The 144,179-nt window shown below is 35.7% G+C and overlaps 9 protein-coding genes, 1 non-coding gene and 2 pseudogenes across 21 annotated transcripts; 2 read left to right on the forward strand and 10 right to left on the reverse strand.

The window, feature by feature from the left end:
• Positions 1–24,213: 24,213 nt before the first annotated feature.
• Positions 24,214–28,024, reverse strand: LOC132630935 (disease resistance protein RUN1-like). The gene is made up of 4 exons (XM_060346516.1): positions 26,906–28,024; positions 25,886–26,161; positions 24,941–25,786; positions 24,214–24,851 (listed from the first exon to the last, which is right to left on the reverse strand). The coding sequence occupies exons 1-4, from the start codon at positions 27,425–27,427 to the stop codon at positions 24,372–24,374; spliced, it is 2,124 nt and encodes a 707-aa protein (XP_060202499.1). The 5' UTR covers positions 27,428–28,024; the 3' UTR covers positions 24,214–24,371.
• A 4,261-nt stretch (positions 28,025–32,285) lies between these two features.
• Positions 32,286–37,056, forward strand: LOC132630944 (magnesium-chelatase subunit ChlI, chloroplastic). The gene is made up of 3 exons (XM_060346524.1): positions 32,286–32,473; positions 34,877–34,992; positions 35,769–37,056. Exons 1-3 carry the CDS (start codon positions 32,365–32,367, stop codon positions 36,816–36,818), a joined length of 1,275 nt encoding a protein of 424 aa, XP_060202507.1. The 5' UTR covers positions 32,286–32,364; the 3' UTR covers positions 36,819–37,056.
• LOC132630951 (uncharacterized) lies at positions 36,846–38,744 on the reverse strand. The gene is made up of 2 exons (XM_060346533.1): positions 38,603–38,744; positions 36,846–38,497 (listed from the first exon to the last, which is right to left on the reverse strand). Exon 2 carries the CDS (start codon positions 38,453–38,455, stop codon positions 37,439–37,441), a length of 1,017 nt encoding a protein of 338 aa, XP_060202516.1. The 5' UTR covers positions 38,456–38,497; positions 38,603–38,744; the 3' UTR covers positions 36,846–37,438.
• A 150-nt stretch (positions 38,745–38,894) lies between these two features.
• On the reverse strand, positions 38,895–43,480 carry LOC132630955 (nudix hydrolase 11-like). Of its 2 annotated transcripts, none has more exons than XM_060346548.1 (4): positions 43,054–43,480; positions 40,261–40,403; positions 39,413–39,529; positions 38,895–39,333 (listed from the first exon to the last, which is right to left on the reverse strand). In XM_060346548.1, exons 1-4 carry the CDS (start codon positions 43,394–43,396, stop codon positions 39,130–39,132), a joined length of 807 nt encoding a protein of 268 aa, XP_060202531.1. In that variant the 5' UTR covers positions 43,397–43,480; the 3' UTR covers positions 38,895–39,129. The 2 variants fall into 2 exon arrangements, with proteins under 2 accessions (XP_060202531.1, XP_060202526.1); XM_060346543.1 differs by having other exon boundaries at positions 39,413–39,532.
• LOC132619522 (5S ribosomal RNA) lies at positions 42,835–42,951 on the reverse strand (annotated as a pseudogene).
• Positions 43,481–44,786: 1,306 nt separating the features above from the next.
• LOC132630962 (nudix hydrolase 11-like) lies at positions 44,787–49,717 on the reverse strand. Of its 3 annotated transcripts, none has more exons than XM_060346562.1 (4): positions 49,333–49,717; positions 46,289–46,431; positions 45,433–45,549; positions 44,787–45,358 (listed from the first exon to the last, which is right to left on the reverse strand). In XM_060346562.1, the coding sequence occupies exons 1-4, from the start codon at positions 49,655–49,657 to the stop codon at positions 45,155–45,157; spliced, it is 789 nt and encodes a 262-aa protein (XP_060202545.1). In that variant the 5' UTR covers positions 49,658–49,717; the 3' UTR covers positions 44,787–45,154. The 3 variants fall into 3 exon arrangements, with proteins under 3 accessions (XP_060202545.1, XP_060202538.1, XP_060202551.1); XM_060346555.1 differs by having other exon boundaries at positions 45,433–45,552; positions 49,333–49,714; XM_060346568.1 differs by having other exon boundaries at positions 45,189–45,344; positions 45,433–45,552; positions 49,333–49,716.
• On the reverse strand, positions 47,438–47,556 carry LOC132619511 (5S ribosomal RNA). Its single transcript, XR_009574729.1, has one exon. It is a non-coding gene; the product is annotated as a 5S ribosomal RNA (ribosomal RNA).
• Positions 49,718–51,402: 1,685 nt separating the features above from the next.
• Positions 51,403–61,973, reverse strand: LOC132630975 (nudix hydrolase 15, mitochondrial-like). Of its 3 annotated transcripts, none has more exons than XM_060346571.1 (5): positions 61,508–61,973; positions 59,115–59,257; positions 52,482–52,601; positions 52,198–52,392; positions 51,403–51,899 (listed from the first exon to the last, which is right to left on the reverse strand). In XM_060346571.1, the coding sequence occupies exons 1-5, from the start codon at positions 61,920–61,922 to the stop codon at positions 51,831–51,833; spliced, it is 942 nt and encodes a 313-aa protein (XP_060202554.1). In that variant the 5' UTR covers positions 61,923–61,973; the 3' UTR covers positions 51,403–51,830. The 3 variants fall into 3 exon arrangements, with proteins under 3 accessions (XP_060202554.1, XP_060202559.1, XP_060202557.1); XM_060346576.1 differs by having other exon boundaries at positions 51,403–51,925; positions 61,508–61,972; XM_060346574.1 differs by lacking the exon at positions 51,403–51,899 and having other exon boundaries at positions 52,044–52,392; positions 61,508–61,971.
• A 23,458-nt stretch (positions 61,974–85,431) lies between these two features.
• LOC132626420 (transcription factor TCP10-like) lies at positions 85,432–87,702 on the forward strand. Its single transcript, XM_060341313.1, has one exon. It carries the CDS (start codon positions 85,557–85,559, stop codon positions 87,015–87,017), a length of 1,461 nt encoding a protein of 486 aa, XP_060197296.1. The 5' UTR covers positions 85,432–85,556; the 3' UTR covers positions 87,018–87,702.
• Positions 87,703–105,929: 18,227 nt separating this feature from the next.
• On the reverse strand, positions 105,930–109,850 carry LOC132609231 (probable disease resistance protein At4g27220; annotated as a pseudogene).
• Positions 109,851–110,713: 863 nt separating this feature from the next.
• On the reverse strand, positions 110,714–114,046 carry LOC132626475 (mediator of RNA polymerase II transcription subunit 20a-like). Of its 5 annotated transcripts, none has more exons than XM_060341401.1 (5): positions 113,909–114,046; positions 113,674–113,816; positions 112,331–112,509; positions 111,751–111,840; positions 110,714–111,059 (listed from the first exon to the last, which is right to left on the reverse strand). In XM_060341401.1, the coding sequence occupies exons 1-5, from the start codon at positions 113,920–113,922 to the stop codon at positions 110,817–110,819; spliced, it is 669 nt and encodes a 222-aa protein (XP_060197384.1). In that variant the 5' UTR covers positions 113,923–114,046; the 3' UTR covers positions 110,714–110,816. The 5 variants fall into 5 exon arrangements, with proteins under 5 accessions (XP_060197384.1, XP_060197535.1, XP_060197438.1 ...); XM_060341552.1 differs by having other exon boundaries at positions 113,674–113,790; positions 113,909–114,015; XM_060341455.1 differs by having other exon boundaries at positions 113,674–113,800; positions 113,909–113,944.
• Positions 114,047–132,267: 18,221 nt separating this feature from the next.
• On the reverse strand, positions 132,268–139,732 carry LOC132630989 (protein IQ-DOMAIN 9-like). 3 transcript variants are annotated; one of them, XM_060346590.1, is made up of 7 exons: positions 139,579–139,699; positions 138,276–138,330; positions 137,460–137,562; positions 136,648–136,797; positions 135,977–136,204; positions 133,684–133,797; positions 132,268–133,020 (listed from the first exon to the last, which is right to left on the reverse strand). In XM_060346590.1, the coding sequence occupies exons 3-7, from the start codon at positions 137,532–137,534 to the stop codon at positions 132,688–132,690; spliced, it is 900 nt and encodes a 299-aa protein (XP_060202573.1). In that variant the 5' UTR covers positions 137,535–137,562; positions 138,276–138,330; positions 139,579–139,699; the 3' UTR covers positions 132,268–132,687. The 3 variants fall into 3 exon arrangements, with proteins under 3 accessions (XP_060202573.1, XP_060202570.1, XP_060202568.1); XM_060346587.1 differs by having other exon boundaries at positions 138,276–138,361; positions 139,579–139,687; XM_060346585.1 differs by lacking the exon at positions 138,276–138,330 and having other exon boundaries at positions 139,579–139,732.
• Between the last annotated feature and the right edge of the window lie 4,447 nt (positions 139,733–144,179).

A 144,179-nucleotide genomic window follows, 5' to 3' on the forward strand; every position in this document is an offset into this window, starting at 1 on the left:
TTTTATATCCTTTGCCCCCCTTAGTTTTAAAATTAATCAAACAGGCCCTTATCCTACTTTAATCTAATTATAAACTATATATTATAACCCTTATATCATTAAATAAAATGATTTTTTAGGTAAATTAAAACTTAAACTCACAAAGTTATAAAATTAGCTTTAAAACAAACCCAACATTAACATAGCTCCAGGTAATATTTAAAAATGTAAAAAATGCAATAAGAATGAGTCGTAGTTAATACATAAGTTAACGATTTTCCCAAACTAGACAGAGCGGGATGAAAGTAAATAACTCGTATTTCTTATGTTCGTCAAATTTTTAGGAAATAATAATTAAATGTCATTTGTTGCGATTCTCTTGGAATTTTGAATTTTAGGACTGAAAGAAAATATCCTTACTCCGTCTTTAACTTGGGAATTTTGAAAACTCAAAATACGCATCTTATGAGATGAAAATTAGGTATCAACACACTTGTTTCATGATAGATAGGTGATGTTATTGGTTTCTTTGACAGAGTAGGTCAGCGAGATTAAATTTGATGAGTTAGCGTCCGTCTCTGAGATTAGGAGGTTTGAAGTTTGTTGTTGATTTGTTGACTTGTATATCTTGCATGATGATCAGGAAGTATATATTCGGTGTTGTGAGTTCCTATAGGGCCTAATTGGTGGTATCAATCAAAGTAGTGGTGTTCCTAAGCTTGATTTATTGAGAGTGGTTTTAATTTTGTCCCCAAATTTGAAGACAAAGGAAAAGAGATAAAAGGAAAGAAAGGGAAGAAAACGTACCCGGTGGCGGCAATAAAATTGACCACTGGAAACCAACTTGTGTGCGATGCACTGCGCGCCGCGTCGCGCTAGGCTTAGGTTCAGCAGTTTTTTCCAGTTCGAGTTAGATTTAGAAAAACGTACTTGCTGGCGGCAATAAAATTGACCACTGGAAATCAACCTTTTCCCAGGCTTAGTTTCAGTAGTTTTTCCCGGTCCGAGTTGAATTTAGTTTTTAAAATCCCAAGCCTTTTTATACCCTATAAATACATATTTTACACGATTTTTACATAACTTTGGACCTAGAGAGAGAGCTTGGAACTGCCATGGAGGCCGTAGTTATAGGGTTTTACCTTCTCTTCTTTGTAATACTCGTTTTTACGTTTTAATTCGGATGATTTGTTGTTTTTCCTCCATATCTTTGTGGAGCTAAACTTTTTAGTTCTAGGGTTTTGGCTAAAACATGAAAGTCGACGTTTGATTATCGTTTATATCTATTGGTTTTCCATCTTTGGGGTTATTTATTTATTCTTGGTCTTACTTGTTTGATTATTTGACGAAATAGTTGAACACTATCTGGCATTTAAATTTAGCCTCAGCTGGCAAGTATGCCCTCCAACTTTGGGTGTGCACAAGTAGGCACCTCAACTTGTATAAAGTTGACCACATTAACACAAATGTTGACATGGCACTGACGTGGGACATAAATTTTGGAGGGCCACGTCAATGTCATGTCAGCATTTGTGTTGAAGTGTTCAACTTTGTACAAGTTGAGGTGCCTACTTGTATACATTCAAAGTTGAAGGCATACTTGCCGGGTAAAGCCAAATTTAAGGGCCTATTTAATTATGTGTTATGCCTTTCTAATTTACACTATCATCTCCAACCAGGCATGTTCTTATGTTTATAAAGTCCCATGCATTAAAAGATTCCATTAGAATGTAAGCAATGTGCGCCGGCATATATCTGAAGGCAAAATAATTAAATACATCAATCCCTCAAAAGTGTTATAAGTGTTATGGCTTTTACCCTTTGGCTATTTAACGAATTACTACATTAATTAAGTAATACTAACTTAGTCCAATAAATCTAATCTCCTCAACTATGAAATATTGGTCCTTCGTATATAGCCCAATGAGTGCCCCTTGGGTGCTTCAAAAGACCATATTCTCGTCCAGAGATGGATCTAGCTTGTAACCTATCGGTTCACGTGAAAATAAAAAAAATCGCAATATATGTATATATATATATGTTTGACCATAAATTTAGTTATTATTGTACATTAACTAGTGATCGTTGTATGAATTCATTTATTTTAAATCCTAAATTTGTCTTTATTGTCACCCTCCCTTCCAATTAAAAAACTTAAATGAATCTATTGAATACTATTATTGTCATAAAGCAGTACTATGGAAACACTTTTACCATATATGTCACCTTCTTAATTCTTTTTGGTTTGGGAGGGAACCTATGATAATTGATAGGCAAGTTCATTGTAATTACACTGCATATGCTTTCACATTGACTAAATATATGATTTTATCTTAAAAAGGATTGTCATCTAGTCTTGTTGGTAGTGGAAAGCCGCCTTCACAAATCACAATCGAATCGTTGACATGCATTCCACATTTCTTACAACCTGTGATTTGCTTAGCTTAACAGGGCATTTATAAGGTCTCATATATACTTTATAAGTAGCTTTCTAATATTTAACTATCAACGTGAGAGTATGTTTATAATATTCAATAACCTCCTCCGGAACTAAGTTTCATATCGTCCATCACCACAATCCACGGATCTCCCTCTCGAATTAAATTCCATGTGACTTCTTACCACGATCCACAGGTCAATTTATGAAATTCAATGTATGTCATCCATATGACCGAGCATATATGGTCGCACTAAAGCCCAGAGTTAGCTTCTTCTGGTGCACGTGCGTCTCCGAGCTACCTTTATCATGATAGAGGTAGTAAACCGAGCTCCATGCTATAACTCCACAATTTTCATACTCATTTCATCGAATAATTGGCTCTGATATGTTTGATTATGTCAACCTAAAGATACTGTTAAACATGATGTGATATTATCCGCTTTGGGTCAAACTCGGCTCGTACAGTTTTTTCCACAAGACCTTAACACCATTAAGAGTGACGTTCTTACACTTTATGTATGGTTTCTCAATATTTTCAACTAAGGGCGAGAAAAATTGTGTTGCTCCCAAACGCACACGCAAGTATACGCGGTCGTACAAGTAATATAGGATTTAAAGTTCAGATATCGTATCCACATGGACTAATGATTAACTATTTACTAAATTAAACTAATGCTAATTATCTAAACAAGAAATAAAATCCAAATTTATATTTATGAACTAAATAAAAATAAAAGAAAACAAATAATGAACTTCAACCGAGATAGACAGATTTTTATCGGAGAAGAGATAGATCTAGGGCTATGACCACTAACAATCCAGTTGAGTCTTCAAATCGTTCTACCTATGGGTTACTAGTTTGACGGGCTAATTGTAACTTTATGATATTCTCTCGAACTACTCACAAGCCTGTAGATGCTACTATCAGAGGCGAATCTAGGATTTTTGGAGCATGGGTTCACCACTAAAATATATATATTAAGCGGGAATTGATCCCTAGTCCCCTAGGTAGATAACTCAACTTTCAACCAAGTGCACCATTTAGTCTTTTGTAGTATGTGTTCCAGTAGGTAGTATTACACTAATTTTAGAAAATATATACATTAAATATCTAGTTTTATGGCGAGACCATGTGTTCACGTGCTCCAAAAATAGGGCATAGAATCGCCCCTAGCTTCTATAACGCCTATATCTTTATGATGTCAGAGGTAATAAGAACGCATTTATTTTTCTGTATTCAACAAAGTGTGGCTAAAGGGTATATATCTCTATCCTCAGTAGCGAAACGATAATATCAAACAAACTCTATTTATTCTTATTACGTACGTGAATTCCCTCTCTCAAGTCCAATTTGCGCACCATAGATAGTGTCAAATTAGTGATCAAGTAATTAAACAATTAAGCACAAGAATAAATAAGCAACCCAAAAATATGGAAATTTAATAGATAGAAACGATAATCAAACGTCAACTTTCATGTTTGTGTCAAAACCCTAGAACTAAAGAGTTTAGCTCCATATAGACATGGAGGAAAAACAACAAATTATCTGAATAAAAATGCAAAAAATAAGTATTATAGAGAGGAGAAGGCAAAACCCTGTAACTACGGCCTCCACAGTGGCTCCAAGCTTTCTCTAGGTCCAAAGTTTTGAACTAAGGGTTTCAAGTTATCCAAAGTTATGTAAAAACCCCGTCGAATATGTATTTACAGGATTACAAAAGGCCTGGGCTTTTAAAAACCAATTCCAACTCGGACCGGGAAACACATCAAAAAAATGGCTTGCCCCAAGAGGATTTAACAGGGTCTCGGGATGGACTGGCACAACTGAAGCCTCAACCTCTTTTTTTTCCACAAATTTTGTTGCCTTCATCCTGTGCCACGTTTACACTTCAGCCAATTATTGCACCTTTAATATTTCAATCATTGCACCAAGAATTGAGGTCTAAATTTTGTCTTCTATTGTTACTGCTCTGTTTGCTGCTCCCAGCGTTTAATTCTTCACGTAGAAAACTTCAGCTCCTTCCTTTCTTCATTAACATCATTAACAATAATCGTCACAAATTGTTTTTGCTCCTTTTCCAATTACCAATTCATGTTTTTTATCTAACTTTTTTGCTCCAAAATTCTCAATCTTCGTACCACGTTATTCCTATACATTAAAAATATAATATTAAGCAGGAAGCAGTATAATAATACTCAAAAGACGATTAAAAGCACTAGAATGTGAGGCAACAATTACTAAATATATGCATTTTTGGCCGAACATCAAATTATTTGCGCAACCAATAAAAACAATGAAAAAGAAATCTTTTATAAAATAGATAAGATTATATGTACTGACAATATAAGTATTTTTTCCACGATTGGTGCAGTTCAACCGGTTGTAACATATTAGTCAGGAATAACTATTTTATTAGATTATCAATTAGTCTTATATAAATTTTATTATATTTATTTTGTAAATGATGTAATTTACAATTAGTAGTACATATCGAAGACCTATTCCCTTTTTTGGCTCTTGGAATTTCAACTTAGATTCAATTTCCACATAATGAAAATTGAACAGTTATAAATCAGAAATATATTTTGATTCACACTGATCATATGTCAAGAGAGACAGGTTCGATGTATCAGAACACAGTAATGCAAAAGAAAAGATTGCTTAGTAACCACATTATGAACATTTAAACACAAAAAATAAATATATTTAGGTAATGCATAGAAAACACTACATCCAGGCCAAGCTTCTTGATGTGAAATATCCGGTTCACATCAGAAGTGCTTAAAGAGATGATGAGAGTGTTGGGTGTACGAACGATGTCTCATAGTAAATGGTGATAAGAAAGAAAAAGTTGCATAGAAGATGTTCGTTCTAGCACAAGGGAGGTCCGGTACAGAAGGTAGCAGGTTGTTCATTTTAGCACGAGGAAGCAAGCAGGATAAATAGGCAATGCCACAGCATTCTTGTTGCCACGTATATGTTTTCCTTGGCTTGATTGATTCATTCAGTTTTCCTCGACCTTTTTCAGGCAAAAGCTCCACGGAGAGAAACAAAAGTCCATAGAAACATCTTCTTGTGCTTCAGGACCCCATAGTAACAAGAGAACCCAATTAACAACAAAAAAATATACTAAACTGTGTATTAGCTGGAGTAGAAACCGAGGCAATTAAGAAATTGCAGCCTATAAATAAGAACAAGTCAATTCATTGGTATACCATGAAGTTATACAAAGGTTTTATATGTGAACTGACCCCAGATTTGAGTATGGAAAATGAAGTAACCTTAGTTAAAGAATGTTTTACCTTTCAAAAAGAAACGTTTGCACACAAATTCAAATTAATAGAGCCTCAGAATAGGTATCAAATACCATATGAAAAAACAAAAAAAAAAAACAATAATATCACTTCCGGACAAGGTTTGCTTTAAAACACGAGACAAAAGTATGCATAGCCTAAAGTTTCTTTTGTCATTGTTTCTGCACATTAACTCCTTTTTAAATTCGAATCGCCTCGCCCATTGGCATTTCCACTAGATTAATCAAGAATCTTCTGGTCATGGAAACTTTTTAATGAATTTTTAGATACATTATTGTTCTTTCATGTTCTTAAATTGGCAAATTATAAGTAGTGGTTTTTCTTGATGATGTGCTTATATAACCTTTTTAATCATGTGCATGTAGAAAGAGTTTTTGGATCTTGCAGTTAACCTGAAATATTTTGGAATATGGGGAATTATTTTTTGCTTTCATGTTAAGCCCATTACCAAAAATTTCCATAATCCATGTCGTCACTTTTCCCTACTATTAACTGTTTTTCTTGAGAACGTGCTTTATCCAACTGACAGATATAAGATACTCCTATAATCTGTTGGGCAATTAAATGTACTAACGAATTACAAGATTATTTAATTAACTAATCTTCATGCTTGTGTGGAAAGACTACAAAATGACATCATGATGTTGTGTTACTCTAAAGTCTAAAGTGTATTTTCTTTAATATGTTTTGTTTAATATTAAACATTTTTGGCTCGTCATTTTGTTGGCGACCTTGTTCTTTTAACATCAACGTGTGAAGAATGAGATGCTATATGTCTTGGAATATATCTTATATTTTCTTTCATGTTGTAAAGTTCTTAAAATGTTAGTTAGATACCGGAGTGGAGCTAGAGTTTCATTATGGGCTTGACACAATTCCATAATTTTAGCCAAAATCTTATGTTCGTATTAAAAAATTTATTTAATATGTATATAATTTATTTAGAACAAATAATCTAACTTTTCTATGAATCCATAACTCATAAACTAAAAGTTCAAATTCTGCTTCTGATTAGTAAAACAAAGTTTTGAAATAAGAAGGAAGGAAGAGGTTTTAGAGATAATCACAAGAGAGCATAGCTAAATTAAAGAGTAAATAGTCAAAAGCACACCCAAACTATTATTTTTTTCGCGAGTTCACACTCTAACTATCCGTTGTTCCATTTTTCCCGAACTATTATCATCTATGTCTTGAAACACACCTTGAAGTTGATTAGGCTAACTATTAGCTGTTCTTTTTTTCTATCTAAACTATAACCTAGGTGTATTTTAATACATAAATGTCAGGCAGGCTAATGGGTGAAGCAACTAAAGCAATTGCTTTAGGCCTCACCCTTTTGGGGGTCCCAAATTTTACCCATAGTATGTAATACTTGTATCTAGTATTTTAAATAAAAATGTACCCCATTTGTTCTAACTTATGTGGCACAATTCTCTTATAACTTCACTTTTTAAAAAAAAATTATATTTGAAAATAACTCAACTTTAGACTTTCCGTTTTACGCATTTCACCCTTAAGGAGAAGCTTTTATAGCCTACGCACATGTTATAAGACTCGCAAAAACCTTAGCTTTACCTTTTAAACCTTTAAATTTACAAGTTTCAAATTTTTTTTTCTTCTTAATTCGTGTCAAGTCAAAATGTCGCATAAATTGAAATCGAAGGAGTGCATTCTTTATAAATTGATTGTAAAACTTTTTAGTTTTTTATTTTTTTACAACTTTACATCTCAAGATGCTAAAAATATAGAATTCAAATAAAACTAAATATTACTTATTTTTTTCCAAAAGTTTAAGGCCTCTAATTATAGCTTGGCTTTAAGCCTCCAATTTTGTTGAGCCGCCCCTGCATAAATGGTGATAGTTCAGGTATAAAAAAAAAAACTAATAATTCGAGTGTAAAACTCACGAAAAATTGATAATTCATATATATTTTTTACCTTTATTTCTAATTGGCACAATACATAAACGGGCATTTAAATTTGGCCTCAGCTGGCAAGTATACCCTCCAACTTTGGGTGTGCACAAGTAGGCACCTCAACTTGTATAAAGTTGACCACATTAACACAAATGTTGACGTGTGACATAAATTTTGGAGGGCCACGTCAATGTCATGTCAGCATTTGTGTTGAAGTGTTCAACTTTGTACAAGTTGAGGTGCCTACTTGTATACATTCAAAGTTGGAGGCATACTTACCAGCTAAGGCCAAATTTAAGGGCCTATTTAATTATGTGTTATGCCTTTCTAATTTACACTATCATCTCCAACCAGGCATGTTCTTATGTTTATAAAGTCCCATGCATTAAAAGATTCCATTAGAATGTAAGCAATGTGCGCCGGCATATATCTGAAAGCAAAATAATTAAATACATCAATCCCTCAAAAATGTTATGGCTTTTACCCTTTGGCTATTTAACCAATTACTACATTAATAAAGTAATACTAACTTAGTCCAATAAATCTAATCTCCTCAAATATGAAATAGAGAAATCTACGTGGCAAACACTAGTAGGTAATTATATTTAGTAGCTACATTTTACTTTGATTACATCTCATAGCTAAATTTTGTATATCAATTACACAATGTAACTATTCTCTTCTTATTTCATTGTATCCGTGTTTTTCCCTCAACCCCCCCCCCCCCCCCCCCTCTCTCTCTCTCTCTCTCTCTTCCCTCAACTCTCTCTCCTCTTTCCCTCTCTCTTCTCCGTCGGAACCATCGTCGTTCATCTTCTCCGGCGAAACCCGATGCTTTCTCTTCACCTTGCTAGCAGCGATGCCGGAGCTTCGCCGTTATCACCGCCGGTGCATCCCCTCAGATCTGGTTGTTAGCAATGACGTCACTCAGATCTGGTTGCTAGCAACGACGTCATGCCTCCCGTCACTGCCGTAGCTCCGTCGTGACCACGGCCTGCGCATCCTCCAGATTTGGTTGGTGATGTTATTGTTGTGGTTCACCGGAGAAGTAAGCTCTGGCGATGGCTGTTGTTGTTGCTTTTGGTTGGGGTTCTCTCTCTTTGCTGTTGTTGTTGTTGTTATTATTGTGAAATTTCCGGCCGATCTAGCCGGAAATCGTCGGTAGATCTGGCCGGAGCTAGTGGCTGGTGTTGTTGTATTCACGAATACCCGATTCTATTCACTTTTTTGAGCTTTTTTTGTTAAATGTTTAGATTGTATTCATTTTTTATGGTGTTTTTGTTAATTTTTGGTGTATCTATGTTTTTATGTATTCAGTTTTTACTCGTTGTATTCAATACAACGAGCCCGTTTATGAATACAGATAGTTATTCATGAATACAGTGAAAAAGTACCTACAAATGAATACAGTTGAGTTGAATATATTTGGTTTGAATACAACTTTATTATCAAAAAAAAAAAAAAATTGAATACAACTTAATTGAATACATCTGACTTGAATACAGCGAAATTTGAATTGAATACAGCGAAATCTGACTCAACTGAATTTTGACTACAATTCTATTTTTCAATACAGTCTACAGTAGACGCGCGAATACAATCAACTGCAGCTACTACTGTAGCTACGAAATGTAATTAGCTAAAATGTAGCTATGTTCAATTTAAAACCCCTAAATGTTAGTCATTTATGTAAAATTTGGTCCTTCGTATATAGCCCAATGAATGCCCCTTGGGTGCTTCAAAAGACCATATTCTCGTCCAAAGATGGATCTAGATTGTAACCTAATAGTTCACGTGAAAATAAAATAAAAAATCCGCAATATATATATATATATATGTGTGTGTGGGTTTTTGACTGTAAATTTAGTTATTATTGTACATTAACTTGTGATCGTTATATGAGCTCATTTATTTTAAATCCTAAATTTGTCTTTGTTGTCACCCTCCCTTCCAACTAAAACACATAAATGAATCTATTGAATACTATTATTGCCATAAAGCAGTACTATGGAAACACTTTTACCATATATGTCACCTTCTTAATTCTTTTTGGTTTGGGAGGGGACCTATGATAATTGATAGGCAAGTTCATTGTAATTACACTGCATATGCTTTCACATTGACTAAATATATGATTTTATCTCAAAAAGGATTGTCATCTATTCTTGTTGGTAGTGGAAAGCCGCCTTCACAAATCACAATCGAATCGTTGATATGCAATCCACATTTCTTACAACCTATGATTTGCTTAGCTTAACAAGGCATTTATAAGGTCTCATATATACTTTATAAGTAGCTTTCTAATATTTTTAAGGCATAATACATAAATAGGCCTGTAAATTTGGTCTCAATTGACAAGTATGCCCTCCACCTTTTGATATGTACAAGTAGACATCTCAACTTGTATAAAGTTGAACACGTAAACACAAATGCTGACGTGGCATTGACTTGACACTTACATGGCCCTTCAAATTTTATGTGACAAGTCAGTGCCACATCAGCATTTGTGTTTACATGTTCAATTTTATACAAGTTGAAGTGCCTACTTGTGCACACCCAAAGTTGGAGTCTGTTTATGTATTATGCCTATTTTTAACTAGCAAGGTGAGACTATGTTTATAATATTCAATAATTATATTTCCTCTGGAACTAAGTTTCATATCGTCCATCACCACAATCCACGGATCTCCCTCTCGAATTAAATTCCACGTGACTTATTACCACGATCCGCAGGTCAATTTACGAAATTCAATGTATGTCATCCATATGACCTAGCATATATGGTCGCACTAAAGCCCAGAGTTAGCTTCTTCTGGTGCACGTGCGTCTCCGAGCTACCTTTCTCTTGATAGAGGTAGTAAACCGAGCTCCATGCTATAACTCCAAAATTTTCATACTCGTTTCATCGAATAACTGGCTCCAATATGTTTGGTTAAGTCGGCCTAAAGATATTGTTAACATGATGTGATATTATCTGCTTTGGTCAAACTCAGCTCATACAGTTTTTCCCAAAATACCTTAACACCATTAAGAGTGACGTTCTTACACTTTATATATAGTTTCTCAATATTTTCAACTAACAGTGAGAAAAATTGTGTTGCTCCTAAACGCACACGCAAGTATACTCGGTCGTACAAGTAATATAGGATTTAAAGTCCAGATATTGTACCCACAGGGACTTATGATTAACTATTTACTAAATTAAACTAGTGCTAATTATCTAAACAAGAAATAAAAATCCAAATTTATATTTATGAACTAAATAAAAATAAAAGAAAACAAATAATGAACTTCAACCAAGATAGAGCAGATTTTTATCAGAGAAAAGATAGATCTAGGGCTATGACCTCTAACAATCCAGTTGATTCTTCAAATCGTTCTACATAGGGTTACTAGTTGACGGGTTAATTATAACTTTATGATATTCACTCAAACTACTCACAAGCCTGTAGATGCTACTATAATGCCTATATCTCTATGGTCGTCAGAGGTAACAAGAAGGCATTTATTTTTACGTATTCAACTAAGTAGGGCTAAAGGGTATACCTCTATCCTCAGTAGTGAAACGATAATATCGATTAAACTATATTTATTCTTATTACGTACGTGAATTCCCTTTCTTAGGTCCAATTCATGCACCATAGATAGTGTCTAATTAGTGATCAAGTAATTAAACAATTAAGCAGAAGAATAAATAAGCAACCCAAAAATATGAAAATTTAACAGATAGAAACGATAATCAAACGTGTTTGTGTCAAAACCCTAGAACTAAAGAGTTTAGCTCCACATAGACATGGAGGAAAAACAACAAATCATCTGAATAAAAACGTAAAAAATCCTGTAACTACGGCCTCCACAGCGGCTCCAAGCTCTCTCTAGGTCCAAAGTTTTGAACTAAGGGTTTCAAGTTATCCAAAGTTATGCAAAAACCCCGTAGAATATGTATTTATAGGATACCAAAAGATCTGGGCTTTTAAAAACCATTTCCAACTCGGATCTAGAAACACAGCAAAAAAATGGCTTGTCCCAAGAGGATTTAATAGGGACTCGGGATGGACAGACGCAACTACCCCAACCTCCTTTTTTTTTTGACAAATTTTGTTGCCTTCATCTTGTGCCACGTTTACACTTCAGCCAATTATTGCACCTTTAATATTTCAATCATTGCACCATGAATTGAGGTCTCAATTTTGTCTTCTATTATGACTGCTCCATTTGCTGCTCCCGGCGTTTGATCCTTCACATAGAAAACTTCAGCTCCTTCCTTTCTTCATTAACATCATTAATAATAATCATCACAAGTTGTTTTTGCTCCTTTTCCAATTACCACTTCATGTTTTTTATCTATTTTTTTTGCTCCAAAATTCTCAATCTTCATACCACGTTATTTCTACACATTAAAAAAATAATACTAAGCACGAAGCAATATAATAATACTCAAAAGACGATTAATAGTACTAGAATGTGAGACAACAATGACTAAATATATGCATTTTTGGTCGAACATCAAATTGTTTGCACAACTAATAAAAACAATGAAAAAGAAATCTTTTATAAAATAGATTAGATTATATGTACTGACAAAATAAGTATTTTTTCCACGATTGGTGCAGTTCAACCGACTGTAACATATTAGTCAGGAATAACTATTTTATTAGATTATCAATTAGTCTTATATAAATGTTATTATATTTATTTTGTAAATGATGTAATTTACAATTAGTAGTACATATAGAAGACCTATTCCCTTTTTTGGCTCTTGGAATTTCAACTTAGATTCAATTTCCACATAATGAAAATTGAACAGTTATAAATCAGAAACATATTTTGATTCACACTGATCATATGTCAAGAGAGACAGATTCGATGCATCAGAACACATTAATGCAAAAGAAAGGATTGCTTAGTAACCACATTATGAACATTTAAACACAAAAAATAAATATTAGGTAATGCATAGAAAACACTATATCCAGGCCAAGCTTCTTGATGTGAAATATCCGGTTCACATCAGAAGTGCTTAAAGAGATGATGAGAGTGTTGGGTGTACGAACGATGTCTCATAGTAAATGGTGATAAAAAAGAAAAAGTTGCATATAAGATGTTCGTTCTAGCACGAGGGAGGTCTGGTACAGAAGGTAGCAGGTTGTTCGTTTTAGCACGAGGAAGTAAGCAGGATAAATAGGCAATGCCACAGCATTCTTGTTGCCACGTATATGTTTTCCTTGGCTTGATTGATTCATTCAGTTTTCCTCGACCTTTTTCAGGCCAAAAGCTCCACGGAGAGAAACAAAAGTCCACAGTAACATCTTCTTGTGCTTCAAGACCCCATAGTAACAAGAGAACCCAATTAACAACAACAAATATACTAAACTATATATTAGCTGGACTAGAAACCGAACTATATATTAGCTAGACTAGAAATCGAGGCAATTAAGAAATTGCAGCTTGTAAATAAGAACAGGTCAATTCATTGATATACCATGAAGTTATACAAAGGTTGTATATGTGAACCGACCCCAGATTTGAATATGGAAAATGAAGTCGCCTTAGTTAAAGAACGTTTTACCTTTCAAAAAGAAACGTTTGCACACAAATTCAAATTAATAGAGCCTCAGAATAGGTATCAAATACCATATGAAAAAACAAAAAAAACAATAATATCACTTCCGGACAAGGTTTGCTTTAAAACACGAGACAAAAGTATGCATAGCCTAAAGTTTCTTTTGTCATTGTTTTTGCACATTAACTCCGTTTTAAATTCGAATCGCCTCGCCCATTGGCATTTCCACTAGATTAATTAAGAATCTTCTGGTCATGGGAACTTTTTAATGAATTTTTAGATACATTATTGTTCTTTCATGTTCTTAAATTGGCAAATTGTAAGTAATTGTTTTTCTTGATGATGTGCTTATAGAACCTTTTTAATCATGTGCATATAGAAAGAGTTTTTGGATCTTGCTGTTAACCCGACATATTTTGGAATATGGGGTTTTGTTTAATTATTTTTTGCTTTCATGTTAAGCCCATTACCAAAAATTTCCATAATCCATGTCGTCACTTTTCCCTACTATTAACTGTTTTTCTTGAGAACGTGCTTTATCCAACTGACAGATATAAGATACTCCTATAATCTGCTGGGCAATTAAATGTATGCCTGTTAACCGGTTCCAACCGGAACCGGACCGGGAACCGGTTAGGAAACCGGCCGGTTCCGGTTCCAAAACCGGAACCGCCTAACCGGTTCCGGTTTACCGGTTTTAAAGTCCAAACCGGAACCGGTCCGGTTTGGATTGCTTAAAAAAAAAAAAAAAATGTTTTTTGTATTATATATATATATATTATAGTATTTATTTGTATATTGTAGCTATATTTTCATATGTTATACAACTTTATAATTAAAGTTTAAATATTTACTGACTAACAGCCTAACAGCAAGTCAGCAATACAGAATAGTGCTTTTCGTATACATATATATGTATAACTTACATATACTTATATATATGTATAACTTAATATATATATATATACTAAATATATGTATAACTTAATATATATACTTATATATATGTACTATATACTTTATATACTTATATATATGTATAACTTAATATATATACTATACATACTTATATATATGTACTATATACTATATATATTTATATATATATATGTATAAATATATATAGGTATAACTTAATATATATACTATATATACATATCTACTATATATACTTAATATATATACTATATATATTTATATACTATATATACTTATATGTATGTACTATATACTATATATACTTACTTATATACTATATATACTATATATACTTATATACTATATATACTATATATACTTATATACTATATATACTATTTTTTCTTTATATACTATATATACTTATATATGTTTAAGTATACTATATAACTTAATATACTTATAAGTATATTCTTAGTATATTTTAGGTATATTCATAACTTAATAAAAGTAAAAATATGAACACAAGTAAATAGAAGAAAGCTCAATGAGCCATATATTTTATTCATTCTTGGATAACATTTATTTGCAAGTTGTATTTTTTTTTAACTTGCAAATAATACATGAGTTATACAAAAATAGTACAATAATAAAATCACCAATTTTGAACCATTTCGTTAATTTCCCCCACATCATATTCGTTCATGGAAATATCTTCAAAGTCTTCCATTTGGTCCGGTCCACTAGCTATCAAATCTTCAATTTCTTCCTCTTCGCCTTGCTCCGCTTCTGAGTTTTGGTTGCGTCGCTCCGATCTAATCCAATCTCGAATGCACACTAGTACTTGCAAGCTAAAGCCGGATAATGAATGTCTATGATCTCTAATTTGTTGTCTTCCTTGGCTAAATGCGCTCTCCGAAGCCACGGTTGATACTTGAACCGTAAGGATATCTCGAGCCATTCTTGAAAGTACCGGATAGCTTGCCTTGTACTTCTTCCACCATGCTAAGACGTCCACCTCATCCAGTTGGCTGATATCCACATTTGGCTGCATCACATAAAAGTTAAATTCATCAAAGTTTGCAGTAGAAGAAGAAGAAGTTGGCTGTGAATATAAAACTTTTAAACCCGACAAGCCCTTTTTGCTACTCTGAGAAGTAGTAGGGCGTGGAGCAACGGGTGTAGCACGTTCTTCTAAACTAGAATAATGAGTAAAAACTCTTCTAAACTCATCATCAATAGCGAGATCGGCTTCAGCTAAAGATGGTTGAACTCCCTCTTCAATTTCTAAAAATGTATAAATTTGACTAACCAAATTTTTAGTATAAGACACTTTTAAACAAGGATTTAAAAGGGAACCCAATATAAATAAAGTTGGGATGCGAAAAAAATACTTCTTAAATTTGATTGTCATTTCAAAAATAGCCACTTGATAATCGGGTTTATATTTATACTCTTGTAAAACTCTAGCTATTTCCGTTAAGTAGGCTAAAATTCCGGTTACCGTGGGATAAAATTGTCTAGAAAAAGCAAGAGTTGCATTATAAAAAAATTCTAAGAGTTCAATACATTCTTTAACATCTTCCCAATGCCTAAAAGTTAACCAATCCTCACTATCAGTATTATATTTGTTGTGAACTTGTTGTATGGGAATCCTATACTCATATGCTTGTTGTAGCATAATGTAAGTGTAGTTTCATCTAGTCTCAATTTCTACTTGAATTTTCCTAGGTCTAAGGTTATTTTCCACACAAGCATTCTTAAAATCTCTAATTCTTCCCCTATTAGCATTACAAAAAAGAAACGCAACAGCATTTCTAACTTTTTGAACAGAATCATCAAAATGCACAAGACCATCTTTAACAATTAAATTTAAAATGTGACAACTACATCTTACATGAAAAATATTTCTTAGAGGAGGGTTTATTTCTCTTTTTAAAAGACCAATTGCCTTTGTATTATTAGAAGCATTATCTAAAGCAATACAAATTGTTTTTCTATAAATGTTAAAAAATCTCATTATAGTAGACATTGAATCGGCTAAAAAATTTCCATCGTGACGACCTTTTCCTTCGTCATATAAAAAAACTATAATTCTTTTTTGCATAACTCAGTTGTCATCAACCCAATGGCATGTAATAGCAAAAAAATCTAAATGGTTAATACTAAGACCCAAATCAGCGGTAAGACAAACATTACAATTTAAAGAATTAAATACATGGCGCAAATAAAATCTATATTTTTTAAACAAATCTATAACATCGGCTCTACAAGTACTTCTAGGAATACCCTCAAATAACGGGTTATAACAACGTTGAATGTAAGTAACAAATCCCAAACCCGAGGGAAAGGAAAATGGTAAACAATCATAAGCTACCATTTTAGCTATTTCTACGCGTTCTTTTTTCTTGTCATACTTAAAATTTCTACCGATTCGTGGGTCTATCGTCATTTGAATCCCCCCCACATTTGAACCCGTTTGTTCTCCCCAAATATCCATATGTTTGGTTCTCATATGACCATTTAGTGTACCCGTTCCACCATCCTTACCAGTTCCTTGCTTAAAACTAAATACTTGTCCACATAGGGTACACGTAGCTGTTTGGTTTTCCCTATTCTTAGTCATAAATTTCCAAACTTTAGTTGTTGGCTTACGAGTTCTAGGCGGTTTGTCTTGTGTATGTGATTGTGCAGGACATGTATCTCCTATGGGATTTTCGGGGGGTTGTGTTTCATCATCATAATCATCTAAGTCTTCATTAAAAGTGTCGGTAAAATGTTGTTGCATTGCCTCATGACCTAAAAGTGGATTATTTCCACCAACATCAATACCTAAATTAGGTGTTTCTTCCACAAATGTTTCCTCATTAAGCGCACCCCTAACAGTACGACTACTACTACCGGCACCACGTCTTAATCTCTTTGACATTATTAAATAGAATTAATTTAAATCACAAGAAAATAAATTACAACAAATTAAATTGCGTAAATTAAATTGCGAAAAATAAATTGCTAGAATTAAATTGCGAAAAATAAAGATAGAGTTGGAACGAAGGTACCAAATTGCCGGATTAATTTCCAACAAAGTGAAGGCAGCTAGAATTGCAAATCCACCAAAGCTACTTCGGACTATTGCAAAATCACCAACTCCACCAACAATATTATAATTGCAAAATTAATAATTGAAAGTTGAAACTATAATAAGACTTTGTGGCTAATTATTGCAAAGTAACTATAATTGAGAGATTGAGATTTGAGAGAAAGATGAAGAAGAGTGAATTGATGTGCATCAAAATGAAAATAAAGAAGGGTTTATATAGGGGTGGGGATGGGTTAAAGTGTTAAAAAAAAAATTGGGGGGCCAAAAATTAAAAAACTGACCGTTTGGCAACGGCCATTTTTGCAAATGGATCGTTGCCAATGGTCCATTAAGCCCAACGACTCTTTCGTTTTTTTTTTTTTTTAATTTTTACCGGTTTAACCGGTCCGGTTCCGGTTCCGGTTCCGGTTTTACCGGTTTAACCGGTTCCAATTTCCAAAATATTGAAACCGAACCGGTAAACCATTACACGGTTAACCGGAACCGGTTAACCGGTTACCGGTTAAAATCGGTAAGGCCAAACCGGTTGCCACGTTTAATTAAATGTACTAACGAATTACAAGATTATTTAATTAACTAATCTTCAAGCTTATGTGGAAAGACTACACAATGACATCATGATGTTGTGTTCCTCTAAAGTGCCTTTTCTTTAATATGTTTGGTTTAATATTAAACATTTTTGGCTCGTCACTTTGTTGGTGGCCTTGTTCTTTTAACATCAATGTGTGAAGAATGAGATGCTATGTGTTTTGAAACATACTCCGTCCATTCCATAATAAGTGCTTTTTTAGGCTCATGCACACCCCTTAAGAAATTGCTCACTCCTAGAAAATTAAGAGTGTTTTTACTAACTTATCCCTAATTAAGTTTTACTACTTTTTAGAAAAAGAAAAGTTGATTAATGAATCTTGACTATTTAAATAAGGGTAATCTTGGAAGAATCTGCCCAAAGTCTTCTTGAAATCCTAAAGCACCACTTATTTTGAAAAAAATTGAAAAGCCTAAAAAACCACTTATCATGGAACAGAGGGAGGATCTTATTTTTAAAGTTCTTAAAACGTGAATTAGTTACCGCAGTGCAGCTAGAGTTTTCATTATGAGCTTATTAGCAGAACTCGGTAATTTTAGCTAAAACCTTGTATCTGTGTTAAAATTTATTTATATGTATATAATTTATTTAGAACGAAGAAATTGACTTTTCCATGAATCCAGAACTCATAAACTAAAGATTCTAAATCCGTCTCTAATTGGTAAAGGAATGCTTTAAAATAAAAAGGAAGGAAGAGGTTTGAGCAGCGCAGACCTACGTTGAGCGAAGGGGTATCACGCGAGACCGCTTCGTCAATTTTTTTTACTAAATATATATATTAATAGTATGCATAAGGTGATATGTTGAATGAAATGACACTGCTTGACAACAGATGTCACTTGGTGCATTGGTTCAGCACCCATTTTTGTTCTTTGAGGTTGGAGGTTCCCGAACCTCAACCTAAGCATATTTTTGGAAAATATTATTTATTTTTTTAAAATTGTTATTAAGTAATATTGAATCGAAGACCTCTTCTATCTTAAACTAAACTAAACCAATTGGTCAAACATATTTCTTGTGTAAAAATGTGATAACTAAAGGCATAACACATAGATAGATGGCCTCAATAGCAAGTAAACACTCCAATATTGAGAATTGCACATCTTGACATCTCAACTTGGTTTAAGTTAGCCCCATAAACATACCCATCCTACCTGGCATTTGGTGTGAGTTACATGGCATCCTACATATAGCATTCACACCTGTTTAAAGGGTCAACTTAAACCAAGTTGAGGTGTCAAAATGTGCATTCTCAAAGTTGGAGTGTTTACTTGTCAGTTGAGGTCAAAGGTGTCTATTTATGTGTTATGCCTTACATTTTTATCCTTCTATAAATATTGACACTGCTTACTGAAAATTCTGCACATGCCACTTAGTTCCAGAGATAGTTACAAGAGAGCATAGACAAATTAAAGGTACAAGAGAGCATAGACAAATTAAAGGTACAAGAGAGCATAGACAAATTAAAGGCTTAATGCATATACAGCCTCCTAAACTTGTACATTTATTTTTTTCATTTTGGCACCTTCAACTGAGTGTTGTTCCTATTAAATCCCTATACTCGTCCCCAATTATGTCTTTCAAACCCTCTAAATATGATTTTTATTAGAAGCAAAAATTAAATTATGGTAATGAAGGTGAAGTAATATTTTCGACATGTGGTAAGCTATTATTTAGGTCATGGATGTGTCGGTTTCTGCTGGTTCTACTCTTACACTGCCAGGGTAACTAAAAGCTTACTCTTTTTTTCCTCTCAATTGCTGCTAATCTTAGCTAAAAGACGGCATAATTAAATTAGAATATGTATTGGTATATTGCTACATTGAAGATAGAATAGTATTCAAGTCAGATTGTGTTTGATAGATACACTTGAGGACGAGTTTAGGGATTTAATAGGAACAACACTTAGTTAAGGTGCCAAAAAAAAAAAAAAACAAGTTCAAGGGGCTGCATGTGCATTAAGACTAAATTAAACTATCATCCCCAGCAAGGCATGTTCTTATGTTTCTAAAATTCATGCTTTGAAAGATTCCATCAAGATGTAAGCAATGTGCGCCGGCATATATCCGAAAGGAAATAATCAAACACATCAATCCCTCAAAAGTGTCATGCCCTTTCTCCTTTTGGCTCTTTACTAAATATAATTAATTAAGCAATACCTAATTCAGCACAATAAATCTAGTCTCCTCAAATATGAAAAATGGTCCTTCATAGCCCAATGAGTGCCCCTTGGGTGCTTCAAAAGACCTAATGGTTGACGTGGATCCGTAAATGATTCCAGCACTTTCCATATATATTAAGAATTCACTGAATATTTGAATATAAAATTCAACTAATATTATATTAACTTGTGATGGTTATATGAACTCATTTACTTTAAATTTTGAATCCGTCAGTATTGTCAACCTCCTTTTCAATAAAAGAACATAGAAGAATATGTGAATATGTTGATTCAACAGTTTATCCTACTAGTGCGATATCATAAAGCAGCATGAGAAAGGACACCCCCTTTTTCTTTTTCTTGAGAATTTCAACTTAGATTCTGTTTTCAGATAATGAAAATTGAACAGTTAAGAGGGACATGAACTAAGATCATAAGCTCAGAAATTTTGATCGACACTGATAACTATGCCTGTGTATTTTTTTTTTCTTAGTAGGAGATGTGAGGTAGTTAATGGGAATGGCGTAAAGGTGACGCCATCGAGCCGTAAAATCAGTCATTAATACTTATACCAGGATAGGCTGCCTCATACTTCCCTGGGATACAATCTATTCCCCAATCTTATGTGAATACGAAATACTTCGTGCACCGAACTGTCCTTCTAGATGTCAGGTAGTCAAGTGTGGCAAGGCTAAAGGCATAATACATAAATAGGCTCTTAAACTTGGCTTCAGCTGGCAAGTATGCCCTCCAACTTTGGGTGTGCACAAGTAGGCACCTCAACTTGTATAAAGTTGAACAAATAAACACAACTGCTAACGTGGCATTGACGTGGCACTAACGTGGCCCTCCAATATTTATGTGTCACGTCAGTGCCACATCAACATTTTTGTTTACTTGTTCAAATTTATACAAGTTGAGGTGCGTACTTGTGCAGACCCAAAGTTGGAGGACATACTTGCCAGCTGAGGCCAAGTTTAAGGGCCTATTTATGTATTATGCCAAGGCTAAATGATGCTGAACTTTTGATTATGGCACTAGACTATAGATCAAAGTCTGCTGATGAAGATTTTACCTGTGCCATTGTGTGGTAATGCCTTTGAATCTTAATAATTATGTATGGTATGACAAAAGCCATTTTTTTTATTGAAGACTGATTATAATGTAAGCATTAATTGAAGCAAATGATATGAAATTAAAAGCTAAGATGTTTGTAACAAAAAGAAGAATTAACCTAAATAGCAGTTCATCCAATTGTTTAAACTAAAAATAGGCAGTAAATGTATAATATATGTATAACCCATATATAATACGGTATGTATATGATCATGTATAATAAGCGAATAATCAATGTATGCCAATTAGAAAAAGTAATCAGTGTTTAAAGATTTTCTTGTGACATCTGCCCATAACACTACTAAAAATCACTATTTCACTAAAAAATATTCAGTGCCTATTTCACAATTATTTTGATTAAATCGGTGAGAAAAGAAAAATTAGTAATGTTCTAACACGGAAAAATTAGGAAGTTTCCTAGCGATTCAATGGGAAACTGTTTTCTACCATGCGGTTTCTCAATGAGTTGGTTTGGTGGAAATGAGATGGGAAAATCATGTTTTACAACACAAATTTCTTATTGATTCGCGGTGGGAAAAACCTCTGTTTCTAGTGGTGTAAGTGAGAGAAGTCACTTTCTTGCCTCTTTGATAGATAAGATTTTTGGAACCAAAAACCAGAAAATGATCTTCTCATTGAAAACATTATTCAACAAAATGACTTTCATCGCACAAAACATTTCGGAAACAAATATTTGAAGGCAGAAGTAAGTCAACAGAGTATAGATGTGAAGAAATCAGCAGGTTTGGATGTATTAATGTTCTTTGGTCTTTTCACTAGACAAGGTTTGACATGATAACATAAGATCGTGTCCTATTTTACTAAGTGTCTGAAACATCCATTTTTTCAAGAAAGACCAGTACAATGCATCAGAATAGAGTGTTGTAAAAGAAAAGATTACTAATAAAAATAACCACATTCTGAACATATTTAAACACAAAACTTTTAGCTAAATCATGTAAATTACTACATACCGGACAAGATCCTTGACGTGAAATCTCAAGTTTTACTTGGAAATTCTATATCAAAAGCTCAGGTGAATTCAAGATTAACAGTTTGCAGTTTAAGTAGTGAAACTTCCCAGCGCCAATCTGAAGTAGTAAAGCAAATATGTACCAAACGCCGGGTGAAAAAACCAAACAAGAGCTTATATATAATATGCTGATTTAAAGCACCCCAAGATTTTTCATTTTTTAGCATTATAAGATCTCACTTCTAATCATGCTGTTTCATTTGCTTTGTTCCTCTTGCTATTTTGCTGTCGTTATTTCCTTTCAATCCTGCTTTGATTACACTTCTTTTGAGCTGAGGGTCTACCGGAAACAACCTCTTTATCCCACAAGAGTAGGGCTAAGGTCTGTGTACATCCTACCCTCCCCCGACCTCACATGTGGAATCACATTGGGCACGGTATTGCTGTTGTAGTATAAGATCAGTCATTTTAATGATGATAATTAGATTAAAGTTTCATCACCAACCAAGATGATATGATGGACCCGAAAATCACAACGGAATGCAGATCAAGGGAAAATGAAGATCCAGAAAGGAAAAGCAAGTACGAGGAACGACAACTAGCCAGAAAGGAAATACAAGATGAACGATCTCGAAATCTGCAGGTAATTGTTGAAGTGTGAAACCATATCATCTATAAGTTTAAGCTGTTAGAGAGAACAAAGTTACTTACTCTATTCGCAATAATAATTAACGAAGAATCTGAGCATCAACAAACTACGATCACGGATACTTGGATAGAATGATGGCAGATATCAAGGAAGAGATGAAGATCTAGAAGAAGTTGGGAATCAACTAAGAAAGGAAAACAAATTATTGAAACAAGAAATTAATCAACATAAAATTACAATATATATTTAGCGAAACCAAGAAGGAAAACTCACGATTGAAGACCGAAGAAAAGATGTTAATTAGTGACACCAGGGAAAGGGGTCTTAAACTGAAGAATCAAGATTCCAGAGGTCAATAACACAATTGAAGAAAGATCATAGTCAAACGGAACAACTTTCATTCCAAGTAGATGAGGACCGGAAGTCAAAACTCATCCGAAGCAGTGAATTCGTCTTTGAAAGCAATCCCTTCAGTCTATCTCTTAGAATTAAAATCCTCATAAGGAAATATCAAATCAAACAGCATTCAGCGGAATGAAAGGAAATCTACAAACCGGGAAGATTTGAAGGCACCAAGAGAAAAGAGCAACGTTCAAGACAAAAGACCAACTAAACAGTGTAGTATTATCATATAAAATAGGGTATGATTAGTTCTGTTTTTTTTATTATTTTAGTTCTATTGAAAAACTATATATCCCACTTACCCCCTGTTTGGATGGTGGTTTCCCGTGGTTTATTAATGTATGGTTTTCTATAAAATTATGTTTGTTTCCATTGTTCATAAAATTATGTGGCATGGTGTTGTAAAACTGTGGTTCATCCCATAGTCATATAACCATGAAAAGTCCCAATTTTGATCCACCGAACCATTTTATTGATTTTCCATTGCAAAAAACACATACAAAGAGACCGGGCTTTAATTGCCTCTAATTTACCTCACCCCAGTCCTCATTACTCAGAAAAGGAAAACATTACTATTCTTGCTATGCTATTGTGTGTACAGCTGTGCTATCCATCTCCTATCTTTACAAAAGTCCCAATTTTTGTAATCACGGATTTAATGATTTTTCCGTGGTTACGTATTTCATTTCTCCATTATACCCCATCCTACCCCCGCCCCACCCTCCACCATCCACCCCACCCCCACCTCCACCCCCTCCACTCACCCCCACTCCCACCCCCAACTACCCCACTCCTCTGCCACTCACTCCCACCACCCTAACCACCACCCACTACCTCTCACCACTGCCCAACCCCACCCCACAACCACTCATCCCCACCCTACCACCCACTACCCCCACCCTCATCCCACAACCACCCACCCCTCCACCACCCCCACAACCACTCACCCCTACCTTACCACCCACTACCTACTTATTTTTTAAAGTTTCTATTTTATTCTTTACCTTAGTTCATTAATATATATATAAACTAATTTCTAATTAAGAGTTAAGGATATTTTAGTAAACTTATAAGTTATTATACAGTATCATACAGTTAAACCAAACAATACAAATGTTATTAAACCACAACAAATGATACAGTCTATCCAAACATTGTGTTCATTAATACAGTACAATACAATACAACACCATATTGTACCATACTATACTGTACATTAATGAGCCACGGGAAACAACCATCCAAACGGAGGGTTAGACTCCATTTATTATCTCCTGGCTTCTGTTCATCTGAATAAAATGATCCAGGACTGCTGGCAATGATGTAACTTTACCTTGTTGGTCTAAATATAATAGATGGATCCCTATCTTCTTTACTGCATTTTCTTCACCCAACTCGACGAGTTCCATCTTTTCTCCACCATTGATCTGTCCGTTAAAAGGTGTATCTAAGTAAGATCTCCAAAATACACATGATCGCTGTACCTGTCCAGTGCGTATTACTTCATAATAAGGCCAGTGGAAACTTGATGACGTTTTTCCAGCAATACTAAAGTTCAAGCCTTGCGAACGGCTAGAAGAGCGTACATTGACAATCTTGAAAACACACCAGAGAATAATTCCTAAAAACTTATACTCCTTATGTGTCGGCATAGTGAAGCAGATGGAAGAAGTTGTTACTTGAGTGTTGCACCAATCTGGAATCTCATTGCATTGGAGATCAATTTTAAACCCCTGCTTCATCAGACGAAGCCGCAAAATTACTACTATGGCGGGGGGGGGGAAGAGACAGAGAGAGAGGGAGGGAGGGAGAGTGGACTAACCCGATTTCGATCTTTTCTAGACTGATATGCTAGAGCAGGTGCACTAAAGAAGCCTTCACTGAATGGATTCTTCAGAGAACTACAACTAAGCATGTCGATCCGCTCTATAGAAGGGAGGTTGTCCAACGCTGTAATCTTGACTAATTTTTTGCAATTTGCAAGTGAAAGAGTATTCAGATATTCTAAATTTGATACTGACGGGATTGTTTGAAGATTCTCACAGTCATTCAGACCCAAGAACCTCAAGAATCGTAACTTAGAAAAACCAAAGGGTAGACGGTCAAAATGGTTGCCACTCAAATCTAAAACTTCTAAGCAGTATAAACCCCCAATATCCGTAGGAATATCAGTCTCAGATAAACCACAACATCTAAGGCTTAAACACGAGACAAAAGTTGACAAGGATTGTATGTGATGGACTCTTCTTCGAGAAAAACTCCTTCTGGCCTCTAAATTTCGATCTCTCACTTCCAAAACTACAGGATCTCGTAGCATTTCAACGGAACGCGCCAGCTTTTTTATACCTGTATAAAGTGCAAGAAGAACTTTTAGACTTCGCATATCTCCGAAGCCAACCGGCAGTGTTCGTATAGATGAGCAGCTAGTGATGTCCAAGGATGAAAGGGATTTTAGCTGGCATATGCTGCTCGGAAGATCAGTAAGCTTTCTGCAACCAGACAAATTTAGATAAATTAGTCTGTCCAAATTTCCTATTGATTGGTGGATCTCCATCAGACTTGAGCAACCACCCAGCCACAAAGTCTCGAGACTTTGTAAACCATTGAAATTTGGAGTTCTTCTAAGGCGCTTGCAATCAGAGAGATTCATCTCCTTCAAACTACAACACTGAAAGTAACACCAAATATAGTTTCAAGATAGATTTTCTTTCACTCACTTGCAATATCGATAGCAGTACACCTGAAATTGTAGAATTGAGTGACAAACCTGCATATTCAGACCAAATTCTTGGATATTACTCCCTCGCAGATTTAGAACTACAAGTTTTTCAGCTGGAAAATTTGATGGTATATACTTTAAAGGACATCTTTTCCAAGACAACCATCTGAGATCCTTGGACAAAAGCTCAAGCTTTCCACTAATATATAAATTATCGATTTTAAGCACCCTAAGATTTTTCATTTTCTTAAATGCTTTGGTGCTCAAGTTCACGCCCTTTAATGCCCGTGGATCTACCATCAGTACTTCAACCTTTTCAGAACCCTGTATCTCAGTAAAAGAAGGAAAGTGCCTTCAGACCATGTTAAGTCACAAAAAGAGAGAAACAGTTTATACAAATTAAAGGTCAAGCAAAGACAATGCATTATGTATTGAGAATGTACACACTAGATTCAACTAGAGGATGCAAAAAGAATACAAAATTGCTCAAAAAGCTTAGGTGAGATGACTGTCTCAAAAACTGGCTAACATTACTCAACGAGAAATAATATCAAGATAAACAAAAAGCATACAAATGTGTGTATTGTGTGTGTGCAACCCTTTTCTAATGTTCTCATGCATAGTTTCATTGAGAAAGCCTAATTTCCCTAATTGGATATAAGCATAGAGAGAGTCAATAAGAACATTTAAAAAAAATAAAAAGTAGGACAGAGTTGAACATCTTTGAATAACAATCTTAATGCAGTCTATGACCATAATTATATTATTTATGAGAATGTAACAAGAAATGTGCATCAGCAAAACAATTTGGATTATTGTTAAATAGGGTGATTTCCTTAAAAGAAAAAAAAGGTTTTCTCCTTGGATAGTATGAGTATCGACTTCAGCAAATGCTCATTTCTAGTTTTCGATGGCTGCTCGTAAAAACAGGAAAAAAATTACTAGCCAGAGAAGAAGCATAAATGATTTGAACTCAATGTGGTGACAACAAAGAATTATGAGCAAATGAACAATCAAATTAATTTTTTTTAAAAGTAAGACCGAGATGAAGATGAAGAATTTGCTGACTTTATTTCCTTGTAGAACCTCGCGGACTTCTTGAGGGATGAACAATCTACTCCGTTTTCCAGGTTCTTGGGGTGATTCCATGCGAACTAATTCTCTTCCCATGTCTCGCACTAGATCATGCATCTCCAAAAAAGGCCTTGCACTTTGGAGCAAGCATTTATGGACCAAAGTTGCAATTGCACTTTCAGAATGAAGACCGCACGCATTTAATGTTTTGGTAACTTCATCCGCAGAAAACCCATGGAAAGCGCACGCAATATCAAGGAAAACACTCTGAGTATCACCGTCAAGTCCATCAAAGCTTATCTTGAGAATCTTCTGGATATCACTATGAGGAATTGCTCTTAGTTTTTGGAACTCGTATCTCCATTCTTCTATGGATCTTCCTTGCAAATGAGACCCCACTGTCACAAGAGCTAATGGTAGACCACCTGAATATTTGATTATTTCTTGTGCCAGCCTAACATATTCTTGTGGCGGTGGAATATTACTGTTAAAAGCATGACAACTAAAAAGTTGCATAGCTTCATTGTCATTTAATAGTTTGGCATTGTACCTCTCATTCGCTCTAATCCCACATAGCAATTGCTATTTCTAGTTGTAATGATTATTAAACTACCAGAACCAAACCAACTCCGATCTCTTGCTAAGGATTGTAGTTGCCTCATGTCGTCCAAATCATCAAGAACGACTAAAACCCTCTTTGAACAAAGTCTTGCCTCAATTAACTTGATGCCTTCATCAACATTGTTAACTTTGAAGTCCTTAGTTTTGAGAATTTGATGAAGAAGTTTCTCTTGTAACTTGACTAGACCATTAAATGCTTCAGCTTCTGATCTAACATTTGAAAGAAAGCAACTACTACCAAAGTGTCGAAATGTTTGGTTGTAGATAGCTTTTGCTAGAGTTGTTTTCCCTATTCCACCAGTCCCATATATACCAACCATCTGAACTTCATCTATACATTCATTTTGCAATAACAACTCTATATCTTCGACACGAGTATCTAATCCAACCGGGTACCAAGCAACATCTAGAGGTGTCTGGTTGACATTTTGAAAGACTTGATGTACAATAATCTCGATAAATTTAAATTCATGCCTACAGTTAGCAAAAGAATAAACAATATAATAACAATACTAATTAATAAAGGGAAAAGAAGAACAATACGGCGTGTTCGTTAAGAAGGAAAAAAGTTTTCCAGGAAAATAAATGGGTTCATTTTACTTATTTTCTTGTGTTCGGTACGTAAGCAAATCATATTATTCTTAAAAAAATTGTATAGAATCTAGACAAATAGTATGGGAGGTGGAGGTGTGAGCAGGGGTGGGGGTGGGGGCTATGGGAGATGGGTGTGAATATGAGGTGTGTTGGAGGGTGGGAGGATACAATTAATAGAAATACCACTTCTATTAAATGGTGAGTGAGTTTAATTAAGAAGTTGTCTTTGAGCAAGCAACCCGACTAGACAATGTCCCTTAATGCCGAGGAACTGAGGCAAAATTGATCTTAAAGTTGGAAAATTGGGTGATAACTTTATAATACTTACTTCCTTTGTGGTTTATGATATTATGCCTACTCCTATTATTTAAAAAATGATGATTTAAATAATGTTTTTTACAATATTTAATTAATTTGTAAACATTCTTAGGAGGGTGAGCCTTGCTCACTAAGATTTTGACCGGACCTTACCTACCCAATTTAGTATTTTCTCAAAATTCTGCCCACCTTGCCCCTGCCCCCACCCCGGCGTGGATCTCTTTCATTTTCTTCTCTTTATTTTTTATTCTTGTAATATTCTATTCTTACGATAGAGTTAATGATCAAAAACACATCTGAATTATAATTTTTTTTATAAATTTCACACCTCAAACCTCATTTGTTCCATTTTTCTACCTGAACTATCACCTAAGTGTTTTAATAAATAAATAGTGATAGTTCAAGTAGAAAAAAAGAACAACGCACAATTTGGTGTGAAATTCGTGGGTGATAGCCCAAATAAGTTTTTGACCATTATCTTTTTCTTTTAACTGTTTCGAATTTTTTTATTGAAATATTTAAAATTGATATGTGAATCAGAATTGCCTATGTCAGCCAAAACCTGAAATCTAATGAAAAGGTTAGAAAAACAAATTAAGAATGCCGAAGATAATGTTTTTGTTTTACAAGTAAAAATTGAAAACCCAAGACGTATTCCCCTCCCCGCAAAAATTTATTGGCACCCAATGGTTATACTAAATTTATGAATACAGTCAAACCTCGCTATAATTATCATTCGTTAAAATAACATTTCATTATAACAGATTAATTTTTTTCGAAACCAATTTTTCATGTTATATTTTACTTTTTTATTACAATATTTAACCTATAACAACAGTGACATTCGTTGTAGTGGTACGCTCTTTATAAAATTACCTCTCTATAACAGTTATACTCCAATATTGTATAATAATATTTTGTAAGAAATATATTATGTGTAAAAATAAAATTTTAAAATATTTATGATAATCATCATTAATGTCATGAAGTACCTCAACCTACTTCTACTTGGGGTGAGATAAAAGAATCACTGTTAAGCTTTTAGACAAAGTTCAAGGGAAAGCTATTGAATTCCCTTTTGTTGAAAGTTTGGACAAAATTCTTCATCAATTCAAGCATTATATTATCACTAAGAGACTGGAATTTACGAAATAACCTACAATTGTAATATATTTATGTCAAACTTGAAATATTTAAACTCTAAGTGCATATATTCCTTATATTTTAATTCTTTATCAGTACGGTACAACTAGTTATGGATTTATTAGTCTTTTCTATTTTTAAATAATGAGATATGAAAATCAATTGAGATTTTAAAATTAACAAGTATATTGCTTTCGTTTACGACATAAAAAGTACAGAAAAATAATTGTTTGCGTATTTTTGTTTATAACAGCGAAATGAGATCTAAACATCAAATGTCAGTATAAATACATAACAACACCTCACTATGACAGCCATAAAATTTTCAGATAAATATTGTCATTATAGAGAGGTTTGACTGTATATATATAGTAAAACTTACACAAATAGCTACCTTTTAATAGGTTCTAACAATTTATAGCTACAAGTTGCAAAATTACAAGTCATAACTGTTTTTGTTGTATTTTTGGTCATTTTCGCATTTTCGAAATACAATGAAATACAGCAAATACAAAATCACTATTGAGTCTGGTCATTTTCGCGTTTTCGAAATACAGAGAAAAATACACCGAACTACAAAATCTCTGTTGAGTCTGGTCATGTTCGCGTTTTCGAAATACAGCGAAACACAACGAAATACAAAATCGCTGTTGAGTCTGTTCATGTTCGCATTTTCGAAATACAACGTAATACAAAATCGTTGTTGAGTAAAAAACGGTTGTATGTACTGAAAATAGGTGTGAAAACGGCTGTATACACTGAAAATACATTTGGTGGGCATGAAGCTAAAACGGAAAAAAACTTAAGAATTATGGGGCAGCACATTTAATTAAAAAAGGTGGGTTAGCTATGAAATGTAAATTTTGAATAATATAGCTACTGAACTTAAATAGTAAAAAAGGTAGTTACTATCCATAATTAAGTCTTAGGAGTAGTTATGACAAGTAAATTTTAGGGGAAAAAACGTAATTGTACACAGTTTTAAAAATATTTACGATTTCTCAGCAGAGTTATTTAGTTTACATTTCTTAACAGCATATAAATGTATTTCATAACAATATCCACCCCGTTTCTCCATCACAAATCCAGCGAGATATCTGCTTACATTAATTATCCTAACAATCTTGATCCCTGATTTAATGCTCAACATATATTTAGTTTTTTCTCTTTCTTTCAAAGAGTGGCTTTGCCCACTAACAGTCTAACATAAAACGATGATTGTAATGGTAATGGTAATTTAACTCTTTTTCACTCTTCTGCCAACCTTCTCTCTTTAATTACACAGTAGTATATCTTTTCCTTCTTTATTATAATTGTATTATATTCATAATATTATTAGCATAATTGATAATATATATTATTATACTCGTAATATTACTGGTATAACTAGTACTAATATATAGTATTATATTCATAAGTTATATAATTAGTACTAATATATATTATTATACTCATAATATTCCCAGTATAATTATTATATTATACTTATAATATTACTTGTATAATTGGTAATATACATTATTATACTAGTAATACTACTGGTATAAATAGTAATATATATTATTATACTCATAATTATCCGTATAATTATCGGTATAATTAATAATACCAAACCCGACCTTCTTCAACCAATACATTATTATAATTATAATCATATTATTATTAGTATATTTAGTAATATACATTTTTATATTCATAATATTAATGGTATATTTATTTATATACATTATTATGCTGATAGTATTATTTATAGATCAGTCATATGCATTAGCGTGTATAAGAAAGTTAATAGGCTAATAGCACACAAAGTTAGGAACAAATGATGATTACACAGTTTAAATCATGCATAATTAATTATATTATCTAATCTTAAATAAATCATATATGTTATTTATTGCAACTCCAATCACTTCTCATATGGGAAAAAAATCAAACCCAATTAGATCTCATTATGCGTTTAGACAAAATCAATTACAAATAAATCAAATGAGTTCTATACTCTACAAACGTCCCACGCAAAAAACGTATAGCAACTTTTATGTCAAAGCTTTGACAAATAGGAATTTGATTTTAGAAAAGTTTGACATTTGCAAATATAAGAGACAAAACTTTTGAAAGAAAAAAATAATTTTGAAAATAACAAAATTATGCACCAAGTGTGAGCAGTAAATCAAATTAGGCAAAATATAAATTAAAAATACATTCGAAATTGAAATATCTGCCTTTCATGCCTTCTTGAAGTAAGAGAATAATGGGGTTTATTGGTTGAAGAAGAGAAAGAAATGAGGAAAATGGGGGTGTAACAATTAAAAAAGAGATAGAAATGATAATAAAGAGTAAGAGGATAAATTTGAATCCCTAATTTAGTGGGACGTTATTTTTAATATGGCAAAAGAGTAATAAAAATTGTTATTTTTGATGTACTTTAAAACTTGTGCTAACTATGTGCATAAATTTAAAAGCTTGACTTATGACGTAATTTTCTCTAATAGATCCCAAAATCGAGTATCTGTGCACTTCGGACCCCCACTTTCCCCTTGCCCTTTCTACTTGGGCCAAAGGAAAAGCCCAAATGGAAGTAGCACATTAAGCTTATTAACCAACTGGATCACAAAATCCGAATCCATGAAGTCCATCCAAAAAAGGAATGGTATGACCCGGAAATCTATCGTCTTATCCTGTGACACAACACACAAGCCAGTAGTTAGCACTTGACTAGTGATCAACACACCAACAAAAGCATTATTCTTTCACTGAGAAAACAAGTCAATAAAAATATGGTTTCACTACTTGGAACTACTTCCTCTTCAACAGCAATATTAGCTTCAACACCTTTCTCTTCTCGTTCCACTAAATCTGCTGTTTTCTCCTTTTTCCCATCTTCAGGTACAAATATTTCTGTACTAACTGTTTTTTACATTGTTGTGTTTAAGATATTGTCATTTCTTGTTTTTCCTTTGAATTGGTTTTTGGGGTTTTTGTGAAATTGGGTTCTTGGTTATTGCATAAACTTTTTTATCAGTATAAAAGAAAGATAATTTTGTACTAGTTTTGTAATAATTGCTGTTTGTATTGTTAGTGGATGTTCACATTTTGTTTTATGTTATATGCTTCTAGGAATTGTCATTTCTTATGAGCTAGAATTTGATGGGTACTTTGTTAATTCCAGAAACTCTGTATGATTTTTGTACTAATTATGTTGGCAGTGTTAGTGGGTGCTTATATTTTTGGCATAATACATAAACAGGCCCTTAAACTTGGCCTCAGTTGGCAAGTATGCCCTCTAATTTTGGGTGTGGACAAGTAGATACCTTAACTTGTATAAAGTTGAACATGTAAACACAAATGCTGTCGTGACACATAAATTTTGAAGGGCCACGTCAGTGCTAAGTCAATGCCACATCAGCATTTGTGTTTACATGTTCAACTTTATACAAGTTGAGGTGCTTACTTGTGCACACCCAAAGTTGGAGGGCATACTTGCCAACTGAGGCCAAGTTTAAGGGCATGTTTATGTATTATGCCTATATTTTTGTGTCTATGCTTCAAGGAATTGTTACTTCTTGTATTTCCTTTGATTTTTTTTTTCTGAATTTAGTTTCTTGGAAGTGGTTGTGAGCTAGAATTTGAATTAATGGGCTTTGTTATTTGTAGAAACTCTATATTAGTTTAAAGATAAATATTTATGTACTAGTTGGGTTCGCATTGTTAGTGGGCGTTTACATATTTTTGATATCTATGTTTCTAAGAGATTGTCATTTCTTGTTTTGCCTTTGAATTGGTTTTGGGGTTTTTGTTGGGAATTTGGGTTCTTGGAAGTAGTTGGATTCTTGGTTATGAGCTAGAATTTGATGGTATAAATATATTTGTACTAATTTTGTCCTCGTTGTTAATGGGTGTTCACATTTTTTTTGTATCCATGCTTCAAGAGATTGTTAGTTCTTGTTTTTCCTTGGAATTTTTTTTTTGTTTTGTTTCCTTTTTTTTTTTTTTTTTTTTTTTTGTGAATTTGGGTTCTTGGAAGTGATTGTGAGATAGAAGTTGATGATATATATATATATTTGTAATAATCTGGTCGCATTGTTTGTGGGTGTTAACATTTTTTTTTATGTGTATGTTTCTAAGAGATTGTCATTTCTTGTTTTCCTTTGAATTGGTTTTGTGGGGTAGGATTCACGCAGTCCTTACCCCTACCTTTGTGGGGTAGAGAGGCGGTCTCCGATAGACCCTCGGCTAAAGCATATTAAAGCAGGTCAAAAAAGGAAATAATGGAAGTGAACAAACGAAGGCAAGATATTATAGAAAGCAAGACAGAGCATACTGGAAAAAGAACAAGAAACATCAGATAGTAACCAAAAATGGAAGGACAAGAAACTACATGAGAAATACTACGACTACTAGTATGAAATGATAAGCGAGAAAATGCTCTACTACTTACTAACCTTCTATCCTAATCCGTGTCCTCCACAACCTCCTATCTAAGGTCATATCCTCGTAAGCCGCAACTGCGCAATGTCCTGTCTAATCACCTGTTCCCAATACTTTTTCGGCCTACCTGAACCTAAATAAAATTTTTAGTCTGAATAATACTATAAAAATAGGTTTTCTAGTTCCTAGCTAGACTAGGCTTTCACTACTATAAATAGGGATGTTACTAGCTATTTTCATGTAGTAGAGAATAGAGGAGAGCATAGAGGAAAATTGTAAAGATCATTCAAAAATTTATGAGTTTAAGACTAAATTATTTTCCTTCAGTAAGTCTGAATTGACTGGTACTTCGTTATTGCAGAAACCCTATATGATTTTAAAGATTTCAGTTATAGGGCGGAGAGAGGGAGGAAACTGAAATTTTTTAGAGTCGACTTTACATTTTTGTGCTAATTCCGTTTGCATTGTTAATGGGTGTTTACATTTGTTATATATAGGCTTTGAGAGTGTCATTTCTTGCTTTCGTTTGAATTGTTTTTTTTTTCTTTTTTCGTGTGAATTTTTGGGTTCTTGACAGTGATGTGAGCTAGAATTTGATGGGTAAGTATGAATTGATGGGTACTTTGTTATTGCAGAAACTCTATATCAGCTTAAAAATAAATATGTTTGTGCTATTGTGTTAGCATTGTTAGCAGGTGTTTTCCATTTTTTATGTATATGCTTTAAGAGATTGTTACTTCTTGTTTTTCCTTTGAATTGGTTTTGGGGTTTTTTGTGAATTTGGGTTCTTGGAAGTGGTTGCGAGCTAGAATTTGATGGGTAAGTATGAATTGTTGGATACTTTGTTATTGCAATTTGCAGCGCAGAGTCAAGGGAGGAAGTTTTATGGAGGAATTAGACTCCCAATTAAAGGGAGGTCCCAATTCCGTGTGGCCATTTCCAACGTCGCAACAGAAATCAGCCCTGCTCAAGAACAGGTACCGATTTTCGTCATTTCGGTAATTCTTGATATGGTAACTTAATCAGGTATTTTTCCAGACAGTGGGCTAACTGTGTGCAAGATTTCTATTTTCTATGTATTTGAGCTTCTTAATGTGGGATTTGAGTTTGAGGTTTAATGAAATGCTTGGATACTCCTTGGATGTGGACATGTGGTTGTATTCCCTTTGTCCAATTCTATATTACATGTTAAGTTAACTTATACATACTCCCTCCGTTCCAATTTAAGAGTAGACTTTTGATACTTGTGATCTAATATAAGTCTTACATATTTGTGTGGTTATAAATTATCTCATTAAGGGTAAAATGAGAAGTTAAATGTCAAATTGTTACTAAATATAGAAAGGTGTCATTTTCTTGGGACCGACTAAAACATAAAGAGTGTCACATAAATTGCTATGGAGCAAATATATTATATTATTGATGGTGGAAGTGATCGTTAAACTTATAGTTGAAAATTAGTTTGACAAAAAAAAAAAAAAAGATATCGGATTTAGTTTGGATCTGTTAATGAGTTTGAATTCTTGATCGTTGTAAAAGTTTTTACAGAAATGATGTGAATCATGTTGAGTCGTCCCAAAAAGAAAGACTATCCCTCAAAGTAGAGTGGTTTTGTTAGGTTCAGAATAGAAAGTTCTAACATTTGGGCAAACTGATTTATTTGGAAGCCAATGTATTCGCAACCGTTTTTATTTCTGGGGTTTTTTTAATACCAAGGATATTGATAAGCTTTTACCTACTTTGTAATTTTAAGGCTCAGAAACTTGCTGAAGACAGCCAGAGACCCGTGTATCCATTTCCAGCCATAGTAGGGCAAGATGAGATGAAGTTATGTCTTTTGCTGAACGTAATAGATCCAAAGATCGGAGGCGTGATGATAATGGGTGATAGAGGAACCGGGAAATCCACCACGGTTAGGTCTTTGGTGGATTTACTTCCTGAAATCAAAGTTATTTCTGGTGATCCGTTCAATTCAGATCCTGATGACCAAGAAGTAATGAGCTCTGAAGTCCGTGATAAATTGAGGAAGGGAGACCAGCTTCCTGTATCTCTCACCAAAATCAACATGGTTGATTTACCGCTCGGTGCCACTGAGGACCGGGTGTGTGGGACCATCGACATTGAAAAAGCTCTTACCGAGGGTGTAAAGGCGTTCGAGCCCGGTCTTCTTGCTAAAGCTAACAGAGGAATACTTTACGTAGATGAGGTTAATCTTTTGGATGACCATTTGGTAGATGTTCTTTTGGACTCTGCGGCTTCCGGATGGAACACTGTTGAAAGAGAGGGAATATCAATTTCGCACCCTGCTCGATTTATCCTTATCGGTTCGGGTAATCCTGAAGAAGGAGAACTCAGGCCACAGCTTCTTGATCGATTCGGAATGCATGCCCAAGTGGGAACCGTTAGAGATGCAGAGCTGAGAGTAAAGATCGTCGAGGAAAGAGCTCGTTTTGACAAGAACCCTAAGGAATTCCGGGAAACGTACAAGGGAGAGCAAGAAAAGCTCCAGAGCCAAATCTCCTCAGCCAGGAGCGGGCTTTCTTCTGTTACAATTGATCATGATCTTCGTGTTAAAATCTCTAAGGTCTGTGCGGAACTGAACGTCGATGGATTGAGAGGTGATATAGTCACGAACAGGGCAGCTAGAGCATTGGCCGCACTAAAAGGAAGAGATAAGGTAACCACGGAGGATATCGCCACTGTCATTCCCAACTGCTTAAGACACAGACTTAGGAAGGATCCGTTGGAGTCTATCGACTCGGGTTTACTTGTTGTTGAGAAATTTTACGAGGTTTTCGGCTAAGGAAGGTAGAGGGCTGTCTTCTTTGGGTAACATTTGCCTGCACAAGCTGTTTTATAGAGCAACAATACTTGTTTTTGGCTTTATTTTCCATTCTCAAATCATGTAAAAGATTTGGCAATTGTAAAACTAGAGAGTTTTGCTTAAGATTGTCTATGTACTATGCTTAAGAAATGGGTTGAGAATTACTTGTAAACATACTAGTATTTGATCATTATTAGAAGCTATTATAATTCCATTAGTTCATCCCTATTATATACATCAAAAAATGCCAAAAGAGGGAAAATGAGTAATTCTGGATGCAATGTATTTGTCTTTTTTTCTTTTTTTTTTTTGGTCAAATAGAAAAAAATTTATTCAACCAAATGAGAAGTTTAATACACCACTGATCCTGTTTTGACTCTGGGTTCAGATCTCATGTTTCCTTATCTAAGCTATTACAGAGATGAAAGATCTACTAGCCTAGACAGGGTACTTTTGCAGTTGATCTAACAGCCTCTGCCATTTACATTTAGATTGCCCTCTAATATGTAATTCTAGCACTGTCTCTCTTATTCTATGCACTGCAACTCTGCTTTCTTTGTTGAATCTTCGAGCATTCCTTTCAGCCCAAACATGATATATCACCTTGGCCTCTTGTTCTTGACCCGCTGAGATAACCATTGTACTTCCTCCTCCCAAGTGCCTATCTGTTTCTGAATACCCAGCCAGGTTAAGATTGTGTGCCATATATATTTTGAGTAGGTGCAATCGAAAAACAAGTGCTGCATAGTTTCTACAGCTTGTGAAGAACACATCACACATTCCATAGGCACCTGTATGTTCCATTTAGCAAGTCTGTCTACTGTAGCCAATCGATTTTGTACTGCCAGCCACAGTATGAAGTGGTGCCTTGGTAGTGGACCTGATGATAGTAACAGATTCTTCCAATTAGGCCTTGGTAGTTGAGGGAACCATGCAGTGTAAGTCTTTTTGATATTGAACCTTCCCCCGACTTCAAATTGGTTCAGATGTGTGATGGCATTGGTGTTAGGAAACCATGATTTAGCCTCAAATATTTTCCGAACTATCCAGCATGCCTGTTTAGGAGTACTCATACTTGCAAGGTCCTGGCATTTGATATAGTATCCGTGAATCCACTGAACCCAAAGCGTTTCCTTTCTATGTGTCAATGCCCACAATAACTTACAAATTGCAGCCTTGTTCCATTGTTCAAAAGCAATGACATTAAGCCCACCTGCAGCTTGTGGTTGGCAGATAGTATCCCAGGCCACTAGTGCCTTTTTTGAAAACACATTACTTCCAGTCCACAGGAATACTCTGCATATAGTATTGACCATTTTTATCACCTTTTTAGGCAACAGGAAGACCTGCCCCCAGTATGTATTCATTTCAAACAGTACGCTCTTGATCAACTGTAGTCTTCCACTATAAGACAACAATTTGGAAGTCCAGCAACTCACTCTAGCTGTTATCTTCTCTACTAGTGGAAGACACTGTTGAATAGTAAGTTTCCTGGAGGAGAGCGGTACCCCTACATATGTGACAGGGATTGCACCTGTAGTGAAATGCATCTCTTGTATCAGCTGTTCTTTAAAGGACTCTGGTACCCCAGCCACATAAAATGCACTCTTGTCCATGTTGGCTTGTAACCCTGAGACCTTGGAGAAGTGCGCGAAAGCCTGCAATATTAGCAATGTATTTGTCTTGTTTAAGACTATTATTCCATTGACAACACCACTAGGTAATTTCTTTCCATCTATCTAAGCTTTGGCAGACAGAGTTACCCGATATCTATACTAGTAGGAGGCTAGGAGCTAACAGATATCAGATGCAAATAGGCATAATTGACCTGAACATCCACCATTAAAAAAAAAAAAAAATCAATCGTCAGCTTTCAGATGAAGAATAAGATATGTTTCACTAGCAGCACAAAAATCTATAGAAAAATGGTTCTAGGTAGCTGCCCACTAGAGAAACAAACATATTCCAGTTAATGATACATAACATCAAAAGGAAACTCTGTTTGATGCATAACACTCAACTCTGTTTGATGCATAACACTCAACTCATACAACATTATTTCAACAACTTATACAACTTATACAAAAATATTGAACCAGTAATAATAACACATTATACTTTCCACTATAAATCATGCTATTAAACTAAGATATGTTACACTGAAAGCAATGGCCATAATAGGTTACATATAAAGGCACATATTTGTAATTTGATTTACTTCATTTTGAAGGAACTATCCTTTATGTTCCAATGGGCAAGTGTCTCACGAGAGATTCGGCAATAACATCTTTCATTGGCGACTTCTATTCCAAAATCTAGGCCTTCGTTCGTGAAAATCAGGGAGGCGTTGGTACACAACCGAGGCAGCTTTAATCAAAATACCAGCAGTTAAAGCCCATATAATATATTTCTCCTTCTCCGTTTCGTGATCAAAGAAATGGAGTACATATTGATCTCCCATATATTCAACCTTTTGTTCTCTTCGATTTTCATCCTAAAATCAACCAAAATATCGGTAAGAGCAATTGAAGACGAAACTTGTAAACGAAAAGGGAGTTTCTAGACGTACTAACCTTAAGAAACATCTCTAAAGGTGCATCAAATATTGCTGCCACTTCTGCAGTGTTTATTAACGGGTTGAATGCATTCCGGTCACAAAGTATACCCACTACCGGAATCACTATAATTCCCTTCTGAGCAAACCAAAAAACATAAAATAAAATGGATTTGGACCAAGTTTTAACAAGATGGTTAAGACAGGAAAGATTCCATAGGGCTAAACCGAAATAATTTGCATTCGAAACTTGCAACAGATACTTCTTATACCAGCTAGGCATTGATGATAAGTACCAAAAAAGCAACAGATCAATTAAACTCTAAATGGAAATGATTCGAAAATGAGTAGCTCACCGACTTGACATTTAGCTAGAACTTTCTGGTATGACCATTGCTTCTCCTGTTTAAGGCAAGTGCTCAAAAAGAATTTCCAAAAACCATCCTTCAGTTAGACTCTTTCTTACTTCTCTTAAGTTAAACAAAACTTTGGCTGCAGTATCGATTGTGTGATGGACATGAGTATGACATTCAGGCCAGTATCAGTTAATTTACAATAGAATCGATAAAAAGTTTCATTAGTTTTTCTTTTTGGATTTTTCCAACAAGATATCCGTATGTCATGTCTAATTTTGCATAATACTCCTAACAACTGATTGCTTAGTACCATTGTATAACTATTGTTGTTGTTACTGTTCTTCGCATATTTATGGTATGTGAAATTTAACCCCTTCACCTTCGATACAAGAAGACGGGCTTGTATTATCAACTCTGTCCCTACTGGTCATTAATATTCACGAGGCTGAGAAACCTTAAAAGGGCATGACCATGAAAACTAAAATGAAGCTAATGAAGACAAATGCATTACCTTGGCAGTAAAGGATTCAAGAACAGTGACAACATCTACAAGTGAACGATCTAATCCGATCTCCTCCTCAGCCTCCCTCAATGCTGTCTCCGTGTCATTGGCATCACCTTCTTCTACTTTCCCACCAGGCAAAGAAACTTCACCTAAAAACAATAAAACAAGGGGTTGGTAAAAGTTGAGTAACTCGTGTCTTAGATCACAAGTTTGAGTCTTGCGCCAAACGAACTAAGTCTAGTATTTAAGTGGAGAAGGGTAGAGGGGTGGGTCCATCAACCTCGAGCTTACTGCGATTGGCTAAAATGAGGGGTTAGCTCAATTGTCAGAAGATGAAGGACTTGTGTAGATCACAAGTTTGAGCCCTGCATCAAGGGAACTAAATTCAGTATTTAAGTTGGGAAGGGTAGAGGGGCGGGCCTATTATCCCCGAGTTACGAATGCTGCCGTTGGCCAAGAGTTGGCTCCAGGCAGATTTCTCAGTCATCAAAAAATGCCTTATGCATTTGATCCCAAAATTAGAATTAGACCTCCAGCCTTGGTGGGTAGGCTTATGTGATACCAATGTTGGACTGATGCAATCTCACTGTTTCATTTTATATGACACTTATTTGATTGGGAAAGGAATTTAGGAAATAAAGGCAGAGATGTCAAACGTACCATTAAACCTTTTAGTTTTAAATATGGAATAATACTTAGCATAGCTACCTCTAAGAGGTAATTATTGATAGTACCTACCTTTTAATTTATTTATATTTAGTAGCTACAGTGATTTTCTACAGTGATTTTGTAAATTATCATTCATAGCTATACCAAATACATTTGGTTTATGGCTTGTATTTCTCCCTCGCCCCTCTCTCTCCTCCAAAATTAGAAAAATCATATCACCTTAAAGAGTTCTCAACTTACGGCCGTTAAACGGTTAAACAATCTCAATCTCAAACCAAAACCCTAACACTTGAGGAAGTATTAATCGGAAAGGACGGAGGTGCTGCCGTTGGTGGTGTTGAGTGGCTGTTCATTTTGGAGTTCAGACTCGGTGACGGCGCGTGGAGATTCACGCATGTCAGAGAAATCGAATCCATGAACAACATGAAACATGAGATCTCAGATCTGAGTGTATTCGTCATTGTTTTTAGTGTATTTTTTTGTATTTGACTGGAGATTGAATCGGAAGCCATGGCTTCTTCTCCTAATTGTATATCAGATATGAGTGTATTTTGAGTGTATTCGTCATTTTTTAAGTGTATTTTTTGTATTTGACCGAAGATTTGGCTAGAATCCGAGGCTTCTTATCCTTCTTGTATGTCAGATCTGAGTGTATTCGTCATTTTTTTAGTGTATTTGACCGAAGATTTGACCGGAATCCACAACTTCTTCTCCTTCTTGTATCTCATAATCTGAGTGTATTTTCATCATTTTTTGAGTGTAAATATAAGTTTAATGTATTTGGCTGATTGTATTTTTGGGAAAACTAGTGTTGTTTGAATGATCGATATACAACCAAAACAAAAAGATACATCAATATATAAATACAATAAAATACACAGCCCTGTCGTGTATTTAAATGCACTTAAATACATCATTTTGAATACACGTGTATTCAGAAAAATTAAGGTTGCATGTATCCAAATACAGCCAAATACATGTGACATTAGATAAGGTTGGATACAACTGAACAGTGTATTCAAACACACTGAAATACAGCGAAAATGCCTAAATGTAGCTACAAATTGTAAATAGCAAAAAGGTAGCTACGGATTGAAAGCAAGCACTAAAAGGTAGTTATTTGTGTAAGTTGCCCTTTAAATATATCATCACATTTCTACTAACGACATATCATTAAGAACAATAACTACGCCTCAGCTCCAAACAAATTGAGGTCAACTATATGAATCTCCACTTCTTCATTTAAGCTCATTTCGTATCCTCATTCATAGGAAACAAAATAAACTAATACTGTATTAATAATATTAGAAGTTCTAAGTCTAAAACCTATATTCAACTAGTAAATATCACTTATATGAATCTTGTCCATTGTACCCTATCTTTGGCTAAATCAGTATTGATACCAAGGGTTGTCTGTTATAATTAAGAACATATCATTAAGAGTAAAACTAAAAATAAAAAGTAAAAGCTTTCAAATATAAAAATGTGTTTTTTTTTTTTTTTAGAAGCGAGTGTATCATATAAAATGGAACAAAAAGGACTACTATGCTACCAAGTCAAACATCTATCCTGACAACATCTCGGCCCAAAAATCTAAGAAAATATACTATACAGCATCCATTCCATAATAAGTGACTTTTTAAGCTTATGCACATCCCTTAAGAAAGTGCTCACTTCTAGAAAATTAGGAGTGTTTTTACTAACTTACCCCTAATTAAATGCCTAGAAAAAGAAAAGCTTAACGATTCTTAATTATGTAAATAAGGGTCATTTTGGAAGAAGAAATCAATTTCTTCTTGAAATACTAAAGCACCACTTATTTTGAAACAAAATGAAAAGCCTAAAAAGTCACTTATTATGGAATGGAGGGAGTATCAAATAGACGAAACTGAGCGAGTTTGGGTAAAACGAGGGATGCAACACGAGGAGTTCCGGGGGTCACCTATTCTAGTACTACTCTCGCCCAAGCATGCTTAACTTCAGAGTTTTAATGAGATTCGATGCGTTAGTGCCGGTACGATCGCATCTATCATCCCTAGCGCTCTAAATTCTCTTAAACCCGACCACTATTATAGACATTTAATTGGAAAAAAAGAAGGTAAAAAGGAACTCCAGCAATCAAATACTTACCAGAATATGTAGAGACTGTAGAAGCTCTTTTAGTGAGGATTACACGAAGATGGCCTTGTTGATCCTCAAATAAACATACCAAAACTGCAGCCCTGGCTCTTCTTGAATTACTACTACTACTATTTATAGGGTCTGTCCCAAGTTCTGGTTTCAATTCTTGTTCTTTTTTAACAACCTCATTCACATTACATTCTTGAATTGTTGGACTTTGATTTTGACTGTGGATATTGAAAAAGTTGGAGGAGCTAAATGAAGGGTGGTTATTATTATTAGGATTATAAAGACGAAGTCTTTCAGCTAATTTTAAAAGGTTTTCTGATCTATGAAATATGTTACTTGCCATGCGAGAAAGGAGAAATGGAAGGTTGCTGTGCCAAAAAGCTTAAAAAAAGACTAATAATTGGGTCCTGTAATTTTGGGGTTGCTTTTCTTGTTTATATTATTGCCTTACTGGTCAATTTTGTCCTCTTAACTACTCCTTCCGATCAAAAAGAGCATACACTTTAATTCTTTTTTTTTTTTTTCAAAAAGAGCGGTCCATTAACTTTATTTTTTCAGATTTATCCTTATTAAGTGTTAATTGATTAAATCTCAATACCTATTTAATTAGAGATATTTTAGTCAAATTACCTAATTTTATCTACAAAATAATACTCCATCTGTTCACTTTTACTTGTCCAATATTCTAAAAATAGATTTTCACTTTTACTTGCCACTTTTAGCATATCAAAAAAAGATCATTTATTTTTTCCTGTTTTACCCATAGTATTAATTACTCATTTCAAATCATTCTTCAAATTTAATAAAAATATGCACCAATTAATATGGGTACATTGATAAATCATGCACTTCATTTATTATTTCTTAAACAACGTGAAAAGTCCAAAGTGGACAAGTAAAAGTAAACGTAAAGATTATTTTCTTAAAGAATGTGCAAATGAATAAGTGGACACTTTTTTTTATCCGAAGGGAGTATTGAACACACTGCTCATGAGTCATGTTTCTGTCTGATCCATCACTTCCTTTTTTTCATTTTGATGGCTAGATGAAGGTGTAGTATTTTCACGTGTGTAACTAATGTTTTCGTAAGTTTCATACTCAACTATCTATCACGTTTTCGCGAATTTAATACCCAACTATCAATTGTTCCATTTTTATATCTGAACTATCACTATTTATGTCTTAAAATATACCTCAAAGCTGATTTATCTATCACGTTTTCGCGAATTTAATACCCAACTATCAATTGTTCCATTTTTATATCTGAACTATCACTATTTATGTCTTAAAATATACCTCAAAGCTGATTAGGCCAATTATGGGTCGTTTCTTTTTTTATCTAAACTATCACAATATTAATGATCGCATATGTACTGAATGTTGAGAAAAGATTTTTGTATTTAAACCATTGAACCTTGTCCTCTTATTGTCTTTTTGAGAAAGTAAACTTAATTGCAACATTTTATTGTCCGATTATTAGTGGTATTATATATGCAAAGTATAAAGCTTAGAGACAATTGTTGGGAGAGTAACAAAGAATACATAGGATGCTAATAAGTTTTGCTTACTTACCGAACATCAAAAAAATAAATAAGAAACTACTCATTTTAAAAAGTCAAAAACTTCAGCTTTCAGATGAAGAATAAGATGTTTCACTAGCAGCACAAAAATCTATAAAAAAAATGGCTATAGGTAGCTGCCCGCTAGAGAAACAAACATGTTGCAGTTAATGATACATATACAACATCAAAACTATACATTGAAAGCAATGGCTATAATAGGATACATATCAAGATGCTTCGGCACATATCTTTAATTTGCTAACTTCATTTGAAGGAACTATCCTCAAAAGCGGAACTAGGATTTGAAGTTTATAGATTCTGAACTTGCGAATGAACCCATGCTCGCTTTAGTTACTGAGTGTGCAATTAAATGCTTACACATATTTAATGGAATTCCTAATATAAATACAGGGTCTAAGCAAAAGCTACTGCTTTCATAAAAAACCTGGACCTTGATATTGTAGCTCCGCCCCTGACTATCACTTATGTTCAAAGTTCAAAGGACAAAAATTATGCAAGAGATTTGGCAATAACATCTTTCATTGGCAACTTCTATTCCAAAATTTAGGCCTTCGTTCTTGAAAATGAGGGGGGCGCTGGTACACAACCGAGGCAGCTTTAATCAAAATACCAGCAGTTAGAGCCCATATAATATACTTCTCCTTCTCCGTTTCGTGATCAAAGAAATGGAGTACATATTGATCTCCCATATATTCAGCCTCTTGTTCTCTTCGATTTTCATCCTAAAATCAAATATCAGTAAGAGCAATTGAAGACGAAACTTGTAAACGAAAAGGGAGTTTTCAGACGTTCTAACCTTAAGAAACATCTCTAAAGGAGCATCAAATATTGCTGCCACTTCTGCTGTGTTTATTAACGGGTTGAATGCATTCCGGTCCCAAAGTATACCCACTACTGGAATCACTATAATTCCCTTCTGAACAAAAAAAAAAAAAAAAAAAAGGAGATTTGAGCCCAGATCATAGAGATCTTCTAGGACCAAGTTTTAACAAGATGGTTAAGACAGGAAAGATTCCATAGGGCTAAACCGAAACAATTTGCATTTGGAACTTGTAACAGATACTTGTCATACCAGGTAGGCATTGATCATAAGTACCAAAAAGGCAACAGATCAATTAAACTCTAAACGGAAATGATTCGAAAATGAGTAGATCATCAACTTGACATTTAGCTAGAAATTTCTGGTATGACCATTGCTTCTGCTGTGTAAGGAAAGTGCTCAAAAAGAATTTTCAAAAACCATCCTTCAGTTAGACTCTTTCTTACTTCTCTGAAGTTAAACAAAACTTTGGCTGCAGTATCCATTATGTAATGGACATGAGTATGACATTCAGGCCAGTATCAGTTACTACAATATAATCGATCAAAAGTTTCATTAGTTTTTCTTTTTGGATTTCTCCAACAAGAAATCCGTATGTCATGTCTAATTTTGCATAATACTCCTAACAACTGATTGCTTAGTACCATTGTATAACTATTGCTGTTGTTACTGTTCTTCGCATATATATGGTACGTGAAATTTAATCCCTTCACCTTCGATACAAGAAGACGGGATTGTATTATCAACTCTCTTAATATTCATGGAGCTGAGAAACCTTAAAAGGCCATGACCATGAAAACTCAAACGAAGCTAATGAAGACAAATGCATTACCTTGGTAGTAAAGGATTCAAGAACAGTGACAATATCTACAAGTGAACGATCTAATCCGATCTCCTCCTCAGCCTCCCTCAATGCTGTCTCAGTGTCATTGGCATCACCTTCTTCTACTTTCCCACCAGGCAAAGCAACTTCACCTAAAAACAATAAAACAAGGGGTTGGTAAAAGTTGGATAACTCGTGTCTTAGATCACAAGTTTGAGTCCTGCGCCAAACGAACTAAGTCCAATATTTAAGTGGAGAAGGGTAGAGGGGTAGGTCTATCATCCTCGAGCTTACTGCGATTGGCTAAAATGAGCGGTTAGCTCAATGGTCAGAAGATGAAGGACTTGTGTAGATCACAAGTTTGAGCCCTGCATCAAGCGAACAAAATTCAGTATTAAAGTTGGGAAGGGTAGAGGGGCTGGCCCATCATCCCCGAGTTACGAATGCTGCCGTTGGCCAAGAGTTGGCTCCAGGCAGATTTCTTGGTCATCAAAAAATACCTTATGCATTTGACCCCAAAATTAGAATCAGACCTCCAGCCTTGGTCGGCAGGCTTATGTGATACCTATATTGGACTGATGCAATCTCACTGTTTCATTTTATATGGCGCTTATTTGATTGGGAAAGGAATTTAGGAAAGAAAGGAAGAGATGTCAAACGTACCATTAAACCTTTTAGTTTTAAATATATCATCACATTTTTACCAACAACATATCATTAAGAACAATAATTACGCCTGAGGTCGGCTATATGAATCTCCACTTCTTCATTTAAGCTCATTTCGTATCCTCATTCACAGGAAACAAGATAAAACTAATATGTATTAATAATATTAGAAGTTCTCCAAGTCTAAAACCTATGCTCAACTAGTAAATATCACATATATGAATCTTGTCCATTGTACCCTATCTTTGGCTAAATCAGTAGTGATACGAAGGGTTGTCTGTTATAATTAAGAACATATCATTAAGAGCAAAACTAAAAGCTTTCAAATATAAAAATGTGTTTACTTTTTTAAGAAGAGATGTATCATATAAAATGGAACAAAAGGACTACTATGCTACCAAGTGAAACACCCATCCTGACAATATCTCGGCCCAAAAATCTAAAAATATATATATTAAATAGACGAAATTGAGCGGAGTTTGAGCAAAAGGAGGGATGCAACACGAGGACTTCCCAAGGGATCACCCATCCTAGTACTACTCTCGTCCAAGCACGCTTAACTTCGGACTTTTTATGGGATCCGATGCGTTAGTGCCGGTATGATCGCATCCATCATCCCTAGCGCTCTATATTCTCTTAAACCCGAACACTATTGTAGACATTTAATTGAAAAAAAAAAAGGTAAAAAGGAACTCCAGCAATCAAATACTTACCAGAATGTGTAGAGTGTAGAAGCTCGTTTAGTGAGGATTACACGAAGATAGCCTTGTTGATCCTCAAATATACATATCAAAACTGCAGCCCTGGCTCTTCTTGAATTACTACTACTATTTATAGGGTCTGTCCCAAATTCTGGTTTCAATTCCTGTTCTTTTGGAATTATATCATTGACACTGCGTTCTTGAATTCTGGGACTTTCATTTTGAATGTGCATATTGATATTGTTGGAGTAGTTATCCAAATTCTTGTGTTTCTATCTTTTTTAATCGAGAAATTGTCGAGGGAAAGTGGCACAATGTTCGAAATTCAGTGGATAATAGGTCCGCCCCTCTACCCTTGTCCACTAAAATACTACTATGCTTTTATCCATGACACAGAGTTCGAAACTGTGACATGTGCCTAACTCACATAACACACGTTGCAATCTTAACACTAGACGCGAGTCCTAAGGACATTTTAAGATATTTTAGCTTTAGGCCACCTACTTTATTAAGTCACCGTGCTAGGTAGGGGTGTACATGGACCGGGTTGGTTCGGATTTTTTAAACACCAAACCAAACCAATTGCGTCGAGTTTTTAAATTTATACACCAAACCAAACCAATAAAATTCGGGTTTTTCAACCTCGGGTTTTCTCGGGTTATTCGATGTTTTTTTTTTCGGAATAGTCTTGATACAATACATATAACTTTTACTTCAAATATTTTTGTCTTAGTAAGATACAACTATATAATTAAGGTGTTTCTTAAGAAAATAACACAAAACGTGAGAAGAGTGATAACATTGTATTAAAATATTCAACAAAAACTAATAAAATCGGTTAAAATAGATATTGCTAATTAACAAGCCATAAAGAAAATGACCATAATCTAAAAATACTAAGTCATGCTAAAATAAGCACGGCTAATAAGTATTAGTTACATGAAAAAGAAAAAAAAACTTAAGTTATGTATTTTCACTCTCTAAACTAATTATGCAAAACTAAAGAATAGATATCCAACATTTTTTTTTGGTAAAGTAATAAAATTTCATTAGTAAAGCATCAAGAAGATGCAAGGTTACAGATGGGCAAAAAGCTGCTTCAACAAAAACATGAAGCAGACTTAGCAAAAACCTATAGAACAATCTATAAATATCCAACATTTATGTCATTCATAGTGTTAAATTGAATTTCTTTTGTTAGTGTTGAGCTGGTTTTGGTTTGAACTTTAGTTGAGTTACAAATATCCATAGGATATAAAACTTATTGACATTCAAAATTCTAAGTTCAAGCTTGAATAATATGATAATAGATAAAAAAATTACGAAAAAATAAAAGAAATATCTATAAATTCCATTACAAATAAATATTTTTATGTATAAAATATTTTTAAAATTGAATACATGTAATGTCGGGTTGGTTTGGTTCGGTTTGACTTTTTTTAGTTTAAACCAAACCAAACCAATTATGATCGGGTTTTTTTTCTCAACACCAAACCAAGTCAAACCAAACCACTAGTCGGGTTTTTTTCTCAATTTGTCCCGGTTTATCGGTTTGGTGTGGTTTGTCGATTTATTTTGTACACCCCTAGTGCTAGGCTAAGGCGCGCATGAACTGACCAAACACCATTACAGAAATTTAATATTTAAAAAAAAAAAAAAAAAAAACTCCAGCAATCAAATACTTACCAGAATGTGTAGAGAGTGTAGAAGCTCTTTTAGTGAGAATTACACGAAGATGGCCTTGTTGATCCTCAAATAAACACACCAAAACTGCAGCCCTGGCTCTTCTTGAATTACTACTACTACTATTTATAGGGTCTGTCCCAAATTCTGGTTTCAATTCTTGTTCTTTGGAAACAACCTCATTCACAGTGCATTCTTGATTTTGACTGTGGGTATTGAAAAAGTTTGAGGAGCTAAGTGAAGGGTGATTATTATTAGGATTATAAAGACGAAGTCTTTCAGCTAATTTTACAAGGCTTTCTGATCTATGAAATCTGTTAGTTGCCATGGGAGAAAGGAGAAATGGAAGGTGTTGTGCCAAAAAGCCAAAAAAAAAAAAAAAAAAAAAAAGAAAGACTAATAATTGGGTCCCTGTAATTTTGGGGTTGCTTGCTTCTTTATATTTTTGCCTTATTGGTCAATTTTGTCATCTAACTATTGAATACACTGCTCATGAGTCATGACTCTGTCCGATCGATCACTTTTTCCAATTTGATGGCTAGATGAAGGTGTGGGATTTTACGTGTAACTAGTGTTTTGTTTAGAGCTAATAGTTAAAAACACACCGAAACTATCATGCAAATACCATACCCAAATATCACGTTTTCGCGAATTTAATATCCAATTATGAATTGTTTCATTTTCCTATTTGATATTACTATCTATGTATTAAAATACATCTTGAAGCTAATTAGGCCAACTATCGGTTATTTTTTTTTTCTACCTGAACTATCACCTATTCCTCTTAGTGTGTTTTAATTCATAAATAGTGATAGTTCAAGTAGGAAAAGAGAACAACGGATAATTTAGATTTGAAACTCGCGAAAAAGTGATATTTTGGGTAGTAAAAGGAAACAATTGTTAGTTTAGGTATGAAACTTGCGAAAAAGTGATTGTCCGGATATGTTTTTGACCATTATCTTTGTTTCTTTTAATTTAAAATTTTCTACCTAAACTCTCACTTATTCACCTATATGTATTTTAATACATAGATGGTGATAGTTCGGATAGGAAAAGATAACAACTGATAGTTTGAGTGTGAAACTCGCAAAAAATTGATAGTTCAATTGTGTTTTTGACCATTACCTTTTTTCTTTTAATTTAAATTTTGCTCTTTAATCTTCTCATATTCAAAGATTGTTGGTCTAACTAATTCGATTTATTTTAAATAAGTTCACTCAGGGATAAAAGAATTCCTTAGAGAAGATTCTCCATTTCCAGACTCAAATTCCGAAAACTTCTGATTACAAATAGTGAATCAAAACCATTCCATAGTAGTTTCGTGACAATTATGATATTAACGCAAGTACTTCATCTGAATATTCTTTGAGTACACTAGAACCTTATAAATAAAAATCATACTGCTTATTCACATCATAATTAGAGGCGGATTCAAAATTTATAATTTATGAATACACAATTCTAATTGAAAATGTTTTTAGTGCAGATCCGATGGAGCCTTTCCTACTATATTAACAATGTGAAGAAAAACAATAGATAGAAACAGACTAATCTGCAATCACATGGAAAAATTTCAACCAATATAAACATGAAACATGACAAACGTGGCAAGTTTTTCCATCATTTTAAAAAGATTTTTCTCCCATTTGGTGATGGGCTGATGACAGATGCTGTCCTTTATTGCCTGGCTGGCAACCCCTTTATGTCTAAGGCAGCCTCACCAGAAATGGGACCAACTCTTTATTGAACTAGAACTTTTTTGTGTGCTTATGAACTAGTACTTCCTCTGTATGTCGTTTGTTTTATATGCTCTTTAAGGAATATTAATTATGAAGGGTATTTGATTATTTTATCATCATTTATATCTAATTTATAATCTTTTTTATTAAATATTTACTTTATTTATGTGTCATCTCCATTAATGTTCAAATTCTACTAAGGATAAAATTGAAAAAACATAATTAATTGTGTCTTAAACTTTAAAAACGACAAATAAACTGAGACAACTATTTTTAATAACCGCGACAAATAAGTTCGAGACGGGACGAGTATATCTTTCTCATCTAGGTTTTCCCATTATTCCTCAAGTTTCATCCACTTTCTATAGGCATAAGGTAAATAAATCAATAGACAATAGAGAAGCCAGCACCTAATCTAGTGCCTACATCAACCAGCGGCTTTATACACATAGGTTGTTGGCTACTAAATTACACCTCAAAACACTACAATAAATTCAAGAAATAAATAGAAAATACTAACATAAATTGCTTCTCCAAATATGAGTTTCCGTTAGATCCATCTTCTCCAAAGTCTATCAAGTTTAGCAGATAGAGATTGTTAAATGAGACACTCACAATAATCGCCCTACTTGAGGACCAACGACCTTGTTGATTACAATCTGTACCACTTTTTGGATTCAACTCACCACTTCTAGTACCTCTCTGGCCCAATTGGTTATGGCTGACTTCTCATTTTACCAGACCGTACTCTGAGTCGCGGCCTCAAACGTTGGTCAAATCTGCTACCAGTCGTTGCAGATTGAACGCGAGCACCCAACCGAAAAGACTAGCCTATTAAGTAGGAGAACTCATTCAACCTATAAACACATTACAAATAGTTTTTGTCTTTAAGGAGTTGCTTCACCTTACATTATTGAACATTCATGTGGAAGGAAAATATCAATACCCCACTTTGTGTGTATTTGCGACAAAATATGCTGTAAAATTTATTATTCATGGTCTTAAATTATGTGACTACATCATATGGTTAATACTCCACTGTGATTCATTTAATTTATGACACAAGCTGGATTATACAAGAACAATGATCAATTTAAGTTTAACTCATTGTAGTATCCTTGTCCACTACCTTAGGGAGCTTGAATTTAGGATTTTGTTCCAAGAAAGCAGGTGGTCTCTGGTACACAATTGATGCTGCTCTAATCAAAATCCCAGCAGTTAGACCCCATATCAAGTATTTCTTGTTGTCCATCTCGTAGTCGAACAAATGAATTAAATACTTTTCTCCCATCCATTCTCTTTCTTCCGATCTCTTATTCTCGTCCTGCATAAAGACATTTGTGCGTAAGTATCCAAGAAATGGGAGAAACTTATTCGTGTGACCTTCCGAAGGAAATGTTCGCAAGTACAAACCTTGAGAAACATCTCCAATGGGACATCGAAAACTGCTTCTACTTCAGAGACATTAGGAGTGGGATTGAATTCCTTTTTATTGGAGAGTATCCCAATCACAGGAATTACTCTAAGAAGATGCTGCATAAATAACAAATGTATTAGAAATATACACGCATCGGAAACAGCCTCTCTACCAAGGTAGGGGTAAGGTCTGCGTAAACTCTACCCTCCCCGGACCCCACTTTGTGGGATTTAACTGGGTATGTTGTTGTTGTTGTTGTATTAGAAATATACGCGCAATCTAAAAGTACATAGGGTTCAAGCTGCTAGTACAATGGTGTGACCGGTTATTTTAAGCACCAATAATAATCTCATAGGGATCAGAATTTGGGCCTCACTGCCATGTAAATGCAAAACCAGCACTAAGTTTGAAAACTTTGTAAAGCTTGAATATAACAGATGACATCCACCAAAGATTCCCGATAAATATAGTCTTACGTCCTAAAAATAGTCTTTGCTTAATCAATATGGTAAGTCATGTAACTAAGAGGAATTTCCTTTTATTTACCATTATTATCCATTTTTTTAACCTCTATATATTTCTTGATTGCTTCAATTTATTCCTTCTTTTTATACATTACATCTCTTTATTTCAGATGGTGGATTGCTGATGACAAGACACACAAATTGGAGGAGAGTAAAATGGAAGGCCTACTAGCAGATGATGGGTTTACTTCCTAATTAACCTAAGTGGGCAACTGTATCTCCACCAAGCTCTAAAATCATTTCCTTTTCTTTTGTCTGCTTTATGCTTTTATCATTTGGAATGGAGTCAAGAGAAAAGTTTGAGAGGAAGTTTGCATCCTGGCAGATTCAATATCTCTTAATGGGTGGCAGGTTGCCTCTAATCAATAGTGTGCTTGGTAGCATCCCAACTTACTCCATGTGACTATTATCCATGCCAAGCAAGACTATGGAGCAACTAGATCAAATAAGGAGGAACTTCCTATGGGAAGGGAACAACACTGGGCACAAATTCCATTTAGTCAAATGGGACAGTGTGATGCTGCCAAAGCATTAAGGTGGGCTGCGCATCAGGGACCTGGCCAAACACAATAAATGCCTACTAGCGAACTGGTTGTGGAGATATACACAAGAGGACCAGAGTTTATGGAAGGAAGTGGTCAGGCAAAGTATGGAAGCCAAGACCACTGGAGTGCTAAGCAGACAACAGCCCCATATGGAGTAGGAGTTTGGAAGAGCATAAGCAGACTCTGTGATGAATTCACACAGAATCCGTTGGAAAAATAATAGAGATGATCACATTAAGAAGAACAAATAAGAGACAAATAAAATATAGTAATAACAATAAAGATAAGACAGGATTGAAATTGAAAAACCCGGTTCAAGGCACGCTATGGATGGCGCTGTCTTCGGAGTAGATTTCCGTCGCTACCCCGATGCAAATAGCAAAGTGACATTCGACTCCCAAGATACAATGAACCATTGAGGAATCTTCTAATGTGCACTCAAATAGAAGTTCACCCTTTTAATCTCTCGACTGCTTTTGTAGGAACTCAGAATACGGAAAAAAATGGACTCTTGAAGAGAATGAAATTATAGAGAGCCTAAAGATCTAGATCTGCCATACAAAAATTCTGCAATGGGATTGTATTTAGGGCGTCCCTTGTATTTATAGAAAGTGAAACACACCTCTTCATGAATAGATGTACCCCTTAAGATTGGATGACACCTTTTCACAATGAATAGGTGTATCTTTTAAAGAATGGGTAACACCTTTTCATAATAAATTGTGTCTTTTCAAGAGAGTGTGTAAATTTTGAATCACTTCTAAAATATTCCAACAGAATCATCATCTGGTAGTTGGGAATGGTCAACATGTCAAGTTCTGGAAGGAAAACACCCCTCTAAAGAATGATTTCCCTGCCTTGATTCAAATATCTAAGGAGCCAGATGCAACAGTGCAACAATATAGAGATGGCAATATTTCGAATCAACTTTCAGAAGGAACCTGCAAGACTGGGAATTGGAGAATTTGCTCAAACTCTTACAAGCTCAAAATGGGTTCATTGGTAATGACGTTGCACCACACCAGTTTAGATTGGGGCATACTAAAAAGAAGCGAACAGGAGATGGTAAATAATGCGATGATATTATGGAGGAAGTAGTTTGAACAACAGTGTGGAATTGTTTAGGCTTAAGGCTATTGGTCTTAGACCGGGTAATCATATGATGAGTGGGTGTCGCTGTAGAGTCGGACGCAACAAGGGAAGGTTGTGACGCCATGGGAGGCGGGGCAAGTGACGAGGAAGAAGGTTGTACCGTAGGATTCTGGGTCAAAGGTCCAGTGGACTTATTTCGGTGCTGGTAAATGATTATTGTGGGTTGATGTTGAGCATTTAAATGGGGAGAGGGGTGAACTGGTGAGGCTGAAACAGTTGGTTGAGGTGAATCATGGTCGGAAACTGAATTTGGTGCGGCGAGAGGAGGGGGCAGCGGAGTTGTTGGAGAAGGAGAAGAAGTATCAGATAAGCGAGAAACTAAATTACCTGAGACAGTGGTACCTGTTGGGGCAGAGGAGACGAGTGAATGTGTACCCACGGGCTGCTGCACTATCTGAGTAGGAAGTTCATAAGAGACATTTGAACTCAGAGTATTATCCTGTGGTGGTTGTTCAGTTGAACAAGTTTCCCAAGATACATTTTTATTTTCTGTATTTTTCAAATGGGAACTGATTTTCCAAAAACAAGACGTCGCGTGATAAATAAATTTTGAAAGTTAAAGGATCAAAACATTGATGGCAGTAATGTTTATTCGAAAATCCTAAATAAACACATGGTGTCGAACGGGGCTCTAATTTATTTTTGGCATATGGTTTGAGCATGGATAACACAAGCAACCAAATACTTTAATGGAGTCATACTTGGGCATAGTTTGAAACAAAATTTCAAAGGGGCTCTTATGCTGAAGATTGGGTGTAGTTAGCCTGTTTATCAGATAAACAGCTTGTTGGCAGGCAAAACTCAAAAAGTGTGAGGGCAAAGATGCTTGGTGCAGCAAGGTTCTAGCCGTTTCAATAACATGCCAGTGTCGTCTTTCGACTAGAGCAACTCTTTGTGGAGTATATGGGGGTGACACTAATTGCTCTATGCCATGTGTTTTAAGATAGGACTGGAAACTTTGAAATTCACCACCACCATCAGTGTAAAAAGATTGAATTTTTGTGTTGAACCGTCGTTCAAGCAACGGATGTAAATGTTGAAAAACTTCCAGAGTTTCATTTTTTGATTTTAAAGTGAACAACCACATATATTTCGAAAATTGATCAACAAATGACACATAATATCTTTTTTTATCAATTGACATAACCGGAGATGGACCCCATAAATCGCTATAAAGGATTTGCAGTGGCTTATTACTTTGCAATGAATTTTCGGAAAAAGTCAACCTGTGCATTTTTATTTGAATAACAGGAATTACAAATGGAACTAACTTTAGGATCTGAAACAGGAAGGGAAAAATTATTCAAGACAGTATTTAAAACGCGGCGACTAGGATGGCCTAAACGCCGATGCCACAGGTGAATTGGAACAGCCACATTGCATTGAGTACAACGATGTGTGAAGCCCAGTGGCCACTCATACAACCCATCTTTATTCTGCCCGTGAACTAGGGGCCCCCCGTACTCAGATCCTTCACAAGATAATGGAAAGGAAAGAATTCAATAGATGAATGATTATCACAACAAAACTAAGAAACAGAAATAAGATTATTTTTTATGACAGGGGAGCATAAGGTATTAAGAAGTTTGAAATTATGATTTGATGCACTTATGTTAGCGTTACCGGTATGGGAAATTGGAATGGTGTTACCATTGCCCATAGTTATCTCTTCGGTGCCGTGGTAGTCATGTACGGTGGCTAGGCTTTGAGCATCAGAGGCAATATGATGATTAGCTCCACTATCCACAATCCAAGGGGTCCGTTGAGGAGAAAAACGAGCAGCCAAGTTTGCCTGGGCTTGCAAATGGTTATGTGACTGCAATCTGCATACTCTCGCAGAATGACCTACACGATCACATAGTTGACAGCGAATGTTTTTATCAAAGGACTGCGGCTGGTTGTTTCTTCGTGGGCGCCATGGTTGTGCTTGCCATTGCTGATTGTTGGTAGGAGTGTTTGCATTTGGACGGTGATTGCTGGAGTTAGGATTATTACCCTGACGAGGAGCAGCTGATGTAGTCTTTTGTGCTACAGCAGCGGTAATAGGTGTTGATAGCGGCTTCTTGTCTTCCTCATGCTTTAGAAAAAGCTCATGATCCAGCAGCTTTTCATAAAGCTCTTCATATGAAATTGTAGATTCTCGAGCACGAATGGCAGCAAAAAGTTCTCGAAATTCAGATCCGAGTCCACTGAGAATTTTAACGATGAGTTCCGGGTTTGATACAGGCACACCAGCAGTTGCAAGTTCATCGCAAAGTGATCGAACTTGATGAAGATAATCAGTGACCGGACAAGAGTCTTTAGTGAGACGAGCCAATCGGTCTCGCAAGCTGAAAATTCTTGTTTCGGATTTGTTCGCATACGCAGTATGCAAAGCATCCCAGGCAGCTTTGACGGAGACTGCAACAGCAACAGTGGGGGCAAGTGTAGGATCAACGGAGGCCAAGATAGCATTTTGAATTAACTGATCTTGGCGATGCCAGGGAAGGAACTCAGGGTTATCAATATCTTGATTGTTTTGAGAGATGGTGCGAGTAGGGGCAGGGATGGAGCCATCGAGATGCCCAAAGAGATTGTGACCACGCATAAGCATTGAAACTTGAGCTTTCCACAGGGAGAAATTGTGACTGCCTGTTAATTTTATGGGCAGCTGGGTAACGGGATTGAATTGGACAATAGTAAAGGCGTTATTGACTCCATCGGCATTGGTCACAGAGGTATTAGGGGCCATTTGAGTGTTTGGGTGAGTAAGCAGAAAAAAAAATGGATCAACTCATGGGAGTTTAGTGTAGCTCGGATACCATAAAAAGAAGCGAACAGAAGATGGTAAATAATGCGATGATATTATTTGCTTGTATGGCAGAGTATTTATACAAAATATGTACAGCACCTGTATCTACAAGATAAACTTGAAAAAAGATAATGCCTATCAAAAGAGAGCCTAAATAGGAGGAGAAAGTTACACAGAATTCCTAAAGATTGGGAGTTACAAAAATAGGGAATCTACAGCAGTAAGAAGTCTTGAGTGAGCAGGTAATCTGATCTAGTAGTCATCCGTTATTACATACTAATGGAGGAAAGTTCACAGTGAACGCAACCTGCAAGCTAGCAACGGACTAGAATGCTATCACTGACAACTGGCCTTGGAAGTTAATCTGGAAGGTCCAGCTTCTACCCAAAATTGTATGCTTCAGCTGGACTGCAATATATAAAGCCAGTCTAACACAGGACATGCAAGGAGGAAGATTCAGACTCTGAACGGGTGCAATAGAGAAGCAGAAACCCTTACCCATCTGATAATGCAGTGCCCTGTTGCAGTAGACTTATGGAACATGTTCCTGACCCTTTTTGGCCTCAGAAGGGTAATGCCTAACACTATCATGGAAGTTTTTGAAAGTTGGAGCCACTGAAAAGTTGACAGCACCATCAAAAAGATTTGGAAGATGTTACCAGTTGCCATCTTTGGACTATATGGAGTGAAAGGAATAGAAGATTTTTTTATGGTCTCTCAACTATCCAATCTAGGCTCAAAGCTAGATGTCTTTTGTATTTAGTTAGTTGGGTTTTTGGTCCCAATGGATTACCCCGATAGCTTTTTAGATTTTGTTAGCTCTATGGTTGTATAATTTGTACTAGAGCCTAAGTTACTCGGACTCTCCTAAAATGTCGTCGGGTGCTTGTCAGATCCTACAAAAGTAATGTCTTTTTGGAGGATCCGACACGGGTGCGGCAACACTTTGGAAGAGTCCGAGTAACTTAGACTAGAGCTAACATACTTTTGCTCACTCTTTTATAACTATTTGCACCTTCTGGATGCCATAAATGGAATCAATTACTTCATAAAATTAAAAAAAAAAACATATGGGCACAGCTCCTTCGTGGAAGAATGATTTAAATAGATTTCTTCTTGTTGAATTAAATAGATTTCTTCTTGTTGAAGAATAATTAAAGAAAAACTAACTCGGCCTTACGGAAGGGTGTTTGCCCATACTAAATTCATCAACCGACTAGCACAAAGAACAGAGAAGATATTCTCAGCAGATTAATCATTACAATACAGATATCTCTCTCTTACTCCCTCTGTCCAATTTATGTGACACTCTTTCCTTTTTAGTTTGTCCCAAAAAGAATGACACCTTTCTATATTTAGTAGCAATTTAACTTTAAACTTCTCATTTTACCCTTAACAAGATAATTTATTGCCATACATATCTATGACTTATTTTAGACCACAAGTTTCAAAAGTCTTCCTTTCATTCTTAAACTCAGTGCCCAGTCAAACACCTTCACATAAATTGGGACAGAGGGAGTAGGAAACAAGTTGTCTGTCAAAGAATATTATGTTGACATCCACCCAAAGTTTCTTGACATACTAGAGTTTGTCTTATTATAGATGATATCTACATACCTTAGACAAGAATGGCTCAAGACAAGTCACAACATTAACCAATGAAGGATCTAGTCCTATCTCCTCCTTTGCTTCTCTGGTTGCAGTGTCAGCATCACTTGTATCTCCTTCTTCTGCTTTTCCTCCCGGCAATGCGACTTCACCTGCATGAATGACACATTAACTAAAATCAGCTAACCTAGCAAGGTATTACATATGAGAGGACAGTAGAAATAACAGCAAATGCCAAATCAAAATACATTAAGCAATTTGGTGACAAGATAATAGAAAGTTCATATCTTGAATAGACAAAATTTGCAAGCAAGACTCTCAATCACAAGAAAGATAGTAAAGTGCGTAAACATACAAGTAACAACATTTTACCAGCAACACATATATGTATCAAACTGATTTTCAGAATCACCCAACCACAATCTCTACAAACAAAACAAAACAAAAAGACAAGATCTACACCATTATGTCAGCTTAGTTTTAGCAATCAATTTAACATAGTGAAATCAACTGAATGAAAACAAGGATATAAGCTACACTAAGCATCTTTATTGCCCATTGCTGACTAAAATCCTCTTAATAATCTAACAGAAATTACGCCGTATTTTAACATGCAAAAACAACACAAGAATTTTCCATAAGCTAGGACAAATACATTATAGCTGAACAGAATCCACTGTGCTGAATAAAGTTCCGAACAAGCAACAAAACCACACTATCACCATCGACAATATAAGCTGCACACCTCTTGCATGCATCAAATCACAATAACATATCAAAGCAAGCAATCAACTACATCTCAATCCAAGAAACTATTTGGAGTTAGCTATATGAATCCTCTATATCCAACCCTTTCTATTCAGACCCATTTCATCCCAATACTTAAAAACTTATCCATTAAGATAGATTACGAGTTCTCCATATGATCTGCCAAAACCCCACTACACTCTGAGGGTCGGAGCTAGAGTATAAGATACAAGCTGAGACGAAGTCAGTAGCTTTTGCTTAGACCCTCTATTTGTTTTAGGAAACTAATTAAACATGTATAAGTATATAAATAGCGAACCAGTAACTAAGACGAGATACAGCTCTGATGGCAAGTTCAAAAGCCATAAACTTCAAATCCTGCCTCCGCCTCTGACTCTCGATGATCAATCAACCGCCATAACCCCTCCTATCTGAATGAATTTTGTGAGGTTATTTATCCCAATATTTTGCACTCTCTTTTATATAGAAGATTGCTCATTTCCGCCTGTGGATCAATTGACTGAACCACGTTAAATTATTGTGTCTCTATTTCTCTTTTGTTGTCTGATTTACAGTCTTTTCCAGGTTTACTTTATTAGCTTCCGCATGATACCTGATTATTTCGATCCGAACACTATCACTTGGTCACTACCCAGTGTAATCCCACAATAGTGGGGTCTGGGGAGGGTAAGATGTACGCAGCCTTACCCCTACCTGGGTAGGGAGGCTGTTTCCGATTGACCCTCGGCAACCCTCCTCCTTTATCCGGGCTTGGGACCGGCAATGTGAGCGAGCTCACACAGGCGGAGTTGATCCGAACACTATCACTAACAACCCAAAAAAGTTTCAACACAATACTCCTTCCGTCCCAATTTTATGTGACACAATTCGGATTCCAATAGTCAAATTTCTTTACTTGGACCGTGAATTCGGACTAAATAATTTTCATATTTAGAAACTACATAAAAAGTACTACTCCCTTTGTCCCAAAAAGATTGTCCTCCTTTCCTTTTTAGTCTGTCCCAAAAAATTGTCCCCTTTCTATATTTAGAAACAATTCAACTTTACGAGATGATTTACAGCCACACAAGTATCTAAGGCTTGTTTTGGACCACACATTTCAAAAGTCTTCCTTTATTTCTTAAATTTTGTGTCAAGTCAAAAGAGGACAATCTTTTTAGGACGGAGGGAGTACTACATAAGTCATACTAATAACTAACAATTTAGCATATTTAAGGGCATACGAAGAAATCGTGGTCAAAGGTTTTCTTGTTTTTTCTGAGGGCCATCGGACTGGGGAAACCCTGAATTATCCGTGGTGCACTTGCGGGAAACCCTGAATTATCCGTGGTGCACTTGCGGGAAACTCCTTGCCGAGGGCTTGTGCACCCCCGGATTAGTCGGGGCTCAAAGAGACTCGGACACCCGGCGCTAATCAAAAAAAAAAAAAAGATTTTCTTGTTTTACTCTCGAAAAGCGAAAAAAGTGCCGCATAAATTAGGACAAATGAGTACTTCTCTTTTGTTTGTCTGATTTTTCGTCTTGTTAGCTTCCACATAACACCTGATTATTTCGATCCTAGCACTATCACCTCCAACCCAAAAAATTCTTCACAATATATACAGTTACAAAAATGTGTAAAATTCACCACTAACCAGAGTGAGTAGATAGCTTGGAAGACCTCTTAGTAAGAATAACTCTTAGTTCCCCATCATTATCCCCTTCAAACAAACAGATCAAAACAGCTGCTCTTTTTGGTTTAAATCTCTCTTGCTTTACAGCACCAACTGGTGTCACTGATTCTTGAAAACCCAATTGAGAAACCACTTTCCCAGCACTCTCTTCCAATTTCTGCTCCTCGAAATCCGTGTCATCATCAAGAAATGGTGGTGGTGGTGGTGCTTTGTAAAGACGTAATTGTTGAGCTAAGCAAAATAATCTTTGAGAACTTTTAGATGATGATGAGGAGGAGGAGGAATCCATTATGAGTAATTTGTGAAGTGAATTTGGAGATTGAAATGATGAAATAGATAGTATTGACATTGACAATCTTCGAATTGATGATAGCATTTCTCATAGCTAGTAGTAGTAATAAATTGAGCTTAATTCGTATCGGGTTAAAGCATAATTTCAAACCAAGCTCAATTATTTGTGAATTTTCTTTTTTAGAATTTTTGTTTAGTTTTTACAGAAAAATAGAGTTTTTGAAAGAAAAACAATTTTGGAGAATTTTCGAAAGCTAATGCTCCCTCCGTCTCATAATAAGTGTCACCTTAGCTAAATTTTTTTGTCCCATAATAAGTGTTACCTTAGGAAATCAAGGCATAAATTGACTAGTTGTTTCTAATTCTAACCTCAGATAATAAAGTAACATCTTAATGATGATTGGAATAGCCACATAGTAATTTGGTATTGTTAGATTCTCAATATCAAAAGGTTTACTTCTTGTGCATGCTCTAATCAAAAGGTAAAAGTAATTTATTTTTATTATATAGGAGTAATTTGGTAAACTTCACATTGCATTGTTGGTTTTTTAATATGCGTATTTTTTGCTAAGGTGACATTTGTTATGGGACGGAGGGATTAATTGTCACGCTAAACCTGTTATTTCTTAAAATTCGAAGCATCCACGAGGAGAACTTAATGTATTTAGTTAATTAAAAAGAAATTAATATTAAAAATTCCTTTGCTCGTTAAAAAATGACATTATTTATTTATTTTAAAAGGATGATATTTTTTCGAAGAGTGACAAAATGAGATCTTAGTTTTTTTTTTCATTTTGTGAAAAGAGGAGTTTGAGGGTGTTGAATCAATGGAGTGATTTCAACTTAAATCCTTAAGGTAATGATTCTCTAACATTCTAAAATGATTACGCTTAATTTTTGTAAGAATTTAACCATTAAATCATGTAATTTGAATGCCTAAATTGACCTAGTTTCTAAGTTAGGCAAATCGGGTATTTGAATTAGCAATTGAAGTCAAAATGAATACTCCATCATATAATTGAATTCATGAGCTTAGGGGTAACTCGTTCACATATCTTCTTTTAGAATTTGACCGAGGATTGACTATAATTTGATTTTGACTTTTCCCTAAATTATGGAAATAGAGCATTTAGCTTATAAAGTGTTGTTCAATAATTTGCATACATTGAGATCGTTGGACATTGTAGGATAGACTCGAATTCAATGATATCACATCATGATTTATAATTGGTTTGCTAATTTGAACATGACATTCTAGATGCATTTATTTAGGAAGCATGTGATGATGCATATTGTTTCTCTATGTGTTAGAGATGCATAACATGACTTCGTGCTTATTACTTGATACTGATATGTTACATTGTTTTAACTTAATTGAATATGATTTATGAGTTGAGGTAGTGCTAGCATCGGCAGTACTCAGTTCACGCACAGTGGAGACGGGGTTGGTGATACACGTAGTTGGTTAGGTTGTTGATGATGTGATTTTCCTATGGACGGACTGTTGAAACGCATAGTATGCATGTGATGATGTGTCTTATATATGGATATTCTATTGCAATGCATAGGCGCAATGGGTCTTTAGGAGATTATTTGTCATTAAAGCAGTATACCTATGTGATTTAAATCTGTAATGACTGATGTTGATGAGCTAAGCAATGACAAAGTTTCACTTCTATAAGTTCGAGCTCTAAGATAGTCCTGGACCTACATAAATTCGAACTCTAGGATGCCATCATAGAACTTCACCTGTACAAATTTTGAACTCCATGAACAGTCCTAGAATTTCATTTTTAGCAACTTAAAGAAAACTTTCTAGAGTTCATATGGCTATTTTCCAATTATTTCGCCACATTCTTTAAGTTTTGAGTATTTTTCAACTTTACGAGCGGTGACTTAGACAACCCTTGTGTCGTTTTGTGTACTATGAATGAAGTAGAATTTGCACCAAATATCTGTTTTTAGTGTGTCATTTAAAGCATAGTCAATTTTTAAAAATATTTAAATTTTAGCCTAAAGAGAGGAATTTCGGATAAAACTACTACTTTTCTTCTTCTCCTCCTCCGTTTCCGCATATTCTTTAGATTTTTTATAAACTTCGTCCATTCCTTAACTAGAAATTCAAATAACGACTATTTGTGTGGTTGCCACGTGAACGAATCGTGTAGGGCACCAGCCCATAATCATGCAAATTGCAAAGTATGATGGGATTATTTTAAGGGAAAATACATTAAAAAAAAAAAAAAAAAATCCCAACGTATACTCGGATTAATTATGACGTATCCAACCTTTGCGGGCGACCTATTACCCCTGGCCTTATTTTTTCTGTACTTTGTACCAGTTTTTGGCTGACGTGGCACCAAAAAAAAAAAATTGATGCCCAGTTGCATAGTGGAGAGTGTTGCACACTCTCCGCCACATTGGTGCCACGTCACTGCCACTTTTCTTTTCTTTTTTTCATATGATTTTTCTTTTATTAATTATATTTACACTAATTAACCTCTAATTAACCATTAAACCATTAATTTTGTCTTCTTCATCACTAAATCCTTCTTGCTCTTCTGAAGAAATTCATCAATCCATTTTCTTCCTCCATTAACACACACACACATTCAACCCATTTTCTTCCTCCATTAACACACACATTCAATTTAATCATCAATCATAAAGAGCTTATTTTCAAGAAACATTCAACCCATTTTCTTCCTTCATTAACACACACATTCAATTTCATCATAAACCCCCCTTCTTCTTCTTATTCTTCTTCATGTCAGCCCCCCTCCCCCCCCCCCCCCCCCCCCCGGCAACCTGCTGTTGACACCCAATTTTGTCCCTCCTTTATTTAATTCTATTCATTCGGACGTCTAAATTTATTGACGAGCTAGATACTTTATTTTCACTGCTATTTATATTCACTACTTTTATTTTAACATTACAAGTATTAATTTATCACAAATTTTAAATGTTCATCGTCATTTCACTTTCGGGTTTGGAATCGTTAAATTAATTACAAGACAACACTTTGTAAATCCTTACTTTCTATATACTAATTACTATTTATCTTCACATAATAAATATTGTACTAGTTACTAAATTAGAAGCCCGGAGATAATTAAAATAGCGGAGGAAGGACAAATATTTTTTTAGCCAAATTAATGGCCCCAAAATACAAATACAATATCATTTTCATACCCAAATAATTAGGCCACATCCTTAATACTCAACCCACATTTTTCAACCCACATTTAAATTAATGGGCCAGCCCAAACGGACTAGCCCAATTCTATTTTCACCCGACCCGGGTCCGGCCCAATTCTTTTTTCCCTAACCCTACTTCTTTCCCTTCTTCTCTTTCTCTCTTCTTTCTTTCCGCCTCCATCTTTCTTTCTCCCTTTTCTCCTTCTTTTCCGCCTTCTTCTTCTCCTCCATTCCCGCTTCTCCTCGTCGCTGTCCCCCACTCTCTGTCCACGCTCCTCTCTTTCTCAAACCAAACGAAGCCCTATAAATCTAGGACGAATGATAGTTCGAAGGGGGGAAGATTCTTCACCTTTCCACTACGGTTTAGTCTTATCTTTGTGCTATTTCTACTGATTTTTTAGTTTTGAAAAAGGGGGAATACCATTTTTCGTTTTTCTTGACCTCAGTTTGAAATCCCAAAACATTATTTCTGTTTGTTTTCTTTTATTTCGAGTCGAGTATAAAGGGGATTATGAGGATTTGAGGGGATTTTCAGTATTTTGGGGGAATTTTTATTCAGTATTTGAGGGACGGATGTAGAAGACACGAGTATTTTTTTACAAAATCTCTTCTCTTTAATTTGGTCTTAAACCCTTCAAATCGAAAAAAACACTTTGGTTGAAATCTGAGGTTTGTGACGGAAGGTTAAAGTCTCACAACTCGATTAACTTTCCTCGCTGTTCGACAAAAGAACTTTAACTACGAGAGAACCATTTTTTTTAGTCGAGTTTTGAATCGGTTCATAACGAGAAAGTAGATTCGACGACCTCGACGCCCCGTTCACTGCGCCAACAAAAGGTCAGTGCAATTCCCTTCTGCCACTCTTTTTATTCGTTTTGATTTTCGACGCGTATTTGGGTTCTATGTATGTATGATTAGAGTGTCTTAGTTTTAAGTTGACGCTGTGTTAAATTTTGTGTGTTCGATGTCGTAAAAATAGAAATGTTATATTCAGCTTTTGATACTGGTCGGCCTTTCATGTTAGTATATGTAATGTTTCATTTGAAATATGGCATAAGATCGCTATTTGATGTTCATGTGAATTACTTCTTGTGGTTAGTTAGACTTAGTTTAATTTCACTCGGTGTAGTCTTGGTTCGTCTAGTGTATTAATCATTTTGTTTGACGATGGTTGTTTTAGATTGGGCGTCAAATCTGTTTATATGTTTGATTAAGAATCTATGTTTAATGTTAATCTATAGCTATATGCTCAGTTTCAGGCACGCTTATTGTTGAAGTATGGTTCAATGCATTAGATGTCAACTGGTAATGATAGTCTTAAAATCACATTATTAACCAATATGCTCAGGTTTAGATGACTTCTTGATAATGTTTGGTTCTAATTATTTGCTATGCTTAACATCCGGATCTGTTTAAAAGGGTAGCATAATTTCCTTGTTCAAAGTTCAGAAATCAGCTCAGTTATGTGTTTATTGTCCAGATTCTGTTCGGTTTAGTGACCATGCTTAAGTTTAGTTTAATGGCATTATCTGCTTAGTGTGATATTCTTGATTTGCTTAGCATGGTTATCGTATGGCTCAGTCTCATTTAGTCATCTTTGTTCTGAGAATGATGTTAGTTTCTTGCTCAAAGTCTAATGCACATGAGGTCAGAATCCTATTAGTGTTTCCGAGACCCAGTTTCCATTACTTTTGAAATAATATGGGTTTCTGTCTAGGCTGTTTGTTATATATGTTGCATGAAAGATCAGTCCTCTCCCAAATTAAGCCTGTTTGTTTTCATCACAGTAGGTGTGCCCTGTTTTTAGTACTGTTTACATGTGGTCATCAAGTGTTAACTCCTTCTTAGCATGATTCATCTGGCTGTTTATGCCCTTACTGTTTGAGTTTCTCTAAAGACCGTCCAGTGATATACCAAATATACAGGGTATATTCACTACCATACACTCTTAAAAAAAAAACAAAGTACATGAGTTTAGTATATAAACCATGCTTATAATATCTAGATCGTGACTAAATGTTAATGCATCTCATGGACCGTTATGATTTTCATGGCTGCTTACTTTTCCCTTTCAACATTGATAAGGATAGTTAATCTCCTGTACTAATTATGCTATTATTTTTCTTTATTTTGGCATGTATACCGGAGCCGAAGAGTTTTTATTTTGAGACTCGACGACGCCGCCATTGCAAAGAGTCCGCATATTCTTACTCTTCCTCGCCTTTGCACCGCTGGAACAACGAGATATATAAGATATTTCGTCCTCCCGTCGAAGCTGAACATGGCCGTTGACCATCCCGCTTATTTCCGCCTGTTTTGCTTACTTGCGTTGGCATGACTAACTATTTATTTCTCAATTATATATTTGCTGTTAGAGAAGGTTTACGCGTTTACTTTGATATTGGAGTTGGTTAACATTTAGCAGATGCACTCGTCATGTCTAATTTCATATAGGCTTAAACAAGTACAAAATGGTCCCTGTAGACATAAATACAATTGCTCTACCTAGAATAAACGTGCACACAACGAACCAACTTGTTTAGCTTTAATTTAGGTTAGAAAACAATTTTCTTACATTGAGGGTTTAAATATGAATGAGGGAAGGCTTGCATAATATTTTAAAAACGAGAAGGCTTAAAGACTGTCAGTTAAATTTCTCACTATTTTTTATCAACTTATATAATTTTATTAAGCTATCATAAGTTGTAGAACTTTGTTAATGTATCATATGTAAACATCCTGGTAATATATGTACATAAAATTAAAATTATTTCCTCAAAATCAAATGTGCATTCTAAACGTTAAGTTATGTCAACTTTACATCATACATTATTTTATAACATAACTTCAATCCCCTCTACGAGCGTTAGTTTAGATAGAACTATTATACTTTCATTTTAACAACATTTATAAGTCGTATTTTAGAATAGCGTTGGAAGCGTTCTTTTTGTTTTTTTCTACAAGTTCTATTTTAAATAGCATTCTTATATATATCTATCTGTAACTTTAGCAATACTTATAAAAATATTTTCTTTTATATAGTATTACACTTACACTTAGCCTAATTAAATTTGAGTCCGGTCGGTTAACCATTGTTAATGAGTCTTAAAGGGTGCCTAATACCTTCCCTTTAGACTAATTGAACCCTTACCTAGAATCTTAAGTTTCGCAGACCTTAAACAGAGTTAACTTTAAACATAACTTTAATAAACTTTAGGTGTCCTAATTCACCATAAATAATTAGGTGGCGACTCCTTAACATAAACAAAAACAGGAATCTCCAATACGTCATACTTTTATTTTAACTCCGGGGTAAAAATGGGGTGTGACACCTGCTCCTCTTGCCCCACCCATTTGAAGGAATTGCCATTAACACCCATTTGAAGAAACTGCCAGTTGAAGGACAAACTGTGCAATTTCTTCCTTTTTGGGCTATGTTCAATCATGGGCTGGAATTTAACAACAATGTTTGTTAAATTTCATGGAAATTGTCCAGCCCGCTCCTTTTGCCATTTGTTAAATTTCATGAAAATTCATGGGGAATGGAATTTAACAACAATGTAGAAATTGCACGAACTGCCCATGATTTCACGAACTGGGCTATGTTCAATCATGGCGGCGGTGTGGCGGCGGCGGCGGCGGTGGGGGTGGTTGAGGAGAAAGAAGAAGAAAGAGAAAAATAAATTGCAATTAGTAGCTTTAACAAGTGGCAGTGACGTGGCACCATTGTGGTGGAGAGTGTGCAACACTCTCCAGTGTGCAACTGGACATCAATTTTTTTTTGTGCCACGTCAGCCAAAAAATGGTACAAAAATACAGAAAAAATAAGGTCAGGGGGGTAATAGGTCGCCCGCAAAGGTTGGGTGCATCATAATTAATCCGAGTATACGTTGGGGCGATTTTTATGTATTTTCCCATTATTTTAACACAAGATATTCTTAATTCTTTACTCACGAGATAAATGTTGTGATGTATAATTATGAATTGGGGATCGTGACAATGACAATTAGTACAGTAGGTGCTTGTTGACTCTAAAGACGTTGAATTAGTAATAGTATTAGCATCTTTAGAAATAAAAGTTGTCATTCCTAAACCACTGTCTCAGCTTGGTAGTCAAGGAAAAGAAAGAAGTTTTAGCTTGGAGCTAATTATCTACAAAGCTTGGCACGTGATTCATGGAACAATTGGTAGGGTTAATGTAGTATTTCATTATAAATACTAGTAGTGTTTAGGTGATTTACGAGTTTTTTTAGTAGAACCGGTCTGCATTATTTGAATCGCCGATCGTCGAGAATATTCTTCATGATACAGATAATTTTCCACTATCCATAAACTAAAAATATCCTAGATACAGAGCACTCCTCAAAATCCTAGCCGTTTCTGGGAAAATGGTTGATTTATGCAAATGTCCCTTTTTTTAGGTTCATCATCTTCTTTAAAAAGGTTTTGCAAATATAACCATAAACATTTCCTTTTCGGACAATGTTAGACTCGGTCAAATGTCTAATTTGCTCATACATTGCTCCACCTTGTGAACAAAACATTAAATTATCGTTAACGTTTGTAATAACTTAGTACAAATTTTAATCAAGTCTAACGTTTTCTTATAAGATTTCAATTTACTTAAAAGAGATCTAAGACCACAAAGTTCCATAAGTTGTAAGAGAACTAAAAAGAGAACCGCAAAAAATTTCACTAGGAAAAGTACAGCCTTTTCAAAACTCGTAATGGTATTTATATAAGCTAGTAATAGAATTTCGGATGGAGAATTAATTAATGGAGCTAATTAACGAGTCCGGAATCAAAATAGCCTCAAAAAAAAGTTTTTGAACCAAACTACCCCAATAAAAAAAAGTTACAAAACTGCCTTTAGCGTAATAAATTACTGCGCTAAAGCAGTTAACGGGGATGGCACCGTTAACTGCTATAGCGCAGTAATTTACTGCGGTAAAGCAGACCCCTTTTTTTTCGGCCCTTTTGGTTAACCCCTCTTTCATTACACTTTTTAATGTACTTTGACCATAGATTAATCATGCTTCGGGACCCCGAAACTTCAATATTTTATATAAAACCCTACTTATTTTTGTGCGATTAATAAGGTCGGCTCAATACATCAAGGATAAGAAAATTTTCGGATGGCCGTTTTAGTGGTTGAAAAGTGCTCGAATGCCATTTTTGTTTGAAGGCTTGGTGTCATTAGCTTTAAGTTCTTTACGAATACTTAAATTTTTTAATCAAAATTGGAGCATTCATACAAATCTCAAAATAATTAAATTGCATCATTCATAACAATATGAAAATACTTAAACTTGTTCATTAATAAGAAACCCAAACTTTTTAAAATACAATCATCAAAGAAAGAAAAAAACTTAAAAAAACATTCATCAATTAATGCCCTTGAGTTGATCTTCCACCATCACCGCGAGATGTGCCACCACCATTAGATGTGCCACCACTGCTAGATCTACCACCACGAGAGTTTCCCCCACCACGAGAGGTGCTTCCACAGCGAGATGTAGTTTGACCACCATGTCGTAAGGGACACTCGCGCTTATCATGACCAACATAATTGCAAAATGAGCATTTTCGAGTGTATCTCCCCAGTGAAACATCCATTTCATTATGAATATGGGAGTATGCTTTCTTTTTGAATTTACAGATAAATGCTTTATTTGCAACCATTGAAAATGGATCTGGTGGCCAATAACTCTCACTACCACAGTGGGTAGAACCTTCCAGCATACGTTCTTGCATAATTTTCAACTGTATATTCCTCTGCCATGTACGCGGAGGCGTTCTTTCCCATTGCGATAAAACACTTGAAGGCATGAGAACATGGCATGTGATATGATTGCCACTTGCCGCATGTGTATGTTCTTGGAATCTCACAAATTGTATGGACGTTACCTCTTTTACCTTGGTGCACACTTGTTATGAGTTCAAATGCGCTCTGCAGAGTTGTACTCCATCCGGTCATGTTTTTGAGCCTTATATTTGTGGTACTCGAGCAGTTGTGACAGTTTTGGCATCCATCTTAGACCTGCTACTACATGTACTTTGGCCTCTTTTGATCTATTGACGAACCGCTCCACAACCTGCTTAAAAGTCATTCTTACATTGCGGTGACGGGTAGTCCCCGTGCAGATTTCAACAAGCCATTGAATGACTCAGAGCTGTTTGTTGTCAGCATACCCCATCACCTACCTTCATCCTGGTGTAATGTCCATTTGTCTTTATCAATTGCATTCAACCAGTGGAAGGCTTCCTCATTCGCCCACCTAATAATGTCCATCTGCAGGTTAAACTTCTTCTCCTGAAGCTCTGTTACAGCCGCCCACATCCAATTGCAAAGTGTTGGGATTCGATGTGCCTTTTGGAAGTTTGCCTTCAAATGCCTTAAACAATAATGACGGTAGGCAAAGGGTGGCTGCCACCTCTGCAAATTGAACATATTGTGCAATATGCTAGCATTTCTGTCTGAGATCACACATATTCCCATGCGATCCTTAATAACGTGTTACCTTAAGTAGTCCAAAAACATAGCCCACGTACTAATGCTCTCATTAGGTGCAATTGCAAAAGCTAGAGGACATTTAGCTCCATTTGCATCCATTCCAACTGCAATTAGCAGCTTTATGTCATATACCCCGTACACATGTGTTCCATCTATTGATATTACAGGCCGACGATGAGCAAAACTATCAATGCATAGTTTGAATGCCCAAAACACAAACTCAAAAATATTACCGGGCACACCAGGCTTCGATTTGAGCTTCCATTCAACAACAATACCATGATTGAAGTGTTATAGAGCCGCCATGTATCTCGGCAACTTATTGAAAGATCCCTCCCAATTGTCGTAGACTATCTCATGTGCACGCCTACGCCCAAGATACGCCTTCCTCCTACTAACAATTTTGCTATATACTTTCTGGACGGCTGTAATACAATCTTTAATAGGGAAACTGAAAAAGTTGAAATATCATCATATAGCAACGAGGAACATTATATTAACACCAAAAATAAAATAAACTTAGGCGAAGGGGATACCTTGGGTTTTTTCCAATGTCACCAACTAACACACTATTACACCTCGAAAAAATTTCATGTAGTTGCACAGTAAATAGACTAACGCAGGGTGAGGAGTATATGATGTTCTAAAAGAAAGAAGTAGTATTTAATGGTTCTAATTAAGATTCCAAAGACATTTGAGGCAAGAGAAGAGAGTTCGTTGAGAAAGGCAAATCGTATGTTGTGTTTCGGAAAGGTTTTACAAGGTACCGAACTAATATCGACTTAATGATGCCTTGAGAAAGAGTTATGATGGCCCTTAGGTTGTAAATGAAGTGTTGAACAAGTGCTAAGAAGGTTCCATAAGGATTGGAGATCAAACGAAGCGACGAGAATAAGATCGGAGAAAAAGTGGATTATATGACCATTTATACAGTCTGTATAATATTATACGGTTCGTATAATGGTTCATATAACCGTTACAGTGAAGGTCCATCACTGATGGAGTTATAAGGTCACTTATACGGACCGTATAAAATTATACGGACCATATAATGTGCCGTATAATGGTTGCAGAAACGAGATGTTATTGGGGAGATTTCACGGTCACTTATACGGACCGTATAAGTTTATACGGACCGTATAAGTGTCCGTATAATTTCCCGACAGGTCAGATTTTCCAATTATAAAAATAAGACCCCAAGTCATTATTTTCATTTCCTCACTTCTCCTCTCCTCTCTAACCCTCTAGAATATTCCACACACTTCTTTTACAAGAATCTAAGAAAAATCAAAGATCAACATCATTAATCCAAGGGAACTAAGTGTAAGAATGCTCACTAGGGTTTATGCAAGTCAAGAAATCTCTTTGGATTGAAGCTAGGGTTTTTCTCAAGTGAAGTATTTTCATCCAAATGCCATTCTCACACTATAAAAGGTAAGATTTATGTTCATTTCATGTTATTAGGAGTATTGAGAGGTTAAAAGACTTGGATTATGGAAGGGGGGGAGGAAGTGGAGTGAAAATATGAAAATGGTAATATTCTTGAATAGTGACTTGATTTGGGCTATGATTCTTGAGGTGTTATGAATATACTTTTGTTGTAAATGATATTAGGAGTGTTGAAGAAACATTGTGTGTTGATGAATACAATGTAGTATGGTAACTTTAGTTATGGATTATTTGAAATGGAATTGGAAGAGTTGAATGATGTATAGCTTGATAAAGATTGTTGATTGTGATATTGGGAGTTGTTATAGTATATGGAGAAAGTTATAGAAACAAAGGAGATGTTGCCCGATTTTCGTTAACTTTAGCTTAAGCTTAAGTATGTTTCCGATTATCTAATGTTAGTACAAATTCTCTTGAATGTAGAATCGTGAACATTGGAGGAAAGCAATTAATTGATAAGTTAGAGAGACATCAAGGTATGTGAGGCTAGTCCCTTCTTTTCTAAGGCATGATTCCGGTGACATGACTTTCTTTATCTTTCCATGACCATCTTACATTCCGGAAAAATATGAGCCAATCTTTATAAAAAGCTTCTTATGAGATAAAGATGAGAGATATGTCATGAATATGATAATGATGATAATGAGTCTAATCCTAGAGATCCTAAAGGTCATGATATGATATTTCCATGAAGCTAATGATCCTTATACGATTCTCTAATGTTATTCATTGTTGCTAGACCCACCTTATGATGCTAGTTCCTTCAATGTGAGGTATGATGATTATGATTACTCCATAATAAAATTGGGGGTTCTCGACCTTACGTCGCCCCGATAAAGTTATAGATGTAATTGATTTCTAATGTATACCTTATGAGATGTATATGATGATGAGATTCCACCGTGCCTAGATGGCCGGACATGTCACCGCGAAGGCGGGCTGCATATGATTACACTGCGTGTAGATGTCCGGACATGTCACCGCGAAGGCGGGCTGCTTATGAGTACACCGTGCCTAGAGGGCTGGACATGACGCCACTAGTGGGCGGTGTGCAATGGTTACCCGGACGCGGGTTAACGATAATGGTATATGTGATATATATAACATGTGTTTTCTTTTAAAGGTTAAGCAGGTTATATCTTCTCCCTATGTTTCATGACTTCTTTATAATGTTAGTATCATTCATGCCTTACATACTTAGTACGATGTTCATACTGACCTCCTTTGTTTTTGGAAGCTGTGTTCATGCCCACAGGTAGACAGGGGGACGATGCAGATCCGTAGGAGCTTATCAGCGGATTCACAGGAGCACTCCACTATTTCGGAGGTGCTACTTATGATCATACTCTTTTTTGTATATATTTGGGCACGACGGGGTCCTGTCCCGTCTTTATGTCTATTACTCTAGTAGAGGCTCGTAGATGTGTATGTGTAGGAAATAGGTGTCCCATAATGACTATATCGTACTTTTGTATATCATTTTTGGCAGCCTTGAGGGTTTATGTATATAGATATGTGTTGCCTTGGAGATTATATATGTTCAGGTTGAGTATGATGATTAGTCCAATGCGTGGTGCTCGGTAGTTAGCTCCGGGTATCCGTTATAGTCCTCTAGTCGGGTCATGACACACACGAGCAATCATATTGGTATCTAGATTGCAATGATCATCTGGGAGGTCACCCATATCACAAGTGTGCTTTGTGTAGAACTTTGAAATAGTTCACATCTTTTCAGCAGTTTCCTTACCATGGAGCATCCATTCGCAACCTTGATATTTTCGCTTACAGACCAATCGCCAAATTTTTCGTGTGGAATCGTCAACTTTAAACTCCCTCATCCCCTGGATGCAATAAATCTTAACAGCCCTTTGCAATGATTTTTTCGAGCTGAAAATCATGTCTTTTTCAATATGAGCCTTTTGTTTTAAAAGATCCACTGGCTCTTTCCACAAACTTCACCGAATATGATCATCATCCCTAGTAAAGACAAAGGCATCTGGGCGATCTTGAAGATGATCAAGATAGGGGATCTCATCGGAATGCCACTGAATCGGGGTCGACTCTTGCTGTTGAAATTGGCTTTGCGGCTGAACCGAAATCGACTCTTGCTGTTCAAATGGTTGTTATGAATTCAGTTCCTCTTGGTGTGCCAGACTGTTCATCATGTCTTGCAACAGTTCGACTTGATATTAAGGATTAGTTCCAACCTCAACCTCATCGTCACTTTGCTCATCGTCACTTTCCTCCGCATTAGGTATTTCCTCGCTATCGCTGGATAATGTCACTATATAATTCGGCTAATCCGGGCCATTCATAACAGGTCTTTGCCTATAATTTGGTGCAACCACTACATTCTCCCTACATAAGAAATTATAGTATTTTAACTACTACACATCAAATAATACCATTGATGTTAAAAAAAATAGACATATTGACAGTATTCAACTGCATCGAAACTTGAGGAAGGACCATCGTTTTGAGTAGTTGGATAGGCTGAGGATGTTCCAACCTGATTCATCCATCCCGATTGAGAAGACCGTCCGATATGATCCATATCAGGTGTATAACTCCTAAATAATATAATCGACATCATTAGTAGCATTCAAGTGCCACTACACATAATGTAAAAAATGAATATTTATCACTGCCCATCAAATTGCTGACTTAAACTATCCAGAGGCATTTGGCTCGTCAAAATGCTTTCATAAGTACTTATGTCAGGGTAATTGTGTTCATAAGTAGGTTCCGCTTGAGTGACTTCGGCCTGAATTCTAGACGGGGATTCCCGAGGAGCCCTAACCATGAATTCAAGTCGATTAATGGGGACCTTCTCTATGTACATTTCAAGGACGTTTAAAGTTATGCATTGCCTATAATCATAAGGCGCCTTCAAATAATCAGTCAAAGAACCATCGTCTTGAATGTACCACTGTCCATAACTAGTTACACCTTGCGGCACAAATGACATTGAATATTTTTCAATTATATTTAAATCAAAATCACTCCTACTAACTTGTAGTCTATTATACAAGGCTTGGAGTAGTTTTGAGAATTTTAAGTCAAGTGGAAACTTAACATGGTATTTTGGGGGAGAATCATAGCGCAAATTATTTTCCTCAAATATAATTTGTCCATCCCAGAATAAAGAAACTCTAATTTTTAGAACATCTTCCATTTTTTGACTAATTTAGGAGGAATACAAAATGCAAAAACTAGATGAAACTTAGAATTTGTGTTAAAAATTGGATGAAACTTAGAATTTTTTCCCTTATTCGAACTCTGTATTAATAAGATTTGAAGTTTGAATATTGAACCAACGCATGCATGCAATTAGTGTGTCTTGCAGTGTTACATCAAATCAAATTAAGTACGGAGTGTTGCATAACGCATGAATTAACCGCGTTATGTCAGGCCGTGGCAGAACAACGCATTAAAATACTGCGTTATTTTGACATGACGCATTAAATGACTGCGCTATACAAGTATAACGCAGTAACTTACTGCGTTATACTGTCATAACGCAATATTTTACTGCGCTATACCGGCTGCAATATGTTGTCACCTCAACTGTCATACAGAAAAAACGTCATAATTCGAATCAAACTTTAAGTGTTATATAACGTAATTTGATGAATAGTTACCAACCACACAAAATTCCACACAAAATTGAGTTACTATGCCATTTTTTGACCAATTTAGAGATATTAGTCGTGTTATATCGTTCACTCCAGAAAACATATTTGACGCAATGGGTAGGACATGGGAATTGGGTGAAGATTTTGAGTACTCAAACAACCCTAACAACAGATTCAATCAAGAATACAATAATAAAATGAGAGAGGAGTGGGATTAGCGTGTTAGGGAGGCTGCAGGACTGGAGCAAAAGTTAGCGTCAATAGGGCTTAAACGCCCAAAAAAAGTGCTATGTCAATGCCTCGCGGAACTCCACAAGAGTATAATTCTGCTCTTAACCATTTTCGCGAAGAGAACAATCGGATACAAATACGTTACCTTAGGGTAGAATATGGTGTACATGGTAACACAAGATTTAGATCCAAGTGGGATTCGGACTGTGAGATGTTAGATGAAGATTAATATGTTTTTATATAAAGTAAGTAGGTAGGGTCATAAAGAACCCCCCCCCCCCCCCAACTAGGAGTACATGGGGTTTTGCAACTATATAAGTAACACTTTCTTTTGTTATTAGACTACAACGTATTCAATATCGAGTAGTAGAAACTCAGCTTGGTTTTTACTCCTTCCAAAAGAACCAAACAGCAGTGATGATGAGAGTTCAAATCATAACAGTTTTTCGAGCGATACTAGTGATTTCAAACTAGATGAGCTAAATCCCCACTTTCTTATAGAGCGTAATGACGATTTCTGCAGTGTGAAATATTCAGATCCGCGAGTCAACTGATTAATAGGTATACTTGTCAAGCGACACAGACACAGGTACATAAGGAATCACATCATCACCTCCTTCTTGCTCTTTGGCAATATTATTGCGGTTTACACCGAGAATGGTCACATCGGCTTGCCGAATCAGAATGTCATGTTCGTGACTTGGAAAATCTCAACGCTCCAATCCTAACAAGGTACTCCATAACCATGCCTCAAGTAGGTTCAGAAACTTGCGAGCTTGCCGTGCAAAGGATTAGAAAAGAAAACAACAGAATGGTGGCAAGACGATGTAGATTTTACATGCAAAAGTTGGCCGAAGAACAAGCAGCATCAACCGGTAGAGAACTAATAGCTACTGAAAAAAGATGTGTCTTAAGAAACCGACAATATTTTTCTGAGGACGATATTGAGGACTTGCATTATGATGATGATTAAGAATGTTGTGATTTTAGTTTTAAGTTTAATTTATGATGATGTTGTTATTTTGAAGAATATTAGTATGTTTAGTTTTTCATTAACTCAAGGGCATGAATTGAAGAATGTATTTTAAGTTTTTTTTTTTTTATGATTGTATTTTTACTACTTTTAGTTTATTATTAAATCTAAATTTAAGTATTCGTAAAGAACTTAGGGCTCGCTTGGTTGGAAACAGCTTATCCCGGGATAATTAATCCCCGGATAAGTTATCCGGGGATTAGTAATTCCACCCTCAAGGTGGGATAAAAAAACACTCTAATCCCGGGATTAGTTGTCCCGAGTTTTTTTTTCCAACCAAACGTTAGATAAGGCGGTACTAATTTTTATCCCAGAACTATTTTTCTCTATCCATCATACCAAACGAGCCCTTAAAGCTAATGACACCAAGCCTTCAAACAAAAATGGTGCTCGAGCACTTTTCAACCACTAAAACGGCCATCCGAAGATTTTCTTATCCTTGATGTATTGAGCCTACCTTATTAATCGCACAAAAATAAGTAGGGTTCTATATAAAATATTAAAGTTTCGGAGTCCCGAAGCATGATTAATCTATGGTCAAAGTACATTAAAAAGTGTAATAAAGGAGGGGTTAACCAAAGGGCCGAAAAAAAGGGAAACCGCTTTAGCGCAGTAATATAACAGTTAACGGTCCCCGTTAACTGCTATAGCGCAGAAATTTACCGCGCTAAAGACAGTTTTGTAACTTTTTTTTTGTTGGGTAATTTGGTTCAAAAACTGTTTTTTGAGGCTATTTTGGTTCCGGACTCCTAATTAAAACCCTTTATAAGTGAATCCGACCTGAATAATTTTTTTCAGACACTATAAAAATTACAATTGTACTGTAACTATGGCTCTCAATGGGCAGGTACACAGTGGCGGAGCCACATATAGTTGAGGGGTGTCAATCGACACCCCTTCGTCGGAAAATTACACTGTGTAGCTAGGTAAATTTTTTATTTTTATGTATATATATTACATATTGACACTCCTTGGCTTTTTCGTGAATTTACTTGTTTATATTGAAGAATTTACTTCTTTATATTTTGACACCCCTTAGTGAAAATTCTGGCTCCCGTACATATAGACCCCTTTACGCTGAAGACCTTTTATATCAGTTATATCGACTTTAAAAGAAGTACAGATTCAGACTAAACATAGGAGGTGGGGTTGTCTCCACATGTCAATTCATTATGGTGTATCATTCAACTCTGTACTTCAAAACCTTATTGGGTTTCCCTGTACACTATTTTTTCATGTGTGTAATCATAACTTAACTAGAAAGGATCTTTTCTTTTTCGTTAGTTTTCGTTCTACTAAAAGGACATTCTTTTAGGGATCCACGTAACGTGGATAAAGGATTCAATTCAGGCATTAAGCATAGGCCTTTTGTTTTCTTTCCTCTTTCTTGCCGTGAGTATTGGTCGTATTTTTTTAAAAAATAATTCTCTTATTGGTCGTAACTCGTAAAGTTCAAGAATTAATGCTCATTAAGGAATTAGTGAGCCAGTGTTTTCATCCTTTGGGAACATATATAGTTTCATTCATTTGGCTCTAGGATACCTTTTTTATTTTTCCAAAACTGAGAATTAATTTAAATAGGACTCCGTCACTTTTGGCTATACGAGAGATTAGGGCAAATTATCGTACAATTATGACCAAGCCTCGCGCCGCTGCCGCCGTTTCTAGGACCGACCGATTATGAACCCATTCTCTTGATTATATATCAGTAATTTTAGAATTAATTTTGCGTGTCTATATTAATGCTAAAAACATGATGATGTCTAAAGTACAACATAGGTAATACATCATTTTGAATGAACTTAAACTCAACATTACAAGTCTAAGGGGTCAAGTAATGCAGGGATTAGTAATGTAGGGATTGTAATGATGAGATTATTTTTTATCAAGTGTTTGGTTCATTGTATTAAAAATTAGATATATAATGTATAATCTAAGCTTGTGTTTGGTTTAAAACTGTACAAAATCTTCTTTGCAATTATACCCTTGAATATTTGTGGGATTTTCTATTTCATGTAATTGGGAAAAGGGTTTGAGGGGTAGTTTAGTCATTTTAGGGATCTTATCCAATTATAGTTAAACTTGGTATAAGGAATCACTGGGTTTCCTTGGTATTAGATAAGCACACCTATGATGTATAAGTAATCCATGTATTAGGTATGATTAAATTGAATTGAGTAACCAAACATTTTATTGGATGGACTAAATTTTAATACAAGGACTATTTTGATTAGTACATCCTACCAAACGACCCCTAAAAGGCTATATTTAAGGCTACCGCAATTATGCTAATTAGAGTACTTCAAGGAAAATAATAATTCAAGTATCTCTATCATTCGCAAGAGAGTATTAATTAATGACTAGTATAAAGTTTTTGAAATGTACTGACAAACTCCTGTTTAATTATGACCTAGCTAGTCCTAATATCGTACCCATCGAAATTTAATTCATGAACTCTAGTTGTCCGAATAGTTTTTTTGAATCAAATAAGCGGCAAAACAATTTCATAATCCAGTAACGTCTCTTTCACTACATATAGATGTGTATTAGAGATATTATCAATATAATACAAGTTTTAGAATCTTATTAATATTAGCCTCTACCTCTCAAGGTACGCAGGGGTAAGGTCTGCATACATTCTACCCTACTCAGACCTCACTCTGTGAGATTTCATTGAATATGTTATTGTTGTACGGTGCTATGTACTTGGGAAATTCGTACGTTAATCTAATATGATAAAAATCTTATATAACAATATCGTTTTTTTTTTGCTTAAACACTTGAACTTAGCTTTAGGATGTGCTTGTGTGAAGGAAAATATCTTCCGCAAAATGTTTTTCTAAAAAAATTTGCGTTTCTTTTGAAAGGAGTATTTTTTTTCTAAAAAAATTAGTTCCTTAAGAATTAGGAAAATGATTTTGCTTTGGGGGGGGGGGGGGGGGGGGGTAGAAAAATTAAGTTCTATATAAGTGGCATTCCATGCTGATTGTTTCATCTTCACTCCCTCAACCCCACCCTTACAGTGTTTGCCTAGATTTTGTATAAATGCTTTTGGAATAGTATTTCTACTTACTATATACTAACTACAAAATAAGTAAGAAAATCACTTATTTTTCATAAATTAATAAAAATATTTTCCTTCGTACCAAACATCCTTATACACACATATGGTTTGGATAAGTATTTTCGGAGATGCATGAGAAAATACTTATTCACACGCGATGTTCACATCAAAATAATAATGTATGCACAAACATTTATATATCACTTAGTTAATTAATTATTATCTGATTTCACCTCATTTTATCAATTAACCTATGATAATTTGATATGCTTTTGTGTAAACAGTGGATGGTGATCAGTTTTTTTTTTAATGCATCTTTGTCTGTATATTTATTTATTACTTACATATACATATATACCTTTTTCACTTTATCTCCTCTTTCTTTTTGTAGTCACTTTTAGTTTCTCTACGATTCAATTACTTTCCCAAGTTCAAAAGTTAATCTCCTTGAAAATGATATAGTAGTACGTATGGCTTTTATTATGCTTTAAACAGTAGATATTGATATACTATTTCAAAATTTTAATGGTGGAAGGGAATCACGTGGAGAAGGAAAAAAGTAAAACTGAGTTAGGGCTATGCACATATAACGAGCTACATAAAGGTCATAAGTAGCCAAATAATTAATTAATAAATTGAAGTCAATTATGTACGTTAGGCCTTTTCAGCTTTTAGGTTAAGTTATTGCCGCAATTAATTTACTTAGCAAAGGTTTAGGGAGCAACAATAGACTTAGATAATTAGATTAGAGAAATACCTAGTCTACAAAATTATAATGTGACTAATTAAAACTTAGATTAGTCTCCTGTACGTTTTGGTTGATACTGGTGTCTAATTAAGCTTAGCACCGGCAGCTCAGATAGAAATATTTTTTCAGATATTTTAGTGGAGTATATTCTTAACCGTGCAGGGGAATTTACAAAAAATTTCTGATATACATAGTAAAGTCACAAACATTCTTCTCATAAGTACTTAATAGAACATGTTGAGCTCGGTTGGCAGGTTATTAATAAATATTGAGAATAAAACATGTGATTGGGAATGTAGATGGTAATTGGTAATAGGAATCACAAATCTAATTATCTCAAAGCAATTAGACATTTTATTTATGTTATTACTTTATAGAGGAGCTGTATTAATTATTTTTAAACAAATAAGAAGAAGATTACGAGCAGGTTAAAGTTGGGTGATAAAGACCATGCACATGCACGCATGCAATTTGTCCTTGTTTCTTGAGTTTTGGAGGGCCCTACACCCCCTCCCCCAATCCCCCCACCCCCCCCCCCCCCCCCGAAGAAACGGCTAATTTTTAATTGACCTTCTAAGTTCTATATATTCTGACGGTATAATTAAAAAATAATTTTATATAATCAGATCATTTATAAAATAATTATAATTAAATCCTAATGTTGATTAAAAGTTAAGCAACAACCTAGTAAAAGTAGCAACTAACATATTATCATAAATTAAATTACATTAATAGCACAAAAGATAATGTTGGTGTATATAACTTAACTTCATTAGAAGCTCTGCCTATAGTGTGCCACTCATGCAGGTAGGGTAGAAGCAAGAGTGACAGAAAATCATATTGTATACACCATATCAATTTTTATATGTCTATACTAGTTTTCATTATGCCCGTGCTAAGTCCGGGTCTAAACTCAAGATATAAAAATAATAATTTTAAATAAAGAATATAATTTGTATGGCACGTTAAATAAGTCTTGTTAATAAGACTTCATAATTATTAAAATTCTTAATTACAATTGGATAATTTTAAATTAAGAAATTATTTATGATGAAGGAATTTTGGCTGAAGAATTTTAAAAATACTAAAAGACAGCAAGTAATTCGATATTTTATATAAAAAAAATATATGATTTAAAATTTAACATTGGCATTTTTATGAATTTGTGAGCATGTAATTTCTTAGTTTTAGATAGAAATAAATCTATTTTGATATTTTTTAAGTTTTAATTTCACTCATAATTTCATGTGGCAAGAGCTATTGCAAAACACATTTTTTCATCTAATACAACAACAAATTTAAATGGCTTCAAGTTTATACGACATTATTTATGACATTGGTTTAGGGACTTTGCTCAAATTAACCTATTAATGATATTATAAGGATATTAATTAATAGGAGTAATAATTAAAGTACATTAATAAAGTATCCCTTTCAATTCATTTTACTTGTATGCTTATTTCACGCCTCAAAAGAAAATACCTTCTCCATTCCATTTTAATATTATTTGGCTTTTTCATGTGCATTAAAAAAAAATACAAAGTATTATTTATTGAGTTATGCTATTTATTAGATTCTTTTTTAGAATTGAGCAATATTACTTCCTTAACCAGAGGTTTCGGCTTCGAGCCTTGAGTATGGAGAAATCCCTGATAGAGAGAGCTTCACTCAGTAATGGGCCTTATCCGACGTGAATCCCAATATAGTCGGGCTCCAATGTGGGTACCGTACACCAGGTGAAAAACCATAAAAAAAAACCATTTACAAAGGCAAGTTTCTTCATTGAACTTCTGTCAATAATCAGACACAGATAGTCATGATCTCGAATCTTAGATTAGCTTTAGTTAAATCATAATAATGGTAGTAATAGTAATTAGACTTTTTAGCAAGCGATTACCAAAAGAACATATTAAAAATAAATGATCTTGCTAAAATTAAATTAGATGAATAGAAAAAGTTTACATGTGTAAATGTGAAAATTGACAACTTAAAGATAAGATATGATAGTGAGACTCATATATTTTACTTTTCCAAAACCAGCAAAATCCTTAGCAAATCTCAGCTACAACATGTGTCCAACTTCAGAGCATCCAAAAACAAAATTACCAAGTTGACCTTCTGAGGCGACAACACTTTGTGATTCTTGTTTATATATAATAAAAAATATAGTAGATGATGGATTACCTTGGTGCCATTGCATGCGAGGTGTCAAAAAATAAGAGGAAGAGGTCACTCTCATTGTTACATCAAGAGGACGTACGGTCGCTATATAGGGGGTCACCTGGCCCGATAATCTCAGAAAAATTTTTGTGTGTGTATAAATATCTTGAAGAACAACTATATATTTGATTAGGCGCCCAAATTTAAAAAGGGCTGGTAAGGGGCATTGGTCTAGTCTGTTGCTTGTTTAGATGGACCGGTTCGATTCTTAATTCTTGTAATACATTAAATTTTTTGTAGTGTTGCTTCCAAGGCATTTAAATCTTAAGTCCGCCTCTGCATGCATAATTAGCTAAATTTTATATACTGTCATACTTTAAACCTGGGAATAGTGTTGAAGCTTGTATTAATTCGATAATTAGGACTATATTCTTTATAGCAAACAGGTTATATATGAAGTGACAGAAATAACTATTTGTGAAAAGGGAGTATACTGAACACTACTGATCATGGATTATGGACGTCACAAAAAGATAAAATATGATTCCAGAAGAGTAAACTGAGTTGTCTACTTTACCTGGTAGGGACAATTGACTTCAGGTAATTCTGAGTGGGGAGGGAGACAAGAAAGATCAGTGTACTACACTCCATTATTTGCATAATAATTAAAATCATAGAATTCAAGTTCTAGTAAATATATGTTAGTATTGGGCCAATTAATTCAGATTCTCGCGGTAGAATATTGGACCACTTAATTAAGGCTCGAATTGCAGAAGGTTTGTTATGGGATTTTAGTGCTCCTACCAAAGAGGACTATGAGCCCGTTTGGATTGGCTTACAGCTTAAAGCTGTTTGCAGCTTATAAGCTGAAAAAAATAAGTTGGGGTAGTCCAACTTATTTTTTTTGGCTTATAAGCTGAAAACAGCTTATAAACTGCTTTAGATAAACTAAGTCAAATGGGTCCAATTATTTTTTTGAGCTTATTTTAAGCATAAAATGACTTTAAGCTGGCTAGCCAAACACTCAAAAAAGCTGAAAACAGCTTATAAGCCAACTAATAAGCCAATCCAAACGGGCTCTATGTTTTGCTCAAATTCAAGACCTCTAGTTAAAAGTAAAGAATTTTTGCCGCCCACAGTACTCTTTGGTGGTTCAATTTTTGTAACAGTGTAAACTTCAGCGGCAACTAGTAGACAAACATAACCAACCCTTTGACACAGCATTGCTTATTACAGTATCTCTGTTATTATTGTTCTTTCCTATCAAAATATATACTCCACTTACTGCATTTGGGGGCGGAGTCAGTGATTAAGGTACGGGTTCGGTCAAACTCAATAACTTTTATCCAAACTCTGTATATATCTTAAGAGATTCATTTGATATGTACAAATTATTAATTTAGAATCATTAACTTAAAAAGAATAAAATCATGAACCCATAAATTTCAACTCCTGACTCCGCCTTTGCGACTACACTACTACTCCTATGATTTTTCAACAAATCTCACTTATTCATAGGAGAAGTTTATTGAAATAGAAGCTTATAGGAAGCTAATATTTAAGTGCCCAAAATTCATAAGAGGGTCTATAAAAAGCAATTGCCAAGTGCCAACTACACTTGAAAAAGTTAAAAGTCAAAAGAGTGGAAGAAAGCAAGAAAAATATTGCTTCAAATTTGGATCCTCCAATGAATCATCAGCTTCAAGTATCAAATCAAAAAGAAGAAAAATCACCATCATCATCAGAACAAGAAGAAGGAAAAAAAGAGGAGGAATCCTTTCAAGAAAATGCCCAAGAAAACCAGCATTTGCAACAATGGGCCAATTATTTCACTTCCCCTAGTGCAACTTTGGTCACAAAGCACCAAAACAACACACAATGTCGTCCAAGTCACAAAGCAGAAATCAAGAAAGTATCACTAAAAAAGAAGCCAAAGAGAGCCAAACAAGATGTTATGGAAGTCCATGGCGGCCGTATTGTCCGAGCCACGGGGACAAAAGACCGGCACAGCAAGGTTTCAACAGCCACCGGTACGAAGGACAGGCGAGTTAGGCTCTCGCCTAACACGGCAATTCAGTTCTACGATGTGCAAGATCGTCTTGGCTATGACCGCCCTAGTAAGGCCATCGATTGGCTGATTAAAGAAGCTCAAAAAGCTATCGAAGCACTTGAAAAAAACCCTTTTCAAGTCTTTCCCATGACGACTGACTCAACAAATAAAGCACTAAATTGGCAAACTACAAATGCTAAAAGCAAAGAAGGCCAATTTGCGATCGAACAGAGTTGGTCTGCTGATAAGAAAACAGAGTTAGAAGAGTTGGCTCGCGACTCTTTTAAGCTTAATGCTACAATGCAGTACTCAGCTGATCAATTTCCAGAGAAAAGCTATAAAGAAAAGAGTTCAAAAGTTTGTCAATCTTTGAATTGCAGCCAAATTGGGAATTTGAGCTTGTTTTCATCAGCAAATGATGCCACGATTCAATCTTTTTGTGAATTGCAGACTCATCCACAAGGTCATTTTCACTCAGAAGCCAAAAAACAATCAGCAAATGATTCCAAGATTCAATGTGGCCATTTTCACTCGGAAACCAAAAAACAACCAACTAATGATACCAAGATTCAATCACTTTGTGAATTGCAGACTTACCCACAAGGCCATTTTCACTCAGAAACCAAAAAACAACCAACTAATGATGCCAATATTCAATCATTCTGTGAATTGCAGACATACCCACAAGGCCATTTTCACTCAGAAACCAAACACCAATCAGCCCAACTAGGCAGCTTTTTCAATTTTCAGTCATCACATCAAAATGAGTCCATCAATTTTTCTGGTGATCATCATCAGGGCTTGTTAAACAAGACCAATTTAGAGTTAAGAGAGGATTCAAGATTCAGCTTTTTACCACAAAATTTCCCCATAGTTTTAGGCCAAAACCAACTGTTTAATTATCAGAGGGAACCCCTTCAGTCCAGTTCAAATTTTCCTCAAACTACTTATTCCAATATTGGATTTACAAATGATGGCTTATTGGGAATTTCTACTGCTCCAATAATACAAGTTGAAGAAGAAGAAGAGGAACACGGTACACTTTCCAGTACTCTTTCAGCTATTAATGCAACTACTCTTCTACATTATCAAGACTAGCTTTTTCACCAAGTCCATTTTCTTGCATTATGACATTCCTTTTGGAGGTGAAATATTTGTGAGTTAGATGTATTACTTAATGTATAATTCCTATTATAGTTATCAAAAGGAAATAATTTGAAGGGAAGTCTTGGAGCAATAATAAAATTGTCTCGTGTGACTGGCCACGAGTTCGAATCGTGAAATCAGCCACCGATGCTTGCATCAGAATAGGCTGCCTACATCACACCATTTGGATGCTGCCATTCACCAAATCATGCATGAGCGCAGGACACTTTCCCTATTATAGAAAGGAAATAATTTGGGGGTAATTATTATAAGACTCATTAATGGAATGTTTTAGTTGTTAGTTCTGCATTTAGGCAAGTGAATTCAAGTCCCCACTCCACTACCCTTTCTTCCCAAATTGAGATATGGGTTCTAGAGCATGTACCGTTTACCTGGAGTTGTCACTCCTTTAGTAGTAGTAGTAGTATTACTCAATTCATGAGTAAGCATAGTTCAATTTTTTGGATTTTCATCTTTTTTTTTTTCTTTTCATTTTGTCCGTGTACGTTAAGTGTTATATATAGGCCTAAAATATTAAGTTGTTGTCTCCTTGTATGATTTTTGGCAAATCCCACTCTATGAGCTAGCATTTGAAGCCGAATTACGATCGATATACATTTACTTTAATTATGTAAGGAGTTTCAACATCTATTTTCAGATAGTTCACTACTAGATACACACAAATTTCTCATGAAATTTCCAACGGAATCCATGGAAATTGTGTTCACTGAAAACTATCTTCCACAATTTTCGACGAAAATCCCAAATCCTTGTCGACGTTTTGACGGGAGCGTCCATGAAAATACCAACTTGGTAAAAAAGAAATGTCATGCAGCTTGCACAATGCTAGCCCTAAATCGATCACATGAAAAAGAAAGGGATAAAACACTATTATCCCCGGAACTTTGACCACAGTTGCTACGACACACCTTACATTTTTAAGGGTCCTGAACTTTTTTAAAACGAAATAGTTACCACCCCGAAATTGAATATCTACTCTCTTATCGGAGAGTGACATACAATCTCCTTGCCACATGTATATTTATTTGTTTTCTATTTTTTTTAAATTCTTTTATCTTACGTGACAATTTTTTTAAAAAAATTGAAAACTAAATTTTCTTTTAAAAAATGAAAAATGGATATTTTAAAAGAATCTGAAAATTTGAAAAAAAATAATAATCTGAAAACATGGATTTTTTTTTAAAATATGGAAAAAATGGATTATTTTTTTATATGGAAAACTGGTTTTAGGACACTTTTATTTTTCAAATAAAAATTGGTATTTTTTAAAAAACAAAATCTGGAAAAAAATGTTTTTTCTTGTCAAAATATGAAACAATTGAATTTTTATAAAAATTTGGGAAAACTAATTAATTTTTTAAAATGTGAAAAACCCGACTAAATCTGAAAAACTAGATTTTTTTCATAAATAGAAAAAAATCAGTTTTCACATTTTAAAAAAAGAAAATCAGTTTAGGAAAAAACTTTAAGCTTTAATGATAATTAATTAGGTATAATTAAATGTGAAGTATCTAATTAAAAAATAACATGTGTCAGATTTTATGCTTTTCACTCTAAAAAAGAGTGAAATATATTCTCCTGATCACGTCAGCGCATCGGGCGGTGATTATTTCGTTTTAAAAAAATTCTGACGGTAATACAATCCTTGAAAATATAAGGGTGTCAGGACAGAGTGTCTTATTCCAAAAAGAAATGTTGCACTGGCTTGACAAAATAATAAGAGAAGTAGTGCTATATTCATGATGACTATATGAATAATGGAATGCTGGTTGATTTGATATGTGCTTGAAAAACCAAGATTGCCTCTGCTAAACCTGACACCATGTGAGCCCATGGAATTGGGATTTTCATGTGTATAGTTCCATCTAGCAATGATGGCGACAAGAAAGTAGCCTTTCATTCATGTGGGTAGTTCTGGGGCCATTAAATAAAGGGGTTTTCACAAACATAGAAAAATCATAACTATAGTCTAGGATTTGTTAGGGGAATTTATAACTTCTTGCATCCCACTTTGTGTGAAATGATTACAGAGAGTCGAATTATTTAATTTCTAATGTTAGTTCGATATTGAATCTTCAATTTTTTTTAAAATAAAGTTTATATATTTACAAATTACATAAAATATATTATAAGTCACATCATTCACAATTCAATTATTTAAAAGGCATATGAAAAAAAAAATATGATCATCGAATCTAGTCATATCCGACACAACCCCAAAACTTGGAACGGCCGGCCTGTTTGCGTGCCATTCTCAATCCTGGCACAAACAACAACACAAAAAAAGAAAAAAGAAAAAAAAAAAGATAACCGAATACATGTACATGATGTATCAACATATTAAAAAATGTGTAATTCAATTTAATAGACTGCCGACAGAAAGAAAAGAATTTACCTACCACATAACAATTCATTCTTATGTGTAGCTCATAACGATTCATTCTTGTGTATAGGGCGTGAGCCCATGTATCCCAAACAATTGTAGTACGACCACTCATCTAATATAAGAAAAAAATACTGACACTCTAAATAGTAACCGCACCACATAAAGTGAACAGAACAATAATAACATACCCAGTATATGTTTACAAGTGGAATTTGAGGAGGATAGATTACATCTGACCTTACTCCGAGGCTAGCTCAAATGACACATAACTAGGAAGTTTGAGAAAAACAATACATGATTAAAAAGTCATAGCAAATAAGACATAGCCAACAATGGAGAAAGCAACATAGCATTCAGAGCACAATAAAGCGATATCCGAAGCACAAGAAATAAAAAATTGGTAGCTGAAATCTAATACGAGAATATAAAGTGAACAGAATGAGTACTTAATAAACAAACCTAACTCGGGCTGTTGGGCTGTAGTGATTGATTGCTATATGGAGGCTACATATTTATCATAGGCATGCTCACATTAAACTTGTTGCCCTACTGATCAATTGTCAAGTTACTTTCTGGGCTTTTATTAGGGGAAAAAGGTCAAATATATATACCCTTCTAATTTAGTTTATTGGTCAAATATACTCTTCATTAGTTAAAGTAGTCGAATATACCCCTCTGTTAGCCAAAGTAAACAAATATACCCCTAAATGGATGAAAAATCTCAAATCAGCCCAAATTACCCATTTAACAAAAATTACCCATGACCCATCACTTAGACCCGACCCGACCTACAAAATAATAATAATAATAATAATAATAATAATAATAATAATAATAATAATAATAATAATAATAATAATAATAAACATTTGAAGCAAAAATAAGAAAATAAAATATCAAATACTTTTGAAAATATTTTTATTACTAAATCTTGTACTAATATATGTTGTTATAATATTTTTGAGATCACCTTGTCAACAGTGAACAGTTCTTTTTCTCTCTCATTTGCAAAACCCATTTTGAGAACCCAATAATCTGAATCAATCCAGATTTGGTATTATAATTTATTCATTTTTCTAGTTATTTTTTTCATCATATTTTTTGGGTGTCTGCTATTTTTTGTCCCAATTAACCAGTTTTTTCAAATCATAATGTTGTTGCAGAAATGATCAAAATGGTGAGATTAGAAAGAAAATGGGGTTTGTGATGACAAGTTTAATATTTGTGGTGGGAGTTACTGCATCCTTTGGTGCTGGAATATGCTGTAACAAAGGACCATCCTCTAAGCAGATTAGGTCGCGTAGAGGGGTATATCAGGGTGGAGGAAAATAATTTTGTGGGTCGAGTCGGGTCTAAGTGATGGGGCATGGATAATTTTTGCTAAATGGGTAATTTGGGATGATTTGGAATTTTCCATCCATTCAAGGATATATTTGTGTACTTTGGCTAATAGAGGGGTATATCCGACTACTTTGACTAACGGAGGATATATTTGATCAATAAACTAAAATAGAGGGGTGTATTTGACCCTTTTCCCCTTTTATCATTTGAAAATTTCTGTCCTTTGCTTTTGCTTTTTCCTAATCTTTTATTGGAAAAGACATTGATGCCTAGTTTAAATTGTTCAGTATTTGAAGCATATGAAAGTTTGTGGAATTGTATATAATATTCATTTTTTTGCGCAGATTGCCCTTCTTTTGGGGTGGTCTTTAAATTTTTCCCCTCATAATTGTGGTCTTTAAATTATGCCTCTTATATTGCTGATCTTTAATTTTTGCCCTTCGCATTGCAACACTGAAACGTTCACACAGAAATCATGAGGTTCTGAGTTCGAACCCCCGCTCAAGCATAAATTAAAAAAGAAAATTGCAAGGCAAGGTTTGGGTCGCGTGTATGCCGGACCCGGCATAAACTTATGAAGGAATTACCAAAGTTATGCCGGACCCGGCATACTCATGCCTTATGGGCAGACTTGGCATAAGTATGCCGGGTCCGGCATAACTTTGAGATCTCATGTCAACTTTTTACAGATTTTTAGTGACATCAAAATGCTCTATTAAAAATCAAGTGATTTTTGTGTCAATGTGGCTTAAGACTTTCTTTGCTACATTTCTTGTATTGGATATATTATAACTGCTCTTGTTAATATATTATGGGGTAGTGTTAGAAAAGAGTAGTTGTCATGATTTTGTTCCATTATATCTAAGCCTAGTTTTTCATGAGTATTAACACTATAATAATTGTTAACAGCATTTGCATAACGATGAGTGGAAGAGGCCACGCACAAAGTTTTTACCATGAAGCCTTTTAGTTCTGTAATAATATTGGAAGGAGGAAAATGAAATTCTTCCTAGGTACCCTCATCCAATGGGGGCATACTTTTAATGGGCAAACGTTTATGCCGGACCAGGCATAAACTTGTGAAGGAATTACCAAAGTTATGCCGGACCCGGCATACTTATGCCAAGTTTGCCCATAAGGCATAAGTATGCCGGGACCGGCATAAGTTTGGTAATTCCTTAACAAGTTTATGCCGTTGGGGGCATACTTTTAATGGGCAAACTTTTATGTTGGATCCGGCATAAACTTGTGAAGGAATTACCAAAGTTATGCCGGACCCGGCATACTTATGCCAAGTCTGCCCATAAGGCATAAGTATGCCGGGTCCAACATAACTTTGGTAATTCCTTCACAAGTGTATGTCGGTGGGGGCATAGCGAATTTAAACTCTGCCTTGCGATTTTTTTAAAAAATTTTGACTGTGTGGGGGTTCGAACCTGGAACCCATGGGGTTTAGCCGAAGGGCAAAACTTAAAGATTTCAAATATGAGGGGCAAAATTTAAAGAACACCCCAAAAGAAGGGCAATTCTGCGAATTGCCCTATAATATTTGTCTGATGAGCATTGGACTGGGAAAAAGCTATTATTAAATGCTGCCAATTAAACGTTGCATTAGTTATAGGAAAATTAAAATTGACGAAATAAAATAAAACGATTCCAATTTCATGTCTCAAATGAAATGAGTGGGCTAGAATCGGCAGTATTATAATAGATAGATATAAGCCCGTTAACCGGTTCAAACTGGTAACCGGACCGGTAAAATCGGAACCGGTTAACCGTCTATCTCTTACCGGTCCGGTTTCGATTTTTTTAAAATCGAAACCGGTTAAACCGGTGATTTTTTTTTTTTTAATATAGCCGTTGCTGGGCTGTGTCCGTTATTGGACCGTTGGCAATGGTCCATTTGCAAAAATGGCCGTTTCCAAACGGTCATAAACTTAATTCCCCCCCCCCCCCCCCCCAACCCCCCAAACTTTTTTTTTTAACACTTTAACCCATCCCCCACCCTTATATAAATCCTTCTTCATTTTCATTTTAATCCACACCAATTCACTCTTGTCTTTCTCTCAAATCTCAATCTCTCAATTATAGTTACTTTGCAATAATTAGCCACTTTAAATTTCTCTCAGATAAATATTATAAAGTCTTATTATAGTTTCAATTATTAATTTTGCAATTATAATATTGTTGGTGGAGTTAGTGATTTTGCAACAATCCGAAGTAGCTTTGGTGGATTTGCAATTCTAGCCGCCTTCACTTTGTTGGAAATTAATCCGGCAATTTGGTACCTTCGTTCCAACTCTATCTTTATTTTTCGCAATTTAATTTACGCAATTTAATTCTAGCAATTTAATTTGTTGCAATTTATTTTCTTGTGATTTAAATTAATTCTATTTAATAATGACAAAGAGATTTAGACATGGTGCCGGTAGTAGTAGTAGTATTGTTAGGGGTGGGCTTAATGAGGAAACATTTGTGGAAGAAACACCTAATTTAGGTATTGATGTTGGTGGAAATAATTCACTTTTAGGTCATGAGGCAATGCAACAACATTTTGCCGACACTTTTAATGAAATTGATGATGATGATGATGAAAAACAACCCCCCGAAAATCCCATAGGAGATACATGTCCTGCACAATCACATACACAAGACAAACCACCTAGAACTCGTAAGCCAACCGCTAAAATTTGGAAATTTATGACTAAGGATAGGGAAAACCAATCAGTTACATGTACCCTATGTGGATAAGTATTTGCTTTTAGGCAAGGAACTAGTAAGGATGGTGGAACGGGTACACTAAATAGTCATATGAGAAAGAAACATATGGATGTTTGGGGAGAGCAAACGGGTTCAAATGTGGGGGGTATTCAAATGACGATGACCCACGAACCGGTAGAAATTTTAAGTATGACAAGAAAAAAGAGCGTGTAGAAATAGCTAAAATGGTAGCTTATGATTGTTTACCATTTTCCTTTCCCTCGGGTTTGGGGTTTGTTACTTAAATTCAACGTTGTTATAATCCGTTATTTGAGGGTATTCCTAGAAGTACTTGTAAAGTGGATGTTATAGATTTGTATAAAAAATATAGATTTTTTTTGCGCCATGTATTTAATTCTTTAAATTGTAATGTTTCTCTTACCGCTGATTTGGGTCTTAGTCTTAACAAGTTAGATTGTTTTGCTATTACATGTCATTGGGTTGATGACAACTGGGTTATGCAAAAAAGAATTATAGCTTTTTTATATGATGAAGGAAAAGGTCGTCACGATGGAAAATTTTTAGCGGATTCAATGTCTACTATTATGAGATTTTTTAACATTTATAGAAAAACACTTTGTATTGCTTTAGATAATGCTTATAATAATACAAAGGCGATTGGTCTTATAAAAAGAGAACTAAACCCTCCGCTAAGAAATATTTTTCATGTAAGATGTAGTTGTCACATTTTAAACTTAATTGTTAAAGATGGTCTTGTGCATTTTGAAGATTCTGTTCAAAAAGTTAGAGATGCGATTGCGTTTCTTTTTTTTAATGCTAATAGGGGAAGAATTAGAGATTTTAAGAATGCTTGTGTGGAAAATAATCTTAGACCTAGGAAAATTCAAGTAGAAATTGAGACTAGGTGAAACTACACTTACATTATGCTACAACAAGCATATGAATATAGGATTCTCATACAACAAGTTCACAACAAATATAATATTAATAGTGATGATTGGTTAAATTTTACGCATTGGGAAGATGTTAAAGAATGTGTTGAACTCTTAGAAATTTTTTATAATGCAACTCTTGCTTTTTCTAGACAATTCTATCCCACGGTAACCGAAATTTTAGCCTACTTAGCGGAAATAGCTAGAGTTTTACAAGAGTATAAATATAAATCCGGTTATCAAGTGGATATTTTTGAAATGATAATCAAATTTAAGAAGTATTTTTTTCCCATCCCAACTTTATTTATATTGAGTTCTCTTTTAAATCCTTGTTTAAAAGTGTCTTATACTAAATCATTGGTTGATCAAATTTATACATTTTTAGAAATTGAACAGGGAGTTCAACCATCTTTAGCTGAAGCCGAACTCGCTATTGATGACGAGTTTAGAAAAGTTTTTACTCATTATTCTAATTTGGAAGAACGTGCTACACCCGTTGCTCCACGCCCTACTACTTCTCAAAGTAGCAAAAAGGGCTTGTCGGGTTTGTCGCATTTAAAAGTTTTACATTCACAGCCAACTTCTTCTTGTAGTGCAAACTTTGATGAATATAACTTTTATTTGATGCAGCCAAATGTGGATATCAAGGAACTGGATGACTTGGACGTCTTAGCATGGTGGAAGAAGTACAAGGCAAGTCATCCGATACTCTCAAGAATGGCTCGAGATATCCTTATGGTTCAAGTATCAACCGTAGCTTCAGAGAGCGCATTTAGCCAAGGAAGACAGCAAATTGGAGACCATAGACATTCATTATCCGGCTTTAGCTTGCAAGTACTAGTGTGCATTCGCGATTGGATTAGATCGGAGCGACGCAACCAAAACTTAGAAGCGGAGGAAGGCGAAGAGTTTGAAGCGGAGCAAGTGGACTGGACCAAGTGGAAGACTTTGAAGATATTTCCATGGCCGAATATGATATGGGGGAAATTAACGAAATGATTCAGAATTGGTGATTTTATTATTCTACTATTTCTTTACAACTCATGTATTATTTGCAAGTTAAAAAAAACTACAACTTGCAAATAAATGTTATCCAAGAATGAATAAAATATATGGCTCATTGAGCTTTCTTCTATTTACTTGTGTTCATATTTTTACTTTTATTAAGTTAGCAATATACCTAAAATATACTAAGAATATACTTATAATATACATCTACTTAAATTAAAAACTAGAAAGTTATATACTTGAAAAATAACTAAAATATATTAAGAATATACTTATAGTATACATATAAGTATAGTATACATATAATATATATTAAGAATATATAGTATACATAAAATATATTTGGAATATACTTATAATATATAGTATACATATAAGTATAACTTAAACACACACACACACATATATATATATATATATATATATATATATATATGTTTAAGTTATACTTATAGTATACATATAAGTATAGTATACATAAAATATATTTGGAATATACTTATAATATATAGTTATTTTTCAAGTATATACACGTATATGCTGTATTGGTGACTTGCTGTTAGCCTGTTAGTCAGTAAATATTTAAACTTTACTTATAAACTTATATAACATATGTAAATATACCTACAATATACTAATAAATACTATAATATATATATATACTATACAAAAAACAAAAACAAAAAGTTTTGAATTGTTTTGAACCGGACCGGTTCCGGTTTTGTATTTGTAACTGGTAAACCGGAACCGGTGGGCGGTTCCGATTTTTTAACCGGAAACCGGCCGGTTCCGTAACCGGTTACCGGTCCGGTCCGGTTTGACTCGGTTGACGGGTTTAGATAGATAGTATGGTAGAAAGAAATACTTATATGACTAACCATACACCGAATTCATTATTTGGGACTTTGTTTCCTACTCCTTCAACCAATGATCCATAAATGTTAAGTATTTGATTTAAATTTATCACTTACAGTAACGCGGGATGCTTTGTGCACATGACCTTCCCCACCTTTTTAAAAAAAAAAAAAAAAAATCGATTGTCAAAGTTGAAGGGACAGCATACCCTCATTCTAAAAGTGAACTAGTTTGTAGACAAATTACGCTATATGTTTCTTTCCTTGAATAAATAACAATGCAAGTAGAAGAATGGTTAATTACCGCCAGAAGTAATGCCTTCCTAGTATGGTAAGGTTTCAATTTCTGCTTGGTTTAGGAATACGGTTAATCTCTTTTTTCATATTTAACGCCAAAACTAACAATGCTTTTCCCAATCGGACAAGGTTCCAATTTCTGCTTGGTTTAGGAATCTTTCAGAGGCTTTGCTTCTATATAAAGTGGACCCAACAAAGCAACATGCATCGATATTGCACGTCACAACGAAGATGACAAAAATTACTATCAAGAAAGAAATCCCAAAAAAGAAGAAGAGGAATAAAACTACTATCAAGAAAGAAATCCCGAAAAAGAAATCCCTTGTGATATTGTTTCCCAAGTGCTCGCTATACTGCCCATTAAGGCATTGCACAGATTTAAGTGTGTATCGACATCTTGGTCTTCAATGTGTTAGGATTTGAATCCCAAATCCGATCTTTATAAGCAGGTTCTCAGGAAAGATTGGAGGGTCACAACTGGACCACTTAAATACCAACCTCCTTAGACAGAACCTACTTACGCCGTGATGTAAACGAAGAATAAATAGCACACACAGATTTATAGTGGTTCACCCTCAATGTGAGAGATACGTCCACGTTGCTGCTGCAGATCTTATTAAAGAAGAAATATTACAAGTGTTTACAACACTCAACCTCACAACCCCAATCCCAATTACACTCAAGAATTTTACCACAGAAAATTCTCTCAAAGACCTTCTCTTACTTAGGTCTTTCACTAAGAGTATTTCTCTTAGATTTTTCTCTCTCTTTGGGATGTGTATAGCAAATGATCTTAGTGATGATGTCTTACAAATGAACCATAAGCTACCTATTTATAGGAATGAATTTCCTATGATGAGGTAAGCGCTTACATCACGACTATCATGAGGTAAGCGCTTACATCACGACTAAGATGAGGTAAGCGCTTACATCACGACTAAGATGAGGTAAGCGCTTACATCACGACTATGTGAGACCCAACAAATCTCCCACTTGAAGACTAATTTTAATTTGTCTTCACACTTTGATCGATGCAGCAGCTCTTTCCTAGTTTCATACTTCGTGCAGGCCAACTGAAGCTGAGCATAGCTTCAGTTTGTCTATCGTCACTGCCTTTGTCAGCATGTCTGCTGGATTCTGACTCCCTGCGATCTTCTCAAGCACTAACGCTCCATCTTCCAAAGCTGATCTAATGAAATGGTACCGGAGTTGTATGTGCTTCGTTCGAGCATGGTAGACCGGGTTCTTTGCCAAATGAATGGCACTTTGGCTATCACAATATAGCACACTTCCCTCGTGGTCCTGATCCAATTCCCGCAGAAAAGATTGTAGCCACATCATTTCCTTTGTGGCCTCCGTCACAGCAACGTACTCAGCCTCACAACTAGAGAGAACTACTATCTTTTGCAACTTGGAAACCCAAGAGATTGCAGTACCTCCGAATGTGTAAACATACCCGGATGTGCTCTTTCTGCTATCAATATCACCACTGTTGTCAGCATCAACATACCCTTGCAATCCTGTTTTTGATTTTCGAAAATACAGAGCTGAACTCGAGCTGCCTTTCAGATATCTGAATATCCACTTCACAGTCTCCCAGTGTTGCTTTCCCGGATTGCTCATAAATCGGCTGACAACTCCCACTGCATGTGCAATGTCTGGCCTTGTACATATCATTGCATACATAAGACTACCGATTGCAGATGCATAAGGTATCTTGTCCATCCGCTTCTTCTCATCCTCGGTTGTCGGCGACCGATCCTTTGACAACCGAAAGTGTCCAGCCAAGGGAGTGCTGACTGGCTTGGCATCATGCATGTTAAACCTTTTGATAACTTTCCTCACATATTCTTCTTGTGAGAGTTTGACGCCCTCCTTGCTTCGGTCGATTCTCATCCCAAGGATTTGCTTTGCAGCTCCCAAATCCTTCATTGCAAACTCTTCCGATAACCCTTTTTTCAACCGATCAATCTCCTGTAGGTTTGCTCCTACGATTAGCATGTCGTTGACATAGAGTAGCAGTATCATGTACGAGTCTTCAAATTTTTTTAAGTAACAACAGTGATCTGCCTCGCACCTTGAAAAATCAGCTTTCTTCATAAAGCTGTCAAACTTTAAATACCACTGTCTTGGAGCCTGTTTTAGTCCGTACAGACTCTTTTGAAGTTTGCACACCAAATTCTCCTTTCCTTTGACTTTGAATCCCTCCGGCTGTCGCATGTAGATTTCCTCGTCTAGATCACCGTGAAGAAATGCAGTTTTCACGTCCATCTGTTGTAGATGTAGATTTTCCTTTGCTACCAGTCCAAGAACAGTTCTGATAGTCACCATCTTGACTACGGGAGAGAAGATCTCCGTATAGTCGATGCCTTCTTTCTGTTGAAATCCCTTTGTAACCAGTCTTGCTTTATAACGCTTGCTTCCATTGGGTTCTTCCTTTATTCGATAAACCCATTTGTTTTGCAATGCCTTCTTATCCTTTGGCAACTCGGCTAACTCCCATGTATGATTTGCCGATAGTGAATCCATCTCATCTTTCATTGCCAGCTCCCACTTAGTCGATTCATCGACTTGCATTGCTTCTTCATAACATTCCGGCTCCCCTCTATCAATGAGTAGAATGTAGTTGAGGGATGGAGAGTACCTGTGAATCGGCTTCCTGATTCTGGATGATCTACGCAGTTCTGTGATTGGCGTCTGTTGATTTGTTTCAGAATCAGCACTTTCATCAGCACCTTCTCGGATTATTTGTTCCTCTGCCTTGGCTGTACCTGGTTGCGGCTCAGGTGTCGGAAAGTCCCTCAAATCCACTATTTTCGATTCCTTGTCCTGACATTCTGAATTTTTTTGCAACTTGTCTTTGTACAGCACCTCTTCGTTGAAGACAACATTCCTGCTTCGGATGATCTTCCGATTTTGTTCATCCCAAAATCGGTAACCAAGCTCGGTGTCACCATATCCAATAAAGTAACACTTCTTTGATTTTGGATCAAGCTTGCTTCTAGCTGTATCATCATTATGAACATATGATAAGCAGCCGAACACTTTCAAAAATGAAAGATTTACCTTCTTTCCACTCCAGACTTCTTCTGGAATTCTGAAATCCAAGGGAACTGACGGTCCTCGGTTAATTAAGAAGGTCGCGGTATTGACTGCATCTGCCCAGAATGTCTTGGGCAGTCCAGAGTGTATTCTTATACTCCGAGCACGCTCGTTCAACGTTCGGTTCATTCTTTCGGCTATTCCATTTTGTTGCGGCGTTCCAGGAATAGTCTTCATCATCTTGATCCCATTATCGGCACAGTACCGTTTGAAATCACCATCGGTGTATTCTCCGCCGTTGTCGGACCTCAAACACTTTAACTTGAGGTTTGTTTCATTCTCGACCATGGCTTTCTATCTTTTGAATACACTAAACACATAGGATTTATTTTTCATAAAGTAAACCCATACCTTCCTGGTTGAATCATCAATGAAGGTCACATAGTAGTGTGATCCTCCAAGAGAGGGGACAGTGGTAGGTCCCCACACGTCTGTGTGCACCAATTCCAACTTCTCGACCTTCAACTCCCTGCCTGCATTTGAGAAGCTCGCTTTTGTTTTCCGAGAATGCAGCTCTCACACGTATGAAGGTCCACCGTCTTCAGCTCTGGAATTAAACCATTTGTCACCAACAGCTTCATCCCCTTCTGGCTGATATGCCCCAGCCAATAATGCCACAAATCTGTCTTCTTTGTGTTGTCAACCACAGCAACAGTATCACGACAGCTAGCCGTCATGTAGAGAGTGCCAATCTTCTTTCCTCGGCCAACTACCATAGCACCTTTCGCCACCTTCCAAGACCCATTACCAAAGTTGAGATCATATCCCTCATTATCAAGCTGACCTACTGAGATCAGGTTTCGCATCAGCTTTGGAACATGTCTAACTTTTGTAATCTTCCACGAGGATCCATTTGACATCTTCAAATTAATGTCTCTCGTGCCAACAACGTCTAGCGGCTCTCTATCGGCTAAATAAACTTTGCCGAGATTCCCAGCCACATAGTTTGTCATTATATCATGATGTGGGGTGGTATGAAAGGGCGCTCCTGAGTCAAGCACCCAAGAGTCTATCGGGCTGTCAACCGATAGCAACAACGCATCGCCAATGTCTTCCGTAGCAGCGTTGATTCCAGCCCCCTTGTTGTCCTCCTTCTTTGGCGCCCTGCAGTTCTTCTTGAAGTGACCTGGTTTTCCACAGTTCCAACACTCAAATGTTCGTCCTGGTCTGGATTGACCCCTGCCATTCCTTGACTTCGATCTGCCCCTATTTCGGTTGTAGTTTCTGTCATAATTTCTGCTTCTGTTTTCAACATTAAAAGCAGAACTCGTCGAAGCCTCTCCAGAATCTGTCCTGCGCACTTCCTCAGCAAGGATACGATCCCTAACATCGTTGAACTTTAGTTTGTCACTGCCGACAGAATTACTAACCGCTGCTCTCATTGGCTCCCAGCTATTTGGTAGGGATGCCAACAAAATTAGAGCTTGCACTTCATCATCGAAGTCAATTTTTACCGATGACAATTGATTTACAATGGTATTGAATTCATTTACGTGTGCAGCAACATGAGCATTTTCCATCATCTTTAGATGAAATAGTTTCTTCATGAGAAATACCTTATTATTTGCCGAAGGTTTCTCATACATGTCAGACAATACCTTCATCATATCTGCGGTGGTCTTCTCCTTTGCCACGCTGTGAGCAACGTTCTTCGACAGCGTCAGCCGAATGACTCCCAGAACTTGTCTGTCGAGGAGATCCCAATCTGCTTGCTTCATCTCCTCTGGTTTCGGACTCAGAGGTTCATGAAGCTTTCTGCCATATAAATAATCTTCAATTTGCATTCTCCAGAACGCAAAATCTGTACCATCGAATTTACCGATGCCGTGCGTCGTACCATCTTCGCCTCCCATCGTTTCTAAATCACAACACAACCTGTTGCTCTGATACCAGTTGTTAGGATTTGAATCCCAAATCCGATCTTTGTAAGCAGGTTCTCAGGAAAGATTGGAAGGTCACAACTGGACCACTTAAATACCAACCTCCTTAGACAGAACCTACTTACGCCGTGATGTAAACGAAGAATAAATAGCACACACAGATTTATAGTGGTTCACCCTCAATGTGAGAGATACGTCCACGTTGCTGCTGCAGATCTTATTAAAGAAGAAATATTACAAGTGTTTACAACACTCAACCTCACAACCCCAATCCCAATTACACTCAAGAATTTTACCACAGAAAATTCTCTCAAAGACCTTCTCTTACTTAGGCCTTTCACTAAGAGTATTTCTCTTAGATTTTTCTCTCTCTTTGGGATGTGTATAGCAAATGATCTTAGTGATGATGTCTTACAAATGAACCATAAGCTACCTATTTATAGGAATGAATTTCCTATGATGAGGTAAGCGCTTACATCACGACTATCATGAGGTAAGCGCTTACATCACGACTAAGATGAGGTAAGCGCTTATATCACGACTAAGATGAGGTAAGCGCTTACATCACGACTATGTGAGACCCAACACAATGATCCGTCAACCTGAATTTATGAAAGCTCATAGGCCTGCCGCGGGTATACTCGTCCATCTCTTGCCCATCAATTCTAGCCTGCCTGGCAAGAACATCACAGATTTGGAGAAAGGCCTCTTTTACGCGTCCTGAGAAGAATAATGAAGTGTTCAGTTATAAATGGCCTTGCTTGCCTTTACATAGCTCATAAAGTTTCACTTTTTAATATATCCACTTGTGAACTTATGGAGCTTCCTTCTTCAAGATTATGCGTTGATGCACTTAGGGGTTGTTAGGTACGAAGGATAAACATAAATAGTCTTGGGATAAGAATTTAGCAATTCCTTATCCCTTGTTTGGTTTGTAATCATGGATAAGTTATCCCAGGAGTAAAAATAGTGCTGGGATAACTTTTCCTTTCGGCCTTCCCATTTTGTGAGGACGTATGAGGACAATAAAGACCGAAAGACATCCCATTCGACTCACAAAAACGCCAAAAATCATTATTCTCATATTCCCTCCCATTATCACATTGGACATTTTTTATTTCTCGTTCGAAATGTGTTTGGACATGGGCCCGAAATGCTAAGAACTTAGCATAGACATCATATTTCTTAGCTAAGGGAAAAGTCCACAAATATTTTGAGAAATCATCCAAGAAAAGAACATAATATCGATGACCCATGGAACTTAAGACAGGAGAAGTCCATAAATCACTATGAATAATATCAAATGGCATACAAGTGTTCGAATTCGACAAAACAAAAGGCAACTTAATATGTTTACCAAGCACGCAAGAACGACAAATACTAGAGCAACTAGAATTATTACATTCAATGCTTTTATTGATCCTAAGAGAATTCAAAATTGACGCTCCCGGGTGACCCAAACGATCATGCCAAAGAGAAGAAGACAAAGCAGCAAAGGTTGATGGAGAATTGGCTGTTTTTGTGATGGTGGTGGTGATGGGATATAGATCGCCCCGGCTCTCACATCTCATTATTGGCATCCCCGTCTGCAAAAACCTTCACAGAAAACCCATAAGGATCAAATTCAACAGTCACAGAGTTATCAGTAGTAAACTTTCTAACTGAGATTAAATTTTTAATGAGTTTTAGGGCGTGTAGGACATTTTTCAACGATAAAGGAGGGTTTGGGGGAGGTAAATGAGTATGACCACAACCACGAATTGGAATTGAATGACCATTACCAACAACAATACCATTATGATGATTGCTCAAATTAGAATAAGACGAGAGATTACCATTCGTGGATGTCATGTGAGATGTGGCACCGGTATCTATGTACCAATTCTGATCCGGAGGATTCATAGTCATCGTATGCATTGCTGATTCGATGTCCATCGGAGCATAAGATGGAGCATTAGGTGGGGCATATATCTGAAATGGGGCAGCATCAAAAGCCTGCTGTGGAGGTTGGGGAGCAGGGCCCAGTACGCCTGGCTGTTTGGATGATGGGCCTGTTGCAGGTATGACCCAAGTTGAAGGATATGGGCAAGAAGGTAAGGCCCATTGTGGCATCCAACCCCATGGATAATTCTGAAACTGCCAAGGTTGAGGAGAAGGGTGACGCGGCCAACTGCCTTGCTGTGGCTGCGAATTACCGCCGGTGTTACCGCGGCCCCCACCACGACCGCCCTTATCGCCGCCATTACCACGGCCACTGCCATTCTTACGGCCGGAATTGCGGCCTTTGTTGATGTTATTTTTGCCCCTGTTATTCACAGCATGACCAAAATTGTGAGTATTATAAAAAAAAATAAAAAATCCTCACCACCAGTGGCAGCCACCATCGCTGAAGGGGAAGTGTGGGCCGCCTGCAACGCCTGTTCTCGTTCCTCCAGAACAAGAGAGGAGCGCGCTTCAGTGAATGGAGGCAATGGTTTACTATGGCAAATCTGCGTTCCTACACCCTTGAACACTTCGGTGAGACCCAAAACAAGCTGAAGAACAAGTCGGGAATTTGAAACCGGAGCCCCCACATTCTTTAATTGATCGGAGATGCTCTTGAGCCTTTGACAATATGCAGACGCGTTTGGGAAGTCTTCCATCCTAGTAGTGGAAAACGCTTGTTCAAGCATTACGGCACGGGAGTTTTGATGGTCCTGGAAGATGTCACGCAAGCGAATCCAGACTTCCATGGCCGTTGCTTCAGGTTCAAGAATTGTAGTAAGGAGATCATTCGATATCGTGGAATAAATCCACTGGAGCACGGTCGCATCAAGAGTCGACCAAAGCTCTTTTTCTTCATCGGTGGAAGGGGCTGCCTTCTTCCCTTTCTCTGGTGCGATGATATGGTGTATGACCTTATGGGATTTGGCGTGGATTTTAAACAATTCCGCCCATGTACCGTATTGTGCATGCTCCATCTCAAGAACCACAGGGATGTGATTGCGGATGTTGGAGACGGCGAACGCGGGGTGGAAGGATGTCTTTGAGTCAGACATGGTGGCGGAAAAGAGGAGGCAGAGATGACGGAGATGAGAAGAGGAGGAAGCTCGGGCACAGCGGAGAGGAGGAGAAAGAACCCTAGCTCTGATACCATGAAAGAATTATTTTCCGTAACCAATTTCCTTCCTTTACTTGGTTAATATCCAAACTATACAACCATAATGTTAGCCTAGAATTAAGGAGCTAATTCTACCCAATTATATGTTAAGCAAAGCTAACCTAAAATAGGAGATTACAAAATATTCTAACTAATATTTACATAAGCTATCACTGCCATAGGGTGGAATAAGTTATCCCCGGATAAGTTATCCCGAGATAAGAAATAAACCTCTTCATTTTAGAAATTATTCAATGTATAATACTTTTAGTCTAACATACCAGACAGTCAATAAAAAATAACTCCAGAATAACTAATCCCAGCATAACTTATCCCAACGTAATTAATCCCAGCATAACTTATCCCAGCATAATTTTCTTTTTAACCAAACGACCCCTTAGTGTTTGGTATGCTCTCGGTTTTGATACTGTGGATAATGTGTACAAATTGCTTAAAGTGAGCAAAGCTGCCAATCCACATGTCTATGAGATCCTCACTCTTGAAACAAGTTCAAGATCGGCGTGGCGATGGAGAGTGATTGTTTCAGGAAGTTTTGCCTTGGTTTTAGGCTATTAGCGTTCAAAGTTACTTCCTGAATGGTATAATCTATTGCAAGTGTAGAACTCAGAATAGCATACACGATAACAGGGAACGATACCTACTCGCCTTTGGTGTCCACCTAGAGCATTTCACGGTTTTCAACCTACCACTCGTGCCATCACATGTACTAACAATGTTTGATCAAAGCTTCACATTATTTGGTCAATTTGAAGGGCGACTAGCCCTAGCATGTGTTAAGACAAACAATCTACATGGAAAAAGGAAAAAAAATAAAATAGAAAAAGACAAACAATAAATGGAAAAGAATCTACATGCAATTTTAATGCAAACACCCAAACTCACATTTTGAAAAAAAAAAGCAAAAACCGGCAGATGATTCAAAAGGAAAAATAAATTGACGTCTTACAGTGAATAGTGGCTTGCGCATGACTTAAAGGCCCAAGCTTTACCAAGAAAACACACTACAAACATATCAGTTTTGTGATTTTTAAAAAAAATATACAGCCAAACACAACACATTGTACTTGCGTAGTTATATTTTCAGTTTACACCCGCATAACCAACGTTTTTTGCTTTTTCCGCAACAGTATTTATACATACTTCTCTGTACTTCCTAGAAAATTTAAGGACAAAACTCATTTAGCATTTCAGCATAAGCTTTTATAGGAACTTTGCAATCAATTACAAAAAGCTTCTCAAGGTTTTTAAGATCTCACAAGATAGCCCGTGGAAACAACTTCTTCAACTTATGGCACTTGATGATAATCAATTCTGTTAGACCCGAGAAGGTGTGAGATGCAACTTTTCCCGTACAAAGCCCAACAAGATTTGGCAAAGAATAAACAATCAGACGACGGAAACATATGCTATGTGGGTCTGTAGTAGTATTTCTACCAGAGGGCACATTGACAATCCATTCTATGTCATCACAATCATTGATGATGCAGCTCAAGCCTGTTAAAGTAGTCTGTGACAGAAAATTGTCCACCAAGCAGCTACTCAGCCCATCGCAGTTGCTAATCTCTAGAAAGTCAATGCAATGTGGAAGAGTACATACAGGGGAAAATTCTGGATCTACTTCATCTTCTTCAGAGATTGGGGGTTGGGTTGCCGGTTTGATATAAGACTTTTAAGTCACTCTTCTTTTTTTGATTCTATCATTTTCAGAGTCCTCATCATAATAATCAGATTTTGGCTGTACAATTATGTCATACCACCAATCTCTCATACTTACCGCGATTCTCATGAACTTGTTGAAGTTATGCAAATGGAAGAACTGGCCTGCGAATTCGTCGAGCAGTTCCAAGGTGGCCAAGTCTTCACCTCGTGCATCAATACGTACAGGAAGTTTGAGGTATTGAAGCTGGGAAAGTTTGGGTAATATCTCCTTTGGCAGTTCATCAAGATCTAATATTCCACCCATATCTAGAAATTTAAGCTTGACTAAGTTTCCCATGCCTTGAGGTGCTTCTTTGATACTAGTGCGATGTAAATCTAACACCCTCAGATTTTTGAGCTTTCCTAGTGGTGGCACAGATCTGAGCACATGACAGTCTCGAAGCAAGAGTGATCTACGACTTCCCAAGTTAGAAATGCAACTCGGCTAATCCATAAGCTCTGAGTTGTAGCTCAAGTCGAGTACTTGGAGGTTGTTCATATGCTGAAAGAAAGATTCTGGGATCCTTCTCAAACTACAATTACACAAAAGAAAGTTGATAATGTGGGGCAATTGGGTGCTATGTCTTCAGGAATTCCCTCTATCTCTCTTTTGATAAAAGATACATTATCCAAATCGAATGTCCAATCTTGCTCCTCCGGCACTTGTGATCCTATTCCAGCCCATACCATGTACCTTGGTTTAACATTTGTGATCCGCAATGCCATTTCCCTGAGTAAATCATGCATCTCGGCTTCATCATGCCTACTAGCTTCAAGTTAGCAGAGCTTCATTAGTTTATTCAATATGGTATGCCCCTAGTCAAACTCTTCTTGCCTAATATCTCCCTTCACCAGTCCCTCCATGATAAATCTACCAATTAGTTCATCTCTTCCAATAGCATGGAAAAGCACAGTACAAAAAGCACTCTTGCATATTTGTATCTTTCAACTGATCATAACTATACTGCAGTACCTTGAAGACATCACTTTCCATGTCATCCGGAAATTCTTTAAAAACGGTCCTCCACTCACTTATATCAGTCACCCCTTGATATTTGACACAAATATCTATGTTTCGTGTCATTTTACATCCCATTCTTAAGACTCTTATCGCCTAATCTATCATGAAATCGTCGTATTTGAGCTTATGTCGCTATATTTCATGTGTTTAGGTACGATGAAGACAAATGACGGGAAACCGAGCAGTTATGGTTGATTCTGGAGGTGATCTTATGTTCGCGAGTGAACGAGAGGGGCATGCGACACTTGGGAGAATTTCTGGAAGAATTGAGCACCAATGTGCCAGCCCCGCATCGTGGATGCAACACGGAGTGGCACTCAGATGTGTCAAGCCCGCGTCACGGGCCTATGACACAAATAACAAGCTACAGAATATGTCACTCCTGTGTCAAGCCCGCGTCGCGGGCTCAACACAATTAAAGACGCAAAATCACTGAAGATCCCGCATTGGACCCGCGACGCATGGCCAACGCGGGAATGCCTACTTTTGTCCGATTTTAAGTAGGATTAGGACCCTTTTATTTGATTAACAACCCTAAACTATAAATAGATGTTTTGTTCATTTTTAATGACGTGCTAGGATTATTCCAAGACTCGTAAGCCGTCATATTACCTTCTCTCTAGATTTTATTTTATTTTCATCTTTTTAACCCTAGATTATTCATGAATTCTTGTTGTTCCTTAAGAATCATGAGTAGCTAAACTTCTTAATTCGAGGGTTGTGGCGAAAGACATGATAGTTGGTTTGGCGACTATTTTTATCAATTAAATTTTCATATTTTGGGTTGTTTATTTATTCTTGATCTTAATTGTTTGATTATCTGGCCAATAGTTAGACACTATTTGTGGCGTGTGAATTGAACTAGGGATAGGGAATTCGCATGCGTAATAAGAATAAATAGGGCTTGTTCGATATAATCGTTTCGCTAATGAGGATAGGAATATACCCTTTAGCCTTGCTTAGTTGAATACGGAGAATAAATGCGTTCTTGTTACCTCTGACGACCATAGGGATATAGGCGTTATAGTAGCATCTACAGGCTTGTGAGCAACTCAAAAGATACTCATAAAGTTATAATTAACCCGTCAACTAGTAACCCAGGAAATAGGATAGGTGGAATTGTCTGAAGATCAACTGGATTGTCGAAAGCCATGACCCTGGAACTTTCTCTCATCTGATAAGTCTTACAATCTTTGTCAAAAACATTCTCAGTCACAAAAACACCCATCATAAATTGTTTACTTTTCAGTTTTAGTTTAGTTACAACAAACACCTTGATTTTCACTTTCTTGAATAGTTTTATTCAGATTTGAATTAGTTTAACAGTAGAATCTAAGTTTCTGTGGGATCGATATCTGGACTTAACAATCTATATTACTTGTACGACCACGTATACTTGCGTGTGCGTTTGGGAGCAACAAGTTTTTTGTTCATGCTTCCTACCAAAGTGATGAGCCCAAGTGGCAAACCCTTGCACCTTCTTGCCATGGATTTGGCAACTGGCTCGATATCTGGACTAAGCACAGTCTCGTCTCCTAGACTCCTCTTGAACAACTCCCTAGCATCATCAGTGTCGAGTTTCTTCACTTCGAAAAGTTTCTTACAACCCATCTTTTGTCAGATTTCACGCGAGCGAGTAGTTAGAATCAGTCTACAGCCTTCCACACCAAGAGGGTTACCAAACTTATCTGCTCATCAACCTCATCAGAAAGATCCAAATTCACAATTTTGGCAATGTCATCTTGTAATCTTTTGATGCTAAACCCTTGAGAGACAGTAACCCAATGAACTTGATAACGAGTGTCTTTAACAAACTGATTATGTATATGCTTTGCCAAAGTCGTTTTGCCCACACCTCTCATGCCACATATACCGATGCTTGAGACATTATTATCCTGTAAGCACAACTAAATATCTTTTATATTTTGTTTTGATATTTCCTCGTGAACTCGAGGCACCGGCAATGGACACTCCTCGTGCTCATAGATATCATGTACAAGCATTCAATGTTTACTTTGCTCAAGTTCTCCGACCTTCCATTCGTCTTCTCCAAAACACCTCCAGTTTTCTTCCCTCTTGTTACTTCTTCTTTTAAAGCACATAATCCTTCTTCGACCGTCATAACCTCATCAAACCAAGAACCAACTTCTCTTTTCCTCTTCTTCTTCCTAGATTGCTCTAGATTCTTAGCATTTGTCTACACATCAAATGCTCTATCTGATAATAGCTTTACATTTCTTTCCAGAGTTTCCAAATTCTCATTGAAGTCAATGATACTTTTAACTTATTTACTCCAAAATCAACTACCTTCTCTATAAAAGTGTCCTTTAATTCACGATGTAGGATCCTCATCCATCTCACCATATTCTTTAGGGGTAAAATTAAAATAATTAACTTTAGTGTTACTTCAAGGGAAAATTTTCGGTGTTGTTCATCCAAGTAAAAGCTTATAACAAAGTAACTAGTGTTTTGTCACTTGAAAGTCATAGTAAGTAAATATAACATTACTTAGAAGATACATATTTTGACCGGAAAAATTTAATGTAGCTCTCTTATAATCGTTTAATAGGCTTAATAAAAGGATTAAATGTAATAATCCAAGAACATATTTGGCATTTATATAAGCAAAGTTAGAATGACAAAACAAGGGTTAAATTTCACTAGTCATCCAACTTTCAATCTATCACACAATTTTTTTTTTTTTTTGGTTATATAAAAGTCATCTAACTTTAAAATTTACCACAAAATTACTTTTCTATTTTTCATCATGTAAAACTCAGCCAACTTTAAAGTTTATCACACAAAAATTATTTTTTATATTTTTTGTCACATAAAGTTATTCAATTTTGGCCAAGTTAACTAAAAGGCAGGTTTTACATGCATGTTAATATTTTAAACCGGAAATATGACATAACACTCCAAAATAGCTAGTTAGCTTAATAAAACATATTAAATGTAAGAATTAATTTCAGAGATCTTCTCCCAAATTTGTCTTCATAACACATCTCCTGAGGCCACTAATTATAAGGCTTTTAACTAAGATTCAATTGAGAATTTGGACCCCAAACTTTAATTTTTCAATGTATAGACCCCTTTTAGGATTAGTAATAATTAAAATAAGACTAGATCAATGTATATACCCCTTTTAGTTTCTTACTATTCATATCTGTATTGAACACCGGCTTTCTATATAATGCAGTAGTAGTAGCAGCATTATAATGACCTGGTTTCTGGAGCTAAAGGAAAATCATTGCTTTTACTTTTTGTTGTGAGAATACAACAGGTACAAAGCTAAAATCTTACATTGTCAACAGAACATTAGGCTACAATCTAATTTCTCATTGCTTGTGCTGATTGAGCTGTTGCTATCATTTGAGCCATGATGCTAGCATACTGCACAGCTGTGTGTTGTGAAGTGTATTGATCAGAGAGGCCAAACTCTGAAAAAATTGGTTCAATGTGCACAAAATGACCTGGTAATGATCTTTTTGCAAGAGCTTCCTGCCATATGTCAAAGAATTCACCCATAATCTGGTGTGATTTCTCCCATGAGGAAATCGGAAGATACTCCATCTCCAAAAGAAACAAACATCTTGTGAGGCCAGCATGCTCAAAACAGGAACTGCTTAAAATTTGCGGAGTACAGTCGCAAGTCAACAAAAGCACTGGAAAGTTTAGAACACCAAATTAACAATGCATACTGATAAGATAATCATTGTCTCCTTCAGCATTTTGAGAACCTGAATAGATCAAAACAACAAGATAGCTCCCACACGGCATCACATACCTAAAGCATGCTGCTACCAGAGACACCACCAACTATGACTTGATTCTATCCATTCCATTGGTTTTTTTTTTTTCTGCCCATCTCTTCATTTAGCATTATGAAAAGGACACGAGTAGTAATTACTTTTCTAGATAAAGTGCAATAAATGAATTCCTCTCCATGCAGAATAACAAGCATAATAGATCACAAAAATCAGACTGTTTTATCATTGTCTTTTCGCTTTCGTTATTTCATTTTCATACTGCTTTGAATTGCTTGTCCTTATCTGACCTTTTTTTGTCATGCTGAGCCGAGGGTATTTCAGAAACAACCTCCCTGCCGTCCAAGGTAGGGGTAAGGTCTGCGTACACTTTACCCTCCCCAGACTCCACATTGTGGGATTTCACTGGGTATGTTGTTGTTGTTTTATGTTCCATAAAAAGCCTAATCACATAACAAGCATTGAACTGAGAATAAATATATGAAGTTATTTCATACCTCCATAACTATTCCCCTCAAGTTCTCAGAGTGGATTGGAACAACCTTTCCCACTCGCAGCTGGAAGTCACCAAGTTGATACTGAAACCCCTATATAAGTCAATTACTTTAATGAGTATTATGAAGTAGTGTTAAGTAAGCCCTTTTTTTATTTTTAAAATTCTGAAGGATAAACCAAAGCAAGGCAAACAGTGGCAAGTATGGAACATATCTTCTAAGAATCACCATAGAGAACAGATAAAGTCCAGTTTGAAACAGTATAGTTGGCCAATGGCCACCCAACTGGATGACACAATTCTATAAGAATTGAAGCTGTATTTTATGACTGATTTATGATTAGAGAAACTCATATGTAGTCCGTTAAACAGTAATCATCTTGAAGCTCTTCATCTTCACTTATTTTTATAAGGTAAAAGTTATGTTAAAATGGGGAAGTTCTTTAGTCTTGCAAAGCATTGATTATTGAAGCACAATAAATGCGGATAATATCACTCATAGACACTTAAATTTACAAGGCCAAGACTGTGGATGGTGCTAAATAACTTAATCATCCTCCTGCAGTAAGAACAATAATACGAACCTCAAAATTAAGTGCAACCCTCGTTTTGTAAGACTGCAGCTTCTCCATTATCGTCTGAATTGATGACTCTGCTTCTAAGATCATCCGTTGCCCTCTAATTACAAAGTAATACTTGTTGGGCTGTTCTTGAAGTGAAATTCCCAAAAAGTCTCGAGGAAACTCCATTGCATTTGCTTGATCTATTAAGACAAAAAATCACTCCATAATCAAATCTCCTATTAAGGTGCAAAAGTACTCGCAGAGATCTCATGCAAGATTTCCCCCAGGGCATTGGTCTAGTGGTAAGAGGGCGACGCGTGATGTGTGAGTTAGATGTATGTCACGGGTTTAAAGCCCACCACAGACAAAATCCAAGTATATAAATGGAAAAGTAGAGGGACGGGGGGCCATTATACATTTATACATCGAGTTTCGAATTGTGCACAGCACAACTGCCCTCAGGAAATTTCTCGATTACAAAAAAGATGACATATGAGGTTGAAGCAAGTTCACATGTGCACTGTCAAGTGTGACTAGCCTGTAAATGAATAGCCTAGAAGGATCAGGGGTTTTCTCCTATAGGACACTGTTTTAGCCTCACCAGAGGCCGCTCAATGGGAGCCCTAACTTTTCTTTTTAATTTTTCACTTTTCTTTTTAATTTTTCAACTTTGTATATCTTTAGGCTATATGAATCCTCTCAACCATTTTTGCACTATTCTTGACCCAAATCATTCCATGATTACTTCGCTTATAAATAATTTACCTTATAGAAGAGTAAACCTTCCCAAAAATCTAATCTTTTCAATGAATCCCAATAAAAAAGATTACCCCATTACAGTGAATCACAGGTATAAACAAAAAATACAAAGATACTGCTATGGTTTATTAAGAGTAATGAAATACCTCTAAGCATGGGTTTATAGAAACTAAGGGTGTGTTCGGTATGGAGGAAATAATATTTTCCATGAAAAATGTATTCCTGGAAAATAAGTGAATTTCTTATTTATTTTTTCATGTTCAGTTGGTTAGCGGAGAACATTTTTCGGAAAATATCCACCCACGCACCCTACACCACCCACCACCCCCCACACCCCAACCACCCACCCCACCACCCCCCACCCAACCCCATCACCCCCCACACCCAACCTACCCACGCCAAAGCACCCCAACCCCCATTGTGTAAGAAGAAGATGACCCCCTTTACAGTAAATCACAGTTATAAACAAAAAATGCAAAACACCAATCTTTTTAATGAATCCATATAAAAAAAAAAAAAAAAAAAGATCATCCCTTTACAGTAAATCACAGTTATAAACAAGAAAATACAAGGATACTACTTATTAAGTATGATAGGAATAGTACCTCTAAGCATGGGTTTATAGAAGCTAAGAGTAGCTTTCCATCTTCCTTGTTTAAGACCATTAATACTCTCAACACATTGTGATACTTCACTCACTATTTGACTGTTCACTGTTGTCCCTGCATTTGGCTGCCAATGTAAAACCCTAACCACAAACAAAATAAATATAAACACACACACACACAAAAATATATAATTTTAATGTTACTTTTTTTAGTGAAATTAAAAAATGGTTACCATTTGATTGGCATTTTGTTGATTGCAGATACACTTCCCTTAAGCCCTCATGTTCTTTCTTCTAAGCTGAAAGAATTAAGGGAATCTTTTATTTTTTTTTTGAGAAAATGACAAAAATTGTCCCTTATGTCTAACGGTAGGTTCAAATAGTCCTAAAGTATACGCTTGACAGTTTTGATACTTTAAGTTTGTCAAAATTTAACACTTTTTAGTCTCCATCGAATATTTAGTTTATGCAACACGAAAAACTACACTAGACACTAAAAAGATATAGAAATTATAACTCAAAAAATTGCACCAGACTTTAGAAATAAATTGAAAACATCATAAACTACTAAAATTAAAATTCTATATGTGATTTCCTGCTAAGTTTTTTTTTTAGTTCTAGTCAAATCTAACAAACAGAGTTCGGTGATATTTAATGGAGACAAAAAGTGTTAATTTTTTTCAACTTTAAGTGATAGACTATGTAATAGTCTACGTAAATATTGTAAATATTAGGATAATCTTTTCATAATTAGCAACTGTATATTAAGCATGATCTCTTCCTTATGTATAGTAATTAGGTCCTATAATTTAGCCTAGTATTATGCTGATAGTGAGATACCTACTTTGTATATAATAACTTTCATACATCAATACAGATTACGGATTGATTTCCTACATGGTATCAGACTAGGTTTCCTTCCTCACCTCCTAAACCTAGCCGTCCACTTCCTTCTCTCCTAACGCTAGCCGTAGCCCCCCCCCCCCCCCCCCCCCTTCCTCCTCCCTCTTCTCTCTTCAATGGCTGACAACAAAAATTTTCATTCTGCTTTAACCGTCACGAATGTGAAATCTTTAATACCAATCACTCTAGACATGGAAACCGACCATTATCATGAATGGCCGACACTATTCAAAGTTCTAGCCCGCGTCCACTCCATACTTGAGCACATCATACCACTAACTGACACCACTGAACTCACCGCGTACAACGCAACGAAGGTGGCTAATCTTCCGCTCTGGAAACGGCTAGATGTGGTGGTCCTTCAATGGATTTACGCCACCGTATCCCATGATACTCTTACCTCTATTCTCGTGGCGGATGATGTTGCGGAGAAGGCTTGGAATCGAGTTGCTCAACTTTTCCAAGATAACAAGCACTCAAGGGCAGCGTACCTTGAAACTGAATTCACCACCACAAAAATGGCAGACTTCGGCTCGGTTATGGCCTATTATAATAGGATAAAGTCACTCGCGGATCAGCTTGCCAACGTGGGGTCGCCGGTGTCCGACCAACGTCTTGTCTTACGCCTCCTTGCAAGCTTACCGTAGACATATGCACACTTTGTCACCACCTTCCAGCAGAAGGATGTGCTACCCTCTTTCTCTGAAGTGTGCTCCAGACTCAAGCTCGAAGACGCCGTGATAAGTTGGTATTTTACCAACTTATTTCTTCTTTAATCTTATATTTTTGCTATGTTTTGATTGAGAAAATAGTGCATTTAATGTCGTTTACTTCCATTTTATAGGTTTATGTGATTTAGAAGTGATCGGAAGAAACCAAGTGAAAATATAGTCAAAAAGAGGCCAAATTGGACAAAAACTGCCCAGTTTTGCAAAATTGTCAAAAGTGGACAGTTTTGCAAAAACGGGACAGATTTGCAAAAAAACGGGCAGAACTGCAAATACGAAAATCTGGGGTTTTTGTCATTTTTTGGACTTGGAAAAATTGGAGAGCTACAAAAGAGAGGCTTGGGGAAAAACATTATTATCTTTGGCCATTTCTTACAAGCTTGGAGGCTAGGGTTTTTCTACACCATTGGAGGAGAACCAAGTGCCTCCAGGACTTGAAACTGGGACAATTTTTAGAAGTTAGCACAAAAGTGGTCTTAAATGTTTGACGATTTTAATAAAAGTCCGCCCATATCTTTCTAAAAATGTTGATAAATTCAAATTCGAGTCTTCACAATCATTTTATCTATTAGAGCCACTAAGTATTTCCCTTCGAAGTCATCCAAATCTCGTTATTCTCAAAATACACTTTTATTACTTATAACTGAAACTTCCGGGCAAAGCAAAATATCTGGTGGGACATCGAAGAACGTGGACGCGACCGAAGCAAAAATCAATTCAAGGGCCAAGTTCCCCAACAAGCACAAGTCAACCAATTTTCTTTAAACTCACAACTTTTCTTTGATGAGACAGGTTTCAATTAACATAGATGTGGCGCATATTTGACTCTTCTTCAAATTTTAGTTATGGACGTGAACAAAGAGTTAGCCTTCTGCAAAAGGCAAATATTCTTCAATGTGGATATAAATTTAGCTTGCGCTAAACGGTGGATGTTGTTCCATTCTTCATGAAATTTTGGTCGCAACAGCGGACATGAATTTATCTTCTCAACCAAGGGCTGTGAGCACAATTCTTTCAAACCCAGCTATTTACATATTCTTATCACTAACAGTTGTTTTAGCTCGTGGCATTTCTCGATGGATCAAGGGCACATAATCGTGGAGTTATCTTTCTTCAAGGTGGATACGGACATGGTCACCTATTATCGGGTTAAATTCCTCAACTTTTTCATCACTTTATATATACTTATTTATTTCAAATCGATAACAAGTTTTTTTTTTTAATGTGATATTTACTAAGATGACAAGATCGAGATCTTGCATCATATATTAAATTGTGGGATAATTATAGATTTAACTTCCGTCACAACGGGACATGGATTGGGATATAAACGTGGATACCTTTCTACAATACTATTTTAAAGTGGACGTGGATTTACATTTTTTACATTGTGGATGTGGACGTGGAAGTGGAAGTAGATTTATATTATAAAAAAATAAAATGGTGGAAGGGGATGTGGATTCATATGAACATTGTGGACGTGGAAGTGGATTTATTTTAAAGTTTGTGAAAGTGGAGGTGGATTTATTTTTCTTGCACCGTGGAAAGTGGATTTATTTTTTGAAAGTGGACGTGGATTTATTTTTTGTACCGTATAATACGGATGTGGATGTGGATTTATTTTTGCACCGTATAATACGGACGTGGAAATGGATGTGGATTTATTTTGGTACCGTATAATACGGACGTGGAAGTTGATTTATTTTTTTTGTACCGTATAATACGGACGTGAAAGTAGATGTGGATTTACATTTTTGTACCGTGAAATGCGGACGTGGATTTATATTTTTGAACTGTGGAAGTGGACGTGGATTTATCTTTCTGCACTGTGGAAGTGGATATGGATTTACATTTTTGTACCGTGGAAATGGACGTGGATTTATATTTCAGTTCAGGCACCCACCTTATAATGCGGGTATTTCAAATTTCAATTCAGGCACCCACCTCATAATGCGGGTATTTTAAATTCCAGTTTAGGCACCCACCTTCTAATGCGGGTATTTTAAATTCCAGTTCAGGCACCCACCTTCTAATGCGGGTATTTTAAATTTCAGTTCAGGCGCCCACCTTCTAATGCGGGTATTTTATATTTCAGTTCGGGCACCCACCTTATAATGCGGGTATTTCAAATTGCAATCCAGGCACCCACCTTATAATGCGGGTATTTCAAATTTCGATTCAGGCACCCACCTTATAATGCGGGTATTTCAAATTTCAATTCAGGCACCCACCTTATAATGCGGGTATTTCAAATTTCAATTCAGGCACCCACCTTATAATGCGGGTATTTCAAATTTCAATTCAGGCGCCCACCCTATGATGCGGGTATTTCAAATTTTCAATTCAGGCGCCCACCCTATGATGCGGGTATTTCAAACTTTCAACTCAGAAGTGGATGTGGATTTATATTTCTTGTACAGTGGAAGTGGGTGTAGATTTATATTTTTCCTTAAAATAAACGTGGATGTGGATTCAGCTCTCGTTAAAGTGGATCTCAATGTCAACTCAATTGGAAGCCATAAATTTAATTCATCTCCAAAGTATGTTGTGGATTCAACTTTCGAAACAGGGGTTACAAGTTAAACTTCTCTAACCCTGTCTTATTTACGCATATATTTCCTTATTGCTAACAATTGTTTTTAGCTGGTGGCTTTTGACAATATCGAAGTTGGCATCACACATCAACTCGTGGAACTATTTCTTCGGCAGCGAACTGGGGCAATTTGTCGGGAAGGATAATCAGACTTCCCGACACGGGTCAAAGATCTACCTCGAACACTCGTCTCTAATCACAAATATTCTTTTGCATCCCAGCAATTCAATTTTTCAAAATTCTCAAGTTCTGTTATCATACCCAGTGTCGTCCTAATACGATACTGGGACAATATTTTGCAAAGATTCGCGCCAATCGTTAATCATAAGGTGTCGTAGTTGTCCCAGAACTACACTCGACCTGATTCTCGTGCAGCCCGAGATATGTAGGTAACTCAGAGACCGGAGTTCGATCATAATCCTCTCAAGTTTCCTTTAGCCGGGACAAAATAGGCTACTGAGTCAACGTCTTTGCCCGACAACTCTTTTCATCATTACCGGGCAAAGAGGGACAAGTTGTTGACACCCAATTTTGTCCCGCCTCTCCTCCGAAATACCTATTTACGCTTCTAATATTTTTGGAAAATAAAAAATATATATATCATATTTTACTATAATTATTAGCCTCTTATCAATACCGGCGTTTCACTATTCTATTACAATACTAGTTATTATTATTATTAATATTATTATTATTATTATTATTATTATTATGTTACTAATATTATTATAACTCACATTTTATCATTTTCAGCACATTTTTTACCGGCTTACGCACTCACATCGCATTTATCTTCGCATAATTAAATAATAGTTTTATTTTGGATTTTCGAAATATTATTGCACGACTATTACAACGCCATTTTCTATTATCTAAGCATTAATAATTGCATATTTTATATTGAGTAATATTTTAACACAAGTTATTTAAATAGGTCTTTTATTTAAACGTAGTAGCCCAATCAACTCATACTATTTTTGGACCAATTCATTTTTAATTCAGCCCAACCCATTTTAATGCCCAATCCACATTTCAAATACCAGTCCAATATTTTGAAACGGACCAGCCCAACCCAATACACTACCCGACCCGGCCCACTACTACTAAAACCCTAAACTTCATCTTTAACAAAAAGAGAGAGAGAGAGAGAGAGAGGCCGCAGCTCTCTCCTCTCCTTTCCCTTTTCCTTCGTCTCCCTCCCCTCTCTCTCTCTATCCACACTCTCTCTCCCACGCTCCGCTCTAACACCCCCACTCCCCTCTGCCGCCTCCACTCCACCATACCCTGTCCCCCACGCCACTGCGACTCCCACCGTGCCCTCTGTCACCACCACTTCGCCTTGTCCCCCGCTCCTCTCTCCCTTCTTCGTAACAAACCCTAATTCGCCTTATAAATAGTCATCTCCAAATCAGTAGAGGGGGATTTTTTAGGGGATTCAGAGAACGATTTCAAGAAACGGAGGATTTTTGTGATTCAGAAAAATTCCCTCAAGGATTAAAGCTTTCGAATCGAAAGTCTCCCTAAAAAGAACAAGTGCGAGATTCTCCCTAAGAAATATTACCCATAGCCGCTTCGAATCTGTGAAAAATAGGAGTTGTTTCAATCCCTTTTGAATACCCGAAAGAAAAAATACAAAGTTTTAAACCGTTCAAATTCCCTTTTAAGATTAGTTTCAGTTTCCTTGATATTACCAAAAAACAAATACTAAATCCATTCTGTTTTTGCTCGTTCGAGTCTGAGCACCGAGAGTTCGAAGTTGTGTTATTTCGAGTGTAGATCGGAGATCCGAGGCCTCATTTCGCTGCATCCGAAAAAGGTAATCTTCTTTCTCATTTCGGCTTTATTGTCTTTCAGTTCTGTTTATTTTTGACTTCTTGAAGATTAGTTATGTTTTAGTTTAGCTCTTGCTTTAATAAGTAATCCTCAGTCCCCTTTCTCTTAGTTTCAATGCTAATTTATGTTTTTTTGAAGGGTGATTAGTGTGTTCAGTACTAGTTTGCGTTGTTGTTTGATTAGTGTGAAGTATCGAAAATACTTTGTAGTATGATTCAGTCCATCCTGTTTTGTGGATATAAGCTTGATTGTGCAAGTTGATCAACAGAGGTGTTACTCATATTAGGAAGGCATAAGTGGAATATGTAGTCCTGTCTAAATTGCATGTCCTGGCAGTAAGTTTTAATCATGTTTAAAAGTACCCAAACCTTGTGCTCCTGTGACATTGCTAAGTTTAGGACCAAATTTTGGTATACGAATCTGCATCCCTATCGACATTGTATCTGATTGATTTCTATTTTGACGGATCTGTCATTAACATGTTCATGGAGTCTAAATATCTTGTTAAACTTCAGTCTACTGAAATTAATTCTATAGGTGGGTATGTTTGAGTCCCTGCATATTAGTATAAGAGTCCAAACTTGTGCTATTACTCTGTGTGTTTACTTTTGGTCCCAATCAGTTGAATCTGCCCGGTGTGTGAGTTTGCTGCTATAAATCATTTGGAGTCTAGTTGTGTCAAATTCACGGAATCATTTTAGAATGGTAGTTGTCCAATTAAACAACCCCATGCTTCTGTCCAGAATCTGGTCTCATTACTTTTATCTAACTCTGTGTTTACTTAAGAATATATGATTGACCCTTAGAAAACTGGAGTAGTTCATAATAGGTCTGCACCCTACTTATTGTCAATATGCTTGTGCCTGGTGTGTGAGCTCGCTGCTATATAATATTTTAATCCATTTGTGTGTCATGTGTGAATAGATGATCATTGTGGTTCAAATCAGTTCCTTCCTATCATTTTCACTTTCTGAAAGTTCTGATCTATGTGTGCAAAGCTTAAACTAAACTGAAGAGAATACATTTCTTATATGTTGTTGACTAAAGGGTGAACAACTTATCTTAAGCATGTTTAGTCAATTTTTTCCTGCTTTATTTTGGGAATAAATGATAGCTTACATATCATGTGTTAGGTTGGACAAGGTCACATTGATTATAAGTCTTGTTTGAACCAAGGATGAAGTTAAGGGTCAGTACAAATGCCATATTAGCCTGTTCAGAACCAATTTGGTTTGTGATAGGATGCATACCTGTTAAACACATAAGGTGAAACATCATATTACCCTTCCCATGGTAGCAATATTGGTTGAGACTAATTCCTCTATGATCAATTAGTAGTTTAGGTCACTCTTTAATCTGTCAAGTCCCTCTTTGCTGTCAAAAATGCATGTTCATGTTAGTGCCTTGTTCTAGGCTATTCTGGAGCTGGCAACACCCCTATTGTGTTTTAGTTGGTCTTTGACATTCATTAAATAGCTTGACATGATCATGTTGAAGATTTAAACTGAATTTTAACTAGCTACATAGGTACTTGAATCCTAACTTTGCCTAGTTTAGAACTTCCTGTTAAAGGCCTTCTGTCAATGCAAGCATGCTCTAAGTGTAAGGGTTTGGTCTTCTGTTGGTTCATTTATTAACCATAGTCCAAATAGGAATTAGATATCAGTCCCATCTAGTCTCCAGGTCCTCTATGTGTTAAAAATAGATTTGAAGTAACTAGTTATGCTTTTCTCCTCTCTTGCTTGTATTAATCTGTGTATGTGAACTTGGAAGTCCACAGTTGACCCTGTCCCTTCTCTTATGTGGAAAACTGAATCTGTTTTGCTTGAATTTATATAAGAAATTGCAAGTGATGGTGAGTCTTCTCCAAGAACTGAAAATGATCCTAATACTTTGATAAGTTGTCCTTTTAAACTTTCTGTGGAGGTGTACCTCTTTCTCTTCTTTCCTCTCCTCATTTAAACTGAATTGTGCCAATGAAATGTCCCGATTTGTTTAATTATATGCACACTTGAATAGGCATGTCCTATTTACTATATTGTTCTCAATCCTGAATCCATCAGAAGCTTTCGATATTAACCTTTCTAAGCATCCTTATGAATATGTGTACATGAAATATATTCGAATATTCATGATATATATATAACCCACTGGTCTGTTGAACTTGCATTGTATATTTTGGCTTTGTTTGTTGGTCACGTACTAATTCCTTTCCTTTCATTTTTGTGTGCATGACCATCGCATACGAGTCCGAGGGACTCGTTCTTATCCCGCATTCGGAGTTGGGCTAAGAGCCCAACGAAATCTTTCCGGGTCATTCCCTACCAATCCTGTCCGCAGCAGAAAATAGAAACAGAGTTTATTGGGCCAAAGCCCAGTAGCGGGCAGATTCACAAAAAAAAAAAAGCGTGGGCTAAGCCCATTCCCACCAGCAGCAGATCAGCAGCCCCATAGTGGGCTGGCCCATTTGATTTATTGCCCTTTCATTTTATTTTGTGCTCATTGATTTGTATTAGGCAACTAACTTTTTAGTTTTAGATAAATCCGGATGAATTAGTAGGTTTAGTTAGAGAATGGGTAGTTAGTTTAACGGAAAGAACTAAAAAATATTTTGTAAACATCTTTTAAGATTATCTAAATTATGCATGCGTTTAGCCGAATGTAGTTAATAATACATAATTTTATTTATACTTCTAAAAAATGCAAAGTCAATTAATACTTCATCGTTTAGTTTGTTTCAAGTATTTATTAAAACACTGCACAACCTACGTATTCTTCTATTTTTATTTCATGCAAATCTTATTTTTTAATAGCATTATTATTTAAAGTCTTTTGCAACATTTCCAAGTTTTATTTTCTGAACGGCGTTTGAATTTTCCTCTTTTATGCAAATTATCATATTTTCCTACAAATTTCGTTCTAAATAACATTTTATTTAAAGCATTAGTAATATTTACGAATTTTATAGCATCTGAAATCTCCTTTGAAACAAATTATTCATATTGTTCTATAAGTTTATTAGCATGCTTATTTAAAGCCTCAACAATATTTATAAATTTTTATTTCAAATAGCATTTTGAAATCTCCTCTTATGCAAATTACTAGTCTTATTTTTAATATCCTTATTATTTGAAATCCTTTATAAGTCTTATTATAAATAGCGTTTAAAATATTCTTTTACACAAATTATTATATATTTTTCTTTTTTCTACACGTCTTATTTTTAAAATAACCCTATTATTCTTATTCAAAGTTCTAACAACATTTATAAATCTCAACATTTCCTTTATATATTTCTCTACGAGTTAGTTCAAGCGGTATTATTATATTTCTTTTTGAAACCTTAGTAATATGTGCAAGCTATTTTTTTTACCATTCAAACACCATATTCAATTTGGATTAATTAACCTAAGTTTGGCCGGACAACCGTAGTTAGCGGATTCTAAAGGATGCCTAACCCCTTCCCTTTAGGATAATATAGAGCCCTTACCTAGAATCACATTGGTTAAGCAGACTATTAACAGAGGTTTAGTTTTAACTTTACCTTAGTTAACATCTAGGTGTCCTAATTCACCGTTAAATTAATTAGGTGGCGACTCCTTAAAAATAAGATAAATAGGAATCACCAATATGTTGTACTCCTAAATCAACCCGGTTAAAATGGGGTATAACAATAACTTGAGCTCGGAAGAAGATAGTTACGTGAGGTTAAATTGATTGTGCCTAATATCACACTCTAAGGCTTGGAAAAGCTTAGAGTGAAATTCATTGATTTGGTTGGAAGACTTTCAATGAGATTTTAGAAATCATTATCTATTAACATAAACTCGCTCTTAGTTGTAAAATTGTAAAATATATTGGATAGTTACTTGAGTGTAATTTCCTTTGTATCCAAACTTGTGGCCATTGATCATTTTACTCGCTTTCTAGGTTAGTTTACATTTTTGCATTAGTTATAATTTTCTCAAAAACCAAAATATTATCTATCGTTTGGCTTTAGCTTAGTTGGTGAAAGTTCCTTACTTTCTTAATCGCCTAGCATATTGTTCTCTGTGGGATCGACCCCGACTCATAGTTGGGTAAATTATATTGCATACGACCGTGTACACTTTCTCTTTGAGGAGTGGATTTGGACGTTATCAAAAATGGCGCCGTTGCCGGGGAACAATTTGGCGTATTTGGGTTAGTTTGGGATTTAAGCTAACTTGCTTTGGTCCAAACTTTCTTTGCTTTATTTTATCTTTAAAAAAAAAAAAAAAAACTGACCAGTTTTTGCAAAACTGTCCAGTTTTTGTTTCTGCAAAACTGTCTAATTTTTTGCAGAACTGTTCAGTTTTTGCAAAACTGTCCAGTTTTTGCTATTGCTAAAATATATATATTTAAAAAAAAAAAAAAAAACAATGGCATCTTGGAACTAAAATGGATTTGATGGTTGCCACCTATATTTTGATGACCTATGTCGATATTGTGGAGGACCCCACTTTTGGCAAGATTGTGAATATGCTCCCGGGAGAGAGATGTGTGCACCGTCTCAATCCTATGATGAGAGTATTTGTAATATATGTGGTGGTCAAGGTGGACATTGGGGTGATTGTCCCAATTATTTTGCTTCCCCTCCCCCAAGTTGTTCTAACGAAAATGCTAGTTGTGCTTTTGAGCTTGACAGGGACAATGACATGGCAAATGAAGGACAAAGTGTCGAATATGAAGGCATCATGGCAATGCTCCAAACATACTTAGATCGGGAAGCTAAAATGGAGGAAGAGCGAAAGCTCCTCCAACAATCCATTTTAGAAAATGGAGAAGCTATGACAAGAATGAATGATTCATTTGAGAATGTCAATTCCTCAATTGTCATGGAAGTGTCTATTGGTTGAACAAGAGATTTCAAATTTGAAAGATGAGCCCGAAAATCCTTGTGTCCACAACGAAAGTTGTGAAAGTGAAGAAGTGGTTCAACTTGAAGAAGAGCAAAATCTTGAAGAAGAAATCTCCAATTCTCAAAAAGAAGAAGTTGAGGAAATTTTGAAAAGCATAATGGGGAGGAATGAAAACTATGGGAAAGTCTTGACCAAATTGTGGGAAGAAGTTCAACATTGAGATGATGAAACTATCCAAAAGGTATATCTCACCATGGATGGATTTTTACAAGAGTTGGACGACTCTCACAATGAAGAAAAACTTGACAAAATGGAAATTTTGAGCCAAGATTGGCTAATGAATCAAGCTCAACAACTTAAAGCCTATGGAGATCATCGTGAAGGCATTTCACGGATGATGGAAGAATTTCTAAAAATGCATGTTGAGCAAAGTCAAGAAGTGGAGCTACTTGAAATTGCTATCCAAAAATTGGAGGCCGAACTGAATGCAAAGATTGAGGCATGTGATGCTCAATATCAAAGGGCCATGGATTATAGTTTTGAGTTGGTTTCCAATGAAGAAGAGGTCAAGATCGATTTTCATGAGCTAATGGTAAATTGCCAGCCTACCAACCCAAAAATAGTGAATGATGCCGAAGTTGAAGAAATGATACTAGAGTTGCATAAAAAAATTTATACAATAATTTTTGAAGACTCTAGTTCATTTTTTGGTGAGGATGTCAAAACTCATGCAAATTTGGAATTTGAGCGTGCTGGACCACATTCTAACCATTTTTCAACATTGTGCTTGGTTGATGATATGGAAGTTGAACTAACCGAGCCAATGGAGAATTTTGGAGATGAAGAAGAAAGCGTTTTCATTTTGAAGTTTAATATGCCAAGAAGACAAAATGACATGCCTCACTTAAGGGCCAAGAAGTGCAAAATGCGACACCTGAGAGTTGACCTCTTTGCTTTTCTACCACCGCCCCACGAGCGTCATCATAATCTTGATTCAAAGTTGGGGCGCAAATTCATATCTTCCAAATGGAAGGAAAAGTGGTAAAGGTAACCGTCGTGCCGCGACGTTAAATCAAGCGCTTGGTGAGAGGTAACCCGTCGTTTTAATTTTTTTTTTATTATTCTTGAATTTTTATTTTCTAGAATAAGTTAGTTTATGGTTTTTGACTAATCCGCAAAGTTTCAGAATTTTTGGAGTTGTTTTGAGCATATCGGATTTCCGGACAGCCCCCAAACCAGTAAAAGCTGCTAATTTTTTTTTTCAGCTGTCATAACCTGCGAATCGCAGGTCTGACCTGCGAGTCGCAGGTCATGACAGAGAACAAAAAAAAAATTGGTGACATCACCTGCGACTCACAGGTCATACCTGCGAATCGCAGGTCGGGTCGCAGGTCGTGACAGAGAGTAAAAAAAATTCTCTTTTCCTTACTATTTTATGTTTTGTTTTGATTATGTGCAATGAAGACACTGCAATGTTTGTAGTTGGGGGTGACATGTGGTAGCTAGCACATTATATTTTGGTTATGCTTTATTTGTGCCCTTGTCGGGCTTGTTTTGTGACTGTCGGTGTGGCTGTGGATAGACGTTGTTAGAAATGGAACTTGCTCAAATTTTTGAAAATATCGTTCTTTTGGCATGTTGTGGATTAATCACTTTAATTATTTTATTTCCGTTCTTAGTTAGGTAGTTTAGGAGTAAAAATGGTGTTGGGATGTGATTGTTTTGCCCCTTGACTAACTTTTGGCTTACTTGGTACCAACATATTTAAACCTTGGCATATGAATTCTTGAATTTTGAAAAAGAAAATGATTGAAGTAAGGATTCGTGTTGTGACTTTTAGACTCAATGTTTGGCTCTTTTGTTCACTAAATAGTCTCTTTAGACTAGAAGTAACTTTTTGAGTTCATTTGTTTCAATTGGGTTTTGGATACATATTTTACTTAGGTTTTCATGTGCCATGTGTGGTGAGGTTTATTTGTGAGTTCTTTTGCATAACTTGTGGTCCAGAACTTGCCCGGAATGTGTTTTAAGGCGAAATCCTAGATTAACTTGGTTTGAAAAATGATATTAGGCCTTCCTTGGTTTGAAAGAGTTGTGAATAATGGGAAGACTAGGTGGTGAAATGAAAAGATGAAGAAAATGGTGGAAAAGTTTTAAAGGAAGTGTGCTTTGATTGTTGAAAATTGTAGTGCTTAGGGGGGTTTCCAAATTGTGCCCTACCTTAACCAAAAGCCTACATTACAACCCTTTAAGTCCTAATTGATTTTGAACCAAGTGTGTCTACATTAGTGGAGAAATACATGAAGGGCAAACTTATGGTACTACTTGTGCATTTGAACATCTTTGTGAGAGAAGAGAGTTAATTCTTTCCATTTAATATCCCATTTGTGTTTCGAATTGCATTTTGTGAGCTTGGGATTCTCTCTTGATTGTGAGGGCACATGAAAATTTAAGTTGTGAATTTATTCCATTTTCCAATTAAGAGAAATGAACAAAAGAAAGTTGTTTTGTGATAAGGATGCAAATTTTGAAGCTTTAGTGTCATGACTTGATTGCTACTTGGATTAACTTGGTGTTTGAGCACTTGAAATGAAAATAAAGTTTTTGAGAAGAAGTTGGTGAATCATATGTCTTGGATTAATTGTTGGTACCAATCAAAGTCATGTGTTTGTGCTTAAAGTGGACCAATTTTTACTTGGTATGATGTTGCTGCACTTTTGAATGGAGTCCTTTGAAGGAAATTATAATTTGATTTGCTTGAGGACAAGCAATAGTTTAAGTTTGGGGGTTTGATAAGTTGGTATTTTACCAACTTATTTCTTCTTTAATCTTACATTTTTGCTATGTTTTGATTGAGAAAATAGTGCATTTAATGTCGTTTACTTCCATTTTATAGGTTTATGTGATTTAGAAGTGATCGAAAGAAACCAAGTGAAAATATAATCAAAAAGAGGCCAAATTGGACAAAAACTGCACAGTTTTGCAAAACTGTCAAAAGGGGACAGATTTGCAAAAACGGGCAGAACTGCAAATACGAAAATCTAGGGCATATTTTGTCATTTTTTGGACTTGAAAAAATTGGGGAGCTACAAAAGAGAGGCTTAGGGCAAAACATTATTATCTTTGGCCATTTCTTACAAGCTTGGAGGCTAGGGTTTTTCTACACCATTGGAGGAGAAGATTGGAAGCACTTCAATGAGATATTTCTTAATCCTTTCTTCAATTCCTTGTTTTGTATTGTATATCTAAGTGTGTAGTATTTATTTTCTTCACTTGAATCTTGTTTATGGAAATATTCTTGATTAAAGTTTGGTTTGAAACTCTTGTTATGCTTATGTATTGAATGATTTTTATTCCTAATGAAGTGGGTTATTGTTTCTTTAATTAATCTCGTTCTTGAATGTTTCCAAAGGGATTAGCTAACCCTAGGACTCACCCATTTACTTAGATTGAGCTTGGAAGAGGAAATCTAGGTTGCGAAAGATTAGTTAACAAGGATTTGGGTCATTAAACCCATCTAATAACTTGAGCTCGGAAGAGGATAGTTACTTGAGGTTAAATTGATTGTGCCTAATATCACACTCTAAGGCTTGGAAAAGCTTAGAGTGAAATTCATTGATTTGGTTGGAAGACTTTCAATGAGATTTTAGAAATCATTATCTATTAACATAAACCTGCTCTTAGTTGTAAAATTATAAAATATATTGGATCGTTACTTGAATGTAATTTCCTTTGTATCCAAACTTGTGGCCATTGATCATTTTACTCGCTTTCTAGGTTAGTTTACATTTTTGCATTAGTTATAATTTTCTCAAAAATCAAAATATTATCTATCGTTTGGCTTTAGCTTAGTTGGTGAAAGTTCCTTACTTTCTTAATCGCCTAGCATATTGTTCTCTGTGGGATCGACCCCGACTCATAGTTGGGTAAATTATATTGCATACGACCGTGTACACTTTCTCTTTGAGGAGTGAATTTGGACGTTATCACGCCGCAGCCAAGGAACGTGCCTGCGATTCTAGTCTCGCGGCTCTACTTGTTGACAATGATACTCCCTCTCCGCCACCTGGCGGCACCAATAATTCAACTAACCGTCGTGATAATAATCGTGGCAGGAATTCCAACAGGAACAAGGGAAAGGGGAACAATAACAACAACAACCGCGGGAAATCCAGCCACGGCAGCGGCGGACAGACCAGCCACGGCCAGTGGCGGACGGGACAGCCACCGGCAGGGGGCTACTACTGGCCTGCCTGGCCGCCACAGCAGTGGCCACTGCCCCCCTGCCCGTATCCAACTAGGCCGTGGCAGCAGCGTCCCACGACGCCATGACCCGACAACGGCATTCTAGGTGCGGGTCTACGACCTCAGCAGGCCCATTCCATGCATAGTACGTCCTATTCTGGGTACGCTCCAACAGACGTGGAGGCAGCCATGCACACTCTGTCCATGCATCAACCGGATGATAATTGGTACATGGACACCGAAGCGACTTCCCACATGACTGCCAACTCATTTACTCTCACGTCTTATTTTAATTTGAGCAATAATTCTGGAATCATTGTTGGTAATGGTAGCACTATTCCAATTCGAGGCTATGGTCATACATCCCTACCCCCACCTAATCCCCAATTACGTCTCCAAAATGTCTTGCATGATCCAAAACTCATCAAAAACCTTATTTATGTACGTAAATTCACTAAAGATAATAATGTTTCTGTTGAGTTTAATCCTCTTGGGTTTTTTGTGAAGGATTTACCGACGGGGAGCCGCCTAATGAGATATGAGAGCACCGGGGAATTGTATCCTATCACTGCCCCGAGGTCCTGGGTTCGAACCCAGGCTCAATAATTAAAAAAAAAAAAAAATTGCAAGGCATAAGTTGGGCCCCAACTTATGCCTTAAGGCAGAGGTTTGTCTAAAGCAAACTTTTACCCAAAATTAGGCCTCAAGGCAAACCTATGCAAAATTCCAGCAAAGTAATATTTTATTTTATTTTGCCTTGCTTAAGGCAGAGTTTGAAACCTAACTTATGCCATGCGAATCCCAACTTACGCCTTGCAAAAAAAATTAATTTTTAACTGGGCGGGGGTTCGAAGTTGGAACCAAGAGGCTTTTAGCGAAGGGCAAAAATTAAAGACCACTAATTTGAGGGGCAAAAACTAAAGACCAGTCCTTTTGAAGGACATTTCGTGCAAAAAAAAGGCCGAAAATACCCCTAGGTTCTGGGTGCAAAATCCAGCAGAGTCAAAAATAATAATAATTTCGCAAGGCATAGGTTTGTATGAACTTATGTCTATTCGGGCAAAGTTACATAGAACCGGCCTTGTAAGGCAAACTTTAAGTTATGTCTTAAGGCAAAGTATGTCGCATAAGGCAGACTTTTGGCAAAAGTCTTGCCTTGCAAAATTATTATTTATTTTGACTGAGTGAGGGTTCGAATCCAGAACCTCGGGTTGGTTCTACGACAATAACTTTCCGTGAAGCTTGATTCATATGTCATCCCATTCCATGTTTTCCTTACTACTTTGCGTGCAAGTGTTTCTAAGGATGTTCGAGTTAATATCTCGAAAGCTACATCATGTGGAAGCTCTGAAGAAGTCGTTAATGGCATAGGCGGATCATGATTTGAAGTTTAATATATATGTATATATTTGATAGATTTCTAAACAGAGGAGTTTCCGTAGAGAGGGAAAAAAAAGAGTTTTTGTCTAATTTAAAGGAAAGATAAGCGAATGAATTTTGAATTCAATATGTTATAGTTTGAAAATGTAACAAAGCATACAACTATATTTATAATACGAGAACTACTTTGCAGATAAAGCTAGTCATAAATTCATGTAATAGGAGGAAAAAAGACCAATGCATGACATGGATTTGGTTTTTATAGAATTTGCTTTTTTGGGTTATACTTATTAGGATTTATTGTTTCAAATTCCAATAGGAGAACAGTAACAGTATATTAAGTATTTTACCTTTTATTATACAGTGGCATCAATAGTTTTACCTAATTAGAATTGAAGATGAAAATAGAAAAATAACAAATATTCGTTCCAAAATGCAGTTTAAGATAAGATTTTCTCAGGATGATATCTGGTTTACATATTAATTTCTCTTAATTAATATAATTGTTTTTTATGAGAGGAAAACATATCACTTTAAAGGATTAAACAAGTCGAAAATTTCATATGCACAAATATGAATCGTTTCTATTAAAAGAATATGCACTATATTTATTTTATCTTATATGATACAATTAACATTTTAGGAGTCAAATAATTTTTATTCAAAATTCTTATTTACCTTAAGTGCTTTTAATTATAAAATTGCAACTTATGGTATTTCTTATAAAATTATAAATACGTTAATTTCATTTTTTAAGGATAAGAAAATTGGTATACATAAAACTTGTCAACAATACTAACGTAGATTCAATAGATAAATTTAATTTCCAAAACTTCAAGATCCTTTTTATCATGATAGCTTAAAGTCCATACGTCATCTCTCGTACATGCGCCCGTTTGAAAGCAAACACAATTACACAAACATTCTACCATACAGAAATACTTTTTCGCACTTGATGTTTAGTCCATATAGTTTTATATTTATGATTCCATCAACAAGAAATTTAGAAAATTGATGGTTAAGTTTCCCAGTTCACTACATTTGATAGGAGTATGTGCTAGTGCTCACATAACTTGTATTATGGAGAAAATCACCCCACTGCATGATTTAGTCGGATTAAGAAAGAATGATTAATTATTATTACTAATTGTGGTGATTGGCTGATGGCTCTACACATTAAAAACTAATGTTTGGTGATGTGCATCGTTTATTTTTTTGTACTGAGTCTGCAAATTAAGATGGAAATTTTAGTGAATCTTATTTGGCCTTTTGACATTCCAGTATACCACTTTTTGGGATTGTTTATTGCTCCAGTATTTGTCAATGCAGCCTTAGATGGCTGCCACATGTCTTTTTGTATTTTAAAGGTTGGGATTTATTTTGGGTTTGTTTTCAATTATTGACTAAATCTTTTTTTATCTTTTCAGAGACGAGTACCTCCGTGACGGATATACGAACAAGAATTGGCAAATTCACTTTGGTGAGCCTATCTCAGGATCCAGTGTGGTTGCCATTATACTTATTGCACTTTTATCATGCCCAGTTGTATCTCAAGCAATCATTTCAGTCAGTTGTCATAGAGGCTTCATGAACGTAGCATTTTCTAAGTACATGCTTAAGTGAATTAAAATAGTAAGTATTTTGATATGTTTCCAAACTAGAAAAAAAAAAAAAAGGGGTTGCCGGTGCACAAAGCATCCCGAGTTAGCAGGGATCGGGGAAGGGCCGCACCCCAAGGGGTGTGATGTAGACAATCTAACCTAATGTAAGCATAGTGGCTTTCCCGGTGCACAAAACATCCCGAGTTAGCAGAGTCCGGAGAAGGACCGTACCCCAAGGGGTGTGATGTAGACAGTCTAACCTAATGCAAGCATTAGTGGCTGCTTCCACGGCTCAAACGCATGACCTATAGGTTACACGGAGACAACATTACCGTTGTTAAACATGATCGACTTAAAGAAAACTTGAACTTTGTATATGAAACCAACATGTGATACAATTGACAGTATCTGGAAAAAAAATCAATGGTGTTTGACAAAGTATCACCAAGCAATAAGATATTACTACACCAAAAACACTCTGCAATATCTTTTACATTATGTACAAAACAGATGTTCTGAGCAAAACATTTCGAGACCAAAACAAAAAAGGAACGCTTCTGAATTTACTGGGCTGTGCACCTATAAAAGAACAGTTTGAATATGAGTATAGTTTATCTATACACATAATAGTCGACGAATAACTTGTTTTCTTTCATATACATGAGCTCAAAAAAAATTGGAAATTTAAAGGAAAAACTGGTGGGAATATACTGGGTATGTTGTTGTAAAGGAAAAACTGGCAAACTTCACTTCTCAGACACATATCCAACTTCAAGTTTTTCACCATCATCCTCAGCGGAACTGTAGAAACACGTCTTAGGTTGAACATATTTCTTCTTTTAATTGCTTCTAAGAGTCAATGCTTGCCTCATCTTTGTTGATTCCTTTCTTTGCAGTTAGTTTATCAGCTGCTTCGTACGATAGCTTTCGAGGCTTCATAGTGCGTTTCCAATTGGCAGAACTTGATTTAACAGAAACTGGTGTTTTTGCTGTTTGAGTTTTATTACTTCTAGGAGTCTTGCTTGCTGCTGTCCTATTGGCAATTTTTGGACTTGATCGAACAGGGAGTCGGCTTTCCCATGGTCGAGCAGCGATCCAGCGATCTGTCCAACTCCAGCCCCAATTAGCTTTGCCTAAATCATGGTTACTTGATCCAAATATTGGGTTGGAATTGGCTCTCCACTGTTACATAATATTTTGATCAATGATAATTCTTGGTCTAGAATTGAGAGAAAATTACAAAAATGGTCCTTTATGTTTGAGAGTAGGTGCAAAAGAGTCCCTTAAATATGCACTATAACAGTTTTGGTCTTTTAAGTTTGTCAAAAGTTTAACACTTTTAGTCTCAATCAAATATTTATAACCGAACTTTATCTATTAGATTTGACGGGAACTATTAAAAAAAAAAAAAAGGAAATTAGAGGGAACTCACATTTAGAGGTACAATTTTTGTAGTTTCTGCTATTCTTTTTATTTATTTCTAGAGTCTGGTGCAGCTTTTTGAGGTGTAATTTTTGCTAGTTTTTATATATATATATATATATTTTTTTTTTTTTGGTGTAGTTTTTCGTGTTGCATATTTTAAGATTCGATTGGACTTTCTTGGTGTACATCTGTTTTTTCCACTGTTCCTGTCATATCTAACCGACAGAGTTCGGTAAATATTTGACAGCAACTAGAAGTGTTAACTTTTAGCAAACTTGAAGGACCAACACTGTTCAGTGCATACTTAAGGGACTATTTTGGACCTACCCTCGAACATAAGGGACCATTTTTGTCATTTTCTCATAGAATTGACAATGTAAATACTATATAACTCAGAGAATCGTATCAAAAGTAACATGCCTGATGTGAAAATGCATATGCCATAGTCCGCTCCCGCTTCACTGCTGCTTCTTCTCTCTGATGTATCCTTGATACAACAACTTCCATTGTTTCAGGGCCACCATTCCACTCTACCTGTCAGCCATTGGCTCATGTTAGACAACGGAATCTAATACTCCCTCTGTCCTAATTTATGTGACACTCTTTTCTTTTTAGTCAATCCCAAAAAGAATGATACCTTTTTTATTTTTAGTGACAGTTTAACACTTAACTTTCCATTTTACCCTTAATGAAATGATTTATAGCCACACAAACATCTATGACTTATTTTAGACAAGAAGTTTCAAAGTTTTCTTTCCAAATTCCGTGCCCAGTCAAACACCATCACATAAATTGGGACTGAGGGACTAATAATATGTTTTTCAGGTAACTTTGGGAGACTTCACTATAATCTTAACCAGACACTACAGAACTCCATTGCAACAATAAATTTGTTACCTTGACCGAGGATGAAATAAGGCACAACTTTGCATTAATGAAGTGTGGTTGTTCATGTGTTTTAGAAAGTTCACTTGGTGTGAACCAAATTCAGAATGAAAATGACTAGATGCATAAAGTCCTTAAGTCTTAGCTTCTAGATAGCTATTGTGCACAACTAAGCTCTTTGCATATATAGAGCTCCTAGTAGGGCATGAATTATCATTTGATAAGGATTTCTCATAGTTGGTGCTGTCACACATGCAGGTATTTTTATAGGGATTATGATCCAGTCGAGTCTCTGACACACCGCTTCAAATGAGTTGTCATTGTCATACACATACTACTTAGACTGTTCTCCATGTGTCTTTTACTTAATTTTTTTATGCTTGAGAAATCTGTCTGGAGCCAACTCTTTGGGCCAACTGCAGCTTCAAAACTCAGGGATGATGGGCCCGCCTCTCTACCATTCTCCGCTAAAATACTGGATTTCATTCCTTGGCACAGAGCTCGAACTTGAGAGCTAAGACACAAGTCCCACAGCCTTTATCAATTGAGCTAATCCCCGGGGGCTTCCATATGTCTTTTACTTTTTGATAATTAAACAATTTCCATGTGTCTTATCTTCATATGAGATAGATTGGTCAGAGGGCATTGTGTAGTTATCTCCAAATAAGGTTCAGAAACATGAAAGTAGTTCAAAGTGATCCTACTCAAAACTAGAACTCCCTCCGTCCCATTTTACATGAAGGTGTTTGACATGGCACGAAGTTTAAGAAATAAAGAAAGACTTTTGAAACTTGTCATGTAAAACAAACCATAAGAAATTGTGTGGCTAGAAATCATTTCATTAAAGATAAAAAGGTAATTTTAAAGTTGATTTTTTACTAAATATAGAAAGGTGTCATTGTTTTTTGGACTGACTAAAAAGGAAGAGTGTCATATAAATTGGAATGGAGGGAGTAATATAGTCCTTTTGGGGAGTACCTAGACAGTGGAAACTTTTCTTCTTCTTTTTTCATTGTTTCTGACCGAAGCGCTGGTAATTTTAGTCTTCTATTCTTGTAAGATATGCGCAATATACACAGAACACAAAGTCACAGAGTACGGTTACGGCAGCATATGACTTGGAATACGACTGAAATTCCAATATTTGGAATGTAGAAAAAAGAAGATCAGCTTAATTCCCTCGAATTGTACAAATATAACAAGTTGTTTTAATTATAAATAAGCCAAGGCATCAAATCCTGAAGAACTATCACAGGAACCATAGCTCATATGAACCAAAGATATTGCAAAGTAGAGCTTTTGTTCAGTCGTACTTTGTAGTTTCTTCAACAACGTTCTATGTTTTATTTGTCTAATTGAACTTGTCTTGCAGCCAAAGAGTAGTCTTCTCTTGGAAATATCTTTTTTAGGATGAACAGAACTGGTTCTAGGTAAAGATCATAACCAAAAAAGAAACTAGTATAAGAGAGCAAAAGAGATACTCCCTCTGTCCCAATTTATGTGAAGGGGTTCGGAGTACGAGGGTCAATACACTTAATTTTGACTATCAACTTGGGTATAAATTCTTCAAATATTTTAAATTTAAATTTACATATTTGAAAGCTACACGAAAAGTACTACAAATCAACATAGCTAATGATTCGAAAAATTTAAAAAGAGTTTGGGAAAGATATAGTCAAAGGAAAAATTGTTTGACTTCCCAAATAGTAACACCTTCACATAAAATTGGCTGGAGGGAGTACTAGCAAATAAAGATTTGAAGGCTTCAATATCTTATGATAAATCTAGTATAAAACAGTCAGAGCAGAAGAAAATGGCTAAGTTTTACCTCTAAGTTATGAAGCTTTGCCTCTAGCTTCAATTGATTCTCCACCTTCTTCTGCTTAAGACGTCCTTCTACGACCATACGAACACGGCGAGCTCTAATCTCGGCTTGTATCCTGTTCCATGAATGGAGAGAGCTCAAGGTTGCCGAAGCTTGTTTTTTCACAGAAGGGTGTTGTGTCATCGAACGTAACCTTGATATTCCTTTCAAGCGACGTAAAGTTTTCCTTGCCTGTAAAGGAGAACAAATATTCATGATCATCCCTATTGCAAATTATAACTCATGGAGTTGGCTGCCGAACTTTTGTGAACGTGGTCTGTCATTGTTTAGCATGATTCATTAAGCACCAAAATTATAAACTAAAATCTTACACATCAAACTATAGAATTTTAGTATTCAATTTATGGGTGTAATACTCTTGGTAGTAGCCATCCATATATATTGTATTAACAATCGAGAAATGGTTGAAAGAAAAATCTTTATTTGATAGAACTTCTTCCTATACCTATGAATTCCATCGGACAAACTCCATAACTGCAGAGTCATAAAACATTTTGCTTTTCACAGAAAAGGACATCAATAGAGGAATTTACTTGGGGTACATATATGCTTGAGATCAAGGAAATCATTTAAACAACATCTAGTTGCTATAATGGTTATGCACATTATGTTACCATATATGCACGGAAAGCTGTCTGGATCCTTGTGGCTGCGTTATCCTCAGAAGGCATTCCCTGTTTCCTATGATTTTTGGTAGAGGCACCACTTTTTCTTCTTGTAGGCTCTTTCTGAGAGTCATCCCCCTTTCTTCCAATAGACGTTCCCTGTCTCAAGAATAAAACGACGAATCTGATTGACGTTGTCTAGTACTGGTGAAAAAAGCTACTCATGAAAATAACATAAGGAATGGGCTATAATAGAATCATGATTTATGAGAGTATCTATTAGTGATTTCACTTCCCATCTTAAGAATACTTATTTGGGATAATTACATGTTTGGACTGCTCGAAAGAATAGTAGAGAGCAAATGTGTAGGTTTTGTATATTAAGTAGAAATATACATATAATATACATAAGTATACACAAAATATACATGTAATATACATAATCAGTATATAGGTTTTGTACATTTTGGCTCCTGTAATTAATTTCGGCCGACGGGCCAAAAATGAAAAAAATCCCCTTTTATTTAAGCGCCATACATAACTCTTTCAAACTTTTAGGCAAGCCACACACACGCACAAAGGAATTAATAGCAAGCACCATCGTAGGTATCAATCTGAGAGAGCAAACGACTTTTTCTTAAACCATTAAACAGACTATTACTTGTCAAATGCCTTTATTCTTGTCCACAGTACCTATCATATTATGTACTAATTCTTGGTGTCGAGTCTGGAAATTGAGATAAATTAATGATCTACCACTTCTGCAATCCAAGAGTAAAATAGAACCGTGGATAAAATAAGTAGCAACTACGGAAGCTTACCTTTAATCTTTTCGATCTGCCATCTTTAGCTTTTCTAAAACTGATTACATTTTTAAGCCAGTATCCAGAACCCATTGCAGATGCTTGTTATATATATTTTACTCTGCAGGGCATAACAAATTGAAAAGGGAAGAGTATTAGTTTTTCAATCAGTAAGCAGAAAAACTAAAGTCAAAGTTCAATAAAATCTGCCAGCCTAGCACATGTTATATTATAGGGAACTTTTCTAATAACAGCAAGATATTAGTGCTTTATTAATACTCAATGTGCAACTAAACTACAGCTCATGGGAATAAGGAATCAGTGAATGCAAGTGATGCAATGATTTGGTGGGCCAAAAACGCAAAAAGAATTATTCCAAAACCCAAAAATAGACACATGCTTTTGAACAACCTAGAAATTTTTAAATGATAGATTACACAACACATTAACAAAATAATACTCCCTCCATTCCAATTTATGTGACGCACTTTCCATTTCAGTCTGTCCCAAAAAGAATGTCATCTTTCTATAATTAGAAACAACTTAACTTTAAAATTCCCCTTTCTTGTTTCAAAAGTCTTCTTTTCATTCTTAAACTTTGTGTCAAGTCAAACGGTGTCACATGAATTGAGACAGGGGAAGTACTTAATAATCTGGTACCTTGCGTCTCTCATCACAAAAGTATATACTGAACACATTAGCTACTGCTTAATGAAAATCTAGCAACTAGCAATCATCTTCTTATGTGATGTACAAGCAAGAAAAGATGGTCTTCGGAACGATGACTATCAAGCATATGCAAACATAATTGTCCAATTCAGTAGTAGAAATCACCTCATATACACAGAACTCCGCATCCTATGCATGAAGCTCCTTGTAATACGGTGTTCTAAAAAATTTGATCAAGCATTGCTTAATATCTGTTTACGGTTTAACATATATATTACTCCATATATCACTAGGGGTACACAACAAAAGCTCCAAGTGGGTAGTAGAAGATTCTGTCTAATTAACAGAGGCGGTTCCAGGACATGAGCATACATTGCATCCAGTATACTCACTACTCTTTTCAGATAATACATCAGAATTAGCATAAACATATAATAAAAAGTTTCTTAATTACACACACACATACACAGAAATATGTAATAAGATTCAAACTAACCATAGTGCAATCTCTCCCACCCCCCACCCCAATTACCAACAATATAGTGGCGGAGCCAGGAATTTGACTAAGGGTGTGCAAATGTTCTTCTCATTTGTGTTAAGGGTGTGCAAAAGTTAATATATACACACAATAGCTAACATTTAACCTATATACACCGCCTAATTTTCTAGCAAAGGGTGTGCACCTGACCACCCTTCGCCTAAGGTGGCTCCGAACAATATGTAACCCACCCTTATGTCTAAAATAAAACAGACAGGTTGCAGGAGGATCATTTGCGGATAATCTGCAGCACTGAAACATAATCAGGGGCGGAGCTAAAAGTTGACTACGGGTTCGGCCGAATCTAGTAAGCTCTAGTTCAAATCCTGTATCTGTATTAAGAAATTTATCAAATGTGTACGAAAATCAAATTTAGAACCTAGTTACTAACACCTGATATAGCCTATCCTAACCCTCTTCAGAAAGAAGACTATTATTCTTCAACATCAAACTTAGCTTCCTTGCAAATGCAGAAAGATATCATGAGTGAATACTAATAGTAGTTAAAAAGAACACTCAGAGCAGCCAAATCAGAACACCCTTTTGTTTCTAGTATCACTAAGTAAAAAGAACATTTGATACGGAATCTAAGAAATAAAGGAACACTTTTGAAATGTGTGATCCAAAATAAATTTTAGATATTTGTGTGGCAGTGAATATCTCATAAAAGTTAAATTATTTTTAAATATAAAAATGTGTCAATCTTTACGAGATAAATAAATAAGTAAAATAAGACAATCTTTTTGAGACCGAGGGAGTATGTCAAAGCTATTAAATTTATCCAATGAGCCAAAACTACTGTTGATTTCTTTCCCACATCAACACACAAATCTAGTTAAAATTTTGGTCAAACAAGGAGTACCAAGATACATATTTACACCAGTAAGTAACAAGAACACATAAAAATGTAAACTTGACTCAAGAACATACCACAGAGGAAACCTTCACATTTAGTAGTAGCAAAAGACCTTACTGGAAAATTGGTAATCTTGAAAACACAAAGAAAAGTGAGTGACAATAATAAAATTGCAAAATAGTAGTATGAGTGGAAAAAAAAAAAGGTAGGTATAGTATACATATGCCATTGTTTGAAAAATATGTTGATTGGACATGGACCCTCAGTTTGACCACAGCTCAGGATATTTATTTATTTATTTCCAAAAGAACCGTAAAATATAAGTCTGTGCTTATTAGCCTTTTTTGTTGTGATTTTTTTTGAGCTGAGGATTTTTCAAAAACAGCGTCCTTATCTTTCGAGATAGGGTATGATCTGCGTACACTTTATCCTCCCGTGGGTATGCTGTTGTTGTTGAACCATAGAATATAAAAATGAATTTTTTTCTGTACAATTGGATTAGAAAATGATTTATTTTCCCCTCAATCAAAGGGGATTTAACCAACTCAAATATCAATAAATCTTTAGTTTTTTTTTGTAGTCAAGTCAATAATACACTGCTACAACGACTGTTGAACAAATCTCATGACATGGCTTTAATTGGTATGATTTTCAATTTGTGGTATAATTTGATTCGGTAAGAAATTGTTATAACTCACCAGAACCACAACCTAATAGCTAATTATTGAGGTGCCGAAGACCAAGGCTATATAAGCCCACACTGACACGGTGGATGTAACAAATACGAAAAGAGTAAAAAAAAAAAAATAACCTTACCTATTAGAAATGGTTTTAAAATATCATTCTTTCACCTATTTGGATCAAAAATATCCCGGACATTCGCACGAATGCCCTTATTTTGGGGCGGTCTTTAATTTTTACCCCTCAAATTTGAAATCTTTAACTTTTGTCGTTCGGTAAAAGTCCTTTGGTTTCGGGTTCGAACTCCCACTCAGTCAAAAAAAAATCACAAGGTAGAGTTTGAATTCGCAAAGCAGAATTTTACCTTCAAAACTCTATCTTAAGGAAGAATGTTTCATGAGTTTTGCAAAACTCTACCTTACATGCAAAACTCTGCCTGCAGGTAGAGTTTTGCATGCAAAATTCTGTCAAACTTCTGTCTTGCGAAATTCCTTCTTTTTGTTTTTTTACTGGGCTGGGGTTCGAAACTAGAACCTTGGGGTATTAGGTGAAGGACAAAAATTAAAAACCACCAATTTGAGGGGCAAAAATTAAAGTCCAGTGCTTTTCAAGGGCAATCTTTGTAAAAAAAAATAGAAATATCTTTAACGTATTAGAAATGGCTCAAAAATGCCCTTTTTCACTTATTGGGTCAAATTTATCCCAAATATTATTTTTATACTTAAAATTAGCCCTTTTATTAATGACACAAGTATATGACATTTAATTAAACTTTAATTAAACATGTGGTTCAATTTTTTTTTATATTAGCCTCATTATATTATTTATACGCTAAACAACATAGGCATCTTATGGAGATTATTTTATGTAGTTTTGTTAAGAGAATTATTGAAATTGCACCAAGAATTTGGCAGATGTCACTCGTACATTTCTAGGCATAAAAAATTCTTGTATTAGTAAGTATAGTAAGCTAGAATAATACGAAAGAAAAATGACTTTTTTTTTGGGTTGGCAGTCAAGATCAAGGGTACTTAATTTTACCCTTTTCTAATTGAAAAATTTACTTGTCATAGCTACCTCTAAGATCTATTTATGAATAATAACTATCTTTTATTTTATTTATTTTTCATAGCTAAAATATGTTTCTAAATTACATATTGTAACTAGTCCAGTAACATACGGTACTCGGAGAAGCCAAGCGAAATACACGCCCCATATCCCATTATCCCCAAAAGTCTTCCGTTTTCAAATAATTTTCTCTCCTATCTTCACTAATCGTTACCGCGATACTCACAGTTCTCTCTATCAGTACAATTTTGCTTCATTACTGTGGACACGAGGGTGGTGGATAGGTCTGATACCACTATTATAATCCAAGGAAAAACACACCCTAAAAGCTAGATATTGAGGTGAAAGAGCCCAAAACTATATAAGTCCACACCAAGCACATACCAGTACTGATCATGGCTGGCTGGTATATAAAGCTATTAAAGCAATGGCTTGAGACCAACTTTGAAGAGATATTTTTGGGGGAAAGTACAATAGTGACTTATCCCCTTTTAACGTGGGGAGTGCGGACCGTTGCAGTAATAATTAGGGAATGAAATAGTTTTTCTAGGTAATTATAGATTTGTAGTATACTTCCTTACTTAGTCGGGTACCTATTTTATTGCCTATATTTATCTTTCTCCTTCTTCCTTTCATTATTTTTGTTTTCTTATTATTGAATATTCTCAAATCTCCTAAACACCCAAACATTCTGCTGCAAAATTTAATGTTTCTGCTTACAAAAGATCAAGATTTGCTTTTTGGTGTCCTCTTCAAAATATCAAGCATTGCAACAAGCAATCATTCTATTGAAGCAGTGCAACACTACTTCAATATCATTATATCAACTTATCAAATTCTTGAGCCGGGTTTTATTATTCTAACTTTATATTCTATTTTAGTGAAAAATTGTCATTGTTGATATTATTATTTCCTAAGTATATGTTCTTGGTTTAGTTATTATTAGATTTATTCAATTTAAATATGTCAACTAGAAAATATGAAATTTGTTATGCAAAAAGAGAGAAAGAAAACTGAAGAATATGTTAAGTCCGAAGAAGGAGCTCTTGATAATTTTTTACCAATTAATAACAATCTTGAATCGGAAAATATGGGAGGATGTTCTTCAAATGAATGAGTCACTAATAAAGGTGAGTTAAATCATAATAATGTCTAAGAAGAAAATTCAGAAAAAATTATTTAGAAACCTAACATAGTTCCAGAAAATCACGAACTCCTAAATGATTTAAATAATTGCATCCTAAAAATATATACGATCCAGGTCAATGGAATACTGTAGATACAAAGTTGAGAGATCTATTAGTAGAAAATGGACCAATTAGAATAACTGAATTAAATTTTTCAAAGGACAAATTCTTAAGACATTTTTCTACTACACATTATATTCAAAAATTAGCAAATGGAAAAAGACATGAAAGAAAATGGTTAGATTACTCTTAAGATTTTGATAAAGGTTTTTGTTTTTATTGTAAATTGTTTAGTACAACTTCTAGTACTTGTAACAATAAACTAGCTAGTGAAGATAGTAATGATTGGAGAAATGTTAGTGCTTAGCTCAAATCTCATGAAGTAACATACGAGCATATTATTAATATGGGTGTGTGGACTAATTTAGAAATGAGATTGCACAAAACTAAAATAATTGATAAAAATGTGCAAGAACAAATTAATAGAGATAGAATGCACTGAAAAAATGTATTGTCAAGAATTATTATGGTGATCAAAACTCTTCGGAAAAAAATTTGACGTTTAAGGAAAACATGAAAAGATATATGTTCAAAAGACATGTGCGTCTTATGGCCCTTACATTACATTTTTTTTTTTTTTGGTAAAGTAATAAAATTCATTAGTAAAACATCAAGAAGATGCAAGGTTACAGATGGGAAAAGCTGGCAAGCTTGGCAAAGCCTGTAGAACAATCTAAAGATATCCTATCTCTACTGAACTAGAGAAAAGGAGCTGATAAAATCTAGAAAGTTACCCACATTGTTTACAGGGGCAAAAAAATGTCAACTAAAAAGACTAACTAAACACCTAGACTTTAGAGAGCAAATAGGAGTTGAGATTCCTTCAAAGCATCTGTTGTTTCTCTCCTTCCATAGGGTCCAAAAAATTACTGCTGGGATCATTCTCCAAATTCTTTTAATGGATTTGTCAACTCTCCAGAGTATCCAGCTAGCATATGCATCTTTGATGTTGAAGGGTATTACCCATTGTAGACCAAGCATAGAGTAGAAGAAAAACCAGAGGCTAGCTGCTGCAGGGCAGTGCAAAAATAGATGGTTGACACTTTCATTGGTCTGCTTGCACATGGTACACATGTTAACAACTATTACATCTCTCCTTCTAAGATTGTCTTGTGTTAGGCATGCTTCCTTCAGTGCAGTCCAAGTGAAGCAAGTAACTCTGAGAGGTTGTCTGGTTCTCCATACAAGCTTCCAAGGCCAAACCTCTAAAAGGCTATTTTGAGAGCACCAGTTGTTGTAACATTCCTTCACAGTGAAAATCTTTTCCTTAGAATTGCCCCAGAGTATTCTGTCCTGAAAATCTGCCACCAAAGTACTTTGTCCCAAACTTTCTAATAGAGAAAGAAAATCATCAACTTCTCAATCCTGTAAGTTTCTCCTTAAAATTGGTGTCCAACAGTTGTTAACTCTATATTGAGCTAATGTTGCTTCTTTGTTAGAAGCTATCAGAAATAGTGAGGGAAATAAATCTTTTACTAAAGTGTCCCCAAGCCATTTGTCCTGCCAAAATCTGATCTTGAGCCCATTTCCAGCCTTGAATGAGACAGCCTGGAAGAATTCCTCTTGGAGACTACTGATGTGTTTCCATACTCCAACACCATGTGGTTCATTGCTTTTCTTTGCAGTCCAGTGGTCTTGAATACCATATTTAGCTTTGATGATTTCCTTCCAGTACCCTG

Source organism: Lycium barbarum, chromosome 1, assembly GCF_019175385.1.
Source record: "Lycium barbarum isolate Lr01 chromosome 1, ASM1917538v2, whole genome shotgun sequence".
In the NCBI taxonomy this organism is placed as follows: domain Eukaryota; kingdom Viridiplantae; phylum Streptophyta; class Magnoliopsida; order Solanales; family Solanaceae; genus Lycium; species Lycium barbarum.

What these genes read in the sequence shown, in the direction of transcription:
- LOC132626475 (XM_060341401.1), bottom strand. An exon ending in GGGTTGCACTTAATTTTGAG is followed by an intron (nt 111,841 to 112,330) that starts GTTCGTATTATT and finishes TGACTTATATAG; the next exon opens with GGGTTTCAGTATCAACTTGG. An exon ending in TGAGGGGAATAGTTATGGAG is followed by an intron (nt 111,060 to 111,750) that starts GTATGAAATAAC and finishes TTTCTTTTGGAG; the next exon opens with ATGGAGTATCTTCCGATTTC.
- LOC132630944 (XM_060346524.1), top strand. Translation starts at nt 32,365, where the DNA reads ATGGTTTCACTACTTGGAACTACTTCCTCTTCAACAGCAATATTAGCT. An exon ending in CTCCTTTTTCCCATCTTCAG is followed by an intron (nt 32,474 to 34,876) that starts GTACAAATATTT and finishes TGCAATTTGCAG; the next exon opens with CGCAGAGTCAAGGGAGGAAG. An exon ending in TCAGCCCTGCTCAAGAACAG is followed by an intron (nt 34,993 to 35,768) that starts GTACCGATTTTC and finishes TGTAATTTTAAG; the next exon opens with GCTCAGAAACTTGCTGAAGA.
- LOC132630935 (XM_060346516.1), bottom strand. Translation starts at nt 27,427, where the DNA reads ATGCAACTTTTTAGTTGTCATGCTTTTAACAGTAATATTCCACCGCCA. An exon ending in AATTTGGTCTGAATATGCAG is followed by an intron (nt 25,787 to 25,885) that starts GTTTGTCACTCA and finishes TGTTACTTTCAG; the next exon opens with TGTTGTAGTTTGAAGGAGAT. An exon ending in CTAGAAAAGATCGAAATCGG is followed by an intron (nt 24,852 to 24,940) that starts GTTAGTCCACTC and finishes CTGATGAAGCAG; the next exon opens with GGGTTTAAAATTGATCTCCA.
- LOC132630955 (XM_060346543.1), bottom strand. Translation starts at nt 43,396, where the DNA reads ATGGCAAGTAACATATTTCATAGATCAGAAAACCTTTTAAAATTAGCT. An exon ending in TTGAATCCTTTACTGCCAAG is followed by an intron (nt 39,533 to 40,260) that starts GTAATGCATTTG and finishes TGGTTTGCTCAG; the next exon opens with AAGGGAATTATAGTGATTCC. An exon ending in CTTTAGAGATGTTTCTTAAG is followed by an intron (nt 39,334 to 39,412) that starts GTTAGTACGTCT and finishes GGTTGATTTTAG; the next exon opens with GATGAAAATCGAAGAGAACA.
- LOC132630989 (XM_060346585.1), bottom strand. Translation starts at nt 137,534, where the DNA reads ATGGGTTCTGGATACTGGCTTAAAAATGTAATCAGTTTTAGAAAAGCT. An exon ending in GCAGATCGAAAAGATTAAAG is followed by an intron (nt 136,798 to 137,459) that starts GTAAGCTTCCGT and finishes TTCTTGAGACAG; the next exon opens with GGAACGTCTATTGGAAGAAA. An exon ending in CATATGCATTTTCACATCAG is followed by an intron (nt 133,021 to 133,683) that starts GCATGTTACTTT and finishes ATTATGTAACAG; the next exon opens with TGGAGAGCCAATTCCAACCC.
- LOC132630962 (XM_060346555.1), bottom strand. Translation starts at nt 49,657, where the DNA reads ATGGCAACTAACAGATTTCATAGATCAGAAAGCCTTGTAAAATTAGCT. An exon ending in TACACTCTCTACACATTCTG is followed by an intron (nt 46,432 to 49,332) that starts GTAAGTATTTGA and finishes TATTGTTTTTAG; the next exon opens with GTGAAGTTGCTTTGCCTGGT. An exon ending in TTGAATCCTTTACTACCAAG is followed by an intron (nt 45,553 to 46,288) that starts GTAATGCATTTG and finishes TTTTTTGTTCAG; the next exon opens with AAGGGAATTATAGTGATTCC.
- LOC132626420 (XM_060341313.1), top strand. Translation starts at nt 85,557, where the DNA reads ATGAATCATCAGCTTCAAGTATCAAATCAAAAAGAAGAAAAATCACCA.
- LOC132630951 (XM_060346533.1), bottom strand. Translation starts at nt 38,455, where the DNA reads ATGGACAAGAGTGCATTTTATGTGGCTGGGGTACCAGAGTCCTTTAAA.
- LOC132630975 (XM_060346571.1), bottom strand. Translation starts at nt 61,922, where the DNA reads ATGCTATCATCAATTCGAAGATTGTCAATGTCAATACTATCTATTTCA. An exon ending in TTGAGCCATTCTTGTCTAAG is followed by an intron (nt 52,602 to 59,114) that starts GTATGTAGATAT and finishes TTATTTATGCAG; the next exon opens with CATCTTCTTAGAGTAATTCC. An exon ending in CTAAATTCAAGCTCCCTAAG is followed by an intron (nt 51,900 to 52,197) that starts GTAGTGGACAAG and finishes CCTACTTAATAG; the next exon opens with GCTAGTCTTTTCGGTTGGGT.